We start from the raw sequence: 122138 nt of genomic DNA, 5'->3' as shown, positions 1-122138 counted from the left end.
GGTGACCGTTATTGGTGAGCGTTAAGCAGATGTATTTTCCCTGTTGTAGATGATGAGCGCACTGTCAAACAGATGAGATTTTGACCCCTGGCTGTTAGACGCCCATTTGCCTTTTGAAGGCGAACTGGGTGTGTACAGAACGCTTTTGCTATCGCATCATGTCTGCTTGAGCTTCCGAGTTAGCCGCTGGCATGTGTTTTGGGTGTTTGCAGAGGAGGGCGGCGCAAAGTACATTCAAAGCACCGGGTTGCCGCATCCTGATCGAGCCAGTACCCTTCAATGACCTTGGCACCAGACCACACTGATTTCGCCATGAACAAAGCGCCTGAACAGACGTGCAAGATATTGATAAGAGCACGGGAGCGCGTTAACTGCAGTTCTACACACAGCTTCATCTCGTGACAGCCACCTGCATTAATGCCCACGAGCAGTATGAGCCGGGCGGGTATTGGAAAGCACGTCCCCGGAAGATATGTCCCCGAAAAAAAAGGTCTGCGAAAAAAATACGTCCTGCCGAAACGTCCCCATTTGCGAAGTAGGAAAAAATGTCGCCAAACTGGTGTAATCAAATGCCTCGTCACCTGCAGAGATTTCAGCATCCACCTCGCATGAAGCAGGTAGCAGGTGCCACTAGCTAGCTTTTACCCCATGAGGCGGATTTAAGTTGTTTGACAGTGGAACGGATCACTGACCCGTAAACGCAATGGTATGGCCATCGCAACGCAAGGGTGGCCGTGGTTTATCGCCCAAGGCTCGGAAGACTCGATGATGCTGGGTATAGTATCTGTAGGTTAATGATAGCGTGAAACAAGCCCTGCGCATGCCCTGTACACTATCGTCGAGTTATCACATGAACCCTATGCAATATTTGGGTGGTAGTTCAGCGCCTATGCATTGCATCCGGAGAAATGAGCTTCGCGCTTGCCCAAGCGCTTACAAGGTAAGCGTACCGGTTAGTAGACGTGGTTTAACCGTATGCAGAGCGCTAAATGTTTGAGGCTCATTCCAGTATTGATTTAAATGCTGCGGTATTTAGTTTCATAATGGAGAGTGCATGACCGTGGAATGATCTGTTAGTACAAATTACTTCGTGCTTACATCTATTCTAAATGTCGAGGAATAGTCGAAAAAAATTTGAGGGCACTTCAGTCTGCTTACGTGGAAAAATGCAAAAGCATGTGTTTTGAGGAAATGTTTTTGAAGGAAGGAAAGGGCGCAGTAGCTCTCATGTCTAATCTTGGTGGACACCTCAACCGCACCTCGAAGCATGCAACTGAAGGTGCAGATGCCATCGGTCTGAACCACTGTCGCAAGCTAGCCTCCAACTTAATGAAACATGCAAGTTATATGAAAAGAGAAATGCTATGACACCGCCCGGAAAGCTGTGAGACGAACGGTTGCTCAAAATTTTGGTGCAAATGTAAACGGGAATGTGCCATCACAATGAGGCCAGCCAGTGATGCCAGCGCTTGGATTTTATCTACACCTTCACGGCTTCAGAGGTGGTAACTAGGTATGAAGTCACATAACGTCGTTGTCACGTGACTGGGTAAGGCGTCACGTACGTCGTTGTAACGTGACTTGGTGTGGCATCATATTACATTATTGTCATGTGACCTAGTATGATTTCACACTCCATATGAGAGAAGCATAAAAAGTTATAAAAATACGAAGTCCTTGTGAGATCACAAGTATATTAAAAGCCGGTGGATAATGTATGCTTTTCGTATGGTACCCATGCGATTTCCATATGATGTATTTGACCTCCTACGCAGTCAGCATGCGTTTGCCCGCAAAATCTTTATCTACTGCGCGTGTTCCATAAGGTTTCCTTATTAAGCGTACAAAAATTGTTCATAGACTATTGGAATGTCTTCGTTGAATATTTCGCCAGAGATACCACCTCGCCCATTTTTCTCTAATTATACACGTTTATGGTTTATCGGTGTTTAACGTCTGAAAGCCACTCTGACTGTGAGGGACGCCGTAGTGAAGGGCTCCGGAAATTTCGACCACACGGGGTTCGTTAACGTGCACTGGCATCGCACAGTACATGGCCCTCTAGAATTTCGCCTCCATGGAAATTCACCCGCCGCGGCCGGGATCCAACCTGCGTCTGCGGGACCGCAGCCTAGCGCCATAACCACTGAGCCAGTGCGGCGGGCTCAACGCTATAGAGCTGTCTGGTCGTTGCTTCCATCTTGATCCATGGGCACCCTTCCACGACAGGCGTTATCTTCAAGAGCTATCACAGTCTTGTAACGATGCGTGCATGATTTCGTGCACTCCACACTTCGCAGCGGCAGCAGCTGGACATACTTTTGTCGAGACCGGCGCTCAATCGCCCTGCTTGAGATAGGCGCACGCTAGCGCGCCTGTCTCGACACCAGAAGTGCTTCGTCAGAACGCGCTCGCATGCAGTTTATTTTATTTATTTATTTTTTATTACAACCTCAAGAGCTGCATTAAAGGGGTATTACATGAAGGAGTGGAGTTCAGGGCACATTGTTAATTCGATGGATGATCTGATTGATAACGGGTCGGAGTGAAGTACGACGGCGTTCGGCGAGTCATTTCAGTCCTTTGCAGTGCGGAGAAAAAATGATGCCAGATGAGCACACGTCCGGGCAGGCGGTGGGTGAACGACATTCCGGTGATTCGTACGGCTGTAGATGCGGTGGGCAGGGCTGATAACAGGCTTGATCATGGGGTGATATTAAAATATGAAAAATGCATAGTCTTGCAACTGTACGGCGGTCTGCTACGTTAGCAAGATGAACATTACGTTTTAGTTCAGTGACACTTACATGATAGGAAATGGCCGAGTGAATGAATCTTGCTGCGGAGTTTGTGTTGCTTCCAGTGAGTTAGAAAGGTTATTTTGATAGGGGTCCCAAACCGCGCAGGTGTATTCCAGTTTGGGATGAATGAAGATTAAATACGCTACTAACTTTACTGATGCGGGAGCTAGGCGAAGGGTTCGGCGAAAATAACCGAAAACACGATTATAATCGTTAATAATCTGCGTTATGTGATGCGACCAATTGAGATCGCGGGTTAAATGAACACCCAAGTATTTATATTCCATTACAGCAGTGATTTTGGAATTAGAGAATAAATAGTTTGAAGTAGGTCTGCCCGGTTCGGCAAGCGCTGGTACGGGGTCTCCCAATTTTTCTTGCAATCGTAAGTAACTAAAAAAACCTAAAAACAGGTTGTCATATATCTTGCAGCGTTCCTACGTTTTTACTGCTGCGGCGCCTGGCAGAAAAGCTCGGTTCGTCTTTCGCGGCGTGATAAGCGAAACCACCGCTAGCTGCGCAAAACTACCGGCAGATCGGTTGAGGAAAAGACTAAAGAAACAGATGAGCTCCGTGGAAAACAGGGACGCTGACGAAATCGGCACTGGGAACATGGAAGATCTTTAAGCAGGAAATTGCCCCAAAAAATATCTATGATAATTGTAGGGGAAGCTCTTTGTTTTTTGAGGCCAGGACGAGAGTTTTGCGGACTAAGACTTAAAATAGAAAATGTCCAACGCAAAGCTGCTAGATTTATCTTTAATTGTTACAGTTGGAATATTTCCCCAACAGCCCTACTGCAAACCGCAGGTCTTGAACACCTGGCCATGCGTCGTCATCGAGAAAAATTAAAGTTATTCTACTTGTATTATCACAATATACTAACAATAGAGGAAGGAATTTTAGTTGAGCACACATCTCGACACCCTACACGCTCTTACCATACTAAGAAAGTTGCCGCGTTTTCATGCAAGACTAATGTATTTAAGTATTCGTTATTTCCCCATACTATCATTAAGTGGAATGGTTTACCTGCTGATGTTGTCAATTGCGAATCGGTGAATTTATTTTTACAAGCTCTGAAGGATGTATAGGGCTCTTATGTATCCTTGTTTTGGGCCAAGTCCGATGCCTTCGTTTGCTGCCAGGATCGATGTCATCATATGTTCTATGTCTTAGTAATCGATTTTATGTTGTATGTACTGGTTTTTGCTCTGTTCGCTATCTGCTTCTTTTGCAATGTACTTGTCATTTTTATCAATATGTTTGTACCCCACTCCTGCCTAAGGCCTCTAACACAGGCCGGCAGTATTTGCTAAATAAATAAATAATAAGACATATAGAGTCAGGTACCACGAGATGGACACGTTATGCGATGCGTACGGAGAGGAGGAAACGGCTGAACACTTGATACTTTTCTGTAAAGGGCTTCACCCTACAGTTGAAAGCAGCGGGGCTGATTTATCGAAGCCATTGTGGTTTAAGGACAGTGAAGGGAAAGCAGATTTTAAGCGGATAGAAGTAACCAAGCGAAGGTTATCTGATTGGTGGCTAAAATCAAGAGAAGAGTAAAATTTCACAAGTCATGGCTAGGTGGCTCAGCCTTATTCATCCATCCATCCATCCATCCATCCATCCATCCATCCATCCATCCATCCATCCATCCATCCATCCATCCATCCATCCATCCATCCATCCATCCATCCATCCATCCATCCATCCATCCATCCATCCATCCACGACAAGTAAAGCTACACCGACTACCGGCTGACCTTGCTGGCCGTTATTGGCTGCTGAATATGACGTCATATTTACAGAGTTTTCTTCGCCGCTATCGCTCATTCTCGCCCGATATTTGCTGTTGGCAGCGGTGGCAGGTGGACGCACGCAATTCCAGGTCCTGAAAAAGATTTGCTCCTGTTTGGCAGGTTGGTGCCTTTTGTTTTTCCTTCGCATATCGGCTGCTGCGTCCGGTAATAGCTGAATTAGAGATGTGTTCTGAGACTTTCTTGGTTTGTCAGTTAGGGTCTAAAAGAAATAGCCTGTTTGTGACCTGTTGGGAGTGTCGCAACCGCTTGACATATGTGGCTGCTCAGAGCTAAGAGCCAAGGCATGTAGGGCCAAAACAAATGATGGTAGCTTAAGTCGATAAAAATACCAGACATGTACGTCCTCGCAATTTTTTAATCGCTCAAGCGTCGACTGCCCGGCGCCGCGGCGTTCAGGCAAAGCAGAGCTGAAATCGTTCGAGGGAACGATAATTCGCTCCGAACATGCCACTGTAGCTACCCAAGAAGCACAAGTTATCGGCCCAATTAATGCTGGAAATATATTGGCAAATGCCGGTCCTACATTGGTAGAGAGTGAAACCATTCATTTCTAATATTGGGCTGATTACCTGTGCTGCTTAGGTAGCGTCGTCTGCTTCGCTGTCATGCTTCGTGCTAAGCAACCCCTGCAGTGCAAGTTTGATGGCCATGTTCTGATACCGTTTCGTACACTGGTGCAAATGCGTAACAAGCACGACTCAAGGCCCCGGTTGCGTTACCGGGTAGCGTCACGAGAGCGGTTGTGTCAACGAAGTAAATGAGGAACTATAGAGGGTCCTCCGCAATCAGTTTTGTTTGTAACGATAGCAACTGGTATATTGGGTCGGCTAGGCTGCTATCGCAAATGTGTCCTCCTTTCAGTGTCACTTGCGCGATATGCAGCGGATAAAAACAATTAGTTGCTTCGCACTAATCCGAACAGCCTAGCAGACGAAGCGCACTATGAAAGGGAAAGAAAAGCAGCTAAAATTAAGCTTGTACGATAACTTGACCCCGCAAGACAAGCGCCTCATTTTATTCGCAACGGATACGCACTCTCGAGATGGGTTGTTGCGTATCGCCAGCGAAGCTGATGTATATAAGATACGTGAACCTTCTGTGTACCCGCTGAGGAAGCACAGAATGATGTAAGTGTTGCCGAGGCCATCTCTTGAAATTTTTCGTTCTTGAACAGAACACAAATGCTTCAGGATAGTCCGCCTCTCGATGCCAGATGTTATTGACGCATAACTTCTTAAAGGCTGCTTATTCGTTCTTCAATGTTGGCGTGCACGCCCAGAAGTTGTAGTATCGGCGTCAAGTGAATTAATTGGTAACAGCGGCGCGTGCGGACAAAATTCTATTATACGCCGTCTGCCTGTCGTTATAAGGGAATAGGCGCGCTATTCTGGTTTGCGGTAGTTTTCTGTTTTCTTTGACGTTAGGTTTTTCGCTTTGGCCCGGGAGCGCTACATTTCTAGCGGGGGTACGGCGATGAAGCTCTGCTTACTGCAGAAACAAGTGATTCAGCAACGGCCACGTAGGATAGAAACCGGAACCCGATCGGACCTTTCACTGTTCGCATCGCAGCCAGACGCTGATAACAGGACGATGATAGAAGCGAGACCAAAGCGCTGCAGGCCGGGGAGCCAAGAGCGCTCGCTTCACCCACGCAGGCCACGGCCGCTGCCGACAGCGATGCCGCGCTGCGAAATTTGCGATCGGTGGCAAGAATGAATGCGGCGCTGCAGTGGCAAATAGAGAGAACGATCGTCAAAGAAAACAGATGCGAAACTATCGCAAATCGGAAGAGCGCGCCTATCTCTTACGTCGATAGGCGGACGGAGCAAACTAGACCTTTGGCCACGAGCTATGCTGTTCGCATTTCATTTGACGTCGATAGTACAGGCTGTGCGCCCAAAATACTTATTATGCGCGCTAATGGATACTGTGCTTGCATTTTCAGTGATTGTTCTTGCTTTCTCAGTGTTTACCTTTGTCCACATTTCTTTTCGTTGCAAAGCATCGGGTAGATGCTACTTTATAAGGGGGGAATACCACATTTTTTATTTCGTTGCAAAGCATCGGGAAGACGCTTCTTTATAACAGGGGCAATAACGCAAAGCTTTGTAATGGTTTGCTCGTTCATTCTTGAAAGCTCCTGGCCCGCGGCTTAACCGTTTTTATTGTGATACCATGCGTGGCCAGATTTATTTCGATTGATCGCACCTAGGCGCAGTCGATTCTGTGTTGCTGAAGATTGCTGTGGTTTGAACACCCTATCTCAAAAGTTCGTTGTCAGCTTTAAAGTGAGCACGGCCGAGAGCGGCGGGCCTTCTGTACGACGACCGCCGAGCAAGCTTGTTGCTATTCCTGCCGTCGAGTCATCCAGTTCTTTGTGAGCGCGAGTCAGCTCAATAGTTTCTTTTAGAAGCCATTTTCGCTGTCTTCCCGGCTGTCTGACTGCCGTCACCACTGCGTAGCATTACAATAGTGTTGAACAGCGCTTATTACAGGAGGTATTCAAAGGCTTAAATCGAGAATAGTTGGGAATCTGCGATTCGCTGATCACATTGCTTTGCTAAGTCACTCAGGAGATGAACTGCAGAGCATGTCAATGAGTTAGACAGGCAGAGCAGAATGGTGGGTCTAAAAGGGCAGAAAACTGAAGTAATGTTCAAAAGTCTTGCAAAAGGAAAAGCAGTTAACAATTGGTAGCGAGGTACAGAAAAGGGCAAGGGAGTACGTACGCTGAGGGCAGTTAGTGTCCGCTGATCTGGATCAAGAGAGGGAAATAACTGGAAATAAGAATAGAAAGAGCACATATGGCAGGCTCTCTCAGATCATGGATGGCAGTTTACCACTATCCCTGACGAGAAAAGTATACAACAGCTATATTTTACCGGCACTCACCTACGGGACAGAAACGTGGAGGCTAACGAAAGGCGTTCGGCTGAAGTTAAGGACAACGCAGGGAGCTATGGAAAGAAAAATGATGGGTATGACGTTGAGAGACCGGAAGCGGGTAAAGGGAAAAACGCGGGCTAATGACATCCAAGCGGGCATGTGATGCGAAGGCAAGATAATCTCCGGTCTTTAAAGGTAACGGATTGGATTCCAAGAGAAGGAACGAAACTTAGGTGGGCGTATTAGATTATGAAATCTGTGGGGATACACTGGCCTGAGCTGGCAAAGGGCAGGGTTAATTGGAAAAAACATGGGAGAGTCCCTTGTCCCGCAGTAGGAGTAGTAAGGCTGATGATAAGCCATTTCATAAACTTTTGTCATTTGTATCACTTAGTAGTACGTAATAGCTTTTGGGCCCTTTGCACCGCAGACTTCGTTATAAAATTCTGCACAAAACAATTTTTTAATACCTTCATTTTGGCGCATGTTAGCCTTAGATGCTTATGCGCCATTGAGCTCAATGCAACAGAAAGCAGTAATTTTCTTAATATGGAGGCCAATTTTTGTTCCTTTTGTGAATATTGCCTGTTTCAGCGCACTTGCTTCTTTTGGACTCATAACTGGCCACTAGCCACGAGTCCAAACTCTGTGAGGAGCAAAACCGCATAACAGGACGGGACTGAGGCAGGCGGAAACACGGGGCGGTACCGACAGCTCAACATTTGTTGAAGAACATCAGAGCTTCTATGGATCAGTCGCACGTGTAGTCTGGCAAACATACTTAAAAAGATGACACAGGAGAAAAAATTTTAACAGGAACCATGACGAAAACAATCAGTACGTGGAAGGAAAACAATCAGCACGTACCAATTCTGTTCCTCGTGGTTGCCATTGAACTGTTTTCTCATGTTTCATCTTCTCTTTAAGATTGTGTGCCAGACTACACACGCGACGGATCCATATAATCTCTGATGTTCTTCAATAAACGTTCAGTTCCCTATGTTATCCTCTGCCTCAGTCCTGTCCGGTTTTGCGGTTTTGCTCCTCACGGTGCTCCTCACCAACTGGCCTACAACCAAGTCCTTCCAAACACTGTCCTGTAAATTCTCGTGTTGATGAAGGAAATAAAACTGATTTAATTCTATTCGAACGATTCGAATTCTATTAAACTGAAAAACTGATGTGTTTAAAAAAAAACTTTAGAATGCAGATGTGCTTTTTATGGTCCGTGATGGCTGTGAAAAGTCAATTCTTTTTTTTTTCACATTCCAGACCTCGACCCGTTGGTGCGCACGTGTCCACTCTTTCATGTAGACGATGCACGAGGGCCAAGCCTACAGCATGGAATGTTTCGGTGAGTACCCCTACTCTGGCCTTGGCCCAGAAACACGTGGTGACGAGCTGAACATCCGCGGAAGGCTGCGTAGACTTGGGTGGCGATAACAGACGCCGAAGGAGCCACCATTCCGGTGAGATAGCCATAAAGGACTCCGTCCTCAAGGTTAATGGGTTTGCATGCAAGGTTCGTTTTGAGAAACGGGGCAATCGGTAAGACTTGACTTCAAGCTCCCCTTCACTGGGGTAGCAACAGCAGTGGTAGATACGGCATAACGGGAGTGTTAAAGTTGTCTGAAGGAACGCACAGCATCTGAAGGTCAGAAGCATCTCAGCAGGAAACGCCAGGGCAGGTTGTCTCGTTTCCTGCAGAAGCTTGCGTCTTTACCTCTCTCTTTTTCTTAAGGTGTGACCTATCTTACTGGAACGTTCCATATGGTTAAGCATATAAATTTGGGTAAATACGGTGTCCGTGTCACCTGTCTTACCAAAATGGCAAAACAATATACAGAAATCCAAAAGCTTAATGCATGTTTTTCCCATGGTTTCCATTTGATTTGTATACAGTGTGTATAGCCTCCTGGGCATAGCCTAGTTAGCCTCCCTGCCTTTCTGTCCCTCATAGCCTGAGTCGCTTTGGGAAGTTAAACCCCCATAACCCTCCCTGCCTTTCTGTCATTCTGTTTCTCTCCCTGTGTATGATGTCGTACCGAATCACCCCGTTGTCTTTACTTATAAATTGATATACGGCTACAGGTGTTGCTGTTCGTGCGTTCATAATAACTGGTCCGATTTGAACTTTGGTCGAGCTTTTATTTACAGTACCACTTCTAGCTTAATAGAAACGATGGTTCTGTCCCGTTTGATGACATCTTGATGAAACATGAAAACAAGCACAAAATGTACGACAGTCTACTTTGGCACTGAACGCGATGAGACAAAGCCTTATCTAATGGTCAATTTGTTGTCACCTAGCTTCTTGGGCGTATCTGTTCACAGGCGCAAGAACACATGATCACGTTCACGGTGAGTTTTTATCACAAGGCGATGAAGTGTCCGCAGCAGCTGAACGCGTAACACCTGTTTTTCATGGCACACACTCGTTGCAACTGTAGTTCCACGATGTTCACTCGCTCTTGAGATTTTCCCTATACTCGCGGCTTAATGCTTTTGAGGCGACTAAGCAGACGCTGTGTTTTCGGTAAGTCACGAACGTTTATAAATAATTCACAGCGATTAGCCGCCATTACGCAGGAGCACGCGGCATGAAGCGCGAAACTGTATAATAGCACTCCACAAGTCGACAAGATGCTGTGACAAGAGTCCTTGTCTAGGAGGATGATCGAGCATGCGTATCGAAGTCTAGCAGTTTGGCGCGCCAGTGGTGCTTTGAAAAGTTTGTGAAGAAGCACACTTGGCCTTCTCTTGGCAACAAGAGTGTGAGTGCACATGCACGAACGGGAAGACACTGTCAATACTACAGTGTCCCCGGTCGTTGCTTCCATTTCCTTGCACCATAGTAGCTTTGCACAACACTTCTTTCCTCTAAAAGGTATCACAAGCATGTAACCATGCATGCATCTTTCGCCAGGCCTTCTCGGGTTGGCACCATAGATAACACAGCGTTGATGAAGAAGGTCGCTTGCTGAGGCTGCTGAAGTAACTGGTCGAAGAACCGTAGCCCTGTTCACCACAGTCCAAAAGAAGCGCTTGATTCACCTCACATCTGTGATAGAGCAATCTACAGACCCCTGAGTAGCCATTTCGGTATATGCGAGCCTCCTATACATAAGCGAGATTGATATTTCTTCAACTGGCATGTAACGTTCCGGCGTAGATGAGCATTCAGAATCGTGAGGATTAATAACTAAAATGGTACGCCACACCACGGCGCATTATCACTTTCCTTTTCGTCCTGAGGGGATAAGTTCTATTCCCTTACATCACTGACGTAGCGCTGCGGTTGAACGCCAAGGTATAACTTCTACTCTTTTCCGTTTTCTTTGGTCTTTGTCATTATGGCCGGGGATTTCATATCCCGCTCTTCCAGGCAGACAATATGGCTGAGCAGACCAGACATTGGTCCAGATCTACCTTCATTTCAACGCTACTCATGTCCAAACAACCTAGGTAAGCAAGTCTGACTTGCTTCACTCTTACTCTCCAGATGCCGACTCCACACCCAAACGCAGCTGGGGAGAACTTTCACGCCTTCCACACGTCTTGCTGCACAGGCGTAACTTCTTCCCCATAAAGATAGTGCATGTGGCCGTGCTGACGACCGGACTTGGCGAGGTTGAAGAGTGACGTGTAGCGTTTCTATCTCTCAACTTCCGTCCGCATCTCTTGCGAGTCACCGCTTTACTCAGGGAACGGGAATGTCCTCCTGGCATCTTCGTACGAAGGAGGGGGTGTGGCGCCAGTGCCCTGGGTAAATGCTCCCTGCTGGGTGGCCGCCCAGATGGTCCAGGGAACTTTGATGACGTCTTCGTAGGACGGTGGCTGCGACGGGTACCCGGACCCGTCTGTGCCTCCTTCGGGGTCCTGCTCGAAGGCGCCGTTGTGCCGCGACGCAGCGCTGCCGTCTCGCGGCTGCCTCGGGGCGTCCTCGGAGTCCCCAGGGTCCGTCTTACGCGTCACGTAGGCGAAGCCCAGCAGCAAGACTAGAAGAGCGCTGACGACCAGGGCCACTAACAGGAACGGATTCACCGATTTGGCGGGGCCTGCTGGTGGAGGGAGGAGGCGCAGAAGGAGAAAGTGCAAGAGGTGCACTTGTGAATGCGCTTGTGGCTTTGAAGCGAGCAGGTGAAAAAAAGAAACACAAGCGGCCGTGCTCTATGATTTACTTGTAATGATAAGGATGTTAATGGTAATGTTCCCATGGTTACTTGGGGCGCGGCACCATGTGCAGCGTAACATAGGCATATTAATGAAGCAGCAAGAGAGAAAAGATTCGCTGATTCATTAGACCGCACGTGTAGATGATTTAGCCTGTGGTTGAGATTCTTCTAACAAAGAGTGCAAAAAGAAACACGGAATAGCGGAGAAAAGGACACTACCTCGGAATGTGTGGACTTGCAGCCGTACTATTCGCCCATGTAATCTAATATTGCTAGTGGACCGTATTGAGCCCCGCTTAAAAGAGCAGCCACCCGGTGCGTGATCCCTGCGGTGCAGAAAGCCCTTTTCGTGGCGCCACCTTTCGAGCTGGTTCTGAAGAAAGCTGGACGCATAGAGCCCAGTGCATTTGGCTGTCGTGAGAGTATCTCGCTGAACAATGTTGTCCCATGCCAAAAATTTCCTCAGTGTCTACTTTAATGATAGGCCCAATTATATAGTAAAATTACTAGAGAGGCTAGTCGTTATTGCGTGCTAAACAATGTGTTAGAGTGCGCTAAGTTTTTTTTTTCTTTCTGGACACAGCGCATCTAAGAACACGCTGAACAGAGAGTGGAGCGTTGCTCTCGTCCTGGGAATTTGTCTTTCCTTCTATTTGATTGGTAGATACCCGTTTCAGGTGATTCATTTCAGAAATTGGTGCCTGGCTCTAGTATTTCCTCCTATTTAAAAAAGAAACATCTAAAGCTCGGCCTATTGATGGGAAAACTGTGCGCTTTTCTGTGGTCTTCAGAGCTCTTGGGCCCGTTGCGTCAAGGCTGTCCCATTATTCTTGAACTCGATATCAAATGACCTTAATCTGGTATGGTTTCAAATCTGATAAATGCCAGGAACTATTCGGAACTTACGAGGCAGCGCTAGCGTGGTCGTGTTGGTCGCCATCATCTCGGGGGGATGGCGCTGATCGGCTTCGTAGGAACCTGTCACGACCTCCACCCCTTGCAGCCGCAGGGGCGCCGAGTCCTGTGAATGCCGTCCCAGGGCGCCGCCGTGTTGTCCCACCGCGGCGGACGGCGGCGTCGGTTCGCCTATAGACATGCACGACGCCCGTTGCATGGACCACAGAAGAAGGGGAACCGCCAAGGGAGCAATCGTAGCGATGCTTAGCGCGCCCATGGCTTCGTGGTCAGCTTGCAACTGGACGACGCACTGGAATGAAAAATAGTGTGCCAGCACATAAATAACGATTTTTCGTTATTGGTGAAAAAAAAAAAACATGCACTACTGATATGTTCCCACTGTCATAATTTCCTGTGCGTTCTGTGCGGTTCGCATGGAAAAGCCCCTCTGATAATGCCACTCGACAGCCGATGGAATGGCTCTGCCTTTTCTTTGTTTAATATCTTTGGGGAGGCATCGGTCGGTGTCCGGTGGTAGGTTTCGAACCGACCACCTTCTGCACAAAGGCTGGGAAGGGGGGAGGGGGGGGGGGACCCTCCTTTCTGTAGCGCGTTGGTGGAGCTTGTCTTTCTCAACACTATTTAATTCATAGCGAAAAGAAAACAACAATCACAACATGCAGTGATCACTGTACATGTTCTACTTACGCTGTTATGTATCCACTGCGTTCAGTATAGTGCTACACTTCTCCGTGGCCTTGAACATAGTGCACGTTCATGAAAACGAGGTGCCTACTGCCTTACTTCATGCCCGCAAAACCTGCTAGTATTCTGACAGGAAATGCAGACCGGTGCCGAGTCGACGTTCTTCAGTTCATGCCACGCGTGCGCAATTCGCAGAATAAAGCAAAACCAGGTTGATTGCGGCAATGCACGCAATACCCGGAAACCAACCTTTGCAAAGATAATGCTGCCTTGCCACTAATTTCAAAAGCGCGCGTGATATTTCGGGCACAATTTGCTTCTTTTACGTTTTTGAGTTTCCGGCGATTGTAAATGCAGCACCGCTGCTGCACACTCCAGATTACGGAACCTCATATGATGTCCGTATCGGACGCCGAACACCTGTTCCTGCTTTCGAAGCTTGAAATGTCGTCACCGCACGATCGAGGACGGGTGCGAACCGACCGTGAAACCGGAGCCAAACTCGAAACTATGGAGAACCGGAAACGACACCTTTAAAAAAGAAGGCATATTGGATGCCATGGTTGAGTTCCATAAACAAATAGAGATCAATGAACTTCATGCGTTAAACCAAACGATGCCGTCATGTAAAGTCGGACGAGCCATTATTTTCTACTTCTCTACTGGCGTGTCTTCGTTCCAGCTTCGCTTATCAGCGATAGTGAGAGGGTTGTCTGAAGAGTTGAGGACCGGCCTGTGCACGATCTCTCTGAGGTGAATGACACTTTGGGAAGCCTTCTGCTCGAGTGTCACGGACGTCTTCCAGCGTTCATCTAGAGCCGCTAACCCGTGCAGCAAAAAAATAAAAAATAGAGCAATGTCCTAATCCTCATATACCACATATATTCATATACCACATCCTCATCTACCACATACAACAAGCGTACATAGTGGTGCCTGGTCCCACTATCGCTTGGAACACATTCAACGTCATCATCACTTTTCATCATCAACAGTAAACTGCAGGACCAAGGTTTCTCTTAATTAACCTCTGTGGTGCTTGTTTTGTACCAGCCGAGTGCCAGCCAATTTAACTCTCAGTCAGTCTGTATAAATTTTTCTTACCCTCGGCATTCATTATTACACCGACTTGCAATGGCACACTGAACGTCTTTGTCTCAGTCATCCGCGTTTATTAATGTACTTAGTTAATTACAATGACAACATCATAGGAAAGTCACAGGCTAATTAAAGTATTCCCCGCTTACCCTTACACCTAGCTCTTCCATACTAACGCTATTGGGTCTTGAGCTGTGACCTCATGCCCCTGCACGACGTCAATATCACCGTCAGACCTGTTCCGGCCCCCTACTGTCAAGCGGCGTATGAAATGACACTTCCCAGTGACAACGCTGTTACTAGCACTGTTTGTAAAGATTCGAACACCGACACCTTTAGTGAAGCGCTCTCTCTAAAAAAAAAAAAAGGAAATCAAGTTCACCGGTATGTAGCGACGCTGGCAAAGTTGTAGCACGCTAGAACACGTTACGCCGAGAAGTCCTAAAGTGTCATACCTTCTGAAAAGTTGATTAACATGCACGCTAATAAATTTTCAAACTCCTGATTTGCATTCATGCGTATATCTAAAAAAATGCACTTGAAAAATGCATTTGAAAGAAAAAAAAAACACCCACGCTTATTTATGCGCGCATTTTTACGATTTTAAATAGAAGTGGGCGTGGTTGAACAGGATACACGACAACATTTTTACAATGTCGGATCGCGCACTGTGCGGCAGATATCCTGAAGTGAGCACCCGGACGTTTTCGCTTGCGTGAGAACCGTGTATAATAAATAGTAGGCGTTATATTCGACACGCCAGGTGCACGCGTAAAAGAGGGAGAAGACTCTCACGCTAGCGACGCACTTCGTTTCGACAAGTTTTTGCATTATTAAAAAATGACGAATGAAAAAAAAATTATGTTGATGGTCGAAGGGCTATTTTCAGCCTAAGAAAGTTTGTAGCCACATTTTATCTCCTCAGTTTTTGCAAACATCGAGACAACAATGGAAGATCTGAGTATGACCTTCGACACACTCAAAGAGCAGCTGGCGCAAAGAACGTGTATGAAAGAATAAAAACGCCGCTATCGTCCACAAAAAAGCGCAGTGGATAACTGTGCGGTAGGAACACTGAATAAGGGCGGCGGGAATGGAGCAGCGGTGAAATATTTCGCGAGAAGTTTGCAATCCTCTCATTTTCAGATCTTGTCACGCGTCTGGTTGCACCGTCCATTGTTAACGTGTAACGTTGTCCATGCGGGTGGGTATGAAGAGAAGGCTTCGCCATCTGTCCCCACTCTACGAAAGATACCGAATCCGTTAAAGCATGACGATTCACCCATTTGCGTTACGTAACTTGTGAAAGGATGTCATAGCTGCCCGTAACACCCGCATTTTGTGGTCGGTGCTCGTCGTCGTGACCGTTAATTGTTATGAGAGAGCGCAGTTCCGATTGCTGACAACGCGTGGTTCCCTGTGAGCAAGGAATGTTTCAGTTACTTCGTGACCTTCGTGACCTTCGTGACCTTGTTTTGTGCTGATGTACAAGTACAGCCGACGACCTGATGTTTTGCTCCCGTTGTACCACGAAGGTGAAATGCGTATCATAGCTGAAGACTCTTCGGCGCAATCACTTGCTTTTTCGAGACTCATGATTGATACTCGTCGCATCTGGAGTAGCCGTCGAGGGCATATGACAAGTTATCTGACTGCTGCTTTGCGTTTACATATTGACTATTTTGTCCAGTGCGCTATAAAGGCCGAGCATTTAAAGGACCAACTTTTGGGTTCTGATTCCTGGTGCATAAAAGTATGCAGCAGTTGGATCTTACCGGTACTCACATTCGAGGCAGAAATGTGGAGCCTAACGAAAAGGGTTCAGCTTGAGTTAAGGACAACGCAGCTAGCTATGGAAAGCAAACTAATAGGTGTAGCGTTAAGAGACCGAAAGCTGGCAGAGTGGGTGAGGGATTAAACGAAGTTAATGACATCCTAGTCGAAATCAAAAAGAAGAAATGGGCTTGGGCAGGACATGCAATGCGAAGGCAAGATAACCGCTGGTCCTTAAGGGTAAAGGAATGGATTCCAAGAAAAGGCAAGCGTAGCAGGGGGCGGCAGAAAGTTAGGTGGGCGGATGTGGTTAGGAAGTTTGCAGGGATAGGGTGGGCGTAGCTGGCAAAGGGCACGGTAAATTGGAGAGACATGGGAGAGGCATTTGCCCTGCGGTGGGTGTAGTCAGGCTGGTGATGTGGTGGGAGTCGTGTTATTCTACTTCAGATTTGGAGGGTTATTCGAAAACACACTGAACTAAAAACGCAAATTCATCGGGATCCACCTGAGGGCAGCGACACGGTTACAAAAGAGCAGGGCGAATGCTTGTTCGCCAACGGAGTTCTGACAACAGTCTATAAATTTGCTGTGTTACCATATGCTTGCGCTTGTATGGGTGCCAACGAGGAATTCCTTTTTCGATTCTCTGGTTTACATTAATGCCCTCCCGGCAACTCTGCATGTAGTAGCCGTTCCCGAAGGCCCTATAAATGCTGCGCGCCTTGAGAATGTCCCAACAGACAGCCAGCTGTATGCATTCCCTTTTTATCTCCTAATTATGGACGCCTTCCTCAGATCGGCGTTGGCATGTTTGCCTGGACAACGCCGGCTGCTTTTATTCACAGCGATTAGCGGCGTTGCCCGGCAGGAGGCAATGCCTTCGATCAGCATCTGCTGCAGGAAAACGGATCCGCGTTTATCAGAGCCTGTCGGGCTTGTTGGCACTTGGGTACAGGCAGAAACGTCGACGCACGCATCACGGACATTTTCAGGAAAGATAGCAAGAGAAGCACTGCTTGCTGTTGCTTCGAATGATGAGCTGTCACGAGTCGTTCTTTAAGGGGGTCATTAAATTGGTGCAAGCGGTATAAAACCGCCTTTTAATTCGTGAAGGTGGGTACCTGGACTTTTATCCGCCCTCGTGCACTAATAAATGACAGTGAAGGCTAGTCGAGCAGTAATAACCAGCCAAAAGCCCCGTACAGCTCTAACCAAGTGGTAAGCCTGAGGCGACGACATTGATAACGCTAATACAACACTGTCGTGCTGCTGTAGTACTGTTAGGAACCTCTCTCAGGTTGGCCTAAAATGATATAAAACTCAATAAAACTTATCGGCTTAGCCAGTTTGTTGCAATATTTCATTGTTACTGGCGTCAACACTGCGTAATAGGGAAAAATATAGAAATTGACGGGAAGAAGATTAATTCTGTAAAGTTACAAACCGTCAAATCTGGCTCATTTTCAAGCGTTTCTCACTTTCTCTCGGCTTGAGAAACCTGTTGGGAAATGAGTACTGTGAGCATTCGATATTACTTCGCAGCAAGAACCAAAAGTTTAAACATTTCTGTAGTCTCTATGCATGCAAAAGGTAGTTCTTCAGAAGGTACAGAGTTAGCCGCATGCAAATCGTACAATTTGATGTTCACAGGTCAGTTACCATTGTTACGAAAGGAACTCAACTTTTCGGGAGCACTATGGATTCCTTGTTAGCAAGGGCGTCAGTGTGACCGAGGAAGACGTAGCGTTCCCGAAACGTCGTTTCCTTTTTGACTACGGTCAGTGAGCTGCGAGCTTTATCTGCTACGCTTCCTGACCAGACGGTACGCCGTTAAACCATCGACTACATGCCAGCCGCATGTTTTCGCGATTCAAACGGCTACAAAACACCGCTAGTTCTAAGCCGATTAAATGACGTGACAGCAGAAGGACATACAGGGGAAAGCTCGAAGAACAGAGAAACAAGCTTACCCAGTACGACTCTACAGTAAGCACATTCTCTCCTCGAACGTAGTAGCACGATGTAGCTCCGTGCTTGTACAATCCTCCGGCCTGTTATTTCATTCGAACGCACAAGTGTGCAGCTACCTTATTTTTAGCCTAGTTCCTGAACAGCGTGCGCCAGCTCTTTACGAGGGTTATAACGAACGCACGAGTCTCCTCTACACGGCAGCTGGTCGAGCAGCTGCCCGTCAAACATTTTCCCCCAACGAGGCCGGCACGAGCACTGTCACTCGGCGGCGTAGTTTCGTCACTCGTGTGACGTCACGCAAGCGGACACCACGTGCGGCTCTTTTCCTCATACGTTTTAGTTTCGTCACTCCCGAGATGCCGAGCCCTCGATCATTTTATGTCCCGTGAGTTTTTTCTTTTTTTTCGTGGTAAGCGCTATTGCGAGGTTTCGCTTATGCGAACACGTTCACGGTGCGGACGCCATGCGTTCAGGCCGGAAGTGTTCGTAATAACACCTGTATCAGTGCGAAAGGATGCACCGCTACTGACGCTTTTCCTTCTCGTTCTGTCGAGGAAAGGCGGCGTATTTCTACGTGGAGACTTACCTCTTTATTTCTACGCCTTCTTAGATGTCCCAACTCCTAGGAGTCACCACCCGAAGCTATCTTTCTTCAGAACCACAGTTTTTGTTATTACTAATCAAATCAAAATATTTATTCAGCATTCCTCCGCGTATAACAAAAGGAATGCTGAGACAAGAGCAAAAGAGCTTCTACAAGCAGCTTGACGAGGCCCTTGCCCCTGTTTGATTGGCAGCTCGAAGGTTTCACACGCACGGTAAATACATATTGTTTGCGTATATGCGTTGCATCTCACAGACAAAAGCAAGACAAATGTATTCGCGTACAATAGGATCCCACGTAAAGGCCAACATGTTTGAAAGCATATACAGCAAAAGGGAAAGAAGAGAAAATGCGTTTCTGGTCCAATTTAGACCTTTTTCACTCAGGACGTACAGACATATAAAAGAATCGTACAAACCTAACACAAAAACAAGTATGCTGCGAAATAAGAGAAAACGTTTACATTACAAAATTTTTTCTTCTTGTTTTTAAATTTGTAGACCGTCGTTCGTCATTAAAAATTATTTCCATTGTTTTCTAGTCATGGTGCTCGGATCTATATGTCTCTTTTCAAGGCTATTTAGCAGGAATGGCAGTCGATATTGCAATCTGTTAAAACCATTGTTGGTTGTCTTCCTAATGTATTTCTGTTTTTATAAACACCCTTCACCTATGCACAGTAGCATGCCAGCGGTTTGTCCCTGCCGGTAAAAATTTCTTTCATTATGCAGCTCAAGTACTTGTTTTTCGGAAACATATTCAGTCCTCTTTAATCTCATCTCTCTCGACTGAAACAGCAGAAAGCCTTCTGTGCGGGCATTCACATGCGAGGCCATCAACGTACGTGACTACACTGCTGTAGTAGAATTGCAGTAACCTTCAAATTTCTTCTCATGCTAAAGTTAATATTTCATAGGGCCGGTTTGTTGGCTCGAAGCTCCGTCTCAACATGACCCATTGGGATTTTGTTATTGTCTTTTTGTCAGAATGCCTGCCAGAACTACTCTGCCGTGACGTTGCATAATAATGCACTTATGTAAGCAGGAAGCGAGGGTGAACGCATACATGCCAAAGAAACGTCTGAACAAACTGCACTTGAGTGCGTAGTCAAAGTAGGTATTGTTCGTTTCGGCCACCTGTTATTCCAGGAGCTAAAACAGTGTCGAGGTAGTGTTTGCAAATGTCCTTTTCATTTATTTTTGTATTTTTTCTTCGCCTTTAAACGACCATATGTTTTGGGCCTGAGTCCCGGCTACACACATAATGTCACAGAACCTATCATGCGTTGTCTGTAAGGGAGACATGATAAATGGTTCAGCAGAATCTGGCGTGTCGCTATGTGCTCCTGAAAGTTCTAAGGACCCTAGGAAGGAAACGCTGACTAAGCTATTATTCAATTTCGCTTGGCACTTTGAAAAGTCGTCCTCCCCTTTCTGCGACTGCATGTCATCGCCTTACGGCGGAGATCACTAAGATTTTTGATAAATCAAGCACAATTGTCATAATTGGGCAGCCTGTGCTGATACTAATAGTGTATTAAATGGATCTCCCAGCTAGACTTGCGCAGGAAATCCAAATGTAGAAAAAAAGACATTTTTCTCCTTCATATATCTCCCATCGAAATGTTACGTTCATTATTTTCTGGCAGGCGTAACTGCCAAATAATATGTAGCTTACATATTAAACACATGTCTCTAAACACTAGCGTTAGCAACAGCTCAATGCAAAATGCTGCACTTGTTCAGTATCGCTGTCCGGACCTGCGCAGCTGCCTACTGACCATATGCAGGCAAGAAACCTTACAAGGTTCTCTGTGTACTTGCCTTTTTAAGTTATCAAATGCGCAAATTCGCGTGGAGAGCCCAATAAATGCAGGAACAAGTGAACAAGCCAACAAGTGAAACAAGCGAAGACACCCATGTGGAGTGAAAAAAAAAAAAACACCACGGAAAGTAATTACTAGTGCTGCGAAAACTGCTTTTCTAGCCTATCGCAATGTAGCGGCGTTGGCGGCTACACTGCATTTCGTGTCTCTCAATGGCTGGCGCCCTAGAGTAGTTTCTTAGCGTCTGGACTTTACTAAGTAGTCTGAAAGTTACATGCAGAAGAACTGAAAGCTGATACCATAGAGCATGTTTAAAAGGGACAGCTCTAGAGAGCGGAATACAATGAATTGATAAATAGCCGTCTGTTTTCACTTCAGTGTGTTTCGTTATAAGGAGTTTTCTTGAAATTATTGTGTCCTCTGCCGTCGATATGCCATTCATATCTCTTCATGAAGTCAACTTGCTTGCCCACTGTCAAACTATCTGCGTGCCTAAAAGAATGCGGCGGCAAAGATTGAAACCACGTCACCGGATTCAAGGTCAGCTCCGTCATCAGCGCGCATTACGAAACGGAATCCCAGAAACCAGGCGATGAGGAAGTGACGCGCCAAATGCGTTCGTTTCGCAATGGCCGGCTGACCTTTGGCTACTCGAGAATTCACGAGCCTCGGCAGAACTGCCGCTGGCAAAAACCAGCTTCGGCGACCTTCACAAGGACGCCCGGCGCACGCGGTGGTTTTGCCTCCGTAAACACTGCCGCGCGCTTCCTATTCTCTGGGCTGAGATTCTGCCGGCGACGCGTGCTAACCGGGTGGCGTTGTTTCAGCCCACAACGTACTCTACATACTTTTGGTATACATTTCTAGCAGCAGTGAGAGCAACAGCAATGCCATACATGGCCGCAATTGTAGTATTTCAAGGTTTAACATCTGTTTGAAAGGTACATGGTCAATGCAGTAGGAGATATAAGGCCTCCCATATATGTACATATATGCTCGATAAGCCATATATGGCCATATATGGCCACCTTCGTGAACAAGGGACCCGTAGGTGCTCCAAAACGGCAATCAAACCTCTACATGGTCAGTGATCGACTTCACCAACACCATGCCTGACCAGACAAACTTTTGTCGAACCCTGGACTATACTAATCTATACAATACAATAGGAGATACTGAACTTAGATAAATTTTATTATGAACCTATCAAAAAGCATTAAATGGAGAGAGATGCTCATCGGTGCAATCTTGGCTGCTCGAATTGCAGGTTTATTCGAATTGACTCATTGATCACCGTCACCATTACGTCTAATTAAATATCTCATATTCTAAGACGTATAATTCGAGCTTCTTTTCAATCCTTTCGTTTTTGAATTATAGAGATTTGATTGCACTCTATAGTGTGCGCCACTTAGTAGCACTGCAGGATTAACATACTGAGGATTCTGGGCTTTTGTTCGGATTTTTTCACACTGAGCTCTTCATTAAACAGCGAGTTAACTTGCTCTTTTGTAAGTTCGAATAAATATCAGCGTGCACACTTAGTGGCATGACAATAGTTTTCTTAAACAACACAGAGGCAAAACAACAGCCTGTTTTACCGCTCCTCTTTGTCGCAGATCATTGTACGACCGTTTGTTCGACGCTCCGGAGGTACTGTTAAAGAACTGACCGTGTGTGGGCATAAGGACAGGAAGCGGATAGCACTGATATGTAAAAGCCGTGTGACAGTCAGGCGAGTAATCGACGAGCTACCAGTGTGTGTGTGTCACGTCAGGAGTGATATGAGGACTCCCAGGGATCTATGAATATTCAGTAGAAGACCATATCTGCGTACATATTCTGCGTTCAGCCTGTGCCAATAAAAACGGAGAGATCCTTCTCCTTCCATTCGGAGTCGCCAAGCCGTCTGACTGAAAACAATGGAAACAACAGATTTGGCTCGACTCCGCTACGCACGCGGAGGGCAGGCTTTTGCAGGTAATGAGTCCTGCGCTACAACGCTTAGCCCCGGTCGGATGGCGTTCTTGTTTACATTGTTAACGACGCGGTGAACGCCCAGACTGAGGGTGATGCCGTGGCTCAGTAGGATGACGCCCCAACAAAACGAGCGCTAGCCTGGTTTTGTGCGTGCGCGTGCGTGTGTGTGTGTGTGGGGGGGGGGGGGAGGTGATGCAGTCAGGCTGACGGCCCAGTTTTCTTCCAATTTTGGTTCGAAGCCGAATACCAGGGACGCTCAACATTGTGTTACAGTATCAGCCTTCCCCTGTTCTCACCCTCAGTCTCCCCACACCGCCGATTACACACAAACCGGGATCAAAATTTGTCTTTTGGCGGTCTTTTTTTTCTTTGTGCGAACAATGCTTGCATATCACCAGAATAAGTTCGCTACCACCGGAGTCCGGACGAGACACGAAGCTTTAGAGGGCGCTAGTTTCGGTCTTCGGCAAGCTGTCAATGATTCCTCTCTCAGTATGCATGAGAGGCATAAGTTTTGTTTTTTCTTTGAAATTGTCCAGCTCTGCATCGACTACAACGTGTTTTACAGTTAAATGCAGAAATGAAAATAAATTACGCTGTTGAATGCCGACCACGTGCTACCGTTAATATTGCTATTGCCTGTGAATTTGCAGTTTTATAATGAACTGCACATCTCCAACCAAGAATTTTAACTTAACCCAACGTTTCGAAGCCGACTCGGCTCCTTCATCAGGGGTGACTGACGGCAGTAGCTAGCGTATTTTATGTATGGAGGGGAGGGGTAGTCAAAGGACTGACAGCTGTGACGCGAAAGGCGCGGGGGAGCGGGAGGGGGGTTTAAGCTGTTAGTCACGCTGGCGCACTGCAGGGAGGTGCTGAATGGACTTTTTTTCGTTGATGTCCCTGGACATATACTGGGGGCAGATTTCCTTTTGTGCGGTTGATGTTGTTCGGGGTGGTTTGGATATGCCAGGATTCCAGAAGGAGCCTCTTGTGGTAATTTGTTACGGTTCCGAGGATGGGGGCTTCTTCAAAGTTGATTCTATGGTCGGAGTCCTCGGAATGTTCGGCTACTGGATTGCGCTCTCTTGCGAATTTGCAGACGTCGTTTTTATGTTGTCGAATTCTTTCTTTGAAATTTTTGGTTTCGCCGATGTAGCTTGCGTCGCAGTCGGCGCATGGAATTTTGTAGACAATGCCTTGGGCTCTTTCTCTCGGCGGCCGGTCTTTGGGAGCAGGTAGGCAAAGCGCAACAGTGTTTGTGAGCCCGCAGACCAGCGCTCCCTGCTTTGAGGGTGGCAGAGCAGTCTTCGCTGTCCCTGCCTGGGGCGTGGATGACCCTGCCATCGGCTCGGCGGAAGCGGCCTGGGCAAGTGCCGGAGTGTGTGTGGTGCTACGCCCCTGCGCACGACATCAGCGAAGTTGGGTTTCGCTGTGAAGGCGAATGTATTGGTGAGGACAAGTCGCCTGCTCGCTTCTTTAAATGAAAAGACGCTAGCTACTGCCCTCAGTCACCCCTGATGAAGGAGCCGAGTCAGCTTCGAAACGTTGGGTTAAGTTAAAATTTTTGGTTGGAGATGTGCAGCTCATTATAAGTCTTCAAGCCCAACCAGACAGGCAAATCTGTCAAAATGTTTAGTTTTCGAATTTGCAGTTGCATGTATAATAACAAAAGTTTGTTTCTGCTACAGAGATACTCCAGCGCTCGTGCTGTCGGCATGCTGTATTTTTTTTTTTGGTCTGTGATATATCTTCTGTCACGTCGGCGTACGCACCGTTGTCAAATAGGGGATATGGGAAGAACTTCTAAACGCTGATTAGTTGAGAAACAAAGATATAATGTTTGCCATTTCGTTGCTACTGTCGAGCACAGAGCCATAATTGACTGCATTCTTAGTGCTTGATGTTAAAAACTCCGCACTATAGATTTTGCAGCGATGGATGGATAAGGCGCTTAACAAAGTAACAACAACCCCTTTTCCAAGTATGGAGGACGCGATAGGAGTGACTCAAGACATTCCTGACTGTATCTTATTATCACTACTCCTTACTCAGCGGCTTTGCAAATATTAATGTTTACGCGTACCTTGACGTGTGACTCTCCGTATAGCGAGGAAAAAGGCAGTGCCTGTCACGGCGGGTCCGCTTTCCAGCAAAACATGTTGCGCTCTGAAAAGAAAACTTGGGCGTTCTCCTCAGCATCCGGCCTGTTTCGTTTAATTATCGCATTCTAGTCGCTCCACATTGTGCTTTCCATCCATAGACCGCGCTGCAGTTCCAACAACGCAAAATATACGCAGTGCACTGGGTAAGGAGAGCGGCGAGGCAGCGGGATGGTTCCGGTGCCCATCAAAAGAACCCCGAAATGGTTGAAGTTGATCAGAGGCCCTCACTATAAGGCGGGCCTTGTAGCCACTTTGATGCATGATGGTCAAATCAGTCATATATATGAGACTCTTTTGCGCCCAATACAAACACTGTTTTCATTTCATCGCATTGTTTACCGGAAACATCAGTCATATATATTGGAGACTGTTTTGCCGCCAAGACAAACATTCTGTTTTCATTTAATCGCATTGTTTACCAGAAACCCATCCGAGAGGTCTGGCAGAAATGATATGTAGCTCGCTAACGGTGGCAGCTAAAACGATGTTTCAAAGCACCGTGGCCGGCTCTGGGATTTTTCAAGACATGGATCCTGAACAGCCCATGGGCGCTTCTTTGTACTTGACATGCTTTACATCCGAATCACGGCTCTTTAAAAAAAAGCAAATAACGTAACACATCTTTTGGAATCATATTTAGAACAAAACAAAACGAGAACAAATAAAAAGCCTGGATCTTTGGCGCAATCTCACCACTTAGGGATGATGCCGAGGAATGTGACAAGCTCCTCGCTTGCGGCAAATTTTTCTCTGCAGGGTGGAGGGATCACAAAACCGCATAGAGCCTGACCGCTTGAAAAGGGCCGAATGCCGAGGACAAGTTGCGAGCGAATGAATGAGGGACAAAAAAAAAGGATGAAGAGATTACTAAAAGAGAACGCTAATATCAATGTCACCACGTTGGCTCCGCGATATGGTATGGCCTCGGGCCGAGAGCGGATTGAGATAGCGAGAAAACGGAGAACATGGTACGAAAGCAATTACCGCGTAGCAGGGCATTCTACACCGCCGTTGTCAAAAGGCCAGCGGATCAGTGAACCCGATAAGTGAAATCGGCTTTCTTGGTATGGCGTTGCGCACAGGACGAGACGAACACAGGAGAGAGTAGGACGACATAAGAAGTGCAAACTATAAACTAACTTTATTGCTACCATGGCAACATATATATGCAGAAATAATACGCGCAAAACAAAGAGGAGAGGGAACAAATTGAAATCGGGCACCAACTATCCCATTATCAGTGGCGCTATTTTTATTGTGGGTGAGCTTAGTTGGTTTTTGGTGATTGTAGTTGTTGGGGTAGCGGTATACTCTGTAGCGACAGCGCGTTCCAACCTTTTTTGTCATTTTTCTCTGTCGTGTCTGTTTACAGCGCGTTTTATCTTGGCAGTCGTTTCGAGCAGGGCCTTAGCTTTTACTCCAGGTAGACTAAGCCGTGCTTGCCCAACTCGAATGTTAACAGTACGCCTTGCTCTTGAACGAGTGGAAGAGTTAGGCGCTTGTTATTCGTTTATTTCCGCACAGAATTCTTGCAGCATGTTGCGGACTATTATTCCACTCTGCTCGCTTCCATATAAGGAGTTAGCTCTTGGCACTGCTTTGAAATTCTTTGAATTCTTGGCTCTACTTTGCGCGAGGAAGATCTGTATACGGATTTATACACGCAGATTTTTTTATGTGCTATTAACGACTGTTCTGGCCTATAAGAAAAAAAATGTGTAGAAAAAGTGAATAAAAGCCATGGTTGAAAGAGTGAACAGAAGGTACTAAGAATCACTTCGCTGTGTTGGTTGTAAATGTAAACTGAATTCAATGTGTAAGCGAGAACATGCAAACAGGGAACAACAAGTGTTGTGTTTGGATTTGGTTGCAGAAAAGTTTAATTAAATGTATTTTCCGAATGCAAAGTTTAGCGAGGCCCAGACAAGGAAAGACCAGATCTATGGTTAGAACTTAACACTGTGTCCCGCCTTTGTTTTTGCTAAACTGATGGTGACGCCAGCTTAAGATGGTGGTTTGCAAATAAATTACAAGTTGCATCCAATGATAAATGTTTCTGCACCTGCCGTGGGAGTCTTTGGAAGCCGGGTGTTTCTGGGAAACGTTCACATTATGGTACATACCAGCTAAGGGCTCAAGCATACTTGCTTTCAGTCAATGGCCTTAGCTGCCTAAGTTCCATGAAACCAAACACAACACAACTCTGTGGTTGTGCGAAAAGAAAAAGGCTTGCCGTTTTGATGTTCGTCTTTGACAGCGACTGCAACTCGCTTGATTTACGATTGTTCAGAAAAGGCGTGGTTGAATATGGAAATGACTGCTTTGAAGCACTCCAATACGTTATTTCCTCCAACATGTTGCGCGAAATCAATGCTTTACCGGTTGCTATGTACGAACATCGTGAGATCCTTTACGTAGAAACATCCGCTTATGTACAAACATCCGCTAGTTTGTTCCTTACATCTGTGCGTGACACGGGCAAATTTTGCGTCAGTGTAAGTAATATCCACATATTTTGGCGGTGTTATATTTCTCGCTTCCTGGAGGAGAATACAACGGTCCTGTTTGTTACTGCTGTACAAATTGTCGATGAATCCGCTAACTCCCATTCCACTAGAGCCACGTGCTTCCCTCACTCCTGTTACACGGGGTTCGCCATTGCGACCACATTTGCAATTACGAAGCTGCCAGTTTTCAGTATCTCCTTTATAAGGCCAGTAGACTTGCTACTCACCTTAGCTGTTGTGTTCAAGCTGATCAGCGCCGAAGTGTCGGATTGATGCACGGAGCACGGAAGGGACAGCCCGTGACACAGACGTCTTCGCACCTTTCTGAAGACTTGATGGAGGCACCGCGTGTACTGATGCTATATTTCCCCCGCTTAGAAACACTGTACTTTGTTGTTTACGCAATACGCCCTAGACACGTGGGGATGTTGTTGGCGCCCCGTTCGAAGTTCTGACGTGCTGGAGGTTTCCCTCGATGTGGACAGACGTGGATGACTCTTCGCACTTACACGTCTTCTCAAAACAACCGCAACATCAAACATTACGATGAGTTAATGCTCCTACTTGGCCGTTCTTCTGCGTTTTCTGCGGTTGTTCTGAGGGGGCCTACGAGCCGTCACACACAGCGAACTCGGCTAAACTTGCCTGTGTTTGCTTTGGGCAGGACGGCAGAGGGTATTGGTTTTCGGTCTCCCAATGCTAGTTGCTGGAAGCCGTGCTACACTTTCGCCATAGGCTCGCACACGTCGGCGAAGGTTTTTGAGCAACGGCGAACCTTCGTTAGCTTACTTCAGTGGAATCCTCGTCAGGTTGCAGGGGTGCACACAAAAACCGAATGTCCTACTTCATGCGGCTCCGCTTGAAGGATTCTCGTGGTTTGCAGATCGAGCACGTGTTTTCTTGGTCTCTCGGGTCCGCTTGCTGTAGAAATAGACTTCAGGACACGAACAATACCCTTGCAAACTTCTCGTGCTGTCACCTGTACAGCAGGTTGGCTTCTTGCTTCCGGTCTTGTCGGCGTGGTTGCAGGCACACAAGTTGCCGCTCACAAGTAAGCCGTTCTGGAAGCTCTGTGTCTTCCAAACGCAAAAGAAAGTAAATTTAAATAGGTGCCTTACAGTTGCTCGGCAACTAAAGGCTATTTCTTTGCAAGCCTCCCAAAACGGGGCTGAGCCTCACCTTAAGACGTTTCTATCCGAGATCAATGAGTCGCTCACTGCGTTTCGACCACTCCTCCACGAGTCACTGTCCGTGAGCAGGGTTCAGGTCCTCTTGGTGCACGAAGCAGACGACGATGTTCGCCGTCGGTTCAGAGTTTCTTCGGCGCCGTGTTGTCAGCGGAGGATCAGCGGCTTGCGTAGAGTGGGCCACGCGCAAAGCGGCCAGAAAGCCGCTCTCTGCCGGTAAGTAGTACTACTAAGCCTTCGGGGAAGCCTTCCGCTGCTGCCGGCGGCGCGTTCGTGCGCGCGCGAGTGTCAATGCGTATCCCTTCTCTGCCTGACGTCGCCGCTTCGCGCCAAGCCAGGAAATAACTGGGAACGTTGGGCGCGGATAAGATATAGGTGCCCGCGGCGCTCACGTCATCTGCCCCGCCTTCCTTCTCCCTCTCTTTCTCTTCTTCCTTCTCCTCCTCTTCCTCGCAGCGACAACCCATCCGTCGGTGCGTCCGCCGGCAGGTAAGACGAAGCGACGGGAGCGCACGACAGACAATCCCCGGTTGCCGTAAAGCGAGTGTTTGGCGATGTTATTGACGTCGCTGCAGCCTGAACGGGCCTGGCTCTAAGCGTCCGCTTTTTTGTTTGCTTGTTTTTTTTGCTGGCTCTCGACCCACCCCGCGCGGGCTTCTTCTCAGCGTTTCCTCGTTGTATCCGGCGTTACTTTGACGAGCAGCAAAGAAGGCGTTTTGTTCTCGGGAAACAGGTAGTAGTCGTTCTTTTGGTTACTCTAAAACAACCACGAGCGACCGCATGAATGGGCGTGGGGTTGCTCTGAGTACTCATCATCGCTTTTGCTAATGGAAGTAATAAACGTGAGTTTTCAGACTTTTTTTCCAAAGTTAAGTTGACGTTCCTTCCAAATTTGGCCCCTAATAAGTTGCTTCGTTTATATTAATGTTTTTGCGTTTGAGCCCACTAAGACAGCGCCCGCACGAGCTTTGTACCACGCTTATTAAGGCGTAAGCCTTTCATGGCTCATGAGTGGCGTGGACGGAAGTTGTGTACGGAAGCTGCAGACAAAAGTTTGCGGACGAAAGTTGTCCGCTCGAACTGTCAGTTATAAGTTGTATGGTAAATAAAGTAAAATGTAAAAGATCATTAAGCGACAGTTAATAAGCAACATATATGTAATGAAATAACAAAGCAGAAATCGATAATGAAAATAAAATAAAATTGAAAACTAAAACGCCAAAAAGAATGAAAATAAAAGAACAAAAGAAAACAAATACTGAAAATAACACAAGAATGTAGGGAGAAAGAGAGGCGGGGAAAAACTCGCATTTCCGCTCATAAGAAGACTTTAGTACAATCCTGTAATTCTTAAAGTTATCTTTGCATTAGTTGTGAAAAATAACGTTGGTACGAAGTAGGGCAGCTTTTTTTGCAGGATCTTTACGGTGCGAATAAAAAAGGCAGAGAAAGGCTTCAAACGGGCTTTCAGTGCATTTGGTGCTTGCGTGAAGGTCTCTCACGTATCTTTCTTTAGATGGAATAGCCCAGAGCATCATCGTCGCGTTCTAACTCCGAGTTTGATCCACCAAAGAGTAGTCTGGTCTTCTTAGCCGACTGAGCTGAATCGAAGGTTCCGGCGCGCATGTGAGGCCGAATTTCTTTGAACGGCATCGGCCACGTGCTCGTGGAGAGTCTTCAATCTCGCGTCGCCTGACGTCACATGTTTCGTCATCTTGAGCATGGGGTGAGGATACTTCCGGGCCGAGAAATGCTGGAATGAAATAAACGACAGAGACGGCCTGCATATGTCGCCTGCACTAAACGTGTGGTAAGAAGCTCTTCTCATATTGCACAATTTCGAAACGATCGCAGATATCATTTGTACGTTTCGTCATGCGACACTATTCGTGCATATTAACTACTTTTACCCCGCTTTGGCAATGAGTGAACAAATCGAGGACGTTCCTTTCAAGCTCGCCACCTTGGGCCTCGTTGAAGGTCACGGCAGCGATTAGAAATTGAGCAACGCGACAACCGTTTGCGCAGTCATTCACGTAGCCAACTCGTTCTTTTTTGTTTCATTTTCCAAACCAAGACGGCTCACAGCCCATTTCATCTTCAGCGACGTAGTCCTCACTTTTTTATTTCCTTCAAACGGCACAGAAAGTATCGTAGAAAGCAAAAAAAATGTTGAGTCTTCTGGCATTATGGCAAAGGCCGTAATGATAATGCCGCCAAGATTGTGCAACCGGTTCTCTTAGTGCTTTCTCAACGCCCGCTTTCTCTACATCTCCCCTTGATAGAATCGAGCTGTGTGATGTCATTTTTTGTGATAGAAGATATTGAATTTCATGCCCTAGAGACGAACCTCGTCAGACGTCAAAGTTTCTTGAAGTCTACATTCCTTGCTTGCAAGTGCAGGGTGCAATTAAGATCTGCCACGATTACATACAACGTATTTTGTTTGAAACATTGCGGGACGCGAGCGGAAAGTTGCTGGAGAGAACAACCTTACTACCTTCCGCCTTCTTGGAAGAGAACGTGGCTCTGATTGCGAGATGTTGGGTGTGGGCGCTGAAAAGAAAAAGAAAATAAAATAAGACAAAGCTTAGCCGGGATGGCAGATGCGACTTGTCCTCACATTCGTCGGGATTTCTTATGTCGGTGGAAAATTTCGAATTTTCTCTGTGTTTCTCTGTGCATGTGTTTAGACTGTTTGGCTCTTTGCTCGCTGCCGCAGTAAATCGTCATCATCAGCCTGACTACGCCAAATGCAGGCCAAAGGCCTCTCCCGTGTCGCTTCAAGTGACCCTGTCCTTTGCCATCTGCGGCCACTGTATCCTAGCAAAGTTCATAATCTCATCTGCCCACCTAGTGAATGAGTCAACATTTATTTCACCAAAGCAAAATACAGAGGACTGCAGAAGAAAAAAAGCTCCGATGTGCTTGACTGGGTGCTGAACCGTATGTAAAAAAGGCAGAACACCAAAATACATTATATGGTTGAGGTGGAAATCTCGAGGTGTTAATATACTTGAGTGATATTTATTGATCATTTATACCTGAGAAATAAATTTAACAGCGCTACATTTTAGCATTGTCTGTCAATCATAAGTCAAGACAAGACGTAAGAAAAACACGAATCCTATGAACGCATTACGAGCAAACTATAGAGAAAGTCGCGGCCCCACATTCATTCGCACCGTTTTTTTTTCGCAAACTATGACTGAAGCAATATTGGTAACGCCTCCTGTAAGGTAGCCGTCAATAGGGATGACGAAATACGGAGTATACTAATCTGGCCGCGTTGATAATTTCAGATCCCGGTATTTTCGCCGCCACTACCATGATGGCTGCCATTACCATCAGCCCGAAGCATACAGACAGATTTTTATGATTAGGGTGCTTAGAATATGACCACACATGACAATACGAGACCTGTATAGCATCGCCGTACACACATGATCATATTTGGTTGACAAAACCATGCCTATAGGTTACGACGACCACAAATTATTGACACAGCCGAACTGAGATATGCTCATTATGCAGAATGCTTACTCCAATGGCTCTTTTATATTCCAGACTTACGAGGATGACATTATTGCTGGTCATTAAATAAAGTTTTCTTTTTTAACAAAACACAGCGACAGCGTCGGAGAGCTCTTTTGTACTAGACAAAACGGCTTGCACATTTATCGTTTTAGCAATAAAAGTTTTTCCTATCATGCTATGAAGGCAATAACCGTACCTTGTTTGTATTACTGGTGATCAGAACTGGGTTAAAGCAGCAGGCTTTACATCGAATGGGAATGTCCGGAACACCTTAGACTGCGAATAGCATTCGAATCTAATGTCTTATTATCCCCGTTTGAAAGTGTATTTATTGCCATCAGAGATTTGTAACTCACTGTAAATATCATCAGTAACTCTCTCCGCCTGGCAGGTTTATTATTCTTCTCAGTTCGTGCCTCTGAACTCAAGCAGATGACTGCCGCCCAGGGGCGGCGGGTTTGGATAGCTCTGGCGTTGAAACAATAGTTTCAAGACGGTACTGACGTATGCGTCTGAAATGACAGCCGTGACGTGCCAAGCTCCGCTCAGATGTGTTTTGCTCCATCCAGACCGAGGCAGCTGCCCTTTCAGGCATCACAACAGAAAACACATTGTAGTGGCGTGGCCAGCGTGTGTAGGTATTATGACGACATGGACAGCAGACGGAAGATACCGGGACTGATAAGCAGACAGACCGCAAGCATAGCTCGTCTCTTTCGAGCAGGATGCCAGTGTTATCTCCGCTGCAGTGCGTTGCCTTTTTAGAAGCAAAAGAGGAGGACTTTGTGTCTAAAACTGTGGCAAGAATCTGCTGGACGGTGAATGAGTTTGTTCGTGCTTCGCTTACGTTATCTGTTTGTCGTTTTGTGCATTTCTGCCTTGACGTGCAAATTCTTCAGTACTCATTGAATGGACAGTGTAGTTCCTTACTGGATTGCTTTTTAGGAGTCTCTGAATCTCACAGCACAACTTTCCTGGGGTTGGGGGAAGTTATATTTACATGTATGTTTTTCTTTTTTTCTGTGCCATAGTGCCTCGGTGTTAAAACAACGAGACTAAAAAAGCAATAAAAAATTACAGGACGATTACGAGTGTGCAACACGAATGCATGAGCGTTGGCTTTGATGTGGCAGCAATTAATTTTTCACCAACAAGTTCTGTTCTACAGCGACGGCTGTTAAGCACCCGTTCCCGGGTTTCGCGTTGTAGTAGTGTAGTAGTAGGTGGCATAACCGATGGAAGCGTCGCCGTGTAAACTATTAGGAGGGTGGTTAGCGTCGTAGGAGGGGGTTATGAGGAGAGCGCAGGAATACGTAAACAGTGGGTGGTTACCACAGGATCCATCCGGAGGGTGGTTACCGTAGAAGGGAGAGAGTAGAGCGAAAGCGGGTAATCCCCAACCGGAGGGTGATTACCGTGCAAGGAGGAGGGTATGGCGAGAACGTAAAGAGGCGAAACCGATGGGTGGTTGACGTGGGAACCACCCTGGAAGGAGCAAAGTAACAGTCGAAGGAGGAGGGTATATCGAGAACAGGGGAAGGAATAGCCGCTGGGTCGTTGCCACGGGAACTGTCTGGATGGTGGTTAGCGTTGAAGGGGGATGGTGTGATGAGAGCAGGGAAATCTTCAAACGGAGGACGGTTACCATGGAAGAAAGAGGGTATTGCGGGTCACCTACCAACCAAAGCACGTGGTAGGTGGCGCTGCTGTCACCGACGACAGCGGCGCGTAATTGATGAATGGGCAAATAAAGGCTAAATATCTGAAAACAATAAGACAATAGGAAGACTACAGTGTACAATAGGGAATTTTTGTTGCGCATTGGGCACTTTTTTTTTCGTTGTAATGAGTTCTGCAGCGTGTACAACATTCTGGCTGCTCGTGACGATTTTCCGAATATCATTTTTAACTTTGGATGGAGTAAACAGTGAATGTGTGCGGATTTCTGTCCTATGAAAAAAAAAAGTAGTAACGCCACGTAGTATACGAGGAGCTCTCGGTAACTTTTGGCCTTTTTGCGGCACCTTGTTTAGGAAGGGATGCAGTTGAAAGCAGTTACACGAAAATAAAAATTAGCAATGTTTTCTTTCCCAAGAGCAGGCCACTTTTTCTACATGGTCCCTGACTTCTGCCAGCTATGCGCTCCTCCTAGCATACCAATATAAAAGAGAGAGGCAGGGTGGTAGTGCTTCCCCTTACGCAGCTTACATCCTTTACTTCGTGCCTCCCGATTTCTGGTTGCTTTGTTAAGACGAAGGAAAACCTGACGGGCACGGGCTTCACGTACGAAGGAGAGTTCACGGTATAGCTCGTCTCTAGTGTCGTCAACACTCGCCCGCGTTCTTTTGCTACAATCGACGTCGTGCACAGACTAGTGCACAGACTAGTTCACAGACTAGTGCATACACAAGTACACGTGCACAGACTAACACAATCACAGCGCCGCCGCTGGTGGAACCCATATCGTAAAGGAATGTTCCAAGGGCTCATCTCCTGTGAAGGAGAACATTCCGAACTTGAACTTCTGTGTAACTTTTGTTCATTCCATAAACTAATAAAAAGGTTGCCGCCGCAAAACACCCGTAGCAGCTGCAAAGCGATCTCAGAATATCATATTTTGGCAGAAACGAGCACGTACAAGAAAGGCAAAGCATTTGTCACAGCCATTTCACACACTACAGCCTCATTAAAAAAGAAAAAATGACGTGATTATGTCTAAATGTCCCAGATTGACAGAGACTTATCACCATTCTTTCGACGTCCACAGGGCTGACAGCATTCTAGTTTTTTAAAAATTTCGTTCCATTTATGCTCAATCTCATGATAAAATCATGGACGTGAGTGGGGACAAAAATACATGAGCATAAACACATACAAAACACGACACAAAACAAAAATGCAAACATACATGTGATGCTGATCTAAAACAGGCGTACAAATAAGAAGCATAATAATCACGAAGCAAAGCAGAATACAGCCCGAAATATGATGATAAACTTAAATTGGTTACTTCAAAAGCGGTGACATGGTCACTGGTGAAAAAGAACAGCATGCGGCGTAGCGACTCGTGGAATGCAGTCCAGGTCAGCTGATGTGCGTGGGATTAATAAAATATTCGCCTCCTGAGCACAAGTTCAGAAGAGCGAATCCTGAGCCTAGGCGGCCGCATTTCGATGGAGGCGACATGCGAAAATGCGCCCGTGTGCCGTACGATGTCAATGCACGCAAAAGAACCCCGGCCGGTTGAATTTTGTCCACAGCCCTCCACTACGGGCCTCTTCGGCATGTCGCTATAGTCTGGTACGACTCAAGGAGAAATCGGCTGTTCCTTGTCAAAGGACCCCCTTCCAGCCAGTATTGTCGGTCGATTTTCATGGCTCTGCTGGCGTGAAAATGCAGGGAGTTGCATGACAACGCAGAGAGAATACTATCTCCTTTCATCTACCACTCCCTGCACTATCAGGCTAGCAGGCTCATGAGAATCAGTCAACACCATAGGCTGGAAGGGGGTCCTTTGACACGGAAAAGCCGCTTTTTTCTTGACTTGTACCTGGCGATAGTTATGGAGTGATTCACTCTTTCACCGAGTATGTGGAGCAGCACGTTGGCTAACAAATGGGGGACCAGCCGAGCTCTATGGCTGGTACGGAGATCAAGGAGGCCTTGAATGTACAGTTTCCGCTCTTCAGAATAGAGTAATTTTTGCGAGACAGATTAATACAGCGCAACGGAACGAGAACGTAGAGTATTCCTGCACGTGTACTGTTTAGGGACTCTGTTTAGGGACTATCTTCTGTAATAGCACGCCCAACTCCTAGTCTTTGTGTACATTACAATGGTCACGTATGCTGCATAGAAACAATGTGTCGTATCTGCGGCAATACCATCGCCGACAAGCAGAGTTTCAGCAACAGCTTAGGCGATGTGGGGGCGATTCCGGGCTGCAGGAAGCAGCGATAGAGTAGGGTATTCAGTCACAGTCAGATAAGAAATGGTTCTTGATAGCGCCATCTAAAGCCTTCTCTTCGTGAAGCAATGACTATTTTTCGGCCGTTTAACACACTCTATGCAACCAACGGAAATCTGGCTGAAAGTGTGTGCATTTAATGTAACACTTGTAATCGTGGTGGGACACACGCTCGCATTTTTTTCTTTCACCTCTTTTTGGTAAACTACTGTTAGTCCAATGCGCTTAGGAGAATACCACAAGATGAAGTAAGATTTGGAATAGCACAGTACTTACTGATTAGCATCCACAGAAGTGCAGCCATGCAGTTGCGAAAGAAAGTTTGCAGCTGTGATAGGAACCTCGTGTTTGAAGAAACATTCATCTTCGTCCTGTGATCGAACCTGGGACTCCAATTACACGCCGAGCGTGTAGAGAAATTCTCGGAGACACCTAATGCCGTTTTGTGTTGGCAATGCAATAGCAGCTGTTGACGTCTTTACGGCTAGTGGCGTCACGTCTGGTCCGGAGACTCTTCACTTTCCATCAGCCAGTAGGAATGCACTGATGTGGTGCCGTCACTTCCGTCGAGCCAATGCAAATGCTCCCATCTGGTGTTGCCAATTCTCTCAACCAATGGGTGAATTTTATGACCGACGGTGCATTTTGGCCCAATGAGGTTTATAATACTATCACATTAGTAAGTACGTTATATTGGGGATTGAAGTGTAACGCAAGCGAAAATGAAGCTGCAATCCGGGTAGGAGAAAACGACCACCCGACGATGTTTTGGCACTGTATTCCCCGTTTCTTTTTTTTTTTTCATTGGAGAGTATTTTCATATCGATACTTCTGTACAGGAGATTTTCCAAGTGTTTTCAGTGGTGGAGGCGGGAAAAAGCTGCGTGATAAAAAGATAAGTTGACAGCAGTGCGCACTGCTCGAATTAGCGACCGCTGCGTCAATTTCAGCGTTCTCCATCTTCCACATAGCTTCATCATCAGCCGGAGTACGTCCACTGTAGGGAAAGGCCTTCCTCTTATTATATTAACACAAAAATGCTTTTAGCATTTTAGACGTCACACGGGAGATACAGGGTCAAATGTACCTTTGTAGTGCCCACCTTTAACTTTTGTGAGGACCGGACAATTGTTTAAGAGGAGCCTGGTTCTTTTGTGAACAGTAGTTTGGGTAAGAACCGTCTTCTTTGAACACGCCCAGCAGCAGTTTGGAGCGGGAGCTGCTGAATGTCGGTTTGCCGTACTCCGTCGTTTTATCACGATAGCCTTTCTTAGATGCGCCACTTCAAGAAGGCGAATAATTTCATATGCTTGCTGCCTTGAGTTTTTACTTCTTGCATATGGCGCGGACATCCCGCCTTTTCGCGCAGGTGTTAACTGGCGTATACATATCGTTTTGATTTTCTCCGTGATGGTATGCTTTTCTACTGGGGACAGTCATTGGCGAGTTGCCTGAACCTTCATCGACGCGGACAGTAACTGAGAAACACTGGCAGTGCATTTAAAAACAGTGACATCCGAGGCTTGAACATTATTTGATGATATTCTCATTTATATCATTACACGGGAATCGTTCACCTGTACCTCCCTAAATTCTTACGTAACTGACCTGTTGGCCCTTCGGCCAGCACGATAAAAGAAGTTTACACTACCTACAAAAGGTGCACCTGTTTCAAACTCCTGGAGTTCTGTATTTCAGTGCGAAAATAGCAGCCGGGCTGGCTCTCTGGGGAACGACCCATACTACGTCACAGTTGTGCCGGCTTTCATGATAACGTTCTTGCCTATGGGAGTCGATGACAGTTTAATCGCCTAGAACCGGTTCCCAAAAAACAATAAGTGATAAGTAGAGCTAGCGGTTCCAAACAGATTTGAAAGCAACCTTGAAGGGAAGAGAACGGATAGTAGTGGAGGGAAATATCGGGGCGAAGTGAAAAGCAAATTTTGTGCTTGAGTAATTTGTACGTTCTAAAGGCCCGTAAGGCGGAGACACTATTCCCCCAAAGACACTATCGCCCGCTATCCCCGAAAGAAGACTTCCCCAAGACTGCAGGTCTTGGGGAAAAGTATTCAGGCCAAAAATTGTCTTCTGGGCAATGTAGCGGGACACTTGAATTAACGTTGAAGCTCTAAATGTCCGTAGAGTGAGGAGAACTGTCGGTTCCATCATTTAAGACGTGCTGGGCTTTAGGGTTACCGTAGAGGCTTGCACTCTACCTTTCAAAAGGAAGCCATACGGCCCGAAAACGTGTGGTCAGCGCTGCGCACTGTATACAATAGAATGATGCGGATTAATTTTGGTCTCCGGATATCCTTTACCTAGCACTGACTGCAATCTAAGTGCAAAAGGGCTTTCGCGTCTACCCTTCGAAACGCGCTAACCTTGCAAAACATTTTGACAGATTTGCCTGTCTGGTTGGGTTTGAAGACTTATAATAAACTGCAGATCTCCAAACAAAATTTCTAGCTTTAACCCACCGTATTGAAGCCGACTCGGCTCCTTCATCAGGGGTGACTGAGGGCAGTAGCTATCGTCTTTTAAGTATGGAGTGGGGGGGGGGGGGGGGTTAGGCTGTTAGTCACGCTGGCTAACTGCAGGAAGGTGGTGAATGGCGAATTTTTTTTCGTTGAGTTGAAGAGCGAAGTCCCTCGGCATATACTGGAGGCAGGTTTCCTTTTGTCCGGTTGATGTTTGGTTTGGATGTGCCAGGATTCCAGAAGGAGGCTTTTGTGGTAATTTGTTTCGGTTCCGAGGATGCGGGTTTCTTCGCAGTTGATTCTATGGTCGGAGTCCTCGGAATGTTCGGCTACTGGATTGCGCTCTCTCGCGAATTTGCAAACGTCGTTTTTATGTTGCCGAATTCTTTCGTTGAAATTTTTGGTTTCGCCGATGTAGCTTGCGTCGCAGTTGGCGCATGGAATTTTGTAGACAATGCCTTGGGCTCTTTCTCTCCGCGGCTGGTCTTTGGGAACAGGTAGGCAAAGCGCAACAGCGTTTGTGGGCTTGTGTGCAACCTGGAGATCCGCTTTTTTCAGGATTGGGGCGATGGTGTCGCTGACACCTCCGACAGAAGGCAAAGTGACGTATTTTGGTGGTGGCATTGGTCTTTGTGTGTTGATTTCTTTGCGAACGTTGTGTTTTTGACGTCGAATGGTTTTTCGAATAAATTCTTTTGGGTAGCCGTTCATGATGGGTTCATAATTTAGGCGAAAACATGAGTACGAAAGAAGACGAAGACAAGAGAGAGGCAGATGACACAGCGCTACGATGCAAATAAATTTTGTGAACGACACGGAAGCATACAAAGAGTTAAGCGAGTTCAACACAACAAAGAGAGGAGAACTCAGCGCATGCGTGAGCAATTTCTTTCCAGGAAAGCCGTTTTCTTATCCGAGATATTTACTAGCGGTGTACTGACACACTCGGCTGCCTTCTGAACACGTAAGCGCACATTCAGACGAGGACATTGGAGAGACACAATGCACAGCGCTAACTTGCAACTGAATTCGAAACTGACTCACAACTGACGTTGTACTAACGCAATCAGCTTCCTTCCTGCAAGAAGGCAGCCGAGTGCGCTAGTACACCGTCAGTTAATCTCTCGTATAGGGAAATGGATTTCCTGGATTGTTATTGTTAGCGATGGCACATACCCACGGTGGCAGAATGGCCAGGGTTTGGTACAGCTTTCCTGGATAGAAATGGCTCGCGCATTCTTCTTCTTCTTCTCCTCCTCAAGTAATATGGCACATACCCACGCATGCTTCAAGTTCTTCTTCTCTTTCATTTGTTTAGTTCTCTTCAGTATTTATAAGCTCCCGTTTCGTAAATCAAATTCAGTTGCTAGTTAGCGCTGTGTCCTATGTCTCTCGCATGTCCCTGTCTCCTTGTGCGCTTAAGTATTCGTCAAAAAAAAGCGATAGTGGGGCCTCGGTTTCTACCAAACATTGCTTGAACCGAAGGCCAGTCGTCTTCCATGTCTTTAGAGCCTAAACACTGTCAATGCTTTTCAAAACTAGTATTTCAATCTTGAATATCAGTCTGGACTCAAAGGTGGCTCGAATGAACGTATCGCTTAAACTTTATGAAGTTTAAGCAGTACGTTCATTCGAGCCTCACCAGTGAGTCCAGATTGATGATATTCAAGATTTTGAACCCGCAGCCCAGTGCCACATGCACATAGTCACTGCAACGTGTGTTATGACAAATAAGATTAATCATCTAGTAGGGCGTTCTTGTAAACTAGTTAGTTCTTTTTCGAGGAAGACTAAAAGTGCGCAATACGACGATGACAGTAGATTAAAAAAGAACAGTAAACAACGGGCGCAGTCTGCCAGTTGTTTATTCAAGGAAACGAAAGCACAGGCTATTTAAGACGGGAGCCCAGACGCGCGACTACCTTTGTAACTTGCGCATGTACATATAAACACAGGGGAAGAAAATCTCCAACCTAACTGGTAACAATACTTGAGGCCAGGTTAATAAACAAGGGAATCTGTAATCGCACCATACAGCAAACAAAGATGTAAAGATGGCAAATTTTATCTTAAAATATAACTGGGGTAAAGGATAAAAGCAACGGCATAAAAACATTCACTATGGCAAAATGTAAATATTATAGGTAATGTAAATGGTAATTTTAAGTGATAATGTAATACGGCATCGCGTTTTGTTTCTTTACCTCCTGGCCACGTCCTTTTCCACAGTTTCTAACCTCAATCTTTTATCAACTAATAAATTACTGAGAAATGAATTAAAGAACAGGAAACGCTTGAAGATGAATCAAGCTAAACGCACAGACTATTAATGTCTTGCGAATACGGAGCAAACAGAGAAATAGTATGTGAAGAATGTTGGCGTCAGTCTACGGCTGTGTACGCCTCTTCAGACTTACGAGGTGGCGACAGCAGTGGAAGCGTTCCACTTTCGTTTTAACTCGACGTCACCACTTACGTGTCTGCCTCTTTGCGAAAGGTCATGTGAGCAAGTAATGTAAGCAGAGCTTCAGCACTCGGAGCCATATAATACACTCCCCACTTAGGCCGCCTATAATGGACTGATAAGATGCGCAGGCTTATCGAAACCAGCATTTCCTTGATGGCCTTCCTCTTCGCTTTTTATATATGGAAACAACAATGGCGGTGATTTAGCGGTGGTTAAACCTGGAGTGACGCGATAGCTACAGCTGTCCGAGTGGAACTTGCTCAGTTGAATTGCGAAGTCAGTCTTTCGCCGCTCCGTTTCTTCTTCTTCTTCTTCACCTCTGTAATTATGACAGATACCCACGTGGGGTAACTGGCCAATGTACAGTGGAGAATGCCAACGAAGTGTTTGCGTGGAGAAAAAAGACGTGAGAAGACTGAATCCAGATAAAAATTCAAAAATTCAATTAAATGTACGAAATCTGAAGTACCAGGAACAGAATCAAGCATTTTCTGGACATGTGACAGAATTCTGTATGCAGCTAACAAGGTAACCGATCAGTCGCTCTTATGTAATCATGAAGGTAGCCGCAAACAGGAAGTCCCAGTACAGTCGCTGACTACGGGACCTCCTTCTGTATACATTTATCCAGGCTGTATTTCTTTGTATAAGTAAACATGATTCTGATTCAAAACACTGCTTAACGGGAATCCCTTGGCGCTCGCACCGAACGAGAGAAGAACTGGAAGAGACAAAGGGAGTCCTAACCTCGAAAAAGGGACCTCCAAATACTGCTTTCTTTGAACTGCGAACCGCCAGCAAGAGTGGAGAAAATAATCTATTGTTTCAGCTTAACCACATGAGACACAAAGGTTTGTCGCAGCGAACCCACATCTGCATAAGTACAAATTTAAGTCAGGGATTCTGCATCGCAAAAGCATCATTGACACCTCCCAACGCCTTGATTTACACCGCCGGACATTCCATGGTTACTTTAAGTGGTGAAAATCCACGGTATTGAGCAATGGGTCACTCAAGCTGGCTAAAATATGTTGGGACCACTGGAAACGTGAAGTTTCTAACAGAATGAGGTGATGGACAGGATAGATTACTGGAGCGCTGAGAGCTGACCTTGCCAATACATCAGCCACCTCGTTAACATACACTCGAATGCCAAGGTACCGAGACAAAGCGGATCTCACGCACTGTGCGCGGAACAAAAAACCTAAGCGACCGATTCAACAAAGATTTTCCGGAATTTTGGAGAGAGACTAGAACTGAAAGGCAAGCTCCATTTCGCTGGGCGTTCCTTCTTCATCTTCGCCTCACTTGACACGGCGCATGCGCACAGCTGTGGCAGCGCGGTGGCAGCAGCTGCTCCTCATCACGTGGCTAGTCACGTGACCAACCAGGTAATGAATCATGTGATCAGCCAAGGCACTGTGCCGCCGGCAGCCACTGTGTGGCGGCGCCGCCACGCTGAAGGCTCGAAATGCTACCGTAATGTAGCTATCGCTACAAAAGAGATCACCTTAAGACACTGACAGAGGAAGATAGAACGATACAGCGCTGTGTCATTATATCTTTCTCTGTCTGTGTCTTAAGGTGCGCTGTATTTTTTCCAAATATCAACTACTAACTAGCCCGTTTGACCACCCTTGCAAGCTTCCTCTTCGCTTCGCTCTAGTAAACCATACATTGGCTCTAGAAGGTTCTTCTACGGTCCTTGTTTTAAGCCCGTTGTCACGGAAAACATTTTGTGCCAACATCTCGTCGCCAAGAGTCGATTGCAAGCTTGGAATCGAATGCAGGAAAGGCATGGTGCATTCTGGGACAACTTATGGCGGTAGCAGTACATCAGTATTGGTCATGCGCTTTTGTCTGCTGAAAAAGAGGCCTAGATGTTCGTTAGCATTTGTTCGAACTAGACAGCTTGCATTGTTTCTCTGGTGGCTTTCACGCCTTGAGGGGCCTCCACCACCTACTGCTTTCCTTAGATGCCTGCAAGGTTTACATGGCCGTTTTTTGTGTTTTATACAGCACCGCGTTCAGCAGCTTCTCTTTTTAGCGCTGGGCAGCACGCTCAGCATCTGTCCCTTTGCCGCTGTCGCTGTTTATTATGCCACATTGCTCGTTCCTGCTTTTCTCCATCCTTAGAAACGCGTTCGGCCGTTTTGGCCGCCTTCTCACCTTTATGTGCGGCTTTAAAAGGCTGCCGTTAACACGGACGATCCTTACCATCTCTTCACTCCTATATGGCAGTGTTGTACTGCCGTGGAGGCTAGGATCTGGAAGCCCTGAACGAACCAATCTAAGATGACGAAGACGGTCGTTTTAAAACACGTATACTGCGAGGGGGCTGCCAGGTCCAACAATTAGCGCGAGAGGCTGCAGCGACGGCAGAGTGCTTCGACAAAGGGGAAACGAACAAGCACTGCTCGCCCTGGAGATAGTTGAATCCTGCTTGGCAGCTAAGTGGGGTGATGTTTTACGAATAGAGTTTGTTAACAATATGCGCTGCCGTTCGCTTAAGGAATGTTTTGCTTTAAGTTTTGGAATTTCAGCATTTTATTATCATATTTATTATCACTGCTGCTTTACTGAACCTAAATAGTGTGGGGCGTTGATAATGTCATCTGAAAAGATTTAGCCTCAGCATTCCCTCGTAAACTGAGGAATAAAAAAAAAACTAAATGATTTCAATGCCCACATTCCGCGGCTTGATCGGCGATCCGGAACGAAAGAGATTTTCCGCACTCGCTTTGACCTCCACGGCTCTCTGCGTATGCTTCTCGTTGCTATAGCAACGAAGACTCTAGCAGCTCTCGGCTCGCCGGTAGGGGGCAGTTTTCAGCGACCGGCGTCTCAGGTGTCGCGCCACCGCTCAACTTCTGTTGGGAGTTGCAGAATTGTGGATTGCCGCCCTGAACATCACTTCGCCATCGCTGTTGTAACTCATACCATCTAATTTTTCCCTTGCCTCCCTTACTTTACCGACCCCCTTCCACACTTCTATTTTTTACATCCAAAACAGCGTTCACTCCAATATATTCATTTAATTTATTTTATTATTGGCTACTTTTCCTCAACACGCGATGCGTCAGCGGTGCTGGCGGAGGTATGCCTTCTTAGGCCTCATATTTGTCAGTTTTTAATTAAAATGTGGAAGATGAAATAAAAAGCAAGGAGTTCTACACTGCTCCTCCTTCACCTTTTGACTCCACTCTCCAAGACTACGCGATGGCTGTCTAGACTGGACGGCTCAGAGTTACTGCAAACTCACTTAGAGCTTTTTAGTGACCCTAGGACGATCTAGCCGCGAATGTTGCTTGTGTTTATGTGGTTCAGATCCTTTCAGCTACCGCAGAAATCTCATCACACACTTCACCAGGGCGCGTCTGGAGAGGAAGACTGGTGCCTGAAAATAAAAATTCGGTTTGGGGAAAGGAAAAGGCAGTGTAACTGCCGCACACCTGGGTCGAAACCAAAGTACATATTGAGAGAGTGACCGAGAGAGCGATGGAAAGAAGCAGAGAAAGAGGTGTGTAGGGTTCCGGATTCGTTTCGACGATCTGGGGATCTTTAACATGCGCTGACATCGCATAGCACACGGGCGCCTTTGCGTTTCGCCTCCATCGAAACGCGGCTGCCAAGAACTAAAGTGTGCGACACATATGTCTGCACTGCTCCATAGTCGCATACAACTCAAGAACGAAGAGGCTTTTCCCCATCAAATGACCCTCTTCCAGCCAATGGCGGCGGCCGATTCTCATGACCCTGCTATCGTCACAATACAGGGAGTGTCAGATGAAAGGGATAGCCTCCTCCATGCATTGTGACGCTAGCAAGTTCATGAGAATCTGCCGACGCCATTGGCTGGAAGAGGGTCCATCGACAGGAAAAGCCTCTTCGTTCTTGAGATTTATCCGAGTATAGCAGCGCGAGTACGTTGTCCACAAAGTGTAGCGATTATTTAATTTCCAACGTTTCTGTATGCATCGTGCGGTGCTGTATGAGAGCGGCGGAGTGCTTGACCTTCCAAAGAAGTTCGAATGAAAACAAAATTCATTTGAAAACAAAACAAATGCCTGCGCTGAGACGCTCACAAGCGGGGAGGGCTCTGCGTAGAGCTTCGTCACTGCTGTTGTGTTTGCGTAGCCGTCCACGCGATCCGGCAACTCTCGCCGTCTACATGCATATTCAGTCACACTACGCCGTGGTGTGAAAACTTCTCTCCGAGGCGTGCGCTCTTTACGTGCCCTATACAGTATATAATAAAGGAGGTGCGTTACGGTAGGAGTGTTGGCTGGTGGGGCTTTTCTAGCGGTGCACGAAAGATAGGGTATGCCCTTATTTCCTGACTTTCGATTCCGACTGTCCATTCACAATGACGACTCCTCGCTCTCAGCCTCCTTCCCCGGCGCACGTTGGCGCACTCAACGCCTAGCATGTGCGGAGAGCAGTGGGGATGAAAGCGATTGCAGAAAACCTCCGAATTCTAACAGCTAAGAAAATTTATACATCTTAATTTTCTTTTCAGATACCTGGCCATGCGAAGTGTGTGCTTTTTCTATTGCTAGTAGTGTATTCAAACTTAATCTAACTTTTTTTTGTAGAAATAGGCCTGGGACACTTTTCTTCTGCGTCATGATTATTTTGTATGTGACGTAATTCTCCTGTCATCTCCAGCCTTCTGCGTATATTTTATTCCTGTGGTTTCCGTGTCATTAGCATCTACCGTAGCGGAGCCATTCGGCTATACAAAGGAAAACTTACTCAGCTTTCTCAGAAACTTCGGAGCTGAAGAAAAATTATTCCTATTACGGGGATTGTACTCGGAGCCACCATCTGTTCGAGGCAATCGCTTTACAAATTTAACTCCTCTTTCTTCAATGACAAGATATGATGATTTGACATTAAGAACGACGCTAGTTACTATAGTTCTGTTCTTTCCATACGACTGACCTAGTGCAACTTTCCTTCTACCATTTCATCTGGAGCCCGTGGTAGTAACTATGCTACCGTATAAGGCGCTGCTGCAGGCCTAATTTACAAAACTATATTTCTGTTAAGTATGTCGTCGGTTAAAGAGATCCTCAAATGATTTTGGTGGTCATATTCTAGTGCGGCAGGTCTGTAAAGGTGGTCTTTGTGAGTATCTGCGTCAAATTTAAAAGCTCTGCCTTGAACCTAAAATTTAAAAATAATATTTAAAAATAGCGGATCGCAGCAGCTTGCAACAGATTAGGGCGATAGATACCACACCACGGACACCCTACCCCGATGACGCTAGTAAGCAGTCTGGGCGAATCTTCTCACTGGTCGTGTCCAGGTGGCGTGAGCTGGATGGTTTCAGGACGGGCGCGGAAGCGTGCAGTCTCCACATGTCTTTATTTCTTTTTGAGCGTGTCGGGGTATTTGAGTTAAGAGGTTCGAGTAGGAACACTATTTTTGAATCCCTAATCTTCGGTGTTTGTGAAGCTGGCTTTAAAATTCCTGCGATGCGGTTACAAGTAATGGAATGCTGATCGCTCGCGCGCTTTTCCTGACCACACTACAGTATACCATTTCACAGTACTTTAACAGTTTCGCGAGCAGCCATTATGTTGCGTTCCGTTTTTGTTGCTATGACAGTTCGAAGTGGAAATTTAGACACAGTACAGGAACACTTCGTTGCTATGTTCTGTGTGCAGCGACACTAGAGCTTAGTCTAAAACAGCTGTAATGTGACATTCGCCAGGGGTTATCGGAATATTGGTCATTCTTCACCCTTTGATATTTTCCCACCTTATCTGGAGCTCACACTCATGGGTTCGCTTATCACAGACCCCAGAAGCCTAGAAAGGAAGCGCGCAGGAGAAAATCTTTAGGGCTTTTTCTCCGCCGTAAAGCACAAAGCGGTTAAATATTTTTTTCAACGTGCAATACTCGGCCACTCTTTGTCAGAATGCCCTTTCTTACGCATATCAAATTCACCAAAAGCCTTGCAGCAGGCAGAGGCAAAGTTTGTTGCCATTGAAAAACCGGCGGGTATTTGGCGGAGCGGGGGTGAAACCCAGCCCCGGTCGCAAATCAGGCGAATACTTTCACCACTACACCAACGCTGCCATCCCATAGACCTTTCTGTTTTTGGCGTCACCACATTTCTCGCTGCTGATAGACATTTGAAGGATTAATGAAGAGGTGTGTCTGGCAATTAGCCTGGCATGCTACTGTGTAGAATTTGTGGCTTATGCGGTGCGGGCTGAGCAATATTATTTTTATTTCTGTTTTGAGTGCTGACTCGAATTTATTTGCTGATGTGTGCACCCGGTTTGAGTGTACCTACTAGTGTAATTTAGCGCTACCAAGCCTTCCACGGGCGTCGCCTGGTTGCTCCCTGGGCTGCTTTGTGCTTTTGACACAAGCGCGGTGGATGCCGTAGTGCCAGGTGCGAAAAGAAGCCTAGCGAGCAACAAGGCGACGGCCAGGTTGGAAATGTCTAAGTAAAAAGGTTTGTAAGGAGGTGTTTAAAACTGATACTATGTTCAACAATCAGGTAAAACTTCATAAAACCAGGACATTGATTTCATGAATGTTTACGGTCGTGTTGTGACTCCATTTCAAATTCTGTACAATGAAGGAGAAAATCTCTTGATCAGTTCGCACGAAGGGAATAGGAATAGAACAGAATGGAATAAAAAGAGTCGTTATGGTGCACCTGCACTTTTGTCTACATGATGTTTGCCGGGAAGCTCATGATGTTAGTGCCGGCTTGACGGCGGGTCGAATTCTCGGCGTTCGTTGGCGGAGGTATGTAAGACACTAAAACATGACTCTTTACGAGATTAGTGCTTCGTATTACAGCAACAAGACGTGGGCCATGCAGCAAAAAAAAAGAAACTTGGCTACAATTTAGTACTTCATGTCATCATTCTGCATGATTCAAGGTGGCGGTTCTACTAAAAAATACAACCCTATCTGTTCGCAGTATATGTACTACGTCGAAAATATGTGCTGTCCTGGGACTTCTTATCTAAGTTGGTGACTACAATGAATTCAGCGCTGATGAAGACTTGTTGCGCTTCTGGAACAAAACAGTTATATCTGTAACATCTAGCATTTTAGCTAGATATCGCACTTGGAACGACCACCGGTGTAAACTTGCTAGAAAAACTCGGCAGACAACCGAAGTGTTCCCAACATGTCCTCACCAAACTGTCACCGTTGACACTTCTTAAAAGAGTCTGGAACTGATTCTATTAAGGGAAAGAGGAGATTGCGATGCGCTGGTGACGATGCGCTGGGCAACCGTTCCGAAACAAGTGCCCTCATGAGATGTCATTTGCGTGTCATACTTCTTAAAGTTTTCCCGAACTAGCATGATATAGGTCGTGTAGTTCATGTCAAATTTTCGATGTTCGTGGGCTCGTATAAAACAGAAAAGGGCTGTAGGATTGCATTTTACAATGCCTTCGTATTCTGCAACAGCTACTTACCAACCGGAACCCCTTTCTGGTTAACAACCCTGCCTTTCCCTCCTCCTCTTTATCTACAAAAAGGGTTTGTACGCATTCGCGACACCAGAAAACTTTTTTAGATGGAAAAAGGGCTGATGTCATGTACGGAAGGGGCACCGTGCTTTGTGAAACAAACATGACATAAGTGAAACAAACATAACATAAACGTGGTCTTGTAAACAGCTGTTATGCTTGCCAAGTGAGAGGACAATCAATATTTTTCTGCGATTTTAATGCTTATTTGCAAGGTGCATGCCTGCGTTCTGACCAAAAATGTTTCGAGGTACATAGCTTGGTTGGCCAGCGAGGTATTTCTTAGTGATTCTCAATGGTTGTTTTTTCTTTGTAAAGCACTTGTTATGCATCTCGTTACGAGTTACTAGTAAGTGAGCAATGACTCAGAATACATACTCGTTTAGAATTACAAGCAAAAAAGACCACGATTACGCCTTGCGACACAGCGGGTCGGTGGACGGTAGTGTTGCTGAGCTTGATGCAGATGCTGTGACCTTCATTGTCAATGATATCAACCAAGTAAAGGGATGCGGAGGTTGCGAACCTTACTCTGAAAAAGCAGGGATATCAGCTGCCAACGCATGAGCAGCGTCTCTATGTTTACTTGATATCGCAATCACAACACACACTGCGGTCAGAAAGCATGGCGAGACTGACCTTTCGATAACGTTGGTCAGGATGCTTTGTTCTGCAATATTTTCCGCCTGTCGGCCAGATACTCCGAGAGAAGTGCGAGTCAGATATTTTGAGGTCCATATACAAGCATGTCATCATCAGCAGCCGCAGCATATACAGCGATAAAAAAAATGCCGACGGCCAGTTGTCTGTAAGCTTTGTTTTTTTTTTTTCGGCGACATGAGCCTTGGTGACCTACTGGTATCGCTGAGACATAAATGCTTGCTGGTGCAGTTCATCGAACCCCCGATAAAATCGTCATGCCATTTTGTCTGCAAGGTTTCGTTATCTGCAAGACATCACACACCACTCAGTCTTGACACGCCAAAACGATATCATCCGCACAACATTCGATCAGCAAAGGATGTTCCTCTTTCCATTATTCGGTCAGTTGCTCGGTCACTCACATCAGTTTCTCATACCCTCGACATGGCTGCCCCCGTCTGAAAGGGTTGCTAACTTACCCTTTGCTCATTGCGCGACGTAATCGTTCATACCTTGGAGCGGGTTTCCTGCGCTCTACTCATCCGGTGTAGCCACCGCGGTGGCTCAGTGGTTATGGCGCTCGGCTGTTGACCCGAAAGACGCGGGTTCGATCCAGGCCGCGGCGGTCAAATATTGATGGAGGGGAAATTCTGGAACCCCGTGTACTGTGTGATGTCAGTGCACGTTAAAGAACCGCAGCTGGTCGAGATTTCCTGAGCCCTTTACTACGGCGTCCCTCATAGCCTGAGTCGCTTTGGGACGTTTAACCCCATAAACCATAAACCATCGTCCAGTCTTAAAAGCTTCAGTTTTCATTCACTCACTGGCCAGATCATTGTTTATATTCAAAAAACATTATTCCCCATTCATAAAATACTCAATTTTTCTTCCAAGCCTCATGAACAAAAAATATATTTTCCTTTTGGGATGCTGCAAGTAAGCACAGCGCAAGCACTGAATTTTTAAAACTCTTTTATAGCAGGAAATTAATAGATATGACGATTCTGACCAATTCGCAAACTTCAGTTTGAAATTTATAATATTTACTGCTGAACGTGAAAATTTACATGTCAGTTTGTGTGAGGAACGGTCAGCGTGACACTTTATTTACCGTTGCATTACATGGCATAGGCAGGACATGTCCCGTAATGCAATGAATCGTGGTTAGCGCGCTTAACCACGTGTTATCTCATAAAAACTGGGTTATCTCATATCATTTCATAAAAACGGGTGGTGGCGCTAGAGGTGGTGTTAATTTGCAAGCGATTTAAGCCTTACAGTAGCCTATCGGCAAGTGCTCTGCCTGATTGACTGATCTAAGTGATTGCGTCTCTACCACGGCTCCATAAGGCAAGTGCAGTCTAAAAATTTCAAGAGTGATCATGGCACTAATCGCCGCTCAGTTCGGGAGCTCTCAGGGTACACGATGCGTGAAACGTCCTCCCATGGAAACGTTCAGTCTCCTCAGCTGTTCCAGGAGTGTCTCACGCTCGGCACAGAAAAAGCGGGCACGCTAAAACGAAATGGTTCACGTCACCCACAATATCAGTGTACGCACGTAGGTGAGATGGTGCGATTAATCTTGTGCAACCATACCGGCGTACAGGCAGAGTTCGTGCGCAGTTCATACAAGAGAGAAGCTCTGTCGTGCGACAAGCCTCGCGTAACGAAAGACAGGTGCAAAGGTGGATGAAGTGCAGAGAAGTGTTGAACCACTAGCTGCCTAGCGAAGGTATCATCCTTTGGCACAACCACTGAATATGAATAAGACCGGGCTTTTGAGCAAGAAGGTCCGCAGTGTTACCAGTGACTCCAACATCAGATGTAACCACTAGAAGCAAACTGTAAATCCTTTTTACCTTTAGCTTCCACAACCGGGTAAGAACCCAGAGGCAAAATGTATCATAGGGGGACCCTCGTTGCAGGCGCTATAGTGCTGACTTGAAGTAAGACAGAATGATGTCTCTCTGTGGTTTGCGGAAAGCCAGCCGTTTAAGCGACCTTGCAATGGCCATAGATTCCATCGAAGTCGACGACACTACATTTTGCTAGTGGATAGCCCAAGCTATTTCAAGGTCTGACACTGCATATGCGGCTAAGCAGGACTTTTCACAGAAACTGAGCAAGGTGTATGTATTCGTACGTAACATTGCGTATTCTTTCTGTATTTTTTTCTTATATCAAGGTTGATTCCTGATGCTAAACTCTGATATTAAAAGCTCTTAAAAGCGCTTTCAAAAAAAGTAATTTTTTTAGTACGCATATATAAAATAACAGATATCCACGCATAAATGGTTCGATACACCTCTACTTTCTTATTAGCCTCGTATCGCAGGGCAGGTCAAAGACACTGAAGACACCAGCGCTCTGCGCATACTGCTTGCGACTTGGAAGATAACCTCCGCGAGCAATCTGTGTGAGTCGAGGTACTCGTCTACTGCCAGACTGCATCGCCTTGACTGTAATTTACTATTTCCAATTAGTGGGCAACAGTGGCGTCAAATTTGCGGCAACAATGATATCTGTATTAATTCTAGCAAAGTTGCAGCAACACTTACCTCACATGTTCAGCAATAATTTAACTGCTGCGATTGCAGAAAATAAAGGGCACTCACTCAATGGGAGGACAATAGCAGGTGGTCGTGAGATGAAGATAGTATGCTCTAAAAAGCTGCGCCTAAGTGAAAGAAAGAAACGTACCTTATGATTTAATCACATATCTTAAGAGGTATCTATTTTGTCACTTATCACCCCTCTCAATATTGTCAAAGAGACGGGTGCACTGCAGCGCAAAACCCTGTCCCAATGACATCTAAGTGGCATCTGCTTACCGCCTTCCACAACCTCGTTGTTTCAGCTCTTAATTTCGTCAGCGCATATGACTATCGGTCGCTCCGGACGTGTTTCCCTTCCCGTAGTACCCACGCAATCGACACATTATAAATTCCTGATTTTGGGTTATGGCCTTTAGATGTATGCCACTGGTCAATTTCCTGCCTTCCATACCGGCTGACATGTCCAAGGCCGGCGCTTACTTTCTTACTCATGTTGAATGTTTTCTGTCGGCCTCTTGACGTTGTATACGTATCCCGACAGAAGCAACCCCTGTACCCTTGAAGGCTGCCGCGACCGTTCCTTCCTGTGTTGGCTGCGAAAATCGGGAATTATTTCCAGTGCAGAGCTTTTCATTTGCCGTGTTTAAGACAAGATCGATGCAGGTACTGTCGACAATACACCTGAGGTGGTGAGCAGGTGTTGCGAAGGTCAGTGGTCACCATAGACTTGGAGGCTACTAGCTTACTATTGCAAGTACTGCTAATACTACAACGAATAAAAAAATTACGACAGAATAATGCCTAAAATACGACAAAATGGTTTGCGTTTCTGTAGGATTGCAGTATTTTTCTTTAGTATTGTAGTTTGGTTTGGTTTATGGGGGTTTAACGTCCTAGAGCGACTCAGGCTAAGAGGGACACCACAGTGAAAGGCTCCGGAAATTTCGACTACCTTGGGTTCTTTAACGTGCACTGACATCGCACAGTGCACGGTCCTGTAGAATTTTGCCTCCATCGAAATTTGACCGTCACGGCCGGGACTTTAGTATTGTAGTATTTACAGTTGTATTTTTTGTAGTTATGTGTTTGCGATAAAGGGGAGCACAATGGTACAGAATGTTATGTTAATACAAAAATCACTAGCTATATGTTCATGGCCAAAATGAGTACAAATAATCTGTTCTGACGGCCAAAAATGTTTTGTAGTATTTTTAGATTGGGTATTACTATTGCTGCTACTACAGCAAGTACTTTTGCGACTTACTACTAGGCGTTGCGCTGTCAGACGTTGGCCCAGACCTGCCTGAAATAGAGATTGCGCTGACTACTGAGAGTGGACGGTAACGTTTTGGAAACTTGCGAAATATTCTGTGGAGTTAGAGCAATCTTATTGGGAGAAACGTTAGGAGTAAAACACCGCAGTTAGTGTTTTGGAAACCAGCAAAACAATATATGTGGAGTTAAAGAAATGTTCTTGGGAGAAACATTGGCAATAAAGCATCACAATTTGTGTTAAAAAATTGAATAACTTTAATCTCTGTCTTCCCTCATCCAATTTGACCGCGAACTTGTTCCATACCTCAATAATAAATTTCCTTTGCCTAGGCAATCCTTACACAATCCATTCGAAAAAACAAAAACAAAATTGTGCTCAGAATACAACAAAATGTTTTTACGATCGTAACGACATATTTTTCTTTAGTTCTGTAGTATTGTTTAACCGCTTTTCTTTAATCCTGGCATTGCGAGAAAGGATAGCACAATACTGCAGGATATTCTGCTCTCACTACAAACATTTGTGTTGTTAGAACTTCATGGCCAAAAATACCACAGAACATCTGTTCTGGAAAAAGGTCTTGTGTTTATGGACGTGAATTTGCAGAAAAATACTACAGAAAATCTGTTGTGACGACAGAAGATTTTATTTCTTTCGACTGAGAAGTTACAGTGAATCGGCTACTTTAATAGCTGATGGGCAGCTGTGGCAGCCCTTCAGTCTCCGCATTCGAAAAGAAACAGAAGAAACAGAGGGGTTGCCCCCGCAGGAGAATCTTTCTTGGTGCAACGCACGAGGGACTGCACCTGTGCGCCGCATGTTCCGACAGCGCAGCCTTAACGAGCGCTCCCGGACCAGCCTGTGGACTCTCGCCACGAGTCGGTTTTGTAGCCGGTCGTTTCACACCACAATCGCGACCTCGCAGCGATTACGAGCCCGCTTTTCGCATCCTACACGGCAGGCACTTACTCCCACGCGCGCTGTAGGCGTTACAATTTTAACGGCTACAGACGCCAAAGTCTCACAGACCGCCTATATCTCAAGACACCCTTCGCCTGGTACATATCCTTCTCTCCAGCGTGGGATCAGATGAACAGGACCTAAGACGTCACTCTTTATGTACTTTGAGAGCGTGTATTCGCCGTGTCACGGCTTGCGATGTGCCGTTACGATTGCGCCATATACCAGGGGCAGTCGGCAAGCAGCCTTTAAGCTTTAACGGTGCAGGCTTTATCTTTATGCCCTGTGCTGTTGGTGAAAAGGCCGGATGGGAGAAATGGCGGGGGGAGAGGGGGGATAGAGGGTCAGGGTTGCCGTCATGTGCGGTGACGTGTATGGTGTGAGGTGTCTCCTTGCACGTTCACGTAACTGACAGGTGCGCATTGTTCGGCAAGGAGCACCTGACCGACAAGCTTGCAGGCGAAGCCCAGTCGACAAGAACGACAGAACCATGTCAAAAATGCAGCAAAATATTTAGTAGATTTATCCTAACGACAGTTTTTTTTTTGCTGTTTTGTTGTATTTTTCTTTAGTATTGTACATATTTTTGAGATATCTTTCTGTAGTAACTACACAAAATTATGTTTTGCTGAAAATTTTCTTTTGATTCTACGTGTCTTTTGTCAGGAACATTACAGAAAGTTTCACAGAAACTTTTTGCTGTGTTTTCGACTGGGTAGACTCGACCCAATGAAGTCTGCAATGTCAGCGCAATGAAAACCAAGAAGGAAATGTTATGAACCGCCAGCATCTTGCCTTTACTGCTTTCCAGCTTGTATAAAGGTAATAAAACAGCTGAATGATTTGTTAATATAAGCATGCATACTGTGCAAATCAGAAAAAAAGAAAAGTATTATAATTTTGGGGTATCTAAGTACCGTAAAATGGTAAAATATACTAAGGTGTATACAACAAAGAAAAAGCAAAATGTGAAACTGATCCATGACATATCAAAGGAGCACTATGGCAGCAGAAATTGTAGGCTGCTCTACCTTTTGCAGCGAGTTGCGTTCCAGCAGACCACCTGCACCTTCGGCAGCTGACTCTTAAACTGCTTTGATATTCATGTTACAAAAGGCCTTTTCTGCGGAAATCTTAACAATTGATACACTTCTGCGGACATAAGCGAAAAATGCTGGCACTTTTTTTTGCACTTCGTGGAGCACGTGATACCCCGGGCATTAAAGGTCAAAGGTGAGGAACATGGGACTTCTTTTGTCAAAAAATTAGATTTTGAGGTTACCTTATAGAAAATTTCTATCTTTCAGAAAACATACTACACTAAGTTATTCGCGATTTCAAAAATAATATTTTGGTCCATTTTCGTTGTCACGTTGACCAGAAAAGTTGGTTTTTCGACGTGGTCTCTTCATTTCGGACACTTGCAAAAACTATTGCTCTGAAGATTGTAATCAGAAACACAAGCTTTGGCTTTGATTTGGAACTTGGCCTTGTTCGTAGCATATATTTTCATTCACTAAGTCTCCTCCTGTAGCGCTTCTGCCAAAGGAAGTTTTGACGGATAATACGGTTTTCAGAGACTTCACTGATGTTTCTCGCAAAACATTTTTGGAGATTTGTGCACCTTTTTCTCGGGAAGTGTAAGGCGTAAGCAAACAAAATTTTTATCACATTATGTAATGCCATGCACACAACTTGCAGAATCAATAACCCAAGTTTTGTTTTTCGGACAAAAAAAAAAAACTTTCATAGGCTGCAGTTTTTATGCATAAACAAATAAAAATATCATAAATCTAGTTTTTGTTCTAATCTCATAATCTTGGTGAGAGTTCTGTCAAGCATTTTTTTCTACTCTCGTACAAGATCGCAACACCCTGCAGACAGTAGAGGTGAAGAAAAATGTGCATCAGTACAAAATGTAGTAATAGAAAGAACTGCTAGACAAAATTTTAACTGTAGTTCTCAGCTCTGATGCGAGCTGCGTCTATGTTTAATATTTCTTGCAAATTTTATCATCATCATCATCAGCCGGATACGCCCACTGCAGGGCAAAGGCCTCTGCCATGTCTATTACTGCAACTTTACTACAACTACTGTACAGTCAACTTTTCAAAATCATTGTCAAAGTCCCACCTCTCTCCTTGAGCACCTGCCGCGGCGTTTCAGCGGTAAGAGCGCCCAGCTGCTTTGCCCAAGGATGCGGGTTCGATACCAGCCGCGGCGGTAATCTTTCGATTGGAGCGAAATGCAAGGTGCCGGCCTACTGTGCAATGTAAGCGCACGTTAAAGAGCACTTTGTGATTGAAATTAATCCACAGCCTTCCACTACGGCGTCACTCATAGCCCGCATGTCGCTTTGGGACGCTAAGCCCCAGATACAACAGAATCAACAACAAATGCAACAAGAAGCACAACAACAGATACAGAACACAACAACAGATACAACAAATGCAACAGAGAGAGAATGCAACAGATGAGAATATTCAGATGCAACATACTCATATCTTTTCTAAAAGTGGAACTTACGCACTAATTCGAATATAATTTTATTGTTATGGTTGAGCGGATATATGTTTGTGAAGAAGGTCATAAGAAAGTAGACTATATTTAACTATATGAACAACAAAAAAACTATCGGCAGGCTTTGCGATTTAAAAAAAAAATTCCCATGTGCTTTCGACAACTAGCTTTGAAAGCGCTCCCGCAGAGACCAATACGAGTGAAACCAAGAAATCATGAGCTTGTATCGAGGTTCCGTTTTATGTGAAGTTTTAACGCGGTAGCGTTAAGGACCCCATGTCGCATAAAAGGCGGCATCGTAGTGAGCTTCGGCGTCCTTGGCCGTGGGCGAAAAATCCACAAAAAATCCTCAGAGAAGCAACATAGGTGGCAGGTTGGCCGCGTATAGGTCACGCTACCTTGTTACGTCATATCAACCTGTCAGCCATGGCAAATGACAGTTAAATCAAGAAATAGCCTTGTGAGGTTGCTAACCTGGGTCTCAGCAGCCCCACCGGTCGAAGCACTTGCCATTGCAGGGCAGTGGCGCGCAGCTTAAACGCAACACGGCTGCGCCAGGAGGTGTACCATAGGGCCGCCAGGGATGTATTGATGTAGAGGGTGACCAATTTCTCATGTATGGGTGCTAACTCATTAAAGCTGTTGTGTCATACCTTTAAAGCAGAGCTTATATGTGCCATCCAGGTTTTTTGTAGGGAGCTTTGTGTACAGAAATATGTTCAGCCAAACATGTTAATGATGGGTTAACGTGACTCTAGCGCCCACGGGTAACAATTTCCTAGAGAGCACTTCGTGAAATTACTCCGTGCTTAGAACTGAAGCGAGGTTCCTGACAAAAAGAAGCATGCGGATAGATTTCGCCAGCGTGAATTTCTTAACCATCTCGTATTTACTGCGTGTTTGTCCGTAGTCACACCGTATAGCCTTAAAAAAAAAAGACCGGCTTTCTAATTCCAAACTCTTGCTCTTTGCCGCTTTCCTTTTTATGCGACAGAGAAGAGACATCGATATCGCTTTCAGAATGTTTACCCCGTTCCAGATACGCTTAGGCTCAACAATGAAGAGCTAATCGCGACGTTCTCCACACTTGTCTCAGGGCACCGACACCGCCTCCTGCGACGCCAACATCTGACTGAAACCTGCTTGGTCCGGACCTTGAAACAAAGGAATGAAAAAACAATAGCTATTTTAATTATTTAGTGGACACCGGTATATATTGTTCGATTAGCAGCACGATGGAAGCTCGATAGGCCGCCGGTATATCAATATTATAAAGCTCAAAATATACACAAAACAGAGCAATGCTTCCTAAACAAATATGATGAGCTAAGTGAAAGGGCAGCGCTGTTTCAAAAGAACATCTATCTCGTTTTTTTTTTTAACGAGTGCGCATGCGCCTGCGATGCGCAGCCGGGCAAGGCGCCAGTGTCTGCGGTTTTTACGGCTCAAGCAGATTCTTCGCTCGTCTGCGGTGTGAACAAGGGCATCAAAGAAAACAATAATGCGCTTTGACGTAAGCGATAGCGGACCGGACGGGACCGGTGCTTTACCACCGTTCTCCTCCGGAACGCCTTTCTACAACGCATGGTCCTTCTGCAACCCTGTGCTTTTTTCCGGCACACTCGGGACATGTTGTGCACAGTTGTTTTCTCGGGTGTCAGTGATACGGGTGCCTTGTCTATCTCTTTGAAGGCAAAAACGAATTGTTTTATAGCAAGCGAGCTCTGCTGGCATGTCAGCGTGTCCACAGGTGTTACTGACCGCTGTGACGGGATAAATATACCACTCGCAGTTTAGCAAGTTCCAGCTCTAAAAATAGCACTTACCGTTTCGTTCATGTCAACCAGGTGGATCATGCTACTCGTTTTAGCATTGCAGCCTACTAGAGCACCAATTTGCTGTGAAGTCATGGGAAAAGCCGGAATTCATGCCTCTATCGAGCAATGAATAATAAAGGCAAGCTTTGTGGACAAACTCGGGTTGAAGGAAGGCCCTGTTTCGCCAATCGATCATCGGGGCTAGGAAGGATGTTAGACTAGTTTTCGAATTATTGTGTATGCGCTCATATTGTTCGAGTGCCACACAGGGGCACAGAAAAAGCAAGAACGACATGACCAAGTACTCACCCGGAACTCTGGAGCAGGAGGTTGTGAGAATGGGGAATGGGGGGGGGGGGGGGGGGGGGGGTGGCTAGAGTAAGAAGCTGATTGATGCAATAACCTCATACAGGTTTATGATATATTTTTCTAAACATGCGAACCCTATCATGCAAATTGTATGACATCTGTATAACAAAACTTGTATGAAGATATTGCATCATACACCTTTTTTCAGTGGAGAGGGAGGAAAAAACGACGAACCTCCATCACCTTCCCATGTATCTCTATAAGGGCGCATTGCCTTTACCCGCTCCCTCTCCAACTGTTGGCGCTAAGATCAGATTTCTGGCTGTATATCTCTCTAATTCTAGGATTTTATGCAAAACAAACTATTAGGGAGTAATTAACATCCGCCCAAGAACGTCCGTCCGACACACACGAAAGTTACAAAGCTTTGTCAGATGCATTGCAGTTGAAGAAAACTTTGTACTGCTCTGGGATTCGAACCCTGTACCATCTCTAGTCCGCGGCAGACGCTAATTAAACGAAGCTAACAAGACGTCCAGCAGGTGGTAGGGAGAAGCCGAATTAATCAACGACTCCCAGCGGGAAGGTAAAATGGTCGTAAATTGAGGGGTGTAGAGTTCCGAAGCGAATCATGGGCTACGGGGAAGACATTCCGTAAGCACAGTGGAAAAAAAAAATTAGGGCTGAACACTCTGACTTCTTAACCTCCCAAATTTTTTGAAGGGAAAGCTGCACTACCCTAAGTAAAGCGGTCGTAGCGTAGGCCTGAAAATGACCTTGAACGACTTTGAGCCCAACCACGTTAGCCGTGTATGACCATTTGTGGTACAGTTATGGTGTCGAACCCTACACCACTGACCTTGAACATTGACCTTTCGTGGTCCTTTGACCTCTGGCCTTTGAATTTTGTCCTTTGACTGTTGACCTTTAACCTTTCACAGTGGGTGACCTTTGGGTTGACCTTTGACATTAAGAACATCCGATGGGGTGATGTGAGGCCACGTGTTGACATCCGATGAGGGTGTCATTAAGACCATGTAAGACCATAGCCACGTGGTCGTGTGGGTATATATAGAAGGGCTGTCGCGAGCGTGTAGCGGAGATGCCATGGACGAGCCTCAGACCCTTAGCAAGCGCCCTTGCTTTTAGCTGATTTCCGTGGTTAGCCAAGTTAAGCCATTGCCAATGTTTTCTCCCCGATTTACCAAAAACGATCGCATCTCAACAAAATATCTTTGGCAGACCTCACTTCACGAACGTGATCAGGTGAATTAATTCAAACCACCCGATCCTATTTCTTGTGTTTTGAGATCTCCCGGTTTATACAGAGTTTTATCTGCATGAGAAACATATATTTCATAAGCATTTCTTCCACTTGCGCGAGGGACGTTTCCGGGATTTCATCCACTTTTCCGCTTCATTACCGCGCGTTTGGGGCTCCAGAATCGGTTCGGCTGGAAAGTGAATAATGCCCCTTGCATGACAGGTACCTTGTTAAGTTAGTGTCTGGTGTTCAAAAGCGGATCTGATAAGCAAGAGGGTCTCCCCTATCATGCCAGATATGGGCGGGAAAACCACTGTGGTCTCCATTTGTCATTCGTATTGCTCGCATTGCGCAACCCTCAACCTGCTCCCGCAGTCTCCTCTAAGAGCTGCCCACAAATGCGCCTCTGACTGTCACTATTAACAGAAAAGATTCATGACATAAGCGTGTTTTGTGGAAGCACAATGATCAGACTGCGCGTATGTTAATAGAGGCACAACAAATAAATATTGCGGTCATAAGTGTGAAAACACGCCGATGTCGGCACTCATGTATACAGAATTTGCTTACCTCTGTAACGATGCTCAGTGTGTGTCACACTGATTCCTCTTGCCGACGCCTGTAGTTGGCTTTACGCGGTCGATTTCCGCTTTTTGTTTTCACCATGGATTCATCTGGGCTTGCACTTCCTTCCCATAAACATTGTGTTATTAGTAAATGTGGTGATTTTTTAACGTTCATAGTTATTTGTTTTAACAACTGTAGGGGATACCTCCATGCGCTCTCTGCTGGGGAATTGTACAGCAAGGCGGTCAATGACTAGGCGATGCATTAACTGAAATTACCCAATCACTTTTTTATTTTTCTTATGAGGCAAGATCATAATGCGGCATTGAAGGCCGTCAACGTCTTAGGTGAGCCAAGTTTGTTTATATTGGCGATGTGCCTCCCAATATTGCATGTTAAAAATAGGTGTTTGAAAATTAGTTGAGTCGGCTTTCCGGCGTTCCACATTTATAAAATGGTGACGCTCTAATCTCTAATGCAGCAAGTACCGGCGCTGCTTGCGAACGTGATTACGGAGACGATACTACACGCAGCGGCACCCTAAGGGAAGGGATAAAAGAGGGGGTGAGAGAAGAAAGGGAGAGGTGCCGTAGTGGAGGTCTGTGGATTAATTTCGACCACCTGGGAATCTTTAGCGTGCACTGACATCGCACAGCACGCGGGCTCCTTTTGAGTTTCGGCTCCATCTAAACGCGGCCGCCGCGTCGGGTTCGAACCCGGTTACTCCGGCTGATTAGCCGGGAGCCCCATCCACTGAGCCACCGCGGCGGGTCGAAATATTGCGCGAAAGCATGGTTTTTTGCCGGTGGACACCGCCACCACGTACAGTTGGGGACAAAACTCTGTTAACCACGTGTTCCTCAAATGAAGCCGATAGCTCTTTTATTTTCCGGCGGCTGGAGACCACACTTGTGGAAATGAAAGAATAAAATTTTGTCTTTCATTTCAGAAGTGTGGTCTCCTGTCGCCGGCTAATAGCAAAGCTATCGGCTTCGTTCGAGGAACACGTGGTGCACAGACTTTTGTCCCCGACTGTACCTCACAGCGCGACTGAGGTGTCCGCTGACCCAGGGAGTCAGCTATGTGCCTTTCCTGATGATGATGGTTGATGGATTGTGGCTGTTTCCTTTGTGTAAGGTGGACACGACGTAGGCATTCCAGTCGGTTTACAAAAATAGAAAACAAAAGAAGAAAGAGAAAGAACAGAAAGAAAAGGAAACGTGGCAGAGTCTATAAGGATATGTGGCGCCATTTCTAGTGAACGTTACTAGTCAGAACCAATACATTTTAATGTTCAGAACAAACGTGCCGTAAAATTACGTGTTCATAATGCAAAAGTTTCAATGAACATGAGGAATGGGACAAAACAAAAGACCACTGAGCAAGAAGGCAGTAGTTGAACTAATGGACTTCAGACAACAGTAGAGCATGAAACGGCTCGGAATAGTTGGCTCCTCTGCAACGCGTGGATGCTTGGAAACCACGTTATCGCGTTTGGCCAATAGAGGTGCGAGCGGTGCATTGAAAACAAACACAAAACTTTGGCTGCAGTAGGGTGCCTATGCATGAACTCTAATGCGTGTTATCTTCACTCGACACCGCACTATAGTACATCTGCTTCTGGATTACAGTTGCATTCAACCACATCACAGTTCACAATGCTGTTTCTTCCACCACAACATCATCAACATTCGAGGTTCTGCTCAGGAAAGTGCTGAGCGATGGTCGCTGGTTTCCCTGGCGTCTCGTGGTTGGCAGGACGAAAGGCAGCGTACCCTGGGCGATGGGCTCAGCCGGAAATTCTGGGTTCGTTCTCCCGGGAAAGATGCCGCCCGCTTCGCTTGGACTTGATTTGTGGTCTTCGTGACACAGCATGATCCACGAGTTAGCCCGCGTTGTACCGGTGGTGGCACTGCGCTTCCTCGTCGCTTGTAACTGCGGCAGACGATAAAATTACTGTTTTAATTGTAGTCAGGAGTTGAGTTAGGGCCCTAGTGGAGCAAAACACTCGCACTACCTTCTGTGTGCCGTCGAGGACAAAAGTCTCTGGACCACGTGATCCCCAATCGAAGCCGACAGCTCTATTATTAGCCGCCAGTTGCAGACCACAGAGGTTCAGTTGTAAGTTCAAGTCCTCTTCTTTCACCTCCACAAGTTTCCACTCCAGCCGGCGGCTATTAACAGAGCTATCGGCTTCGTTTGTGCATCACACGGCCCATAGTCTTTCCTCCTCGACTGCACATACAATAACATTCAGCACTTTAACCTTAAGCACGGAGACATCTCGATAAGGAAGGGGCACAAGTTATTTATTTCAAAATACGGCAGACGAGTATTCTGGCCTATAGAAGGAGGGGCATACATAAATATGTCACCCAAGCAAGACACTGAAAATGACTCCTGAGCAGCAAAACAAACAGGCAATGTAATGGCATTAATTCAGCAGACAAAGAACCGGAATGTGAAAAAAAGACACAGAAGAAAAAGTGATCAATACTTTAAAGTAACGAATGAATCAATGAACAAAAGTGCAAACAGAAAAAAATGCTAAAACTCTCATCCAAATATACATTACTGTACTACCCAACCTAAGTTTTAGGATTCCAATAAGCTTTCTGGAAATGAATTTCAATCATAATTCTTGTCCGTCGATAAAAACTGCGTAGAAAAATTTTGCTTTTGCGAAGGTTTGCTGTTTGTGAATGCTTGCGGTGATGAAGTGTTCGTCTAGTGCTAATAACTTTCACACAAAGCGGAGGGCTGAGGTTTAGTTTTTTTTTTAACATGATGATGAAGCAAGTCATCGTCCTGCGAGCAACGTCGCTCATTCCTGCGAGCAACGTCGCCCATGCCTTATGCACGCTGGAGGAGAGAGGAGTAGAATGGAGGGCGGGGGGGGGGCACTGCCCAGTGTGCCCGCTACTTCTGTTTGTAGGCCTGAGAATGTAAGAAAACAATGGTGACTGATTGATCGCAACTATCTATCACGACGGAGCATGTTACTTCCACATTCAGCCGCTGAGCACGGGTTAAAGCTAAATGATTTAATACAGCCTTGATTTCCATGGAGGCAAAGTGCAAGTTGCTCGTTTGGTGAGATATTGGCGCGGGTTAAACAATTCCTACTGGTACAAATATAATCTGCAAACTTCCACTGCAGTGTGCCTCATAAGTGCTGCCTTCGGTTTAGTATGTTATGAAAACTTCTTAATCAGTAACAACCTTCAGAATAATGGTTTTATGGCTTTAGTTGTGAATAAGTGCGGCTTTTCGGAGTACTTGTTGCAATAATGATTGAAACACTATACTCGCGTATCAGCCGCAGTTAAGAGTAAATGTTTAAGTTTAGCCATTTTACGATCGCTGAATTGTTGACAAGACGAGGTGTTTTTAACAGCGGCCACATTGGTGGCGCCATCTCGCGATGTCGTGTTGAATCATATAACCACGCCTCTACAGAATTTTTCCGCCATCTGAAAGCGAGGCGCAGTCCCACATTCTACAAAACAGCCTTGCGCATTTTTGTTGGCAACTCTTTCACTAGGTAGCGCAACTAGCGCTGCGGTTGTCCTCTCATCTAGTTAGCGGCATGACTAGGTGTGTGCGCCAGAATGATACTCTCCTTTAGGGTCATTATTTTACAAGCATCACTATTTTTACTGACTCAATTATATGCGCAGCTGCCGTTATTTCTGGTACTACAATAACTGCTGCTATAGCGGCCCTTGTCAGTGTAAGTTGAGGCACTCAATTAGAATCTTCCCTATAAAACAATTCTTCCCTGTAGTTACCTTCAATACTGAGCTGTCTAAAATTTTTTACAGCGATCTTTCTTTCATATTAATGCCGTATGCATGGTGTATTCCCGAAATTTAGATCGACTTTTTGCCGATAATTACTTTCTGGAAGTGCTCCAAATTAAAAAAAAAACATTTTACAAGCCCTGAAAAAGCGATCTGTCCGCGAGAAACTGATGAGATTTTAGATCACCTGGTTTTATATGGACATGGTCGACAGATTTTGTGACAGACGTATACTACAGTAAATACGCCGCATTTGTGCACGAAACGCATCTCAGGAGTGTTTCGATGGATGCGAAACGCAAAAGACGACCGTGTGCTGTGCGATGTAAGTGCGCGTTAATGATCCCCAGGTGGTCAAAATTATTCCGCAGCCCTCCATTACGGCACCATTTTCTTCCTTTCTTCTATCACTCCGTCTTTTATTCCTTCCCTTGCGGCGCGGTTAAGGTGCCCGCCGTTATGTGAGACAGATACTGCACCATTTTCTTTCCCCAAAAACCAATTTTAAATTTGTTTCTTCTCCACAAAAAATGTTTAAAACACAATAATTCAAACCGAAAAAGACACCTAATTTGTTTTCTCAGCATATGCGGAGCCCCGCCGCGGTGGCTCAGTGGTTAGGGCGCTCGACTACAGATCCGGAGTTCCCGGGCTCGAACCCGATCGCGGCGGCTGCGTTTTTATGGAGGAAAAACGCTAAGGCGCCCGTGTGCTGTGCGATTTCAGTGCACGTTAAAGATCCCCAGGTGGTCGAAATTATTCCGGAGCCCTCCACTACGACACCTTTCTTCTTTCACTCCCTCCTTTATCCCTTCCCTTACGGCGCGGTTCAGGTGTCCAACGATATATGAGACAGATACTGCGCCATTTCCTTTCCCCCAGAACCAATTATTATTATTATTATTATCATATGCGGATGTCTACCAGGAATTTTAAAGCGCATCCAGTGAGTAGAACGTAACATAATGCAATTTTAAATACTCCTATAGTGGGGTACAGCTCATGAACGGTGGGACAAATACACCTCAAAGAAGCCCGTGCAGCCAGTGGCGTTAACCGATTCTTCCCCTCTCTTCCTTGACTAATCCCCTTGAACCTGCTAACGTGAAATCGCAGTGGCTGGCAGATTAATGGGAAATCACCATGGCTTAATCGGGTTAACCACCTCGTCAGTCATGAAAACTGGTCGGTGTCAAGGGGTGGAGGGCCTCCTTTGACGGGCATATGCTGCTTTGTTCTTGACTTGTATTCGACTATAGGCGAGCAACTCCGACACCACCATTCGCACGGTAGTTGACGCCGTGTGACATGGGATGTGGACAGAGCAAAATATCGTGACGTCTCTAAGTCAGTCTCTTTGTCCGCCAACTTCGGCACTACATATTGGCGTTCTGCCAGCGCTATTGTTGATGTGTAGTGATTTCTTTTAGTGTTCATATTCGCGCGGTCTTTGCTGAAGTGTCCAGGATTTTGTATGGATGCAAACAACCTTATTGGCCACAAGAAATTCTGCATGGGTGGTCTCCTACTGGTCCAAGAGGCTACGGGCGTGAGCCATTCCTGGCAGGCGGGCTGAGTCGTTCGCAAAGAAGCATTTCAAGAGGAATGAGCTGGATGAGGAAGGGGGTCGGGGGGTGAGTGTCTGTGCGGAATAGCATTCCTGTAGGTAGTGGAGGAGTCTGTATCTTGGCATGCCACAAGTGTTACAATGTAGGGAGGGGTTGGGAAGTGGGGTGAAAGAATGAGAGGAGATAGGGTGCAGTGAAGCATGCCGTCTGTAGTTGCCGCCTTGTGGTGCTGTATTAAGGCGACAAGGTACAGTGGAGGAAAGGGGGGGGGGAGCAGGGCAGCGTATTTCGGCTGTGTTAGAAGAATGTGGTGATTTGATGGTATGTCGAAAGGACAGATAGGGGTGGGTGCCTGATCTTCCGGGGTACGGGAGGAGATTTCACCGGCCAGCGCATGAACGCGCTGATTATCGCGGATCGGTCGAGGGAAGGGGCTGTGGTTAGAATGTGTTGGTAGCCGCAGACACCGCGCCTTATAGGTAGTGGCGGTAAGCGGCCTGAGAATTTGCGAATTTCGGTGGTTTCCTCGTCAATGCGAGCGCAAGTGCGATGGCGGGTGCCTCCGCCTCTGGTGGGCAATGAGTTCTGGTAGTGTCGCTGGACTTATTAGGCGTGGGGCAGCACGTAACCATGGTTTGTCTGAATGCGAGGCGTGCACTCAATATGGCCAACGCATTAAATCACGTACCTTCCATATACCATATACTGCCTCAGCGATAAACAAAACAGGCGGACATCCTAATACGCATGGCTGTAACCTCTGCCCCCAGGAACACTCACTATAAACTGAAGTCGGTCTGTATTAATGGATTTCCGGGGACGCTGCATTAACGGGAAACGGCGCTTTTATTAGCCAGGAATGGAGAAAAGAATTAAAAATAGGTATAGGTGTATCGCCACCACCGGTCTTTTCGCAAATGAAATGCGGTGACGTCAAGGTGGGTGCGGATCCCAGAGGCTAGGATACACTGCCATTCACTTACAAACATTAATTACGGAGTCATTTTGAATCTAGTCGAGGGAAAATTTTCTAATACAATTTTATCGGCAATGAGTGTGTATTTTGCTGCCATAGAAAACATTAATATAAATAGAAAAGGCCAAATTATCGATATTTATTAAGAAATAAAAGGGTATAGAATGATCCCCAGAGCCCCTTTAAACGGAAAAGTAGTCCATCCTCAAGCACAGTTTGCAATTTGTTTTCCTTCCTTAACAAATATTGGTATCTTGTATCTAAAATTCTCACTATGCAGCTCTTGCTGAGCTAGCTTAACTTCTTGGAGGAAACTCACCCGTTTCTTGATTGTGTGCACCGCAGCAGTTATGGCCACGAGGGACAGGAAGATCACCAGAAAGGCGCCGATTACCCCGTAAATAATATACCTGTCCACGTACGTACTGGGTTGTCCGGTGTCGACTTCGGTGACGTCCTGATCGAGGGGCATGGCTGTAAGACATCGAAACCGTTTTACGTGTTATTATGGGACATGACATCGCGAGACAAGTTGTTAGAAACATAGTAAAGGAAGCGGTTGAAAAATGAAACTTATAAGGCAATTTTATCGGGTGAAATAAAAAAAAATGGCTGGTTGTGGCTTACCAATTATGTGGCTGTCATGTGCGAGACTAAATAGCGGCGCTCTTAATACTGTAGTGACAAATATTTAAGCACACCGTAAATACCATGTGCTTGAAAAACAATAAAATATAAATTAAATAGCAAATTTCAACCTTGTTTTCTTTTAAGATTTTTAAAGTTTAATGAAGAAAGCTTCCAAAAATTAGTGTTAATAAGGAAATTATAACCAGAACAGTGGTCATGTGCTGGTGACGCAATAGTTATTTCAAATCCCCGATCATACTTTGTTAGTGAAATAACAGTTCGGCGCTGTGGCGTAGCGGAAGCTGTTTTTATTTCGAAAGCATTCGCATATTTAAAGTCGCATTGAAACTTTCTGCCCCCGTAAAATACGGCACGGTTTCGAAACTGCCAAATGCACGCACTGCATATTAAAAGGAAATCACGTCCTTTTTAAGCGGGCAAAGGAGACGCTTAGGCTTCCAGGACTGAACATTCAGATTCTTAAAAAAATCTTTTTACAAACAGAGCGATGAATATGTACTTTGTGCTCCGGTTCTGCACGGAGCAGAACGTTTTGCCGAGTCAGCCCTGTGGGATGTTGTCCACATTTGTGTTCCGTTATCTGTCTAAACCAGATGCGATCTCAGCGCCCCTTGCTTTATTGTGTGAAAACGAGGAAATTGTAGGGGCTTGTGTGGACAATGGCAATATTTGTAACGTTTGCTCAGCTCTGATGCACATGATGCAGGCTGCCCCCCCCCCTCCAAAAACAACAAAAAACAAAACAAACCATGTTTATACTTCGAAATGCGTTGGCACCCAACACACGCTCGCAAGGGATGTGGCGTATTAATGATACACTTTCCTTTATTGAAAAAGTCTTTTTTTTCTCATTTATTCAGATGAATACAACCGCTGATGTGCTGTCAGGCTTCCTGTATTTTGCAGGGATGTTAATTTAAAACAATGCCAGCTTACACCAGTTTAGTGGCGTCGCTAATGAAGCTGTGTCACTGAGTATGGAGCGATCGGCTTACACATCACATACAAGCATTACATATTGACCGGCGGGAGACTGATTAGTAATGCTTTGTTCAGCAGGCAGATTCTGAGTGGCCTTGCTCGCTCTATGGGACTGTGTCCGGTTGTGGCATGAAGTACTGACGCCATATCTAACGCACACTGACGGGGAAAGCTTAATAATTGCGCATGCACAGTGCTATGGCTGGCGCTCACAGAAAATTATGCTTCGACTGATGCGCGAGGGAATACACTGCTGAAGACGCGGCGACAGCGCTTCGGTGCAGGCGAAATGCAAGACACCCGTGTATTGTGCGATGTCACTGCACGTTAAAGAATACATGGTGGACGAAGTATATCCGGAGCCCTCCAGTACGGCGCTTCTTTCCCTCTTCATTTCTTCCTCCTTAAGCCCTTTCCAGACGTCGCGGTCTAGATGCCCACGGAGAAGTGAGAACGCTACTACAAATGGCCTTTTCTTGAAACCGATTCTGTTTTATACTGGTGACGGCCTGGCTGATGCTTTTTAGAAAATTGGTAATAATTTTGATTTCGGAGTGTGTGTCTCAGTAAGGAGTGCGAATATATTTTTCTCTGCTGGACGAGCATGCACTTCTTCTTTCCTCAACCTCCTCCTCCTCCTCCTCCTCCTCCTCCTCCAGAGCCGTACTAGACTTGCTCCACGTGTCAGTGGAGGGCTCCGGACTAATTTAGACAATCTGGGGTCTTTAATTTGCCAGTGCACGTTAAAGATCCCTACGGGGTCTAAATTTATCCGAATACCTCCACTACGGCACCTCTTTCTTCCTTTTTTTCTTTCATTCCCTCCTTTATCCCTTCACTCACTGCGCTGTTGAGATGTCCACGAAGAAGTGAGACACTTACTGCGCCTATCATTCCCTGGCAAAAAAAATGGGTACGGGGTTCGGCTACTGAGCCGGAGTACCCTGGTTTGAACCCGGTCATGGCACCGCGTTTCGATGGAGGCTAAACGGAAAAGGCGCCGGAGTCCTGTGTAATATCAGTGCGCATTAAAGATTCCCAGGTAGTTTAAATTACTGCGGAGCCCTTCACTATGCCAAATTTTTCTCTTCTTTCACTCCCATCTTCGTCCTTATCCCCCATGGCACAGCTGAGGCGTCCATCGAGAAGTGACAAAGTTATTGCGCCTGCAATTTTCTAAAAAAAATCAACAAACCAATCACGCAAAAATGGAATGCTACATTTAATGAGGCCTCGTCTCCCATCCCTTCCATCCTATCTTTCCTTGGGGCCACCCGCCATGACGGCTGAGGGCCGATGGCTTTTGGGGTGTTGAGGTCAAGTATGCAGGTTCGAATCCTGGTCGCGGCGTCCACATTTCGATGAGTCGTGACTGACGTGATTAAGGATGGGGTGACGGGATGTAGACAGAAAGAGTAACCGTAGTGGGGGGCTCCGGTTTAATCTCGGCCGCCCCGGCGATTCTTTACCGTGCACATACATTACTGCAAAGCTAAGGGGCGTCTTTCGCCATTCGCTGCCATCAAAAAGTGGCTGCCATATTCGGGACTCGATCCCAGCACCTTCGGCTCAACCTGCGAATACTATAAGCTTTAGCCACCCGGCAGGCGGATGTATGCAGAGTGTGGGCCTATGGCGGCACAGATAGGTAGGTTTCATAAATACATGACCAACACCGCGCGTAGTCAAATCATATTCATTTTTTATCTTTCTATATTTGTCACTCCCATAACTTGGTCCATCTCCAGGTTGGGATAATTTAAAAGTATTCTGCGTCATGTCAGCGCATGTCAATGAACATCCATTATGGCTTTTATATGAAACGAAAGAGGCCGTAGCTCTCTCGCTACTCGGCTGAGAACTCAACCTCGAGTGAGGGAAGAGACGAAGGGGTGAAAAAGGAAGAGGGAGTAAGTGTCGCTGTAGTGGAGGGCTCCTGGGTAATTTCGTCAACCTGGGGACCTTTAACATGCACTGACATTGCACAACACACAGACTTCTTCACCCACTTCCTCACGGCGTGTTTGATGTGCCCACCATAAAATGACAGTTATGGCAGCTTTCCTTTCTTTTTAGCCAATTTTCACCACCATATAGGTCGAGAAAAAATGCACTGCTAATAGCTGCGCTAAAGTGCTTTGGCCTCATGTTAATCAACAGGCGTTCACTGTTCATAGGGCGTAATCTATTAAGACTATTCCGCTTACGGATCGTCGTCGTTGTCACCACAGGCGATGACCATGTCGTACCGTTTGAAGAATTCATACTCCTCTTGAGAAGCTTTCAACTCCTTTTTTGTCGTACGGAAAACTGAACTTTGGATAAATATATACTGCAGGAATCCAGCACGAAGCGTTCCATGGACAAAAATGACGTGCGCTATCCTGAAACACTTATGTAATTGCCCTTTGTTTGGCTGAGCAGGTTGCCATGCCTCACTCGTAATCGCCACACGTTGCCGGGACAGCAATGAGTGACGAATTTGGGGATGATATTCGTGTGCGCATGTATCTGTGTGAGGGGAGGGGGAAGAGGAACAGCAAGGTGTCCACAAGATAATCTAATCGTCCGTACGCAACCACTCGATGCGTTTAATTACACGGTAGCGCCTATCTCCAGTCTCTAACGCAGGGGTCCTGTATCAGCACTGCGACTTCCGCTCTACAGATCCAATATTGCGTTCTGTTGGATGCTCTAAAATAACCGCATGTAGTGAAATGAATGCCGCACCTCGACATCGGTGTGATGTTGTTTGAGAATTTGTAAAGAGTAAATTACCGCCGCAGTGGATGGTATCGAATGTAAGACGAATACAAAACGTTTTGTACAAACACAAAACATATTTAGTGGATAATTCGATATACTTGAATAATGGCATGTTTAGTGCTGGCTCAGTTGCGCGAATTACGTCGTTTCTAATGTGTCCTATGCCTTGACAACACTATCGTTTATTTTTCTTTTGCATAGAGTACTCATTTGGTACACCAAACAGCCCTGTATCCGTGATATGGAGATAATTTGGAATATTTTTGTATTGTTTTTCGCTGCAATCGATTTCTACAATCAACTCTACGGTTTCCAAGGACAACGATACTGACTCTGCTGAGACTCATGGCAACAGTAAGTCATGATTGGCTATTGTGTACTCACATGGCAGGGAAAGAAAAATTGGTGACATTATAAAAGGACGAAGAAGAAATGCTCTCCAGAATAACGCAAAATAATTACATCATTACAGCAAGCAAATATTGCATATTCTTCCAAACTGGTAGGGCAAAATACATCAGGAAAATGAAAAAAATTCATTGCGATTGCTACCAACCTGTTGAGGAGATCAACTTCCCTAAAATCTCAAATCAACTCTAAAACCGCACACACTCACGCACGCAAAATCACTCACTCCCTCTTTGGTGCAAATGTAGCTTGCAGCAGCTATACTATCCCTGGCCCTGGACTTGTTACCGGGCATAAATACGCCCTTTTCACTACGTGATTACGATGGGCCTGGCACTGCGGAATGCTTTGAGTGGTGTCACTTTCTTTGATCCGCGGTATCGGCACTTTTTCTCCTGATAATAGCATACGCGATTTTAGTTGGCTTCAGAACCTTATGTACGCTCTATTGCTCAGTTTACAGTGCGCTTGAAATAAATAAAACTCGAAGGAAGCCCGATAGAATTTTCGCTATGGACCATTTGCGCCTGATATTCCTGGTAAATATAACTTATTGATTGTTTGCTTGATAGATTGATTGGTTGGCTGGTTGCTTGGCTCGTTTGTTGGCTGGCCGGTTGGCTGGCTTGCTGGTTGGTTGATTGGCTGGCTGGTTAATTGGTTGGTTGGCTGCATGGTTGGCTGATTGGTTGGTTCGTTGGTTTGTTGCTTGGCTGCTTGGTGGGTTGGCTGGTTGGTTGGATGGCTTGTTGGTTGGCTGGTTGGTTGGTTGGTAGGATGCTTGTTGGTTGGCTGCTTGGTTGGTCGCCTGGCTGGTTGGTTGGTTGGCTCGTTGGCTAGCTAGCTGGCTGGCTGGCTGGCTGGCTGATTGGTTGGTTGGCTGGCTGGCTGGCTGGCTGGCTGGCTGGCTGGCTGGCTGGCTGGCTGGCTGGCTGGCTGGCTGGCTGGCTGGCTGGCTGGCTGGCTGGCTGGCTGGCTGGCTGGCTGGCTGGCTGGCGGGCGGGCAGGCGGGCGGGCGGGCTGGCTGGCTGGTTGGCTGGTTGGTTCGTTGGCTGGCTGGTTGGCTGCTTGGTTGGTTGGTTGGTTGGCTGGTTTGTTAGTGGCTGGCTGGTTGGTTGACTGGCTGGTTGGATGGCTGGTTGCTTGACTGGCTAGCTGGCTGGCTGATTGGTTGGTTGGTTGGCTGGCTGGCTGGCTGGCTGGCTGGCTGGCTGGCTGGCTGGCTGGCTGGCTGGCTGGCTGGCTGGTTGGTTGGTTGGTTGGTTGGTTGGTTGGCTGGCTTTCTGGCTGGTTGGTTGGTTGGTTGCTTGGTTGGTTGGTTGGCTGCTTGGTTGCCTGGTTGGTTGGTTGGTTGTCTGCTTGGTTAGCTGGTTGGTTGCTTGCCTGGTTGGTTAGTGGCTGGCTGGTTGGTTGGTTGACTGGATGGTTGGTTGGCTCTTTGGTTCATTGGCTGGTTGATTTGCTGGTTGGCTGGCTAGCTGGCTTGTTGCTTGGTTGGTCCGCTTGTTGGTTGGCTGCTTGGTTGGTTGGTTGGCTGCACTTGGTTGGTTGACTAGGCTGGCTGGTTGACAGCTCGGTTGGTTGGTTGGCGGTTGGCTGGCTGTTCGAATGGTTGGTTGATTGGCTGCTTGGTTGGTTGGCTGGCTGGCTGGTTGGTTGGTTGGCTGGCTGGCTGGTTGGTTGGTTATTTGGCTGATTGGTTATTTGGCTGGTTGGTTAGTTCGCTGGTTGGTTGGGTGGCTGCTCGGTTGGCTGCTTGTTAGGCTGGCTGGTTGGTTGGTAGGCTGGTCGATTGGTTAGCTGGATGGTTGACTGGGGTGCTGCTTGGTTTGGCTAGTTGATTGGTAGGCTGGCTGGTTGGTTGGTTGGATGCTTGGTTCGTTGTCTGGTTGGTCGGCTGCTTGGTTGGCTGGCTGGATGTTTGGCTGGTTGGCTGGCTGGCTGTTTGGTTGGCTGGAGGGTTGGTCGGTTGGTAATTTGGCTAGTTGGTTGGTTATTTGGCTAGACTGGTTAGTTGGTTGGCTGGCTGGCTGGCTGGCTTTCTGGCTCTCTGGCTGGCTGGTTGGCTGGCTGGCTGGTTGGGTGGTTGGTTGGCTGGATGGCTGGATGGCTGGCTGGCTGGCTGGCTAGTTGGTTGGCTGGTCGGTTGGTTGGTTATTTGGCTGGTCGGTTTGTTATTTGGCTGGTTGGTTGGTTGGCTGCTCGGTTGGCTGGTTGGTTATTTTGCTGGTTGGTTCGTTGGGTGCTTGATTGGCTGGTTGGCTGGTTGGCTGCTCATGGCTGCTCATGGTGACCCCTCATGTAAAACTCCTACCTAGGGGCATTTGAGGAATAATAAATAAAAATTGACAGAGGCTTAAGATTTCTTACGTGTGGTGGTGGTGGTCAAAAAAGGTTTTACTTACACCTTTAAAAGGTCTTGGCGGTGGGGTCCTTATTATGGAACTCCATTAGGGACGGCTGCTGCCCTGGTTCTTGTGACAGGACCGTTCCGGTCCGTACCGTTGGAACTGGATTGAGCTTCCACTCATCGTGCCTGCGTTGGCTTTTCAACCATGTCTATGTAACTGTTTTCCTGACAGGCCCATACCATGTGATATAACTCTGCCATCTTCCCTCAGAATTCACATTGCGAGTCAAAAACTCTGAGTCTACGGCGTGTAGCCTATACGGAGCATTAAGTGTGTTTGGCTGTATTTTGCTAAGTGAGATCTTTTCGACTTTAGTGCGACGGTGCATATACCCTGCGGGACAGCCTGATGTGCTGTAGTAGGCGTATGAAGGTTCGCAGTGGGGTAGGCCGGTTGTTCCGTAGCATTCCTGTAGGGTGCGCAGAGGGGGAATGATTTTGCTGAGACATGTGCTCTCCCCTTCCCTGTGATAACCTGTTGGTTTGCTACCTGTGTTAAATGTTTGTGTTGTTGTTGGTAGCCTATATCATGGCTCTTAATTAGTATGCTAGGCGTTGTCCTGCCTTTGATGTAGGCAAACGCGGCTTGGAGAAAACGGAATTGATGGGACCGCAACCTTGGAGTTGTCGCTATATCCTATTCTCCTCGGCACGGCAAAAAAGGGGGGAATTAGATATTATCAAAAACACCCACAATTGAGCAATGGGAGGGGATGATGACCAGATCATGCCTTGATGATCAGAAAGCATTGCTTTATCGGGCGAGTCAGGCAGATGTCTCCAACAAAGTCCTTGACTAAGGACTCCAGTCACAATTTCTCACTTCATGATAAAATTTTATTCATTCATTGATTCGGCTCATGAAGAGAGAGTACTCTACCGCGGAACGAGTCGCTCCCGATCGACCAGTGGATTTCACCGAAGCCTTGTGGTTCTGTAATTACCCTTCGCCTACAAAATGCACTTGGTTCGGAACCAACAAGCAGACACGCACCATGCAATTACAGAAGCTGTTACCGAAGTCGGTCGGTCTGATAAAGGGTTCACAGGATTGAATGAGGGGACGTCACTGCTTTTCTTGTCACTGCATGGTCACAGGCTGTGCCGTCAGCATCTCACAACTCCCAACGGCGCATCCTGATAAGCGGAAACATCACCTTTTTAGTGCAATAGAAGCACTACCCACAATCCTGCAAAAACCCATTGTCTGAAGCCGACCTTTGTGGGCGCCCACATAGAACAGGAGGAGGAACACAGCTGCGGCACGGAGGAGCCAATCAGAGATGCGCGTCATACGTAAAATCCCAGCAGAGCAGCCAATCAGAGACCGCTTTCTTCACAGGTGAGGTCACAGACTGTTCCGCCATAGCTTCCTCACTGGCGGTAGAGGGAAACACCTAGAATATGACAAAGCAACTGCAGAAGAAGAATCTCACCTCGCTTCGCATTCGAAGCTAGGTGTGTTTGAACACTTTCTGCCATGGCTCTGCTTCTTGAGTGAGCACGGACTAACCCGGGGCAGTGCGGGTTATATGTCAAAATAACAACTGGCAAGACGAAAGCTGGAATCAGTGGAGGCCGATGTCGTGGCTAAAAGACAAAGAACTGGAAGCACACAGGCAGTATGTGCAGAGAAGTCGTCAGCTAGAAACCGATGAAGAATGGCAGTTGCGATTGGATGCGATGGCGGCTTATCGAAAGCGAAAATCTGAAGAACGTCCGTATAAAAATGCTGCAGCGAGGAAAATTTTCCCCCGTCACTCAGTGGAAAATCCTTCTGGGTTTTCGCACTGTTGAGTGTAAATCTTTGGCATCAGTGTGACTTGGAAACTTTGACGCCTTGAGACACAAGCATAACCGCGTAAAAAGAAGTGCTATTGCACGATATTCCGGTATTAACTGTGTTAAACCGCCTGTGATTTTTTCTGGTTACAAAGTACTAGATTTGCATTAAACGACACCAACTCCCTGAACTGCGAACAATGTCTCTCATGCGCAAAACTCTCTCAAACGCTGATCGGCAAGCTCGGCGTCAGCTTGCTTAACTTTAGAATTAAAAACCTTAGATTATTTATTTTTCGAAAGGACCACATTGTGCGGTTATGGTTGTCATTTACGTTCAGAATACAGTCGAGCTCACTCACAATTAACCTGAAGGTCACGAAGATTCATTTCATTGTATCCGAGGTTTGTAGTAAGTGGTCTTCCCGTATTACAGTCGAAAATACAAAGTCCAGACACAAGGGATGTCTATTTCTTCCTACGCGCATCTACTTCCTCAATCTACACCCTCACGGCGCCTTTCTAAACTCGCCAGTAGGCTGAAGTGCTCCTCGCCGAGACATTAGCTGTTCGCAAGCTGTTCACAAGCTGGCCGTAGGTCGGCCTCATTGTCATCATCTTCATGATAATCCTGGCAGTCGAGTAGCGCTTATGCTTCGCGTACTGTAATGACTCTGTGATATCGGCGTCATCATCCGCGCAAACTAAGTCATCATAAGCGTCTTAATATCCTGACAACTTTGCATGAATGGCACAATGACAGAAAACAAGCACTTCTGAAATCGTCGGTTTCTCGCCCCGTCCTCTCTTCTTTCCCGGGTTCCTGAATCTATACGCCACTTACTGAAGCAATTAGGGTCGCACTCCACACTCAGATCCATCCAAGCGGCCTTAATCCTCACGGCCGCGAACAAAGAGATCCTAAATGGGACATCTGCATCTGATCCCTTACTAACTCTCAGCATGAGTAGTGACTATACGCCTATAGGACACCAATGGAGCGCGTGAATAATGCTCATGTTCAGGTGCTAGCCATTTGTGCCGCATTCGGTCAGAAGAGCTTGGCCACCGCAGAACGTGGTGCTCCACACAGTCGTCGAGCACGAGCAGGAACCTTTTTTTTTTGTCACGTAGCGCTTGAAATGAACAAACCACTCAGCAAACAGCCGCACGGCGTTCCTAACCCCCTTCTAAACTAATTTTTCGTGGCACACTCATCGAATAAACAAAAGTCGATGGTTGTTTAGACCTTATAGTGTTGTGTCTGTAGCGTACGAGAGCGTAGCACGCAAAACACCTGGGCCTGTGAGACTTGCTCATAACAAACGGCAGTCGTCGGACTCTTCCGTCCATGCTCGTATACAGGAGGACGGTAACGCGGAGTTTGCTGTGCTCAGTATCTGGGCAAGCGCCGCCTTCAAACTCATACAATTTGGAGGCCGCATCTGGTGAACATTTTCTTTTACACTGCTTACGTCTCTCCTTCATTACTACTTCCTTGAGTCGCCTCGTCTTCCCAAAGAATGAGCGGAAGGGCGGGAAGGTTGGTTCGCGGTTACTTGGAGACGCTTTTCGGTCACTGCCGCCGCAGAAAGCGCCAGGTTTTCGACTTCGAAGAGAAGTTTGTGTCACCTCGTCGTTCGTTGCGCAGAAACGCATGCTCGTTTTATCCCCGACATAATGCTATTGCACTAATACATATTTTTTACGTTCGTTATAACTGCGCCGTTTTAAGTAGGCTCAGCTTACATGTATATACATGCACACCCTTCTCGTCGCAACTATCATTAGTCTAACGGTGTCCTATGCAAGACAATCGCGTCTCCCATTCACCCCCAATTCACCTTTCCCTGAGCCAGCCGCAACTTTCGTAATTGCATCCTACCTGACTCTCTGCCATCCTCTACTAAGTTTCAATTTCCTGGAATCCGTATGTCACCGTATGTCATCTCTTACATGTTCAGCACATGCTTATTTCATCCTCTGCATTTTGTTGCTCATGAAAGTTGATGTTGGCGTGCAAGCAGTTTTTGGACACATATCCACACCACTCCAATGCAAAGATAGCATGCTTACAGCATGATAGTGTGAAGAGGCCGTGAGGCTTTGAAATTTAGCACTGATCAGCCCTGATCGCACAACAACAGGAAACTCCAAGACCCCTGACCACCAAGTTTCACAACACACAATCAACAGCTCACTGCGCATCGATTATTGAAAACAGTTTATTGAGCAGTGACAATGCCAATGTTGTGTATGCACTGTTCAACCGTGTTATCGTAGTTCAAATTTTTCCCCACTCATATCGAAACTCCCTGCATGGGAGAAGCAAGAGAATATTTTCACATGTTTTCAGACTCCATCGTGCAAAATTCATTCATTCATTCATTCATTCATTCACCATTAGCAACCCCAAGCTCCAGAACCGAGTGGACGAGTGTTTTTACCGTCTACTCCCATCAAGCGTAGTGGCTAAAAAGTTTTGCCTATGGTATCATGCGCTTAATAATGGTGACATCATGCGCTTAAAATGAAGTTTGTTCTGTTAAGGTCTAAATAGAGGGTCGCACATCCCAATACATCATGTCGTAGGAGAGGGTTCTGCATTAATTTCATTCGTCTTTTTTTTTTTCAAATGAGCACTCAAACCTCGGTCCTCGAAGCTTGAGTCGAAATGAAGCGCCAGGAGTACGACATTATTCTCACGATCTAATTCCTAGCAGCCGGATGCCGTAGGCTGGCACTCAGCGATCACTGTGTTCTTCAATACGGTACGTGAGGCTACTAAAACGTCAATCCGCCTTTCTCTGTCACTTTTAATCGTTTTAGCAATCAATCTCCTTTCGCGAGAGTTGCTTTATGCTGTGGAAAGGGTTGTTACAAACAAAAATGAACGATGGTCCACATCTCTTGCTTTAGCGCAGAATACTCGTAATACACTACGAACTTCTCAAAGTAAGCTTTCGTGGCAATCAGGAGAAAGTAATTATTGCTGCTTCATTTCTGCTCCAGCTGGGCTTGTAACTGAGAGAACAACTGCGTTGTACGTGGGAGGTTGCTCGGCATCTTCCAGCGCAGCAGACTGAAGTGAGGCCGCTGTCTCAAGAGGACGAGCTTCCTTAGCGCTCGCTTGGAGGCACCTGTCGTAAGAAGGTGGTGGGTCGAACGGGCGGCTCGGGTCACCGTTCTTGGAGCCGTCTTTCGGAGCAATGGATGAAGACGATGGCGTCAGGACGAGAACCGGATCTACCTGCAGTGTGACCGAAGCGAGTGTCATGAAATTAAACAAAGCTGACCAACCAAGCTCAGCAACTTGACGCGCACACTCCCACTATTCTTTAATCTTGGCGTCAATGGCGTATAAAGATAACTGCATTAATGATCATGAAGACAGCATGTGGGAGAAGACAACCATACACTCCCCCCCACCCCCCTGCCCTCACAGAGGCTTACGACCTCTTCAAGGTTTGGTACAAAAAAGGCCAAATAAAAAGTTGTAGAATGTTGACGGCCCTATTATGAAAAAAAAAGTCTTTATTGAGTAACGGTGCCACTTAAAAGTACACCATAGATTATAAATGCTTCCATTCATTTGGAAGGCTTTTGGTATAGTCTCCACCATCTAGGTCTATTCTGCTGCAGACACATTTTATTTTGGATATAGCTCAGTCGGAATAGTAATTAATTGTGCTCGTTTTCAAACCGTAGACATTAGACTCAATATTATAACGGCCTGGCCCTTGGCCAATCATGTCGGGTGAGTGCTCATTGTTACCTTCTTCTGGTAATATCTCTAATGGCTATCTCTAATTCGCCGGTAATGTCAATAGCCAAATGGTCAAGAGATACTGTTTACAGCGGCACCTGTATCTGTGATGTTCCCCGATGCCAACGAGTAACGATCAGCTGAGCAACTAAAGCACGCAAAGCGTGCCTTGCGCCACGTTAAACATCGTTGTAATCGGTGGGGGGGGGGGGGGGGGGGGCACTCGTAAGCCGCCAAACGCTTCGAAACGCCGCACTGAAGGTAACTGTTTGTGTCTGTTTAGGGATTTTAGGTAGTTACTAGAAGAGGCAGTCTTACAATGTTAGGAAAGATGGATCGTACCGTGAAGGAAAGGGTTAAAGAACAGGTGAAAAAGGTAGAGATTTCGAAAAAAAAAGTGTTTGCGCTTTTGAATGTTTACGCTTATTCTCGCTGAATTTCTAAATTTAGCTACCGCAGCTTATACTTAGTCATTTTTTTCTAAGTTGTCCTTCAGTCAGAGGCACACAATCACAGTGAACAGTAGTAACTCTCCGACAAACTTCCCAAAGAGCTCATAAATAGCAAGGACAATGCTTTCTAGGGCTGGAAAGATGAAAAAAAATGGGGGCTGTGGACCGGAAATCTATTACAACGTTGAACAAGTGGAAGGCCCCCATCCATGTAAATAAAGGTTACATTTCTACATTTCGGTACCTGTACAGGGCCTTTGTTCCCTGCGGTGGTAAAGGTTCGGTCGTCCTGGTTACGAAATGTCGGATTGTATGTAACCTTGACATGGTCAGTGACCTTCAACTAGTTCAGTATCATGCCTGACGAGACTAACTTTCGTCGAGCCCTCGACTCTAATACAGCCTTGTTTGTGAATCTAGAATTACCGTTAACGGTTGCTTACTTATTGCTGCGACACGTGTGATAAACTGCGATTAGCATGGCTACTAGCATGCACAGGGGACTGTAAACCCCTCAGTAAAAAAAAAAAAACACGGATCTGTGGCGAACTCCCGACGATCTTAACACGTAACTCAGCAGTCGCTACCGCATTAGTGAACAGGACCTACATACCTCCTTGCGCTTGCAGGAGTGGCATAGGCACCAGGCGAGGGCGAAAACGGATAGGGCGACGAGCAGGCTAGTGGCGACGAAGACTGTGCCCACAGCGGCTCTGCCCATGACGGATGTCCGCGAACGGAATGCCCGCACCTTGAAAAACTCTGCGATAGAAAAAGTGTTGTTCGCACCCCGCCGAATGGAAATGTTAGGCATGGGCCTGAAATCGTACTAACATATGAACTGTTACGCGGATAGACTATACTGCTTCAACGCTATCAGGAATTTGGGGTGTAGGTGTACGAATGGATGGAAGGATGTGAGATAGCGGAATCACCATTGAAACGAGGTGGTGGAAGTTTCCTCCATTCATGAGTTTTTTAGAGCGAAAGCTCTGCTACTCGAGATACATCTCAGTTTCGCCTGTCTTCACGCATTCGACCTTGAATCCCGACGAAGGTCGAACCAAGCACACGCCCACAAGTCTAACAATGTACGACTATGTGTCTTGCCGTGCTTAGCCATGATATGCCTGGATGGTATTGTCATAGCCAATTACTAGTAACCACGTGACCAATTTTAAGTGGTCACTTGACCTTCGACTTTGACCCTTAGAGCTGAGATTCGCTTCACCTGATGTGACATCATGCGATGACGTAGCAATGATGTCACTCCATTCTTCACCATAAATACCGCCGGCTTTGCTTTCGCTCGTCTATAAGGTACAGCCGGGTTTAACATTAGCCAATTTTTTCCCTTTACATTTCTTCAACGGTGTTAACAGTGTATAAACCGGTTCGCAATTTCTTAAATACAATTTTTAACCCTTCACTTTTAACTTTATATCGCGTTCCTGCTTTCGAGCCGCAAGTCTTGCAATCGCTTTTGCTTACTTGTAGCACAGATTCATTCAGTTTATCTTTGTTATCTCTAAACCCTGGGCCTCAGGGAGAGTGACTGTGTCTGCATCGACATCCAGATGGATGCCACCACAATATAGTTTAAGGTGCTCGATTGTGTCGAGATTTAACACACACTGCACTTGTGTCATCCTCGTGCTTAAATTTCTTTCACAGAGCGATTTCTCACTTGTTTATATTTTAGTTCACTTGTTTGATCGCCCTGTAGCGTGTGACAAGAAACTAACGGCTGTATTAAAAAAAAATACTTGCAGGCAGAGGATGTTCGATATCAGAGTCTATTTTAATCTATCTCTGCTGCAACGCACGCACGCGTGTGACCGTGAAATTCGTTAACATGTCGAGAAAATGTCAGTTTTGCCCATGGTTCTCTTTGCTTCGACAATCATGTATTCAACGATGGAAAGCCCTGTACCTGTACTCTTTGAAGCCACTGAAAAAAAAGTGATTTGAGCTGAAAATACTAATATCGTGTACTTGCCCCCTAAAAGGGTTCGAAATTTTGATCGTTTAATTCTATTGATGCCCACTATATAAACTCATAATAGTTATGGCACAAACGTTAGGCGAGACATCGGGAAGCCGCTGCCTTCCAAATGTGCGGGATGTCACCTAGAACGTAAATCACATGAAAAAATATCTCTACGATTAGTTACTCCGAAACAGGCGACTTCTCCCACCGAAGCTGCATAGACCACACAGATTAGCGGCACTGGCTAGCAGCTGCAGCATGCATATTCCTGATAACAGACTTATTTACATTTCCTCCTTTCTCTTAGCAATGCTTTTTCTCTCAGGAAGTTTATCTGGTTCCCAGTATAGAAAGTATCCCAAGCAGCACGCAGCATCGGTCCAATATTAGAAATGTGTTGATAAAAACTGGGCAAACGAAAGACCAGTCTTTGCCAGCACATTGCCAATATTGGGCCGATACCCTGTGCTGCCAGGGTGGTAGACCGGGTTTATGCTAAGTTAACCTCCCACCATTTTGGTTCTTTTCTCTCTCTCTCAAAGTAACAATTCTAATCCCTTACAACCAGGCGAAATGTAAGTGAATTAACCGTAGGCCTCAATGTAAAGTCGCGGGACGTAATCACATGCGAGTCATGGTTGTAGATTAGAGTAATCTTGTACGAAGTTAGGGCCGTGAATTTTTTTCCTGATAGCCTTTGCAAAAGTAGTCTCTAAACACGTGGTTTACTACCAGTATATATTTTCTCTCAGTGATGATAAAGAGCATGCTGATGTGATATAGATCCCCTGGTGTCAAAACTTTTTTACTTACATTATATTTTGTGAGGCATGGAATAGAGTGGTTCTACAAATGATGAGCTTTTTTTCTCTTTAAAACGGTGAAGCATTGTGTTAATAAACGAGTTCCACTGAATATCGAGGCTCTATAAAAGTTTGAAAATTTAGCTTGTCAGGCAGTGGTGTACAATCAAAAAACATTCCTACATGTTCAACATCGTAGCGAAAAATGCCCTTGGCGCGCAGTGGTTTCTTTCAACACTATTACTTAGAGAGAGAAAACTGCAATAAAACCATTAGCAAGATTTCCCAGGGATCAAGGTTTCCGAAGTTAAGGAAGTGTTCTGCCATTATTCTTAAAAAAAACATTTTTTTTTATCAGAGATTAGAGTAACTATCAGTAGAAAAACGTTACAAAAATTGTACAGTTTTCAACGCCAGTAAAAAAATATCTCCTTCATTCTGTTCATTTTTCGAAAATACCATCGGGCACGAATCAACTTACCAATGCCGAAAATGCATGATTCGTATTGCCTGAGAACAATGTTCAATATAAGCAGCTACAAAAGCATCTTTAGCCCATATGTCATACAAAAGCTTGACAGAGTACTGAAGCTCCATATGTTCTCACGCTCAAATTTCACGTCGATATGGTTAGCATACAAGGGTGCAAAAGGAAATAGTAATAAGGATTAATTGCTCATCTGCATCCACCCAACAGCAGCCATATGGCTACAAATGAAAGCTATACAGCTTTCTCAGAAACTTCACAGTTAAAGAAAAATTCCTCTTGGTCAGGGGTTTGAACCCGGAACCACCGCACCTATTACTCCACCTTGGTGGATTCCCTTAACCATTTGACTGAAAGGAATTAGTATGCGGAAGTATGAAATCACCTCTTCACTTGTAGGCCACGGTCGCCACTTAACATAACGTTCTTCCTTGACGGCATGGTCCAGGTGCCCACGCATAGTGAGGCAGTTACCATGGATTTACTTTTTGTATACACTACGCTACCTCTTCGACCCTTAAACGTGGCACCACTTGAGTTCCGTGGCGGCGCCGTTGATCACGCGGTTGGTTGGTCACGTGGTTCGAAGCAGCTGCTGCTGCCGGCCGCGCGCAACAGCTGCAACAGCTGTGCGCATGCGCCGTGTCAAGTGGAACGAAGATGAAGAAGGAACGCCCAGCTTGAGGAGAAGAAGAAGAAGAAGAAGAAGAAGAAGAAGAAACGGAGCGTCTAAACACTGACTTTGCAACTGGACTGAGTGAGTTCCACCCGGCCAGATGTAGCTATCGCGTCACTTCAGGTTTAATCAGAGCTAAACCACAGCTGTTTCTTTTCGCAACGCAGTCTTTTTTTTATTGAAGACCTTTGCAAATTATCTACCCTGAGCAAAGCGGACCTCGTATAATTAAGTCTTTCTCGTATGTTTTATTAAGTTATGGGTTCACTTCGCCTGTCTGGACTCACTTGTGGATACGTGTGTGAGGCACCACTTCGGGAGAGATGGAACGCTGTCATCGTTTCGCTGGACACCACTGCGGCTCGCACCGCTGCTCTTGTTAAGTATGTAGGTTTGATGAAGGCGCGGTGACGACGGGTCTGATGATGAGGGTGCACCAGTGGCCAAGGGTCCGCCGGTGTCTTTGTGACTTGGTCCGAGAGGGACACGTGTTGCGTTGACCACTATGTCGCCGGGAGGAGCGCTGTCGTTTGTGACTGCGACAGCGGCTCCACTGACGCTGGTCGTGAGCAGCCATGATGCTGTTAGCACGCAGGTGACTTGGGCCACCAGGTTCCGTATTGTCCTGCGTCGTAAGTTTGCACAAGTCACAACTGCGATATCTGCACTGCGCAGGTTCACTCAGAAAACCTGACAGAGATTAAGACACGGTCTAATCATGCGGTTATGAATTGGTCTCAGAATCGGCTAGCTTTTCTTCTTGAGTCAGTAACAGGTTAGTCACAGTATTGCGTAGTATGAACTGCATATCTGAGTTCACGAGGTGGTAGCTGCGTTCGAGTAGGCGCATTACAGCCCATTTGTAGTCTACAGCGAAATCCTCAAGACAACGCGCAGTGGTGGTCGAAATTTATTTAAGCGTTGAACTTTTTTCTCAGCGTTATTACAATTATGAACTGTTCACTCTTGTTACTATACACGATTAATGTAATTCGTTAGTTGTGTTTTATTTTCATTACCAACGTACTGCGCTCGGCAGCGGGCACTGCTCTTCAACTTCGCCTACTTTCGGTGTCTCAGTGGTCACGATCTTCGGTTGCTGACCCTAAGGGGTCGAATCACGGTTGAGGAGGCCGCATTTCGATGGAAACGAAATGCAAAAATGGCTGTGTGCAGTGCGATGTCAGTGCACGGTGAACCTCAGATGATCGAAATAAATGCCGAGACTTCGAGTATTGTACCACTTATAGCGTAGTCGCCGCTTAACCCTTTAATGCCTAATTACAAAGAAATAAACGAAAAAAAAATTGTCACCACTATACGGTATGCTCACTAATGTAGTCACATACAAAATCCAGCGCGGAAACTGTTCGCGCCGCTAAAATTGCAGAATTCGATATATCTCTTATTAGCAACAATTAGCATTTAGTCCATTTTGTGCAGCTAATCAGAGTGCGTGAAAGTCCAAATCCAAGCTCTGGAACCAAGTGGATTGCCCAAAGATCGTAGACGCGCTTGTATCTAGCAAGCGTTCTTCCTATTCGTCCCGCAAAAGTTGCGAGAAAATTAGAAGCAATTTTTATGCGCTAGCTGGAAGTCGTCGCTGGAAGAAGCACATTCGCGCCCCCTTTTTTCTTTCCACAGCTTCCTCAGAGTGCCGCCAAACGTTCCGACTGGAAAGCGCTGCCTTCTGTGAACGCGTTAGCAACGAACATTACATTCAAGCATAGTATTCAAGACGGTATGTCGCGAATTCGCAACACTGAGAAGCAAAGGTTTGGAGATGTGAAAACCACATGCCTGTACCATACCGTCGCTGCCCGTTTGCGGCTTCAGCAGGCCTACGCTTGTATTTTCGTCTGATGTAAATAAAGCCTTTGTTTGAGACCGCTGCGCCTGATAATGTGTCTCGCACGCCGCATAAATACAATTTATCTTATCTCCTAGCTTATATATTTATGTGCTTGCTTGGACCCGACACGCCATGGCGCACTGGAAGGGGCGCGAAGGGCTGCTTCGGCAGCCATTGTCGAGTGTGCTATACTATGTGGTGTCACCTTAGTGACGTTAAAAACGAAACACACTCTTACACATAATTCAATGACTTCGCATGAGGACAGCGTATCGTATGACACGCCACCACAGATTTGTTTCTACTATTTGGTCCGGACGGATAAAGCAAATGGCAAATATTCTTGAAAAAGAATAATGTGGGATCTTGCACATTGCGAACCATCTTTTCATCGTGAATGCACACACCATCCGCCGGTCGTACATCGCACGCGTGCCATGTCTATTTGCATGTTACCGCGTCATAACCAAGCTGGTGCATGGCCCTATGCCTGAAGTTTTTCATTGGCTAATAGGCACCATATCATTATCTTTCTTCTCAAAAACTGAAAATCTACTCGATACATGGTCCCTGTAACTCTAAAGGCCAATTAGCCGCGACCACAAATGAAAACAGCGCGACTTTATGTGAACATGTCGCTTTTCTACCCAATATCCTAGTTTTTCTTTTTGACAGCAATTGGTTACGACATCCGGCAGTATACGGGTGCAGCCGCCACGGTGACTGAGTGGTTATGGCGCTCGGCTGCAGGCCCGAAAGACGCGGGTTCGATCCCGGCCGCGGCGGTCGAATTTCGATGGAGGCGATATTCTAGAGGCCCGTGTGGTGTGCGGTGTCAGTGCACATTAAAGAACCCCAGGTGGTCGAAATTTCCGGAGCCCTTCACTACGGCGTCTCTCCTAGCCTGAGTCGCTTTGTGACGTTAAACCCCCATAAACCAAACTAAACCTTTGAACCTTCGTGACTCGCATCCTGCCGCCAGCACAAGTTCACATTTGACTGCAGCGAACCCAAGGTTATATGTCATACTATACTGAAATGCCATTTACAAGAATTGCGCAAGGGCGTTGCAGCGAGCAAAGCACAGAATTAAAGCTAGTCAGTTAGCAACCTTGAGAACAAATGCTCCGATTACAAAACACGGTTGATTTAAATTACAACCGGGTAATATTTAGACGCTAATTTAGCAGAAAGAAAAAGAAACGTAGCCAGAGATGGATCTTCACTTCAAACCTGGCTATGGTTCCTAAAACAGTCTCAAGCTCATCGTTTCGCTTTCCCGTCACGTGACAATATTATCTCGCGCTACGACAGTGTCCGATGATCTTCAACACTTGAGAGCCGTATACTGTACAACACGTGACCTTTCGCTATTGTCGGGATGCATGCGGTCTTAGTTTCGAGAACTTTCCCAGAAAATAACAGTTGCCTGAGGAAAGCTGCAAACTGTACCGTGGTGTCTTTTATGTTAACGTCACACATGGTTTAAACGTTTTCGCACGTGTCATATACTGCAACACTGCGCCTTACACCACTGAGGCTACGCACTTTCCTATAACACGCAGTGGCATTTATCTGTGCCGTGCAAGTGTCCGCGCAGACTCAAGCAATCGCGACGAGCGAGTTTCATTTACTGGTTAAGAACGTAAATAAACCAGTTTTCTTTGAAATTTCGTTGCAGATGAGTTCTGCGTTCTCTACCGAGGTTAACTAACTCCAAGATTAACTGAACTCAAATGTTAACCAAGCTCAAATGTTAACTGGACTCAAAGGTTAACTGAACTCAAACTTTAACAGACTCAAACGTTCAAAGATTAGCTAAACTGCACACTGTTTAGCATACGAAGTAACTATTCTTGACATGTGAAGAACAAAGAGACTAACGGGTATAACTACCCACCCTGCTGTTGCAGAACACGTCTAAACCAATTATGCATTCCTGACCATCTGTAGAACTATTGGTGCCAAGTACCAGGAAAAGGTAGTTCTCCTGTTACCTGTGATGCATCTCTGTGAAGCCGTGATGTAATATCCCATCGGCGTCAGGCTGTCGGGCTTTCCGCTTGCAACTACTGCGGTGTGTAGCTCCTAACGGTTTGCGTGCGCTATCGGTTCGTACCTGTACTATCGCGAGGCGACGCTCCACCTGTTTGCAGAGTGTAAAGAAACCTCGTATCTCGCCGCGGCGATACGAGAAAACACCGGACAGCGTTCTTTTTGTTACCATGAACCCTTTAGCTGCACAAGGAAAGTACCAAAGCTTGCACCCTTATAAATGCCAATGGGTGAAAGCCAAAATTTTTGAATGAATCCAGTTCGAGCTGCTAATGTCAACTTATCTTCTCTGTCACCCCTTACAAAACTTTCTTTGTACAGTCTATAGACTCTCTAATACTTCTGTCAATAAAGTCTACAGACTCTCTGTAGTCACACCCTTGAGAACAGTCTATAGGCTATACAAATCTTGTAGACAGTCTATAGACTATGTTTATATTTATGGCCATACAATTTTAGTAGACGTTTGTCTGTCGACAGTCTGTAGACTATGAATATACAGAAAGTAATATCTATAGAAAGGCAATAAAGTCTACTGCTTACTCTAGGTTTGGTGAGTGAAAATTGTTATATAAGATAAATAATTTAAGAAAGAAAACGCAGCTGGCTAATGACAGAAAAAGCTGCGCTATTTCGCTCTGTGCAAGGCGCAAAACCGAAATCCTCTCTGCGACTGTGATTTTTGTGATTTTTGATATTTGCGCCTAACAGATTTCTCCACAGTCATGTAGGTTCAACAATCTATCGAACTTAGCTAAAACACTTCTCACCGGCAAGAGGGATGAATGTTGAAGTCGCCTGTAAATAATTAATATTTGAAACAATACAGATCAAGTAGAACGCAGGTAATTGATTCGATCGACCTACATCGCCAACTTTCAAGACGAGGTGGTAATCCCCTTCTCCACTGGAACGATTCTTAGTGCTACTTCCAATGGTAATATTACATATACAGTTAACTTCTTTTGTCTTCCTAAGGTACCACTGGCTAGCTGGAGCTCCGATTCTGTTTTTTGAATTAATGGAATCACGCGGCTCAACTGCATAGGGCTAGGGTGAACATAAAGCCAAAATACTCCAGTAATAACTCCAGTCCTTTGTTTCCTTTAGCTCCAGCCAGGTTTTGCATTTCACCTTCATCAACATGTAAACACTACCAGTGCCTATTGAACCGCGTCCTCCAGACAAGGACAATATACCCTATACCGCTACAGCAATAATTGCTTTCTGTTGGTACTGAAATAGATCCTGAAGTGGGGTCATAACTTTCCTTCGCGGCAGTCCGGTGACGGAGTAATTGAATAAAATGCTTTGCCCGATTTTGGACTGATGCGAACAGCCACACGGTACAATAGCAACAGCTGAAACAACCTTAAGCATTGAAGCACAACAGAACCAACAGTGACGCCCCCCTACTCCGCCCTTCCCTCCTAAACTCGAGATGGCAGTGTGTCGCGCTGATAGCACCGAGACCTTCTTTGGGTGCTTCCGGGCATTGTCTTCTTTCGCGAGTTTTGTTTTCTGCATGCACAAACGACTCTTTTTGCGATCATGCTGCCGTGTAGGCAGATATCACGGGACACCCACACCTGTGTACCAGCCGCATACCACGCCGGCGTCAACGCACTGCTCAAAGTGATTCCAGCAGTGCGAGCAATGCCTTGTCGGCTCTGCACCCCTTGCCTCTGTGTAAATTACAACAGGTCTTATCGCAATCAGTGGACAGCTTTTCTTTTTTTACTGAGCGCTATTGTTCCTTTCACGACCGCACACGTGCTCTCACTCAGCTGGAAAGCACTGGGAGGCGCGGTAGTCTGTTATGCTTCCCAGCAGCGTGTTGATGATTCTGTTCTTCCTATGCATTATCGATGCCCCTCAGAATAACAAGCGTGCTCGTTAGAATGGACCCTTTCGTACGCAAGGCCAGCCTTTGTTCGTTGAAAGCGGACGTAAAGCTATAGCCACACGCAAAACAGGAATGCCTGTATGTTTTGTGCATGCATAAAAAGACACATGCAAGCGAACTTCCAGCCATCAGGTGGATTAGCAACAACGTGTCTGATGCGTAGACAGGACAATAGTTCAGCATGCGCATTACCGAAATCTTTGAACACGTATTTGAAATTGAAATCAGGAGTAAAATAGATAGGCCACCGCGGCGGCTCATTGGTTATGGCGCTCGGCTGCTGGCCCGAAAGACGCGGGTTCGATCCCGACCGCGGCGGTAGATTTTCGATGAAGGCAAAATCCTAGAGGCCCGTTCAGTTTATGAACCCCAGGTGGTCGAAATTTCCAGAGCCCTTCACTGCGGCGTCCCTCATAGCCGGAGTCGCTTTGGGTCGTTAAACGCCCATAAACCAAACCAATAAACCAAACCAGAGAAACAGATAACAACAGGTGGGAGAGTTAGGTATGAAAATTTCCATCAGTGGAGTCGGCGAAGTGACGAGGACAATACCGGTCCGAGATATTCGGGAGTTAAGTAGCAATTAATAATGCGACAGCATTCTTATCCTCATCGGGGAAAACGATGTCGTCGGTAAAATACGCCCGTTGGCTGGAGGGAATCGACCTCACCAGACCGAGTGATTTCCATTGGCCGGAAGGAAGTGACGCCCCCGATGAGATAATTTCTGTTGGGTGGAGGAAAGGGACTTCACGGGACTGGTTAATTGCCCACTGTTTACAGGAAAGTGACACCACCGGACCGGATAATTTCTATGGGCCGCAGGGAAGTGACGTTACCAGGCAGGAAGTGACCACTATACGTCTGTATCGTCACCTCGAGACACCTGTGTGGAAAGGTCTAACCACCTGTAAGATGACCCGGAGGGATGTCTTGTTATGTGCAGACAAACGTGTAGGGGTACGCAAACACCACTATGCACGAATCACAAAAAAACTCGATGAAAGGCATCAACAACCTCTAAAGCTATCGCACTGTGAACACATAATGTAATTAGAAGTCCCTGTCAATTCTTTTTTCCGTGCCGTATCATGCCTACACAAGACGCTTGTCCCGACCTTTCCGGACGTTTGGTGCTTTGGGAGTGGATGTGAGGCTCTTTAATCCAACGCGCCGCCAAGTTGCTTGCCGCCCACAGCAATAGCACTAGGATTGTCCTTCCCACACTGTGCTCCGGCGTCGCGCACTAGTTTTTTCTTGCCCTATGGAAGGCTCCATTGCACAACCAAGCCTGTCGCCTGGTCTTTTAGCAGTAATTGAGATGATGGCATATACCGGGTGTTGCAGGGAATATTTAAGTGATTTTCAAAAATAGGATTGTTGAGGTGAAAATATGGCTTTTGCGGCATGAGCAGTAATTGAGATGATGGCATATACCGGGTGTTGCAGGGAATATTTAAGTGATTTTCAAAAATAGGATTTTTGAGGTGAAAATATGGCTTTTGCGGCATGATACTGACCCGCCGCGGTGGCTCAGTGGTTAGCGCGCTCGGCTATTGATTCGGAGTTCCCGGGCTCGAACCCTACCGCGGCGGCTGCGTTTTTATGGAGGCAAAATGCTAAGGCGTCCGTGTGCTGTGCGATGTAAGTGCGCGTTAAAGATCCCCAGGTGGTCGAAATTATTCCGGAGCCCTCCAATATGGCACCTCTCCCTTTCTTTCTTCTTTAACTCCCTCCTTTATTCCCTCCCTTACGGCGCGGTTCAGGTGCGCAACGATATATGAGACATACTGCGCCATTTCCTTTCCCCAAAAACCAATTATATATTATATTTATGATATTGAGGTTTGGCGCAAACCACTCTTACAAAAATCGTCTATAGACTTCTTATAGACGCTATTCCCTTATTATAGGTCTCTTTTTGTCTATTCATACTCTATTGACTGTCTATAGACAAAAGTCTACTAAAATTGTATGCGCCTATTAGAATACGCTTCAGCCATTTGGCACCCACATATAGCTTATCTGACCAACGCATTAGAACTTTTGCAAAACCGCGCCGTTAGATTTATTCATTCTGCATACCATTATAGCACAAGTGTTACATATCTGAAATCGCTTTCAGGCATTCAGCCACTCGAGCTGCACCGCCGCACAGCCAGTCTTTTATTATTCCACAAGTTTTTTTCCAGCCATCTACGAACTGCGCCCTACATGGTCCTTCCGGCACGCGTATCTCACCGCACTCTCCATCAACTACAGATCAGCCGTTCATGTGCACGCACCGTCACCTTCGCAGCTTCATTTTTTTTCTCGCACCGCCGCGGACTGGAATGGCCTTCCCGCTGACATTGCAGCAATAACCTGTCCCGCGAACTTCGCGCGTAGAGCCCAAAGCTATTTATCATCATAACGTATGATTATTTGCTGTCACATAAAACGTTGTACCCACCCCTTATGTAATGCCCCTAAAAAGGGGTCTTTAAGGAAATAAAATTGATTGATTGATTGATAGATTGTCTGTAGACTGTCTATAGTATTTGTATTGTCTGTAGACTGTTCTCTATGGTTTATCTACAGAGCGCCTATAGACTGCAGACAGAAGTCTATGGACCGTATATAAACTGTATAAAAAATTTTTTGTACGATCAGAAAACCGGCGAATGACTTTTGCTAGTAATATGTTTAACTAGTTTCTAATAATTAACTCTTTAACGATTAGAGTTAGGCGCCTGGTTGCAATTACAGTTCTGTGGCTGGCCGTTAGTAATAATGATAATAATAATAATTGGTTTTTTGGGGGAAAGGAATTGGCGCAGTATCTGTCTCATATATCGTTGGACACCTGAACCGCGCCGTAAGGGAAGGGTAAATGAGGGAGTGAAAGAAGAAAGGAAGAGAGAGGTGGCGTAGTGGAGGGCTCCGGAATAATTTCGACCACCTGGGGATCTTTAACGTGCACTGACATCGCACAGCACACGGGCGCCTTAGCGTTTTTCCTCCATAAAAACGCAGCCGCCGCGGTCGGGTTCGAACCCGGGAACTCCGGATCAGTAGTCGAGCGCCGTAACCACTGAGCCACCGCGGTTAGGGCGCTCGACAACTGATCCGGAGTTCCCGGGTTCGAACCCGACCGTGGCGGCTGCGTTTTTATGGAGGAAAAACACTAAGGCGCCCGTGTGCTCTGCGATGTCAGTGCACGTTAAAGATCCCCAGGTGGTCGAAATTATTCCGGAGCCCTCCCATACCAGTTTTAAGAATTTCAAAAACGCGATTACCCTTGCCGCTGTGGCTCGACAAAATTTGGCTATTTAGGCAGCCGCCGCGGTAGCTAAGTGGTTATGGCGCTCGGCTGCTGGCCCGAAAGACGCGGGTTCGATCCCGGCCGCGGCGGTCGAATTTCGATGGAGGAGAAATTCTAGAGGCGCGTGTGCTGTGCGATGTCAATGCACGTTAAAGAACCCCAGGTGGTCGAAATTTCCGGAGCCCTTCACTACGGCGTCTCTCATAGCCTGAGTCGCTTTGGGACATTAAACCCCCATAAACTAATCTAAAATTGGGCAATTTAGGCTAGTTACATGCACGGGAGAGGTTTTTTGCATGCGTGCTTTCAAAACCGCATGTATTTTCGCACGGTGCAGCCAGATTCCAGGAAAAACGAAAAAGTCGAAGTTATCGACACCGGCCATTAAACAGTTGCAAGAGTGGCAGATCGGGCTAGTTGGTAATTTTCCATAATGCGATACAGCGCGAATAAAGACTCGCTTCGTCCCCGTCTTTATTCGCGCTGTATCGCATTATGGAACATTAAACAGTTGACACTCTACCTACTCCACGCCGCATATTGTGACCGCACTCATGTGTATACAGATGGTTTGGTCTCAGGTACAGGTTCAACCTACGCTGTGGTCATTCCTGCGAGACAGACCAGTATTATCCAGCAAACTTCGCATCGGACAACCTGCACTTGGTCAGAATTGGCCGCTCTTCGTGCGACTGTGCAGTACATCGGTGCACAAACACCCCACAAATGGGCTGTGTTCTGCGACTAAAAAGCAGCCCTACAATGTCGTAATTCTTTTTACACCATTGCGACCACGATCAACTCGTAGCCGAATTAAGACATCTCCAACAGCAGACGCAGGAAGAGGGTCATGTCATCTTTTTTCAGTGGATACCGGGACACTCTGGCATTGTCGGAAACGACGCAGCTGACGCTGCAGCTCGGGCGGCTAACGGCAGTGCCAACGTTGTCCAGATAGCGTTGACAAGAGCCGACTCAGCAAGACATCTGCGAATGCTTGGCCGAAGAGAGATTTTAGCGTCATGGTCTTCTCCTGGCAACTCCACATGCCGTCTGCACCGCCTAGACCCCTTACTCCAACTCAGTCCTCCGTCCAGCCTCTCCCGCTGCGATGCTACGCTGTTGTGTCGCCTGTGGCTGGGAGTGACGTTCACAAATGCTTACCCCCACTTAATCGCAAAGGCAGACTCTCCTACGTGTGATATCTGTGGGTGCGACGAAACTATAGAACACTTTCTTTGCAACTGCCCTCGGTTTCAGCGTGAGCGCGCACTCCTGGCACAAACACTCCGCCGTTTAGATCCTCGGTTAGATCCAGATGCGAAAATCGGAATTCGGGGGCTGCGATCCCATCGGCTGTGTGTGGTTGCTTTTTATTTTGTTTTCTAATCATATTCTGTAAGCAATAAATAATTACACTATTAGGCTCCCATTGATTAACACCACGAATGGAAAAAACAATAAACATTCCCCTATACGCTTCTTGGTTTCAGTGGCTGTTGGCGATCTTCATATCCATAGCTGCTCAAGGAAGATCAAGTATTCACTCACATTTAGCAAAGCTTACATGAATGTGAGAAAAGTCGACTCGTATCCAGTTATTGAAGGAAAGGGCGAAAATTGAGGAAGCGAGCAAAGAACGAGTCACTTCGTTTTTTATCACAACCCTTTCTTTCTCTTGAAAAATCAGCTCTAGCCGTATTCTGTCGCATTCATGTAAACGCGGCTATAGCAGTCAACAGTGACCTTCCACCCAACTCGAGGTGTGCGTTGCTTTTAAACCACCGAGGCCTTCTTTGAGCATTTCCGGGCTTTGTCTTGCCTTTTTGAGATTCGATTCATGTTTTCACCTACACTTGTTTTCGCGATTGTGTTGCAGCGTATGCAAATATTTCGAGACACTCCACGTGCGGCCCTGCAGTACTTGCCCCTGTGTGAATTATAATCGCTATCAGTTGTCCACTTTTCTTTGTGGACACGGTCGCTGCTTACACAAAACACAACTGCAGTGTCGCGCAGCTTATCGCACTGTGAAGCACAACACTCATTGTCAGCTTCAACTGCTACTACACAGAGAGCCTCGTGCACTCGTTATCTGTGCAGACATTTCCGAGGGCACCGTTATGCTTGCCGGCAAGGCGTTGATGCCTCCAATCTTCCTATGCGTTATCGACGTCCATCGAAATAACAAGAGTGCTTGTTGTAGTCTTCGCTTTGGGAAGCAAGGCCGGCCTTTGTACACTCTAAACCAAAAGGAGAAAAAAGGGTGTAGGCTGGCCTCAAGGGTCCACCCTTTTATAAATGGGCGTGCGATAGAGGGCAGCCTACTCAGTTTTTACTCCCCTAGGCGTATTCGTGTTTACAATGTACGGTGAAAGCAGACGTGCAAATGCTATCCACGCACAAGAGGGAGCCCCTACAAGTTTTGAATTGTCAGCGTGAAACGATACTTGAGCAACACAAAGCAACAGGGACATAAAAACAAGAGAATTTTTTTTTTCAGAGGGAGACTGAATACTAGCGCAATTGGTATTTATGTCTGTGGCACAAAAACCGCGGCGTAGAAGTGTTAATGGAGCTGGCTGATATTTCCTCCCCTGAGATCATTGTATTTGTATCTTTGTTTTCGATTCTTACTGCATTTTCTTCGCGTTTCATTGACCGTGACAATATGTCCATATAAATACGTAGGTGAACAGGCTACCATTTGTTATCGGTGGGTATTGCCAGCGTGTTTCGGAAGTTCAGGTGAATAAATAGTTGAGCACGCACACTAGCTGAATGTATGAACTGATCTGCTGAAAAAAAAACTGGATGAAAGTATAGACAACTATGGGGGAGGCTGAGATATGAGAATTTCCAGAAAACCAGGCGATAAGGTCCGCGGCGGTGGGACTAGTCGGGGATATAGCATGCACCGTGTGGGCTGTTACATGCCCTGAAGAATATGAAGGTTCTATTTCGCGCGGCTGTCGAAGGAAGTATCATTACGTATGTGCTTGTATGTGATAGTATGCTGCTGCTGCTGCTGCTGAGAGAAAGAAAGACAGGAAAGTGCACAGGCCTGCCTACTGGATCAAGTCGAGCCACACTCGCTGCGGCGTGCTTGTTAGCGAGTCGGCACTTAATCGTCCCGAACTCGTGAAAAAAGAAGCACCTAGCTTATGAGAGCTCACAAGCATGCTTGTGAAAGCTTCACTCTACTTATGAGAGCGTTCAAACGTAATCTGAACTTCTTGTCTCAGCAAAGATTGCGTAAATCCGTAAAGAACGGCCTATGACGCGTCAGTGCCCACAACGCCTCAATACTGCATGCATTCTAGTATGTCTACAGATAAGAAGCCCCTCGAAGGCTGTATGTTTCCTCCATGATGCATGGAAATATGATGACAAAATTTTTTCGGTAATGTTACATTCCATAAACTTTTGACTGTGGGTGTACAAGATAGTATTACCCTGTGATATGCGGAGCGAAAATTGTATTACGATCTTTTCGAAACTCTTCCGTGTATGATAATTTAGATCTTAAAACATAATTGAAAAATTTCTGATGGCACTTAATTCTGTTTACGCGCAGCAATGCGAAAGCACGGAACATTCTAGAGCGGCGGTTTTTTTTCCACAGCGACAGTACACATTGTATTTTAATTTTTTTTGTGCTTATGTTTTTATTTTTAAATTTTTTCTCTATTTTAATTTTCATCCTTTTTGAATGTTTTTGCTTTTCATTCCCTTTATTTGTATTTGATTTTAGTTTTGATGACGTCATTTGATTGACAGGTGAGGCGGACGCAACCTGCGAACGGATACTTCCGGCAGACTGATGGGGCAAATAAGGCTTTCGCCTTAATATATTTTCCTGCGTTGAAACCGTATCGCTGTAGGCTGGGAAGTCAAAAAATAGAAAAGTATGACATTTTTGGAGCACAGTGGGGAAAGAAGAGCCCCTTCTTTGCCCATATATGTGCCTGTGTTGTTCGTTGTACTGGTTCAAGTACCGATAAGTACTAGTAATAAGTGCTTAAAAGGGCTTTACCGTTTCTTAACATGCACACTAATCGGCTCACTTTTTTTTTGTTTACACCACCAACTTAAAATGTGCTCGCATTGACTCACCTTTTTGAGAGCTACTGAAGAGAAGGGGTTCGTTCGGCCGCGTCCATATTCACTAGATTGAAGCATACGTTCTGAAAATAGCTGATAAAACAGTTGTAATCTCAGTAAACCTATTTACACAGCTCCCACGCTTCCGAATACTTGTCAAGTTTAATAGACAAATTTCGCATTGCTGCGTTTCCGGAGGCTACCTCTGGTTACTTTGCTTACAGCTTTGTGTCTGGTGATTTGTGCGGTTTGAATAGCGCTCCGATAATCTCAGTAAATTGAGTACCTAAAAACAAATCTGGGTGTTCCTCCACACCATTTTTGAAGTGCGTAACCAGAATGAGGTCATTAAGACATAAGGTCACTTATACTTTTTGGACCCTACAAAAAACGTTAATTTCAAACTTTGTTCCTAAAGCTAGCCCGCTGCAAGTGGAATCCGTGTGCTTTAGTCGGACTTTTTTTCTGTGTTAGGTCTCGTACGACTGCTGTCTTGTTACAGGGTGGTGTACTACCTTGTAAGGGTAGAGCACTGGTAACTATAGGTTGTATTGCACTTGGCTCCACTAAGGATATCTCAGTCTTATCGCTTTATTGCCCTCACGTGGAATCGATAGCAAATGACCCACCGCAAATGACCTACCCTAGCTGCCCATCTGTGGCTACGTTTGATCTTTACGACCGCTCCCGCTACTCGTTCAACTAATATAGCGTTCAACCTCTGTTAAAAATGCTTGCGTTAAGTTCAGTCTAGTTCAGTTTATTTTCTTTCAAATAAATGTGGAAGACAAGGCAAAAGACCTGAAGCCAGACAAGGTCTTGTCTCCCGCTTGATGATGACAGCGGGTACAGCTTTGAAATATAGTGACAGGGAATACTGGTAACAGTATTCATAAGATATAAACTATAAACATATAACAGTATTCATAAGCTATAAGATATAAACACGATATAAAATGTAAGGAACACATTGAAAACACAGTACACGCAAGGGATTGATACAAATTAAACGGTAAGGCAAACACGTAATGAGGTATGCGACAAACTAGAGGTGAGAAAAAAGGATCTTTATCTATTTGGATGTGCAAATAGCTCAAAGCTGACAAAATCATGACAGAAACCCCGGAAAATTAATATGAAGCCTGATAGGCTCGTATGATCGCGCTATATACATAAAATATGTCAAGTGGTCATCAAAAAAAAATTATATTCCAATTGAAAGGCTTGAACGGTAGCGGTAGATCGATGTGGCATTCATGATTATTAAGTAACTCTATTACCTGATAAGCATGGTTCGATTTTCTCTAAATATTTGTGACCCTTACTGTTCCATGTGCACTGGCTAAAATATATATTTTGGATATATTATATTATGTCTAGTGTAAAGCTTTTTTCTGTAAATTAAATGCGTCACTTTGAAGTAATATAGCTTGTTGGCCGGTTGAACATATTATAAGAAAAGTGGGTGTGTTCAAAGCTCACTTACTCTTTCTTTATAGCTCTCAAATATACGTAGAATGCGTTTTTGCAACACAAAGTGCCTGTCATAATTGTATTGTCCCTTATATCTGCTTCTACCTAGTCTAAACGTCCAGGGCGTGCAGTGTAGCCTTGTTTCTATACGAGACCGCTAGCGAATGCCTTGTGAAGCATACTGTCCACATTTGTTTCGCACTGCCTGCATTTCCTGGCACCGTCGACAAGAGGTAATATTCTTTGTAATAATGGACCAACTAACCCAACTACAAGGGCGGTTGAATAGCATGTCTTTGTTGTTTTTTTTGCGTACTCTGACAACAATTCTGTCAGTGGTCGTACTGGTAAGGTGGTGGCGGGGACCTTGGTGCGCCCGTCGCCTCGGTGTGCGGGCAGTCGCTGCTTGGGTCTCCCTGTTGACGATAGGGACGTTCCGGGCGATGGAGCTGTACGTCGGCAAGCCAGAGTAGTATGAGTGCAGCATCTGGTCTTGGTACCCGTAGTCCTGGACCCCGGAGTTATGAGACTCCAGGGTTGGCGGTAGGACTTGGAACATGCCAGGGGACTGAGTGCCCCGTGCCGCATCACTTCGGCTGCCAGCGCCGTTGCCTGTGCCAGGACGGTCTTGCGAAGGCCCGGTCGGCAAGGTCCGCGGGTAGACGGTGGCGTACGTGATCGAGGTAGATGACAGTCCTCGACCGCTACGGGTTTGTGTGGACAGCACCAGGGGTCGCACCGAGCTGCGGCGCTCACGTTGGTCCTGGTCTCTGGAAGGCTGTGGCGGTAGCAGCGGTGCCCTGAGCTAGGACGTACAGTATAGCGAATGCATGAAATCAAAGGCGCCACATGGATAGAATACGAATTATTTAAAAAGAAAAAAGAACTTTGGAGACTCCTCAGTCGCTTCAGCAGTACAATGCGACAGCAATACATTTCTGATTAGCCGACGCTACTGTTGCAACTTCTGTGTGCTGTGACATTAGTTTGCAATTTTCGGTCCGCAAACCGACATAATCGGTCTACCACATGCAGTGGCAGGTATCCGTTATGTGTATACTATATACTGTGATGGTACCGACTTTGGCATGTAGCACTTTTTTTTTAATTTCAATTCTTTACTTAGATTCCTATCTCGAAACCATGGGTTGCTCACAAACCGGTGGTCAGGCTGTGATGATGCTACGAGGTCATGCGACCTCTCTCAACCAGTCAGCGAACGAAAACCATGATTAGCCAGTGCGATAGCGACTGCACGCCGGCAGAAGTAATAAACTAAACGCTAATATTGTCCCAGCCATCAGACAGTAATGAGGTAATTTTATATATTCAGTTTTTACGCCAAAAGCTGCTAGACAGACAAGTTTAAGCCTCGTCGACAAAAGTGGTTATCTCGTAGATTGTGGTTTATACCTTTTCAAACAAGAAATGTAGAACACTGTGCCGCAGTCTAGTTCAAAGCACTTAAGGCGAGATACAAAGGAAGCGCTGCCTGTCATCTAAAGACGCACTGACGAGAAAGTACCACAACAAAACTATAACGAAAGATTCTGACAAAAAAACGCTCTACTTAACGACAGACAAGAAATAATTTTACGAGATGTGGTCACGTGGTTGCGCTCAACGATAGCTGCAGGATTCAACCGCAGGTTGTCGCTTGGGCATGTTTTATGCGATTTTCAACGAAAAATTGAAATTGTAAATTTCGGGCTTCTTTGATATTACAGTGCTAGATTGTTACCAGAAATTTGGGACAACTCCCAGCTTGTGCCGTCAAGCCTAGCGGCCTATCATGTTCTCTTGTGCAGCCCCCCCCCCCCCCCCCTTGCTATGTTCGCCACTTTCTTGCGTCACGTATGACGTCAACGTGCTATTTTTAAGCTTCAAAGCCATGCTGCATGCGGTATCAGAAAAAAGTACTAGAAACGCTTGCAGAATTCCTCGTAATATCTTAAAAATTGATATCGTAATTTGCGTCATAGCAAAGTATGCTCTCTCTGATTACATGTCAGTCCGCCAGGGCGCGTCACTTGTCAAGGCATATGTGTTGACAGTAGCGTGTAAAGAATTCGAAGGTTCATCGTCATCGCGATCATCAGCCTGACTACGCCCACTGCAGGACAAAGGCCTCTCCCATTTCTCTCCAGTTAACCCTGTCCTTTACCAGCTACGGCCACCGTATCCCCGCAAACTTCTTTATTTCATCCGCTCACCAAACTTTCTGCCGCCCCCTGCTACGCTAAACTTCTCTTCGAACCGAGTCTCTTACTCTTAAGGACCACAGGTTATCTCGCCTTCGCCTCACATGCCGTGCCCAAGCCCATTTATTCCGCTTGATTTATACTATACTCAGATACAACTTAAGGACGCAGCAGATTTTCCCCGTCAAGGGATACCCTTCCAGCCAATGGCGTAGGCCTATTCTCATGGACCTGGTAGTGTGACAAAGCAGAGAGTGGTAGGTGAAGTGGGATAATCCCTACCCTCTATGGTAGAAGATAGACCCCTCTCTCCATTGCGGCGCCGCTCGCTGCATTGTCACGCAAGCACGGTGGGCCATGAGAATCGGCCGACGCCATTGGCTGGAAGGGGGTGCTTTGAGGGGGGAAGCTGCTGCGTTCTTGAGTTGTATCCGAGTATAGGATGTCATTGCAAAGAAAAGGCCACTTGCCATTGAAAGTGAGTCATCTTCCTGCCGTCTCCTGTTATTCGCGTGGCCGCACGAGCAGCAGCAGAAGTAGCCGAGTATGAAACATAGAGTGAGCAGAATGCCCGTCGCGCCGAACCAAAAGGCCAGCTGGGTCAGCAGTGATGCGTCTCCCATGAAGCTCCATTCTGCGTGTTTTGAGGACGGCAGGCAATCAGACGGTCGGCGGTCGTTTCAGGTAGAGTTAGGTACACACAAAACCTCATATTGATGCTTGAAAGGCTTTTTCACGTGGTAAAGTTTCGGACACAACACATTATATCCTGCCCTGGCCATCCCAGAAATGATGTCACCGCAACCTTGAAGGTTCAGTGAAATCCGACTCTTCTCTACGGCTCATAAAATAGCGCGCCGAAACGACCTGCGAAAAAGGCCAATTCGACTATAGTCGAATACAACTTAACTTTCCAGTTAAGCTCCGCCCACATTCAGGACCGCAGCAGTGAACTCCTTCACGACAAAAAAAAAAAGGGAGCCTGTAGTTACAACTTTTCTTGTTGCATAACGAAGGAGCTAATCACAATAAAATAATTGAAATGTCTGAATGATAATGTATGGCTTGTTTAATATAGTCAAACATTAAAAGGCCGATCTTGTTTACTGTTGTGATTGGTCAGCGGAAAAATACAGGACGCCGTGGACCGTGGCCCAGTGTCAACAAATGCTGGTTTTTTAAAGTTGTATCCTACTTAAGGATCGAACATTGGAACGCGCATCCTCAATGAGGCAAGAAAGGCCAGAGCTCTATATAACCCAGCGAAATTCGCCGTTAGTTGAACGGAGTCTCGTTCATGCGGCAGGTCTGCTAGAAGTTCATCCTTTCTTTCAATGAAAAAGCGGTGATTATTTGCAGTGACAGGCAAGCGTAGAGTAACCATAACGATGTTGGACCTAACTACTTTCTGCTTGACTCAATATAAATGTCCTGCCGGTCTGCCTGCGTCCTGCACCTAGGTGTCTCTGGGACACGTAAAGACGCCACATGACATTCTCTGTAGACACAATTACGGGTACTCACTGTCAGTTCTAGGTGGTGGTGGGCAGCTTGGAACAGTTTTCCCTCCGGCCTTGGGACTCTCAGTTGACACAGGTGGAAGACGACTCGTAGAAAGGCTGACGCTTGAGCGCAGCCTGGCGTCCCATCCTGTCGCCTCCGAGGGTCTGCAGGTAGCCAAGGCTACGAGGAAGACTAGCTTCGTGTTGGCAGGCATAGCTCCTGCACTCTGCCGGGAAATGAGAATAACCCTCCGATAATTGCGCAGAGTGGTACCGATGATCATCGCTTGATTTCATAGGTGTCTCCGAGTATGTTCAACGAAATGTCACCCCACTTGTTAAGACGTAGTATTGGTTGTCCCTCCATGATAAGAGCGTCGTCGTAATCCCTCTTTAAAAAAGTTACAGTGTAATGCTAATGAAGGTTCAATACACTATTGTGCAGCGGCAGTCGATAACAGAGCGCATAAGGAAGTGAGTCCAGATACTCGATGAATGGTCGCTTGAAAAAAGCTTTCAACAATTTTCACATCCGAGTGCAAACGACCACGGTAGCTACTTCGTCATTAGAAATGTCGCGTTGTTCTAACCTTCATTTCGAAATAGTATGATTTACTGACCTTCCCTGTCACGTTGCAGCGACGTTCACCTTATTTTTCATTATCACAAATATCATGACCAATTCATAGCACGACGATAGCTTCTCCCTCTGACTTTAAATTATTACTGTTAGTTTTCCACCACGACAACGCTGTTTCAGCAGATGTAACCTCCTCCCTTCATCCAATTCTTAGTCTCATTTCGACTCTTAGCCAGTCTACTTTACTCTTTTCATTCCGTGGTGTTTTCTCCGACACTCTAATTACGGGACACTATTTCTCAGGTCTGCACATTGCACGCACTACCCATTACCGTACGTCTAATTACATAAACCCTGACGATTCGGCGGTTACTTGTAAGTCATAGAAGACGTGACTTACCCGCGCACGTAGCCGCTTCCCGAAGTAGCAGCAAGCACTGTCTCCAGTGTTGGCTCGATGGTACTGTCTTAACTCCTTATCGGCTGTCTTGCGATTTCCCAAGCATGCGTCCTTCGATCGCTAGGGTCGACTAAGGCGTCGTCACTATCTGCTGGGCAAACTTGGACTTTTGTTTCTACTGCACAAACAGGGAATTTTGGGCTGTCCCGGGGTTATTGTCTAACGAGTGCACTATGCATCTTGGAAAGTTTTCGCCATGCGTTCAGGACGGTATGGAAGTGTCGCCTTGAGTGTGCATATGGACTCGCTACAATTTCAAACGCCAGTAGTGTGGCCTTGTGGACTTGTTGGTTCATAGTCTTGAAATGCACTGCATTTCAGCAGAAGACGAAAACACAAAGAGCAGAAATGAACACCACGGGCGCAAATGTCGGTGAACTGCCACTAGTGCGTCTATTCGCCTAAAGAATTTGATTTCTCTGTGCGATAGATTATTTCAGTTTGATTTTTCTCAGATTTTATGCTTCAAGAAATCGTCTGGGACGAAGCAGTTTTCTTTATGAATGTGCATCTCGTTTAAATTAACAAATAACATTGTACGCTGTGATGTAAATATTACCTTAACGTCATGCACTAAACAATATACATTTCATTTCATTTATTTCACCCTCAGGGCTTTCGCACTAGAAAGGGGATGGGGCAGTGCAGAAAATAAAAATACATAGATCGAAAAGTGCGCTATATAAATTTCATTTATTGTATTATGCCGATTATGTGCTCCAAAACGTTATATGACTATTAAAATCACGCATATAAAAGAACATTGAAAATTCTCATGTTAAAACAACGTTCAAATCATAAACATAAAAAAACACTATTTCCTAGCTCTGCGTCGCATTTATTTCCTGCTGTCTATGCAGTAATTACGTATTTCAACTACCATAATTTTTCAGTTTAGTATCTGACATGATGCTGGTCATAGATTGCATGCTCAGCTCAATACAGTCACTAAAAAAACTTTACCTATTACCCACCACCACACTCACGCATGACACCCTTCACAAGCGCCTATACGAGCTTGAGACCATGCCATTCGAGTTTGATTAGAACAGTGGGCATGGTACAGGTCCACAGCTCTCACGCATGACACCCTTCACGAGCCGCTGTACAAGCTTGAGACCATGCCCACCCGCATGTTGCATGTATTAGTTGTGTTGTGTTGTGCGTGTCGCCCTCATTACCCCACGCTCCTTGAAGGTGTTCATTAATCTTGCGTAGCCTCATAATTTGTGGCTGTGGCGTGGCAGGGTTCCTTCGACACTGCAACGAAAGTTGTATATCTGTTGTTGAAATGCTTAATTACGGTTAAGAAAACGTAATTCCCAAGCTTATTTGTAGCGACGCTATAAAAATGACTAATACCAGTGTAATAACGCTTGACCGAAACAAAACATGAACACAATTTTCGCCTTTATTCCGCCTTTAAGTTAACTGAAGCGGCAGTGAATCCTCACTAAACTTGTGATACACTCCACACATTCCCAACCAAAAACATTGATTTGATTCGGTTGGAGATGCGTAGAGTTTGTCATAAGTCTTCAAACCCAACCAGACAGACGTATCTGTCAAAATGTTTAGTTTTCATTCTTATCTGAAGAACTGCCACACATTAGTAAATAGATTAACGTGTGAGTACGTTTTATGCAAAATAATTATAATGCACTTTCTACTGCGTGTAGCATACTGTCTTCGCATAGGACACATTCTCTTTACACACAACTTCTCAAGAAGAAAAGACGATCAACTCCTATGTGAAATATGTGGATTTGAGCTCACACTAAACCACGCTCTATTCCCGTGCCCAAAGCTCGAAACAATAGAAGAAAACTTTTTTCGTTTTTTTGCAACCAACACATCCCCCTTCAGCCAACTTTGCTCATAGAAGCAAAATGCCCTTGTTGATTGGTACTGTATTTTTAGCTGTCTAAAAGAAGCACGTAGGTGTCCATCAAGCGAAACTAGAACATTACTTCGGTGAGCTATTGACAAAAAAGAAATGCTGTGGAATTCGGTTCAAATAAAGGGCCTATTTTGCAACGGCTATGTGTCAAGTCAAATAGCGATGAAACTCATGAGTTAAACAAAAAAATGAACATCAAGTGTTTTATAAGAACAAAACCATTAGTGTTCCAATGAAACAAGTAGCGTTAATGACACACAACAATTTTATAGCATTATTCTAATGTTCGGGGCTTAGTCGATGGGAGGACGTTCTCTGCGGAGCTACGCCAGCAGAAATCCCAGAAATACGGACAATTTTGCCACTAAACTAGAAGAAATTAGTACTCACATAGTTGACCCGCCAGCAGCTCCGTCTTTTCTTTTTGTATCATGGCGAAACTGATTAAGCAAGTTTGGAAAAAGCAAAAAACAAACCGAGTGAAATACCTGCTTGATCACAAAAGTCTTGTATTTATTTTCGTCGTGTTACTTTTTTTTCGTTGTAGAGTTTTAGGGGCATAATCCGCCCCTGCATGCGTTGTGCCCAGATACTTTCGTGCTGGCAAGTGCGTTTTAGTTCGCATCTAAAACTTGTGCTGTTGTCCATTGCCTGGGCCTGGGTGGTAGGGTGGGACTGGAGGCTGGCAGTAGGCTTGAGGCGGTGTGGTAGGTTGCGCACCTGGTGGCCATTGCTGATGCTGCGGCGGCGGTGGCTGGTTCGGGTTGCCAGTATAGACAACCGTGTGCACCTCCTGCGTTGACATAGGGCACGTAATCATTATCTTGGTTGAGTTCACTGTTGCGCATAAAACACTGGCAATGACCTTCAACAGTCCGTCTCTGACGTCAGCCACAGCCACCCATTCAAGCAAGTATTTCCGAGGGACAGCGCCTCCGCGATTTCAATGCCAGCGAGGTGAGCCGGTTTTTGTGAAGAGAACCGTCTGTTACAACCCTTTCTCATGTGTTTCTATTCACTAGCTTTCGTGCCTGCTTAGCACGTGCACTGAAAGGGACAAAAAATTTATTCACCCGAGAAAATACGTGGTATTTAGGACAGGAAGTGGCGCAGTAACTCTCTCACTTCTCGGTGGACACCTCAACCACGCCGTGAGAAAAGGGAGGTAGGAGCGGAAGAAGACAGAGAGAAAGAGGTGCCGTAGTGGAGGACTTCGGAATAATTTCGACCACCTGGGGACGTGCACTGACGTCGCACAGCATACGGGCGCCTTTTGCGTTTCACCTCAGACGAAACGCAGCCGCCGCGGCCGGGTTCTAGGGACACACCGCAGTTTATATGGCCCGACAAAGTCTTGTTCTCTTTTTCTTTTCAAGGTGGCGCTTTTAGAGGAGCATTCAGAAATGATTCTGCATCTACGGGGCCTAAACACCATACGTCAGTCACGCTAGCAGCTGGCCCCGTGACGTAATTCACCATTCCCTAAGAGTGGCGCCACCTCGCAACGAGTAAACGAATAGGGGCGCCCAGATGGATCCCATTTGCGAAGGTAGATATGATGCTGGCATTCCATATAGGAGACGCTGACAGGGCGGCACGTCACACTACCTGACTATTTGTGGTCCATTACTTCATTTACCGATAAAATGGGATGACAAAACGTCGGCTATAGCTTTCTTTTAAAAACGGAAAAATAAAAATAATTAGTAATTCCCCTCTCACGCAGAGTTAAAATTAAGCTTCAGTACGAGAAGTAAGGAATTGGGGGCGGTAGTTATCTACGAAAATTACTTATGACTTCTACGGTGATATAAGCATAAAAACACTCCATTTTAGCCCTTACGTTTGAAATCTCGAAAAACAATATTTCGTCATTGCTTCTTGTTTCTCACTTCTAAAAGGAAATAATGAAGCGCAAAAAAGTGTCAAAAACAAAGGTTACTGCGTCTGAATCACAATATTTTCAGCTCCAGTGAGAATCTGCAGGAAAAATTTTATTTTATGCTTAAACCAAAAGTAATGACAGTCACTGAAGCCGGCGAATGCGCACGTTTGTTTTGATACATTTTTAAGATGACAAGTATGAATTTTCTAAATTTCCAATCATCAGCTTGGTCTTATGCCTCACAATAAAGAATGCTAAGCTGATAGAAAAAAAAGTACGGCAGAAATGTGGCATTCGTCGTGGGTAGGGCCTTCTGGAAGGTGAAGGTGTGTGGTGGATGTTGTGTAGTAGGTGGTAGGTGATGAATGGTAGGTGGTAGGTGATGGGCGGCGATTTCCGGACGGTAAAGGTGGGTGGTTAGTGGGTGGAGGTTGTGTTAGGTGAAGGCGGTTTGTTCGGTGGTCAGTGGAAGATTCTGAAGGTTGGATGGCAAAGGAGGGCGGATAGATAGCGGAGGTCCTCTGCAGAGACGCGGCATCACACAACACCGGACAGACAGTTTTGAGGAAGGGATGGTAGTAATGCCAACGCATTGAAAGCGGTGAATGATCTATTGACGCTTTGACAGCCGTAATAGCTGCCTTTCTGGTTAAATTCCGCACGTTCAAATTGTAGGGGACACTTAAGCTATGCCTAAAGGGTCTGACACGATAGGGTAGCGAGCTAATTCAAATATGGGCAGAAAATGCCGAACTAATAACAAAACCGTGTGTGCTTTTCGACGGTAACTTCGCTTTCTCTCTTACAAGCTGTCCTTTGAAGTTAGGTAGATGTTTCCGAGCTCCCTGGCCAGGGAAAGGAGTGGAGCTCTTCGGCACCGTGGCTGCAGAGAACTCAATACGCTGTGCATGAACTGACGTGTTTACATAACAATTACAACACATTCGGAGGGCTGCGAAAGATACTGTGTAACTTAATACGATGGTGCAGTGTGCTGCAGCGTCAAGTATCTCGTCGAAGAAGTCATCGAGGCCATTCGTAACTGTTAATAATGTGTTTTGCGAATATTGCCGACGATCAGAGGTCAGTTACGCAACCCGGTACTCACCTTTTTGCCAGCGCACGCCTTGCACATGCAAACGCAGCACACTATGATGCCAATGACGACTAGGAGGACTCCTATGATAATGGCGGCAATGATGCCCTTGCTAAGGGTGAGGCTTTGCTGGACCACTTCCAGTGGATCTGGGAAGAACGAATAGGAATTTTATGAGGAACGAAAATTAGACAACGGCGTTTTGTTTACTCTGAAAACTGTGAGAAAATGTTAACGAACCCGCATATGTTTAGTGCTTGTGAATTTCTTGTGGTTGTACGTCTTTGTAGTCCCTGCTTAGGCACAGAACCTTACCTCACCTAAACCATGGGACTCTATATATATACACAGTGTTCCACCTAAACCACCCCTCTGGTTTTACGGAATTGCTTGTTTGAGTGAGAAGACCCCTTTTTTTCGGCATAGCATTGTCAGCGGTGTACTGTATCGGTATACAGCAAAGATGCGCTAACTAGCAGGTTGGTTAACTAATATTTATTAGTTAACTATTTAACTACCACCTATAAGCTTATTATTTATGGAAAGACTTGTAGGCCACCATAAGTAATATCCATATCAGTTTTTAGAATTTCGAAGGTACCATTCTCGTCGCCGCTGCAGGGCAAGCAATTTTGGATCCACACACAGTGAACCCGATACCGCGCGGTCAGAAAGAGCGCTAGCCACGCCTAGGAGCGTGCGTCATGTACTTTTGTGCCATTCACGTGACCATTTCGTAGTGCCCGACGGGGAGTGGCGAGCGGGCAGGGAGCACGTGACATGCGCACCGACGTGTGACGTCAGCTCACAGTCCTGAAATACTCTTGCTCACTTAGAGCCAGTGCCTTAGCGCAGCGCCACTAACCGACCAGCTAAGCAATACCTTACTGCGTGTTATTTTTTTGGTTATATTTTAGCCTGTTTTTCGATATGGGTTGTGTATTTCACTAGCAGTTTCCACGGCTCCAAGCGTTTGCTGGCGCTGGAGAAGTAATGGCTTGGTCTTTAAAGCAGCGGCCTTGGATTCTTAACGATCAGAGTTCGATTCTGGATCAGAAGAACAGCCAAGTCTCTCTCAGCTACGTCGAACTTTGTTCTAACCCACGGTTAGCGAAAGCGGTTGTCCCTCTCGTGCTTCTTGCGACGCCCACTGGTACGGCCGCCGACGGGTACAGCCGTGAACTCATACGGAGAGAAAACATCCTCTCCCACCACTGGTGTGAACAGCGAACTGTTGGTAATCGATTATACTCACTGTAATCATATGGCGCTTGGGCCCCGTCAGTGTTTAACTTTTGTGGCTGTGACACGCTCTTGGCAGACGCTACAGCAATTAGAGCGATTGCTAGAGCCAAGACCAATCGCAAACTTTTCCACGTCATTGCCGGTCACCTATGGGATGCCGCCGCACCTGTATGGACAAAGAAAGGCTGTGAAAATGGCTGGATTGTTCATATCGAAAACACTCGGCATAACCCGATTAGTGAGTGGCGTTGTTGCGTGCTCAGTCTGTGCTAAAACTCACACAAAAAGGATTGGGGCTATAATTATTATTGAATATTCTGGTCAGTTTCTTACTGCGACTGCTGATAGTACACTATGCGTTTTTTTGGTCCTTTTGGGTGAAAAGCTCGTCCTTTCGGAGCCGAACTGCGTTTCCACAAAATTGCTCCTCGGGACTTAATATAGAGAGGTTAACTGCTAGTCTGGACTCAGGAGCGTATCAACCCTTCGGGCGCAACTGTTTTCTTTTCTTGTGGCCGTCGTTGGTATATGGTCTCGTCTTTCCGTCAAGCAGGGCAATGTCAGTATATCACGTGCCATATAATCACAGGAACGAAATGAATGTGTGCATCCTGTGCGCGCGTAAGGCAACTCATCTCCATATGCGTTTAGAAACGCGACGTGTACGTGTCACCGCAAAAATCGCAAGCAGCACAAGTAATTGGCCCAATACTGGAAATGGCTGGTGTACATGTCACCGCACACATGCCATCAAAGTGAGTGACGAGGAGTAAAAATTGTGTCGTTCATTTGTCCGTTCGTCTGCTGGCTATGTACGGCCTAACATTTAGTCCTTGAAGTGTGCACAGGGCTGCCTCGTCCCTCAGTTAATCTTTTCGCTGGCCTAACATCGTTTCCGGGCCTTAACAGTAGTTGTTGCTCCCGAAAGGCCGAAACAATTGTGGCGGACGCTTTGTTCCGCCTTGATAGTATGATGCGATGGCGTAATAGGTTAATTTACATATATGCATAAGGTCATTCTGAGCTTTAAATTCCGAGAGCGCTGGGTATCCTTATACCCCTCCTAGCGCAGCGGTCCAGTGGTTAAGCGATGCTCTATTGCCATTGCGATGAGAGGTACTCCATGTGGTGGGCCTTGTGCGGCTCAGGTTGCTCTTCCAGATCCGCCAATCATTAATTTAACTCCCACCTGTCACGGTGGGCCGTTCGCTGACTATATGGTGGGCAGTTTGTGATGACTTCGCAAGGTCACGTGATCTGTAGGTGGCCCACCTGCCTCCTAGGTTGCTCTCTAGGGACCACCTGCAAGAGTCATGCTCATGATTTTGCGCTCACAACGCTGACGCCGACAACGCCGAAACCGGGTTTTCTGGTGAGCCGGTGCTTAGAGTCTACGGCACATTGTGTACGGACTCTGCGTCGTCCGCATGCCCACCTCTCACCCTTTCGCCCCATCCACCCTGCTAACTGCACAGTTACTGCACGGTTAAGCAAAGAGGACGCAAGGGGATTACATGTTACACAGTCTGTTCATCGCTATTAAACACTTTGAGTGGCGTCAGCATTTCTGACCACCCCAGCTGTGACTGAATTCCGATTACCCCAATGGTAAACGGCCAGTGATTATTTGGTAAATTCGATAGAGTAAAATAAATTGGAGAATTATAGTAATGTACATGAGTGCATTTGGCAGGTACTGTAAGATCATGATCAGATCATAGAGATCATGGCTGTATCTGACCGGTACTCATCTATGGGGCAGAAACATGGAGGCCAGCGAAAAGGGCTGAACTTAAACTGAGGAGAACGCAGCGAGTTGTGGAACCGAAAATGATTAGTACAACATACGAAGAGAGCAGACTGGCTCAAGGAACAAAAGCGAGTTAATGACATCTAGTCGAAATAATGAAGAAATCTGGCATCAGAACGATATGCAGTGAGGATAATACATCCTTTGTCCGTAAAGTTCCGAGACTCAGTGTATTGAAAAAATGCGTTTAACATTGAAATCATTTGTGCAGCACCCCTTCGAAATAGTCTCCCTTGCAGTCTATATACAGCTTCCAACACTTCTTGAGGTCTTGGAAACAATTCGAAAACGCTTCTTTTGGCAGGACTGTCAGCTCCTTTGTCGTGGCGTCTTGAATGGCCTCCACGCTCCCCATCCAGCGACCTTTTAGGGCTCTTTTCATACGAGGAAACAGGAAAAAATTGCATGGGGAGTGATTAGGCGAGTATGGCGGATAGGGAGGTACAGTAATGCTGTGCTTTGCGAGAAATGTTGTCACGCTTAGAGCATTGTGCGGCCTTGCGTTATCGTGGAGAAGGCTCCATTGTCCAGATGCCCATAAGTCAGTGCGACGGCGTCGCAGTGCATTACGCATTTGTTGGAGCACGCGGATATAAAACTCCTGATTGACCGTCCGCCTTTGTGAGACAAACTCCTGGTGTATGACACCTCTGGTTTGGAAAAAAAAAACTATCAGCATCGTATTTGTTTAGGTCTTTTGTCGCCGCACCTTTCTCGACGCCGGAGAGCTTGTGGACCGCCATTCGGCGTTCTTCCTCTTTGTTTGAGTATCGCATTGAAAACACCATGTTTTGTCTTCGGCAATGATGCTGTCGACGAATGTAGCATCCTTCTCTGTCTCGGAGAGCAAATCAGCGCTCACTGATGCCCGCGTGTCCTTCTGGTCCTGTGTGAGGAAGTGCGGCACAAGTCTGGCATTCAGCTTTCGTTTCCCCAAGTTCTCACGCAAAATTTGGTGGCATGTTAACTTTGTGGAAGCTCTCCTTCAGGAATGCGACATCGTTTACCGCACCACCTCCGCCTACCATCCGCAGACAAATGGCATGGTTGAGCGTTTTAACCGCACCCTCGGCGACATGCTGGCCGTGTATGTCACTTCCGACCACTGTAACTGTGAACGCAATCTGCCTTTTGTCACATACGCTTATAACTCCACTGCTCAACCACCATCGGATTCTCTCCATACTTTCTCCTCTACTGCCGTGAACCTTCTTGCACAATGGACACCATTCTACCGTACCGCCCTGATGCTACTGAATTTATGACTCTTTCTCAAGCCACAACATGTGCCGAAGAATGCCGACAGCTTGCCCGGTTCTGCACTTCTCACGCTCAGCAGCAGCAGAAAAGCACCCGTGATCCCCCTGCACTTCCTCCCGCTTACCTTCCTGACTCTTTGGTCTGGCTCTGGGTACCCTCCTCAGCTAACGGCCTTTCCTCCAAACTTATTAGTAATTACCAGGGACCCTACTGTATTCTTCAGCAGACATCCCTCGTCAATTACCTCATCGAACCACTTACGTCATCCCCTGGTCATCGTCGCCGAGGCCACGCCATTGTCCACACGACCCGCCTCAAACCATACTATGGCCCCGCCATCGCCACATCGCTCTAGGCCGCCAGGATGGCGCCTTTTCTCCCGGGGGAAATTGTAAGATTGGCCTTGGGCTCCAGAATCTTCAGAGGCTGGCGCTTAATGAAGAAGACGACGACAAGCGCCGAACGCTCCGTCCCTCGTGCGTGCTCTGGACTGGCCGCTGCCTCCGGTCTGTACCAGGACTGTACCTCTGGTTGTTCTTGACGTAGTGCGTTGCCAGACGTTCCTTATTACAACTTATTAAAGTGGAGGGCATCTGATAGCATGCGGACTGTAATGATGCGGTCTTGCTGCACGATTTCCCTGATCCGAGCCACGTTGTTTTCATTCCGTGAGGTTGAAGGGAGCCCCTGCCTTGTGTCGTCTTCCACCGACGTTCTCCCCGAAACGAACCTCTTGTGCCACTTGTAGACTCGCGCCCGCTATAATGTCTCGTTGCCGTAAGCGTCACGAAGGAGCTCATACCTCTGTGAGGCTGCCTTGCCAAGCTTCGAACTGAATTTTATGTTTACGCGCTGTTCGAGGTGGACGTCTATCTCTCCGCATGAACTCACAGTAGAATGCGCAGAAGACTAGTGACAACGTATTTTTCTACGTATAATCCCATCGAGCGGCTGCCCCGGCAATTAGCATAAATCGCTCAGGTTAGCCCGAAAAGATGGCGCTATACATAGGCGCCAATATTTGTTTTGGGGAATCATTTCTTGAGAAGAAAATAAATCAGTCTCGAAACTTTACCGGAAAATGCTGTAGATAACCGATGATCGTTAAGGGTAATGGAGCGGGTTCCAAGAAACGAGAAGCGTAGCAGGGGATGGCAGAAAGTCCGGTGGACGGATGAGATAAGGAAGGTTGCGAAGATGACGATTCTGTAGCTGGCACAGGACGGGGTTAACTGGAGAGGTATGAAAGAAGCCTTTGACCTGTAGTGGGCGTAGTTGGCGGATGGTGGTTATGAGCTAATGGGTACCGGGTTCATGCTTTCCAATGGTTTGCCGGCAAGTCTTGAAGGTGGATATGCGCATGCTGACTAGCGACAATCTGTAATGATGGAAACCGGTGTAAAGAGCAAATTCCTGTTCTAGTATACCAGCTAGCAAAATTGCCAACCTGCACATACATCTTAGGATTAAAGTGCCTTGCAGCTAGAAACCTAAATCACCGTGTGTTTAAAAACGCACTGCAGCCACGTGTTGCGAGCGACAATAACTCAGCTTTACACAAAACTTACGCTGTTGTACGCAGTAGCACAGTCGTTTTCTGCTATAGTACATAGAGTGACGGCCGCCTAAAGGCGTATAGATGGAGGCAAACACCATAACGTTTGGCCGCCGCTGCGGCTTAGTGCTTATGGCTCTCGGCAGCGGACCGGAAATACGCGTGTTGGATACCGGCCGCGGTGGTCGCATTTCGGTGGAGACGAAATGCTAGAGGTTCCTGTACTGTGCGATGTAAGCGCACGTTAAGGAACCCCAGGTGGCCGAAATATCCGGAGCCCTTCACTACGGCGTCCCCTGTACTGTGCGATTTCAGCGCACGTTAAAGAACCCCAGGTGGTCGAAAGTTCCGGAGCCCTTCACTATGGCGTCGCCCATAGCCTGAGTTGCTGTAGGACGTTAAACCCCCATAAACGAAACCAAACGATAACGATAAGGCTACGCCCACCAGCTGCAACCCTTCACACGGCCTTTTGCTTGCTTAAAGCCCCATCGAAGCGTTTCGCTCTTATCTATACCTGCCGATTTAACCCGCACAATAGAATAATCTCTGCATTTCTTTCTTATTATACAACGCGCTTCCAAGCTGGGCCGGCTCTTCCTGCCAACTGTTTATCTAGAGGCAGTTGCGAGGCCGAAGTTCACTCGCTTATGAACTCGACGAATTGTTTTCCGTGGACTACGAGCGCTTCAGTATCGGACGGGTGGGTGTAGTCGCTACCAAACGGACTCGGACTAGCAGTGTATCGATCCTTAAATGGCCACAGAAAGGGGTGTTCAAGCTTGGCTTTTAAATGCTCGCGTTCTGTAGAGTACAGGCCACCGATCATTCATGCCGCGTACGAGACCCCAAAATCGAGCGGGAAAGTTACAATACATTTTTAAAAATTCCCGCTTTCGCACCTCGCGCAGACGCGTGGTGGCGGGGTTTCACCCGAAAACCTGGCATACGACGCCACGTCGTGCAAATGACGTCAACAGCCGTGAGTTATCATTGGTTCACAGCGCCAAATTCTTTCAGACGTCACGCCCTTCCGCGGCCGCGGTCACTCCGCACGCGCTGCATCTGGCGGAGGAGCGCCGCCGTTTCGGCGTGCGAGAGAGGGAAAGGCGCGAAGACGCGCAAGTTCAAATTTTGTCTGCATATAACTCAGCTTCCACAAAACGCAATAAAATAATTCTTGCTGAAGGATAATTATGAACGGTCGTCTTCGAACATCCAAGATATATCGCACCTTTCTTGAGAGCCCCTTTCTGGGTCCCTTTAATTGTCAGAATGAACTCACGCACGCGACAAGACAGGTTTGGCCGGACAAAGAATTGCTCCGAAAAGGGCACACTCAAGGCAACAGTTCGCCGTCCTCGCGAAATCCGAAGATCACGCAGCTCGTCAAGAATTAAAATACAAGTTCCAATAGTTTCTTCGAAGAACCAGTTGTGGCCGGACGTAAACAGCAGCGTGAATTGCTGGGCCAGTTAGTTCATAGCTTACAGACAGAAGAAATCAACGAGAATTGACGCAGGACGAGACAGAAAGAATCCACTCCTTTCCACTCCATACCAGTCCAGTCTGCATCACTCTGTTTTACACGACTTCACTCCACAACGCACGACTACACACTGCTTCAATTCACACTGCTCCAATTCACACTGCTCCATTTCACACTGCTCCATTTCACACTGCTCCATTTCACACTGCTTAATTTTTTGTGCTCCGCTCCCCGCTGCAAACTTTGCAGGGTCACAGGACTGGAGGTGGCAGCATTTCGAGAATGGGACTGCACACCGGTCCCCATTATGTTTAAGGCTCACTCTTCTATAGGTAGCATGGTGGTTTGTAGTCAGGTAAATGGCGGAGTTTAGAGCATACGACGAAGACGAAAATTTTATTTTTATTACGGCGAGAGCCATTACTGGCACTCCACTCGGTGTGGCCCTGTGACTGAAGCCATTCATAGTAGTTGCCCGAGAGATCCGCAAGACAATAGATTGTAGGAGGGCAGAAAGGAGTACAAGAAGACGGATGAAAAGAATGAAGGGGAATGGATAGAATAGAAGAGCTATAGACGGAGGGAAGAAGCCAGCAGCCAACCCTTGTGGAAAGAAGAAAAAAGGGGGAAATGGAGCGCCATCACGGCTCTCGCCGAATCTTTTAACTAAGGTGTATCCTATATAGTTCAGCCTTTTAAGGATTAAATACTTTTAGCCCCGTGGTAGGCGCGGCCCGGGTAGAACGGAGGGAGAACACGTGGACCTAAACAAACATTGGCAAAACTTTCATTCATCCCGTGGCGCGTACAAGCTGCGACACCGCCGGAGCAGTGCGGTTGTTAACAACAGCGTCTCAGTAATGTGCTACACCAGTTATTCTGCATGAGAGGGCAGCGCAGCTAATCGCAGCGTCGTGTTTAAAACACGGGCGCGTAGCAGCAACCTCGTTAGCCCAAGCCAAGCCAAGCACACTACATGAACAAGAAGCACATGTAGGCTATGGTGCGTACCGTTGAAAGATAAATTAGTATGTCCGATCTCGGAATCATTTGTACGCGAGATTATGAGAGGGGATATATCAGTTTCCCCTTTGAGTCGGTTCGGTGACAGCTGTCGCATTGCTGATTAATAGGGTATTTGTCAATGTTCAATTAATTAACCACTAAATGAATTATTCATTCAATTAATTAATGTTTGCTAAATGCGGCCCCCCCACTAAATGAGTATTAGGCAATGATAATACTTTTTACAGAAAATCGTAGCCGAAAGCTCCTGCGTACAACTGCAAAAAAATAACTCACAGGGCAGTGCTGAGCCCGTAACGGGAATGTTCAGCTTTAGCTTGTGCTGACTAAGATAGGAATTTGTGCGTGCGAAAGTGTCGGGATTTGTGACGAGGGAGTAGGGTGAATGAGAATGGGGAAGTGCGGAGACTTTGCGGCAACAAGGGCTATCACGGGCCATCCCCGCCTGCTCAGGCCCACGGCGTTCCATCTCTGTCAAGGTGCTCATAACAGCTCGGCTAGCATTTGAAGAGGTGTCCTACTGTTCTCTGCTTATACCCATCAACTAATTTGAAGAGGTGTCCTATTGTTCTCTGCTCATACGATCAACCAGCTGCCATGCCATCTGGCACAGTGGTAACGCGATAAAAACTGCACTTCTGCATGTTTTATGACCCATTTCACTATCCCGTAATAAACATCTTTTTTTCTCTTCACGGAAACTTACCATTTATCTGAAATCGGTTTTCGGTTAGACAGAATCAGTCATAACCTTCAGCACTGAGGCCTTCGGAAACAGAACGATAGACAGCAACACGATGCGTCCCTCTCCATGGAGAAAAATGTTTGAGGGAGTTGCTTTGCAGTTAGCGGCGCTACCGCCATCGTCGACGCAATAACGTGTCCTTAACCGCTTCCATAAAACAATACGATTTTGCATAGAAGACGTTAGGCAGTTACTTACACTAGCTGAAAATTTCGATTTTTGTGCGTGTGTGAAGAATTCCATTGCAGGATCTTTCGAAACTGCTGTTCTACAGTTTACCCAAGACCATTCGAATTTAAACGTTGGTCTCATTGGCAAAATGCAGAAGTAACAGCACTCTCTTTGATATGGTCATAAAATGTGCTCTGTAGAGCATCCAAATTGTCATAAAGTGATAAGACTTTCGGCGAGATGCATCCTCCTGAAATAATTTGAGAATACAAATTCTCTGATTGCGTCGCTGAAGCCGACCGGTACCCCTTGTAGCCTTTTCGGAGGTTAAGCGTGGACTGACGTTCCACCCTTGACACGGAATGAGACGAGTTCTTTTGCTTCGTTTTCGTTATGTGTGTTGTCAGTTGAGTTTTTTAGAGAACTGCTCATTTTTCCAGTCAGATTGGAGCATGGGCCTATTTCGGTTTGGTGATTTGCGGGGGGGGGGGGGGGTGGATAATCATTACTCAAGAAAACTTTGGTGAACGCTATAGGAGCACACAACACGCCTCGAAAGAAACTGAGCATAAAATGCGAAGTTTGCCTGAGCATTTTTAGGACGCACTGTTAGCTATATTTGGTAGGAAAAACGTAGCTGCTGCGTTCATGCACTGCCTTATGTAGAAAATTTCTTTAAAGTTCTTCCTTAGAACGATACAGCAGAAAAGTAGAAGTCACAGATGCGGTTAACTAGTAATAGTTTCTTTTTACTAATAATCCCGAATTACATACTGCTCTAGGTATACGTTCCGGGGTAACAGTCTTTAAAGTAAACGCTAAAATACCACTAAAACTTTAACTCACAGTTTAACTGACAGTAATTTAATGGCAGTGACAGTTATCTCGCTTCTCAGTAAAGCATGCGAACACAGGAAGCATGCTTAGCTTGAGCGCGCCGTTTCTTGTACTCCCCAAGACCATCGAGAAGACAGGGCAGTGCCTCAGTTTGTGTTTGCCGAATTATATTAAGGCAATTCTTGTGAGCACGATCTGTACCGTAGGTTTTCATTGTTATGCCTCATGAATTAGCGAAACATTGAGCGCATTCTTACCTTTTTTCGAAAACCTTGGATGAGAAGACGGCGGGTAATATCCACCATGCAGCGAGCTGCCGCAGGCAGTCCAGCATATGCGCTCCTAGAGAAGTACTTTAATACTCGAAACCATTATCGGCTGCTCTGCCTAGAGATAAGGCGCCGCCAAATCAGTGTTTTATTACGGGCTGGTTCCAACGGACACCGCGAGAGGAGCACTTGGGGGGTCTAAGCCAAGCGGACGGCCGTTATCGATGAGATAGCAAAGAGGTAGCACTGAATTGTTTTAAACTACAATAGCAAGCGCGCGTTCCCGGAATTGCTGATTATACCACGAGTTCTTGGTACTTAAGGACTATGCATATACTAGACTCTAAAGATAGTCATATTTTAGACATATTGTAAATTCAGTACAGAGAGCCTGTTGCGAAGATGCAGATATATTGTTATATATCCGCCTTCCTAGCAGGTTCTCAGACTGTGCTCTATCAGCCAAGGTGAGGTCTGTACGTAGAAATGAACTACATAAAGCACGCCAAAGCTTCATCCATAGAAGATGGTTCTTTAATTGGCCCACCACCACGTCGAAAACTGCTGCCTGCTTGATGCCCTACACTATTTTCCAGAACATTGCAGTCGCTCTTATAGTTGCAGCATGAACCTGTGATTGGCGAGTATTTAACAGCACGCGCCAGGAACCAGGGAGCCCTATATGCTTTCCTCACAGTAGGTTGCGTGTGCGCCATACGAGCATATCTTTCTTTGCAACAGGGGCGATGTTATCTGAAGTAGAAAGATGAGCGTTGCATTGTTATGAGGTCGCCTTCATGCGGCTCTTGGAAACTCAAGCCTGAACGGGCCCATTGTCCCGGTAGGAGCAATGTCTTTGGCGACGTGCACTGATAATGCAGTAGATCAAACAGGGGGCTTCAAACTCTGGGACAATTCCTTCGACTTTATCAGGAGCCATTCGAGTGCTTCGAATACTTGACGCTAAGAGTTGACGGTCAAAGCAAGACTCCTCGACGGTTGAAACGACGTGACTGATAATTTCAACGCAAAGTATATTGAACAAGAGGGGGAAACTCAGTACGCTAGCCTACTTTTCGAGAAAAGGACCTGTCTTCTGTGAAGGGTGCTGTCAACTTTGGAAGGGGTTAAATGCGGCCTTCACTCCAAAGAGGAAGGACCGGTGAGAAAACTTAGTGTGGTGTGTAGAGTGGAGAGGACTGCAAAGTGGTAAAATGAGCTTTAAAAGGTGTATAGGTATGGAGGCTGGAAGAGGAGTTATTGCAGTATGATTGTTTGAGTTCTGTGCGCTATGACTGAGAGGAAGCTTGTTGGGGAGTTTTGTGTTAATGAGAGCTTTACGGACCCGAACAAAGAGGCCAAAAGAGCCAGAGGTGTGCGAAGAGCGTTGTGTTGACTTGCGCGGGTTGAAAAACGATGAGCAGGTTGGAAAGGAGAGTTCTGAAGAAAAGAATGATATATTTTATGATACAAAGATAGTCGTGCAATTTTAGGGCACTGCTGGGGGTTAGGTAGGACTACTCTATTTTTATGCCAAGTTTTACTGGTGGAGTACAAGTAATTAGAGTAGATGAGTTGAACGGCACGGTTTTAAGTACGTCCAATAAAATTACTAAGGTTAAGTTGAGTGCGGCTCCAGATGGAAGATGCGCAGTTTAATCCGGCCCGAATGAGTTTTTTTTAGAAGTTACATACAAAGAAAGCCAACAGTCACAGAAACTAAGAAGCACAGGGGAATTTAACCGTTAAGGGAGCTGAGTGCAAATTAAGATGAAGGTAGCCGAGAGCTTGGTTAGCGCTGCTGACTATCTGCGTTATGAGGTTAGAACAATTAAGGACCTGTGAGATGGTACCATGAAGATACTTAATGCAATTGATGGATTGCGACACTGGGAAACGTTCAAAAGATAATTTGGGAGGGGGTAATTTTGTTGCCTGTGGAAGAAAACGAGTGCAGTTTTGTTAGCGCTTAAGACCATCAGCCATTTGCGAAACCAGTCTTCTAGCTTTAGGAATTCAGATTGAGGAACGTTATTATCTGCAACACTATTACTAAACCACGCGGCGGTCGAATTTCGATGGAGACGAAATTCTAGACGCCAGTGTACTGTGTGATGTCAGTGCACGTTAAAGAACCTCAGGTGGTCGAAATTTCCGGAGATCTTCACTACGGTATCCCTCATAGCCTGATTCGCTTTGGGACGTTAAAGCCCATAAACCAAACCAAACCTATTACTAGAGCGGGAAATAACACAGTCGTCGGCGAATAAGCGAATGTTCGATGAAATATTATCGGGTAAGTCGTTTATATAAATTCAGAAGTCCAAAAACTGTGCCTTGCGACACACCAGAGAATACGTTATAAAGGGAGAAAAACTTATTGTTAGCTTCTTGAAACTGCTGGCGGTCAGCCAGGGAATCCTGTATTCAGTTGAAGAAAAGCGGGTTAAGCTTTAGTTGTGGAAGTGTTAACAGCAGACATTTGTGAGAGAATTTGCCGAAAGCTTTCTTCAAGTCGATAAAGAGGGCGTCAACAGGTATATTAAGGTGTACACTAGTGTTTAAGTCGTTAAGAAACAGTCAAACTTCAGTATCACACGAAAGTCATTTTTGAAATCCGTGCTGGTTAGGGTGAAAGAACTTAACAGATGGAAGAAAATTTGTGATTTATGAATAAACGAGGCGCTCCATAATTTTGGAACAGACGCTGGTTAATGATGTGTCGGTAGTTAGTAAAATCTCGGGACTGGAAAAATCTTACCCACATCTCAATGATGGGGACGATGCCGCATGACAAACACTGCTGGAAAATGGTGGACAAAAGACTGGTGTCTCCCTTGTTTTTTTCAGCACTTTCGTATTCTTGCCATCGATGCCAGAAGATGACGTCAGTTTTAAAGATTCGGCGACTTTCATGATTGCGTGGGAAGAAAAGATATCTGGCATAATGGGATGGTTAAACAAAGGAACATACGGGAGGTTGTCGTCTGGTTGTCTTGTGAAAACGGAATAACAGGTTGGATTGAATATCTTTGCAACCTCGTCATTTGGCATAGGCAGCCCTGTCTAATTCATTAAAGATATAGATTTATCTCTTTTGATCATTACTTGATTTCCATAACAGTTTTGGGTTGGTGCAGAGTAAGTTAGGCAGGGTGGTTTCATCAAAAAGCGTTTAGATTTCGGAACCTCGCCGTTGAATAATTCGTACGTAGTGCGATTTTTCTGACACTTTTTTGAACTGTGATTTAGCAGCACGGGATTGTCGCTTCTTTAATTTTTGAGTCATTTAAGAGCAGGGTTAAAACAGCGGGAGGAACTACGCTTTCTAAATATTTACGATCGTGATGTAGTTATATAATAGTTAATGCATTTTAGATTTTAACATTGATCAATCTTGTTGGACAGACCGCAAGGCAAAATCTACAGGTAGAAACTACCAAAATTGGTTGGTTTTTCTTTGAAGCCATGATAATTGCCTTTGTCGTATAAGGTCAGTTTTTATGATAATTTTGTGAGCGCGGTTTAGTCTGCATTCAAATGAGCCGTTGATCCCAGGCACGGTGGTCGCATTTCTAAGAGGAGAAATGGTATAGTGGCCTGTGTACGGTGTCAGTGCACA

General features: G+C 46.1%; 4 protein-coding genes across 5 annotated transcripts; all 4 read right to left on the bottom strand.

Moving 5' to 3' along the window:
- Nucleotides 1–9649: 9649 nt before the first annotated feature.
- LOC144111450 (uncharacterized) lies at nt 9650–70707 on the bottom strand. 2 transcript variants are annotated; one of them, XM_077644754.1, is made up of 4 exons: nt 70459–70707; nt 66939–67093; nt 12598–12898; nt 9650–11577 (listed from the first exon to the last, which is right to left on the bottom strand). In XM_077644754.1, the coding sequence occupies exons 1-4, from the start codon at nt 70514–70516 to the stop codon at nt 11213–11215; spliced, it is 879 nt and encodes a 292-aa protein (XP_077500880.1). In that variant the 5' UTR covers nt 70517–70707; the 3' UTR covers nt 9650–11212. The 2 variants fall into 2 exon arrangements, with proteins under 2 accessions (XP_077500880.1, XP_077500881.1); XM_077644755.1 differs by having other exon boundaries at nt 9650–11574.
- A 7896-nt stretch (nt 70708–78603) lies between these two features.
- Nucleotides 78604–87772, bottom strand: LOC144110915 (uncharacterized). The gene is made up of 4 exons (XM_077643983.1): nt 87641–87772; nt 84079–84416; nt 80449–80597; nt 78604–78867 (listed from the first exon to the last, which is right to left on the bottom strand). Exons 1-4 carry the CDS (start codon nt 87649–87651, stop codon nt 78604–78606), a joined length of 762 nt encoding a protein of 253 aa, XP_077500109.1. The 5' UTR covers nt 87652–87772.
- Nucleotides 87773–95738: 7966 nt separating this feature from the next.
- LOC144110914 (uncharacterized) lies at nt 95739–105469 on the bottom strand. Its single transcript, XM_077643982.1, has 5 exons — nt 103169–105469; nt 102211–102415; nt 101157–101320; nt 98802–99290; nt 95739–95750 (listed from the first exon to the last, which is right to left on the bottom strand). The coding sequence occupies exons 2-5, from the start codon at nt 102401–102403 to the stop codon at nt 95739–95741; spliced, it is 858 nt and encodes a 285-aa protein (XP_077500108.1). The 5' UTR covers nt 102404–102415; nt 103169–105469.
- Nucleotides 105470–105620: 151 nt separating this feature from the next.
- LOC144110062 (uncharacterized) lies at nt 105621–118660 on the bottom strand. The gene is made up of 4 exons (XM_077642871.1): nt 118505–118660; nt 109365–109520; nt 108122–108258; nt 105621–105921 (listed from the first exon to the last, which is right to left on the bottom strand). The coding sequence occupies exons 2-4, from the start codon at nt 109489–109491 to the stop codon at nt 105754–105756; spliced, it is 432 nt and encodes a 143-aa protein (XP_077498997.1). The 5' UTR covers nt 109492–109520; nt 118505–118660; the 3' UTR covers nt 105621–105753.
- Between the last annotated feature and the right edge of the window lie 3478 nt (nt 118661–122138).

The sequence above is a fragment of the Amblyomma americanum genome, chromosome 11 (genome assembly GCF_052857255.1).
Source record: "Amblyomma americanum isolate KBUSLIRL-KWMA chromosome 11, ASM5285725v1, whole genome shotgun sequence".
Taxonomy (NCBI): Eukaryota; Metazoa; Arthropoda; class Arachnida; order Ixodida; family Ixodidae; genus Amblyomma; species Amblyomma americanum.
The sequence above is the reverse complement of the archived record's forward strand: the minus strand, read 5'-3'. Positions and strand labels throughout refer to the sequence as shown.

What these genes read in the sequence shown, in the direction of transcription:
- LOC144110915 (XM_077643983.1), bottom strand. An exon ending in CCTCACACACGTATCCACAA is followed by an intron (nt 80,598 to 84,078) that starts GTGAGTCCAGAC and finishes TTTCTATCGCAG; the next exon opens with AGTTTTTCAAGGTGCGGGCA. An exon ending in ACTCCTGCAAGCGCAAGGAG is followed by an intron (nt 78,868 to 80,448) that starts GTATGTAGGTCC and finishes GTCACACTGCAG; the next exon opens with GTAGATCCGGTTCTCGTCCT.
- LOC144110062 (XM_077642871.1), bottom strand. Translation starts at nt 109,491, where the DNA reads ATGACGTGGAAAAGTTTGCGATTGGTCTTGGCTCTAGCAATCGCTCTA. An exon ending in CCAAGCGCCATATGATTACA is followed by an intron (nt 108,259 to 109,364) that starts GTGAGTATAATC and finishes CGTTCTTCCCAG; the next exon opens with ATCCACTGGAAGTGGTCCAG. An exon ending in AGGCGTGCGCTGGCAAAAAG is followed by an intron (nt 105,922 to 108,121) that starts GTGAGTACCGGG and finishes ATGTCAACGCAG; the next exon opens with GAGGTGCACACGGTTGTCTA.
- LOC144110914 (XM_077643982.1), bottom strand. Translation starts at nt 102,403, where the DNA reads ATGCCTGCCAACACGAAGCTAGTCTTCCTCGTAGCCTTGGCTACCTGC. An exon ending in ACCACCACCTAGAACTGACA is followed by an intron (nt 101,321 to 102,210) that starts GTGAGTACCCGT and finishes CAAAACACGCAG; the next exon opens with AATGGAGCTTCATGGGAGAC. An exon ending in AAGATGACTCACTTTCAATG is followed by an intron (nt 99,291 to 101,156) that starts GCAAGTGGCCTT and finishes TGTACGTCCTAG; the next exon opens with CTCAGGGCACCGCTGCTACC.
- LOC144111450 (XM_077644754.1), bottom strand. Translation starts at nt 70,516, where the DNA reads ATGAATTCTTCAAACGGTACGACATGGTCATCGCCTGTGGTGACAACG. An exon ending in GGTGACAACGACGACGATCC is followed by an intron (nt 67,094 to 70,458) that starts GTAAGCGGAATA and finishes GATGTCTTACAG; the next exon opens with CCATGCCCCTCGATCAGGAC. An exon ending in TGCACACAATCAAGAAACGG is followed by an intron (nt 12,899 to 66,938) that starts GTGAGTTTCCTC and finishes TTTTCATTCCAG; the next exon opens with TGCGTCGTCCAGTTGCAAGC.